This window comes from Chiloscyllium punctatum, chromosome 5, assembly GCF_047496795.1.
Source record: "Chiloscyllium punctatum isolate Juve2018m chromosome 5, sChiPun1.3, whole genome shotgun sequence".
Lineage (NCBI taxonomy): Eukaryota > Metazoa > Chordata > Chondrichthyes > Orectolobiformes > Hemiscylliidae > Chiloscyllium > Chiloscyllium punctatum.
The window spans coordinates 41,145,174-41,289,352 of record NC_092743.1 but is presented as its reverse complement, the minus strand read 5'-3'; the positions used below and the strand labels follow the sequence as shown (position 1 = coordinate 41,289,352).

The window sequence follows — 144,179 nt, the reverse complement described above, 5'->3', positions numbered from 1 at the left end:
AGTCATGACAGTCACGTAAACAAATTACTCCACAACATTACATTGCAGTTGGCAAGCACAGGGACTTCCATACGTGGTCTGACCACCTGCATCAGAACTCAGTCCAAGAAGCATCCTGCACTATTCCAACCCTCCAGTCGGCTCCACACCGGCTCTCAGCTGCTCCAGATTTCAACTCCAGAAGTTGCCAGCTCCTCCATTCCCCTCTGGGTAAGGCAAAGTCATTAGTTTAAAATAAAGCAGGAAGGAGGAAAAAGAAAAAAAGTAAAAAGAAAAAATGGACAGAGCAAAGGAGATCTGGCTGAAGCATCTTACTCTGCTGCCAATTTGAATGAAAGTGTAAGTTTGCAGATGACCCCAAAATAGGTGATGTAGTGGACAATAGTGAAGAAGGTTATCTCATAATACAATGGGACTTTGATCAGATGGGGTAATGGACTGAGGAGTGGCAGATGAAGTTTAATTTTGATAAATGTGACGTGCTGCATTTTGGTGAGGCAAACCAAGGCAGGGCTTATAAAGTTAATGGTAGGGTCCTGAGAAGTGATGTTGAATAAAGAAACCTAGGAATGCAGGTGCATAGTTCCTTGAAAGTAGAGTCGCAGGCAGAAAGATGGTGAATAAGTTGTTTGGCATGCTTGTCTTCACTGGCTAGAGCATTGAGTATAACAGTTGGGATGTCATGTTGTATATGCTCAGGACATTGGTGAGGCCAATTTTAGAATACCGTTTACAATTCTCGTCACCCTACTGTAGGAAGGATGTTGTTCAATTTGAGAGGGTGTAGAACAGATTTACAAGGATGTTGCCAGGACTGGAGGATTTGAGTTACAGAGAGAGGCATAATAGGCTGGAGCCTTTTTCCCTTAAGTATTGGAGGCTGAGAGGTGACCTTATAGAGATCATGAGCAGCATGGATTAAAATCATAAGGGGCATGGATTTAGGTTAACAGCTAAGGTCTTTTTCTAAGAGGGCATGGATTTAAGGTGAGAGGGGAAAGATTTAAAAATTACCTGTATACCTTAGTATTGCAAGTACAATCTGAATACTTAATGTCTGGAGGGTTTTTGCATCTACCACGCATTTGGGCAGTGAGTTCCAGATTCCCACCACCCTCTGGTGAAAAGATTTTTCCTCACACCTCCACTCTAACTTCTGCCCCTTACCTTAAATCTATGTTCAGCGGTCATTAATTCTCTACATCAACAGGAAAGATTAATTCCTGTCTACCTGATCCCTGCCCCTTATAATTTTATAAATCTCAATCAGTTTCCTCTCAATCTCCTCTGTTCTAAGGAAAACAACCCCACTCTCCAACTTCTCTTCATAGCTGTAACTCTCCAGGCAACATCCTGCTAAATCACATTTGCACCCTCACTAGTGCATTTTAACAAAATAGTGCATTACCTATTACACAGTGCAAGACGATTGTGATCACTAAATCATTTGCAACAAGAAAGGTTTGAAAATCACTGAGGTAAATTACCCATTATCTTATTATAGTCCACTGGTACTCTTATTTTTTATGTTCCTTTGCCTTTTTAAAAAAGTTTGATTAAGTATGTTTCTTTGTGGACTTCAACTGTACTCATTGTGTAACAATTTTATTTGGGTAAGTTAGGAAGAAAAACAAGATCAGCTATGTTCATTAGATTGTGATGCAACATCAGAGTAGGGGTTCTGGGGAAGGTGAAAGTTATTTTAAAGTAGATGTCGCTCACCACATTTTATGCCATTTCTTCCTGCCTCCTTACTTGAAGACCACTTTGTATATGATTTCCAGAAGGGGCAAAACTTTGTTTGTCTGGCCAATCATCAGCAGTGTCACTCTTTTAAGACCCTGGAAAAAAGTCCACAGCTCCAACAATTCACCCTGTACCAATTCTCTGGTGGTTGATGTTTTCCTGACTTTCTCCTTTCCTCTCACTGCTTAATTTATTGCTGCTTCTGGAATGTTACTTTTGTTTACTATATTAGAAGTAATGCAAACTGACTATTCAATTCATCTTCCATTTCTTTATTTTACATTGATAATTCTTCAGTCTGACTTTCTCTAGAACCAAAGCAATTAGTCAACTTCTCTCAAATATTTGTAGAAACTTTTTTTTTATATTCCTGACTACTTTTCTCTTGTACTCTAATTTTTCTCTTTTTATTAATTGTTGGTCATTCTTTGTGTGTGCATATATCTTGTTCAATCTTCTGACCTGTCACCTGTCTTTGCACAATTGTATTCTTTTTCTCTATGTTTGATACTACTTTTCATACGAATGGCCTGCTCCTACCTCCTGTTTATATTTTCGCATGGATAAGATTTAGTTAAGCACACCACTTTGAGACAGTTTTGATCTCCGTAGTTAAGGCGGAATCCATCAGCATTGGAAGCTGTTCTGAGAATGTCCAGTTGACCGAATCTTGACATGAAAGAGCTGTCTTGTAAGAAAAGTTAAGTAGTTTTGGTTCATCGCAAATCATATGGACATTTCTTAGAACTGTAATGACATAGAGATAGCAAGCCAAATAAAAATCAGTATCATTATCACTGGATTCATAATGCAGTTGTCTTAAAACATTCAATGACCTTCATAATTGCTCAATTGATCCTAACCAGGCTTTGTAAGTAACCAGTGTCGACACCAAATTTATAACATAAAAATTCACAACTTATTATTAATAATGTAACCTTAGCAGAGCACAGATGAACAACATAAAGTCCAATCTTCTTTTCTCGTAAACCACCCACTCAAACACAATCAGACAGACAGTTAAGGGATAATCTTTTTAAAAAATCATAATTTGCAAGTTCAATAACTGTTTCAAACATGAATACCAGATCTTTATGAAATCCTTGAATATTGAGTTTCATTACAGTCATATGGAAATTTCAGAGTCACCATCAATTCAAAGGCTTCCACTGGAGTCTTTTAATTGTTTCTTCCAGACTGGGATTATTTTATCAGTACTTTCAACAAGTCTATAACTGGAGAATAACTAGAGACAGCCAAACCAAAAACAGCTTCCCAGTTTGGCAGCTCCTAAAGCAGAATTCACTCATGTCCAAAATTCAGTCAGAATCAGTTCTCTCTTTGTTTTTGCTTCCTTTATCAACATTTTATGTGGCTAGCTGGCCAGTAATTGTCCTTCTTTGATTGGCCAATTCAACATCCAACAGTTGCTAGTCCCTGACCATAACAGCACCTTGGCCCGTTTCTCTAAAGTGTTCTTAGAACAGTAATTAACCTATGTTTTGTTTTCCAGGCCACCTTCCAACAGCAAACATCAGTCTTTCATTCTGTCTTTTTTTAAAAAAAGCTGCTATTCAAAGTTCACTTTTCTACCTGAATTCTCAGTTCCAAACCAAAACAAAATGAGAGAAAAGGAAAGGAAAATAATGATGGTATTAATAGAAGGATGTGGCCCATAAGCTAGAGGTGAAACTGATGCCAGTTCCCTCTGATGACCTAGATTTCATTGAATCCCTTAACCAATGAGCAGTTTTGTATGCCAAGTAGCAACTGGCTATGTACCATGATTCACTTGATGGATGTAGTGAATCATAGGTAAAGTTAATTTTGAATTTGTTATTTTACTGGGATTCTTATTAAAATGTTATCATTTAAATAGCACTGTTTGAGAAAACAAAACCTATTAGAGGTATTTTGTTCCAAAGCCAATTTACCAGCTTCACTTTCTTATTAAGTGTTTTATTCATCATATTGCTCATGCTTACTGTATATTACATCATTAAGACTTTGTGAGGTCTTTGCCACTTAAATAATGTTTGAAAAGCTGGACATGGTGGTCTATACAATGGTGGTACCTAGGCAAGGAAAAATGATGAAGCAAGGATATGTGCCCCATATCTATTTTATATTAAATAGATATAATATGTGACCATATCTTATATCTATTGTGGTCACACCTTTATCTATATTATACATATGTATGTTCTGCTAAAACAGAAGTTACATTATTAAGAAAAGGCACATCTGGAACTCTCATTACAGTGGTGACTGATCATTTGGCACTTTATTAGTTACCAGTGAAACAATTTTCTAATGCAATGAAATGTTCAAATTCATATGTATCTCAACTTTTGTTCTAAATATCAGGGTTGCCAAAATAACTTAATAATGTCTTCTTGATTTGGCAACTTGCATGTTCAATGGATAACATAATTCTGCAATTTTTATGTGTCACAAAACTTGTCCCTTTTTTTTCTAAAAGCTGTTTCTTGGCTCCAGGATATTCTGTCCTTGATTTTTTTCAGAGGAGTAATAAACCAGGCCAGGTTCCAATCAGTCTGGTTTGGTACAGAGTTGAAAAAGATTTCGAGAGGCCTTTTGTTTATATGTAGACAGATGAGACTTCAGGCTAAAGTGGTAATGTTTTAGAAGTGACCTGTATAATGAAAGGAGAATGGTCAGCTCTCTAGCTGAGCAGTTTAATTCAGTCCTGAACTGGTTGGGAGTTCAACAGTGAGCTGTGTGGAAACTGTCTGTCTCTCTTTCTGCCCTTCAACTTCAACCTGTAAGCATGTGGGCGGCACAGTAGTTAGCACTGCTGCTTCACAGCGCCAGAGACCTGGGTTCAGTTCCTGCCTCAGGTGACTGACTGTGTGAAGTTTGCACATTCTCCCCGTGTTTGTGTGGGTTTCCTCCGGGTGCCCCGGTTTCCTCCCACAGTCCAAAGATGTGCAGGTTAGGTGAATTGCCATGCTAAATTGCCCGTGGTGTTAGGTGAAAGGGTAAATGTAGGGGAATGGGTCTGGGTGGGTTGCACTTCGGTGGGTTGCTATGGACTTGTTGGGCCAAAGGGCCTGTTTCCACACTATAAGTAATCTAATCTAAACGTGTTCCATCTATTCGGGCTTTTATAGGGAGTTTGCTTATTAGGACTGTTGTGCATATTTGGAACAGCATACTTAATTCTAGTCTGGTAGGGTTTCTTTATTCTGTTCTTTTTGTTTCGTTGTGTAATTCTGTGAATAATTTTTTGTCTGTTTTAATATGTAGTAGTCAACGTGGCTAACTTCGGGTAATTTTCAATGTACACTTAACGAAACAAATTGCAAAGTTTTGGTCTGGGCTGCCTGCTTAAGAATGTTTTGAGTCGTCTGGCCTAATCAATAACAGACTGGGGGCTCTTTGCGGGATTTTGAACTGCAACTGGTAGGTGCTAGTGTCTTTATTTGGTGTGTTGGCTTGGTTGGGTAGACAAAGCTTGGGATAGGAATGGCTCTTTCAGTCACCAGAAGTTTTCTGGTTGTGGATGCAGTGACTTTGAAAATTTTGCAAAAAGTGAATAAGACCAAGTTGCAGGAATTAGCAGAGAAACTGGAATTGTAACTGCTTGCTTCTGTGGCAAAAAGAGAGAGCGGCAGAACAGAGAGAAAAATAGAGAGCAGCAGAAGTGAGGGAAAAACAGAGAGCAGAGAAAGAAAAAGAGAGAGCTTTTGAACTTCAAAAACTGATACTTACTAAGGAAAACCAGCTTAAAATGCTGGAGATAAAAGCTGAAGGTAACCTTAGTGAGGAAGTAGTGTGAACTATGGTGGAGGAGCAGAGAGTTAAAACAGCAAGGTTAGCAGCTGATGATTATGAGCTGGTCCATAAAACTTGGTTTGGCTTCCAGAATTAATTTCAGTCCATGAAGGTTAGAAATTGGGGCAAAAAGAAATCCTCATGTGGAAAGGAAAAGGTAGATCTCAGTGAAGATCATAAGGATAACTTACCACAGGGTAAAAAGAAAACCCTTGAGGGAGATAAAGAAGTTAAAAAGCTCCTATATTCTCATTGTAATAGAGTGGGCCACATGAAATCACAGTGTTAGTGGGCTAGGAGAAAGCTAAATGTAGGAAAACCAGACAAGCCTGGAAGTGTTGTTGGACTAGTAACACAAAGCACAAGGGCAGTTCGACACCTGCCTCAGAGTGTACAAGATGACCACAGGTTGATTAAGGAGGAAGAGCCAGATCTGAGTAATAGGTAAGGATGTTACAATGTTAAGGGAAACAGGATCCTCTAAATCTATAATGCTGAAGGATGAGGAGATATGCACTCCTGAGGGACTATTGCCAGAAAAGGTACTTGCTCAATTATGTAAAGTGAGGCTAGAAAATCCAGAGAAGAGTGGAAAGGTTGTGGCAGGAGTACTGGACAAACTCTCAGCTCCAGGAATGCAATTTGTCCTTGCAAACGATATAGCTGATTCACTAGTAGGTGTGCTAGCTACTCTAGTTGAAAAGCCAGTGGAGATGCAGGCAACTAAAGAAATGAAGGATCTTTTATCAGGAATTTTCCCTGATTGTGTGGTCACAAGACCAAAGAGGCACAAGTTGAAGCAGGAGAGATCAAACTGCACAGATAAGGAAGCTGACATAGTGTTATCTGAAACTTTTTTTGATCAGATAAGTGGAACAGTGAAGGAGCAAATGGGTAAACATGCAAGTATCTTTCGCTCTGCTAAGCTGATTGAGTTACGGCTGAAAGATGAGGAATTAAAACAGTTATATCAAAAGACATTTACAGAGAAGGAAAATGAATGTTTTCCTCTGTGTTATTACTTAACAAATGATATCTTAATGAGGAAATGGAGACCATCACACATTCAAGCAATGGAAATGGGCAGAGATTCATCAAATTGTTTTGCCATTAAGGTATAGAAAGCAGGTGTGGCAAGTGGCACATGACCTACCACTTAGAGGTCATTTAGGGGTGAAGAAACACAGGCTAAAGTACAAAGACATTTTTACTGGCCTGGGCTACACAAGGATGTAGTTGAATGTTGCCAAATGTGTCATAGATGTCAGCTAATTGGAAAACCATAGGCAGTAATAAAACCTGCACCTTTAATACCTAATCCAGCATTTGATGAACCTTTCACAAGAGTCTTGATTGATTGTGTAGGTCCCCTACCTCTAACAAAAAGTGGGAATAAGTATTTATTAACAATAATGGATATGTCGACTTGTTTTCCAGAGCCAGTCCCATTACGCAACATCACAGCAAAAAGGGTTGTAGAAGAATTACTTAAACTTTTTACTAGATACAGATTGCCAGTAGAGATCTAGTCAGATCAAGGATCAAACTTCACATCTAAACTACTCATGGTGGCTATGGATAACTTGGGAATAAAGCAATTCAAATCTATTGTGTACCATCCAGAATCACAGGGAGCACTAGAAAGATGGCATCAAACATTAAAGACCATGTTGAGGGTTTATGGTCAGGATTATCCAGATGATTAGGATTAGGGAGTTCTGTTTGTACTTTTTGCAATCAGAGATGCATTGAATAAGTTGACAAAATTGAGTCCATTTGAATTAATTTTTGGGCATGAAGTAAGAGGACCGTTAAAATTGATTAAGGAGAAATTAATAAATCAGAATTCGAAGACCACCCTTTTGCACTATGTGTCAAATTTTAGAGAATGATTAAATAGAGTTGGAGCGTGGGCTCGACAGCATTTAAAAGCATCACAGCATATAATGAAACAGGAAGTGGATAAGAAATCACAAATTCAAAATTTTGCAATTGGGGCTAAGGCATTAGTGTTACTTCTCGTAACAGGTGAGCTTTTAAAAGTCAGGTTTGGTGGACCTTACCAAATCAAGAGAAAATTGAGTGAAGTGAACTACTTGATAAGGACTCCAGAAAGGGAGAAATCTCACAGAGTGTGTCTTGTGAATATGCCTGGGAAGGAAAGCAAGAGGGGAATATTTTAATGATTACAGCACAGAAGGAAGAACCGAGTTCAGAGGATTCTGAATTGGACATTCCTCAAAACAAATTGAAAAATGAAGAAGTTGTCAAAAATTAGGATAAATTATTAAGTTACCTTCCACAAGAAAATTGAAATGACCTGAAAGAGTTATTGCTGTCACATGGGGAGCTATGTGGAAATAAACTGGGAAGTACTAACCTAATTGTGCATTATGTAGATATAGGAGATACTGTTCCGATTAAGCAACATCCTTATTGACATAACCCTCTAAAGTTGGCAAAGGTCCAGAAGGAGATAGAGTACATGCTCCAAGTTGGGATAATTGAAGTGAGTTACAGTGACTGGAGCTAACCCATAGTCATGGTGCTAAAGCCAGATGGTACCCAACGGTTATGTGTGGACTATCGCAAAATCAATGCTATTACAAAGACAGATGCATATCCAATTCTATGACTGGAGGACTGTGTCGAAAAAGTGGGACAAGCAACTTACATTTCTAAGTTGCACTTGCTCAGAGGCTACTGGCAAGTACTTCTGTTAGAGAGAGCAAAGGCAATTTCAGCTTTCATAATGCCAAATGGACTATATCAGTTAAAATCATGCCATTTGTTATGAAAAACACTCCAGCCACATTTCAGAGGCTAATAAGGTCATTGCTGCCTTACCCAACTGTGCGGTGTATATTGATGACCTGGTGATTTTTAGTCACTCATGGAAGAAACATTTACAGCATTTATCGGACTTGTTTAATTGACTTTGGAAGGCAGGCTTGGTGGTAAACCTAACTAAAAGTGAATTTGCCAAAGCTCAGGTCACCTTCCTGGGCCATGTTGTTGGACATGGACAAATGGCCCCATGGGATGCGCAAACGAGAGTAATTGGGGAATTTCCCACACCTTTGACAAAAAAAGCAGTACTACGGTTCCTGGGGTTGAGTGGATTTTACCAAAAGTTTGTGCCGAACTTTAGCAGTGTGACTGCTGTACTCACCGAACTGTTAAAAAAGGGCAAGAAGTTTCAGTTCACAGTGAACTGTCAAAAGGCATTTGACAGCCTAAAAACTATGTTAACCACTGCCCCAGTAATAGCCACACTGGATTGCACGAAGCCTTTCAAGGGGGCTATTGATACCAGTGATGTGGGTGTCAGTGCAGTGCTCCTGCAGGAGGATGACGAGGGAATAGAAAGACCCATCGGGTATTTTTCCAGGAAGTTGAACATTCATCAACAGAAATATTTAATGGGGAAGAAAGAGACTTTAAGCTTAGTGTTGGCATTACAACATTTCAGTGTTTATATTACAGCAATGCATCGATCATAACCCATTAACATTTGTGGAAAAATTTAAGGACAAAAATGCCAGACAGTTTAGATGGAGCTTATTGTTGCAGTCATTCAATTTGACAATTGTACATGTGGCAGGTCGCGAAAACGTGATTGTCAATGTGTTATCGAGACTCGAATGAGTTACGGAGGTGTTCAGTGGTAGGTGTACCACAGCCTGAATTTGCATGTGGTTGCGCATTTTTACACGTTTATAGTTGGTAGAGTGTATATGCGTGTTTAGAATACCAACCAGGACTTTGAAGGGTTAAAAATGAAGCCACCTTTTGGTATTGATGGTTCATTTTTTTTAAAGGGGGAAGTGTCACAAAGTTGGTCCTTTTTTTTTCTAAAAGCTTTTGCTTGGTTCAAGGATACTCCATCCTTGACTTTCTTTCAGAGGGGCAATAAACCAGGCCGGGCTCCGATCAGTCTGGTTTGGTACAGAGATGAAAAGGATTTTGAGAGGCCTTTTGTTTACGTGTATATGTTCTTTCCATTAGGCAGGGAGACTAGGACCCATGGGCACAGCCTTAGAATTAGAGGAGGTCAATTTAGGATAGAAATGAGGAGACATTTCTTCAGCCAGAGAGTTCATTGCCACGAAGCACAGTGGAGGTGGGGACGTTAAATGTCTTCAAGACAGGGATTGATAAATTCTTGACCTTGCAAGGAATTAAGGGTGATGGAGAGAGTACGGGTAAGTGGAATTGAAATGCCCATCAGCTATGATTAAATGGTGGAGTGGACTCAATGGGCCGAATGGCCTTACTTCCACTCCTATGTCTTTTGGGTCTTATGTTTCACTGTTCACTTACTGAAACAAGTTGCAAAGTTATGGTCTGGGCTGCCTGCTTAAGAATGTTTTGAGTGTTTTGTCCTAGTCCGCAACATATGTTAACATTAGAATATTAATGCTTAGTTCAAAGATACAAGTTGACTAGTATGTATTTGCTTTTGAAATCACAAATCTATTTGTGTTCTGTTAAGCCTCTAAGTTGTCTTTTTTTACCTAATTTGTTGTGATGTAGCCTTCAAATTGCAGAATCTTTTGTTGTACTTTCATATCAATTTGTATTTACTTAAATTTGTCAGTTTTAATTATTTTGCTGATTTGCTAAGTATCTCAGAAACCATTACATTTCATCCCTTGCTTCAAGCACTCCAGTTTTTACATACCTTGATTTCATCTGTTAATGTAAACATTTTACTTATAAGTATCATCATTTGAACATTTAATTCAAAAACTGGACTTTGACTTTTGACTAATACAACTTTGCCATTATTTGGCCCATTTGTTAACTAATTTGCTGTGTTTTTCTATATTCCAAGAGCTTTGACTTCTACTTTCAGGACAGATGTACAACAGCCACAGCTTCTACTGATTCAGACAAAATCTTAGAAAGAATGTCAAATTTATTAATAATGATCGACAATATTTTACACACAATGAAGATCTTATACACACTGGCACAGATTTTCTGATGACCAGAGAATCCTTATTTTAGTATAAATGTAATTGTGCATGGTGAGCTGTGGAATCCCCATTGTGGTAGACTGTGAAGGAATTGTCCAGGTAGATTCCACTGGCCAGAAGTCTCCATTTAAAACAGCGAATTCAATGATTCCGATGAAATTAAGTAAAGTAGTTAGTCAGCAAAAGTTGGACTATTAAATACGTAGTCTAATTCCTGAGTAGCTATTTGAAAGAGACCTACTTACCAAACACTACATCTTCCCCAGAACCTATTCTCCTTAGCCCCCACTTTACATCAGATTCTGACAATCATTCTCTGCTTCCTATCCTCGACTCCCATGTCTTCACACCCCCATTAGACTTTCTCCCACCTACTCTGATTTATCCTAACCATTGCATAACTTACTTGATGCCCTTGCCATCTTTCATGGCATCTTACCCATCTGTCAATCTACTTAACTGCCACCCTCTCCCTACCTTTCTAGCATCCTACTCCTCCCCATCCAATGGACTACCTATTTGACTCTGTAGGTACCTTATCCCCTATTCATCTGGCAGACACCTATTTATCTAGTGGCACATTATTCCTCCTGTTCATCTGGCCATCCCAGCACCCTAACCTCACACTTCCTTTATACCCTGCCTATTTGAGAACAGCTTCAAATTTCAGAATAAGGCAGCAGACCAATGTGGGGAAGGGCCATATTTAGCCTTCTCCTAACAGTTCTGCATGACAAAAGAATTGTCAGAATGGATGAATAGTTCCATATTGTGAAGGAGTCCTGATTCGAATCTCTTCTCAGAAATACAGAACTCCTTTCTTTAGTTAAAAAGAAGAGCTTGATTGGAATCTGCATGATTGCCAATCCTCGGAACATTTAGCCCACTATTTCCAATTAAATCACTCTTGATCATTTACCATTTCAGCATAATTAATATGTAGTCACTTATGCAAGCATGTGTTAGTTCTAGTTGGAGATGATTCTGAAAGGTAGGATTTACATGCACTTGGAGAGACAAAGAATGATTAGGGGTAGTCAGCATGGTTTTGTAAGGGCAATCATTGTCACAAACTTGACTGAGTTTTTTTGAGGATGTGACCACAAAGATTGAGGGCAGAGTGGTAGATGTTGTTGACTTGCACTTTAGTAAAGCCTTTGACAAGGTTCCACACAGTAGACTAATTAGTGAAGTTAGATCAGGGTGAGCTTGTCAATTGGATACAACATTAGCTTTGCTGCAGGAGAAAGAGAGTGATGTTGTAAAGTGTTTATCAGTCTGCAGACCTGTGATCAGTGCTGCTCCACAGGGATTGGTACTGTATCTACTTTTGATTGTCATTTATATAAAACGATTTGGGTGAGAATATAGGAGGCATGGTTAGTAAGTTCACGATGACACCAAAATTGTGGACAGTGAAGAAGGTTATCTAAGATTACAAGATCAATTGGGTCAATGGACAGAGGAATGGCCAATGGAGTTTAATTTGGATAAATGTGAGGTTTTGCATTTTGGTAAAACAAACAAGAGCAAGACTTATACAATTAATGGTAGGGTCCTGAGCAGTGTTGTAGCACAGAGAGATTTAGGGGAACAGGTACATAATTCTTTGAAATTTGCTTCAAGGCAGATAGAGTGGTTAAAAAGACTTGCTTTCTTTCACTGCTCAAACCTTTAATTATAGGAGTTGGGACATCGTGTTGAGGTTTATCAGGATGTTAGTGATGCTTCTTCTGGAGTAGTGTGTCCAGTTCTGTCGCTCTTCTAGAGGAAGGATATTATTAAATTAGAGAAGGTACAGAAAAATTTACCAGAATGTTGCTGAGAATGGAAGGTTTAAGTTGTAAAACTGGGCTGGACTTGTTTTTTACTGGAGAATAGGAGGCTGAGGGCTGGCATCACAGAGGTTTACAAAATCATGAGGGGCATAGATAACTTGAATAGCAAAAGCTTTATCCCTAGGCTGTGGTGATTCAGAACTAGAAGGCATGTTTTCAAGTTGAGAGGAGAAGAATTTAAAAATGACATGAGGGGCAACGTTTTTTATACAGAGAATGGTTCATGTGTGGAATGAACGTCCAGAGGAAGTGGTGGATGTGAATACAGTTGTAATGTTTAAAAGATATGTGGATTCATAGAGTCATAGAGATGTACAGCATGGAAACAGACACTTCGGTCCAACCCGTCCACGCCAACCAGATATCCCAACCCAATCTAGTCCCACCTGCCAGCGCCCGGCCCATACCCCTCCAAACCCTTCCTATTCATATACCCATCCAAATGCCTCTTAAATGTTGCAATTGTACCAGCCTCCACCACATCCTCTGCCAGCTCATTCCATACACGTACCACCCTCTGTGTGAAAAAGTTGCCCCTTAGGTCTCTTCTATATCTTTCCCCTCTCACCCTAAACCTATGCTCTCTAGTTCTGGACTCACCGACCCCAGGGAAAAGACTTTGCCTATTTATCCTATCTATGCCCCTCATAATTTTGTAAACCTATGTAAGGTCACCCCTCAGCCTCCGACACTCCAGGGAAAACAGCCCCAGCCTGTTCAGCCTCTCCCTATAGCTCAGATCCTCTAACCCTGGCAACATCCTTGTAAATCTTTTCTGAACCCTTTCAAGTTTCACACCATCTTTCCAATAGGAAGTAGACCAGAATTGCACGCAATATTCCAACAGTGGCCTAACCAATGTCCTGTACAACTGCAACATGACCTACCAACCCCTGTACTCAATACTCTGACCAATAAATATATGAAAAGGAAAGTTTTGGAGGGATATGGGTGCTGACAGATGGTACTAGTTTGGTTTAGGAACATGGTTGACATGGACTAGTTGGACTAAAGAGCCTGTTTCCATGCTGTATGACTCCATGACTCTATAATCTAATTGTGTCATTGAGTCATGGAGTTGTACAGCATGGAAACTGACATTTTGGTTCAACTCTTCCATGCCGATCAGATATCCTAAATTAACCTCGTCCCAATGTGTCCCACTTTACCATAGTGGAAACACCTGAGGCCTTTCACCTCCTTTCCACTCTCTTGGGCTTTTTTATCTTGTGGTAAATTTTTACCAGGCTCCCTACTGTTGGTTTTGCAGTGTAGGATCTCCCCTTCTCCCAACTTATATTCCTCTCAGGATGAAATTCTTGCCAGAAGCTTGCCTTATGCACCAACATATATTCATCTGCTAATTCTGCTGCCCTTCTCATTTCCTGAACTTTCTGTTTCTCCATGTGAATTCTTACCATCTCTGGTAGTGAGTTTTTAAACTCCTCCAGCAGAATAATCTCTCTTAAAGCCTCAAAGGTCCTATGTAGTTTCAAAGCATGTACCCATCAATCAAAATGCCTATGTTTAATTCTTTAAACTCAACGTAAGTCTGACCTGGTTCCTTCTTTGTGTTTCTGAACTTCTGTCTATATGTGTCTGGTACCAATTCATAAGCACTTAAAATAGTCTGTTTCACCTCTTCATAATCTCTTGACACCTCATCTGACAGTGCGGAAGTACATCACTAGCTCTGCTTACCAGTTTATTCTGAACTAGCATTACCCATAGATCCTTGGACCACTCCATCTCCCTAGTCAATTTTTCAAATGAAATAAAGAAGGCTTCAGCATCTTTTGCATCAAAATGTGGCAGACACGACTTCTTAAGTTCAAATTCTCTCTCTTTTTGCTCAGCTAAGAACTTCCTCTTTTCTTCTCTCTCTCCCTCCCTTTCTTCTCTCTCTGCTCAATCAAAAATCTTCTCTCTCTCTCTTTCCTCTCTCTCCCTTTGTTTATCTTCTAATTCCATTTTCCTCAATTGCAATTAAAGTTTTTCTACTGCTACTGCACTTGAGAGTGTGTTGCTGGAAAAGTACAGCAGGTCAGGCAGCATCTGAGGACCAGGCAAATCGATGTTTCGGGCAGGAGCCCTTCATCAGCTCCAGCCCAAAACATCGATTTTCCTGCTCCTCGGATGCTTCCTAACCTGCTGTACTTTTCCAGCAACACACTCTTAACTCTGATCTCCAGCATTTGCAGACCTCACTGTCTCCTCTACTGCATTGTCCGGTTCTCTGACACACCTAATTGTTTGAATAACTCCCTTACAATTTCAGCTTTACTTTTGTCCTTGCTTAAACCCAAATCTAGCTTATTTGCTAATTATAAAAGTATGGCCTTTTTCTTCCCTTCTAAACTTTCTTGGCAAATTTGAGAAACATCTTCAAATCTGAGCATCTCTTTAGCAATTTTAAGAGCCATTTGTCTCACTTTTAATTTAATCAACCACAAGTTAATTGAGATTAAACAAATTGTCTCATGTTTTATTTAAAGATCTAGGACACTAACCTACAAGTATTTAAATCTGCTGGGATTTTTCATACCACCAAATCAAGTCAAATCCATCTAAACCACTTCAAATCACAGACCAGGGACCCCAAAGTATTACAATATGGGGTAAACCCTCCTGCTTAACTTAAAACCAGCAACTCAGAAAGGATTTAACCCTTACGGTAATCTGTAAAATTTCAGGTGGCCAAAAGCTATTTAAAGTAAAAATTAACAACTTTAATTCTTAAAATAAAGTTAACTAATGACTATTTACAATTCTTTCCTCTCACCTATCTTTTACCTTCCCATCTGTAATACTAGTCCAATAAAATTCCCAATTAAGATTTACAGGAAAATTCAAATTTTAAAACCAGCCATTGGTCAAATCTTCTCTTTATCTTCGTTGGTAGATTGGCTCTCCAGGTCAGTGTTAAGATTTTTCTCTGTGCAAACTCCTTCTCTCAACAGGTACTTCTCAGAGAGTTCTGACTAGCAGTCTACAGCAGTTGGCCTGGTGGCAATTCTCCTCCCAACTTTTCAATTTTCCCCAGTTTTATACCCCAAAGCATCATAAGATTGTCAATATACTCAATTAAAACTTGATTGGAATTTGGTAATTTCCATGGTATAATTTAAACTGATTAGTCTAATTCAAATCAGTTTTGTCATTTCCAGGCAACCAGCTACCCCAATAGCTGGAGCACATGTTACATAGTGTTTTATTGAGAATACTTGGTGCTGTCACTGCTAGCTTTTAACTTTTTTAACAGTACATAACACCCACATTTTCATACCACTGGCCTGGACTGCACAAGGGTGTAGTTGCATTTTGCTAGACATGTCATACATATCAGGTAATTGGAAAACCACAGGCAGTAATAAAACATGCACCTTTTATACGCATTCCTGCATTTGAGGAACCTTTTACAAGAGTCTTAATTGATTGTGTAGGACACCTACCTAAAACAAAAAGTGGGAATCAGAATTTGTTAACAATAATGCATGTGTCTACTAGATTTCTAGAGGTCATTCTATTACACTAAAAGGATTTTAGAAGAGTTACTGAAAATTTTCATGATATACAGACTAACCACAGAGATACAATAAGATCAAGGGTCAAATTTTACATCAAAATTCTTCAAGGACGTTATAAAGAGCATGGGAGAAAAATAATTCAAATCCACTGTGTACTATCCACAATTGTAGAGAACACTGGAAAGATAGCATCAGACATTATAGACCATGTTAAGGACCTAAATTCAAGACTATCCAGATAATTTTTACTTCTTGCCGTTAGAGATGCACCAAATGAATCAACTGAATTCAGTCCAATTAAATTAGCTTCTGGGCATGAAGTCAGAGGACCACTAAAATTAATTAAGAAGAAATTGGTGACTCAGAATTCAGAGACCACATATTTGGACTGTGTGTCAAATTTTAGGGAATGGTTAAATAGAGCTGGCTAGAGAGCATTTAAAAATATCACAGCATACAATGAAATAGGAAGTAGACAAGAAATCAAAAACTCACAATTTTGCTAACAGAGGTAAAGTGTTAGTGATTCTTCCCATGACAGGTGAACCTTTAAAAGCAAGGTTTAGTCGACTTTATCAAGTTGGAAGGAAATTGAGTGAGGTGAACTTTTTGATAAGGACTCCAGACAGAAAGAAATCTTGTAGAGTGTGTCATGTAAATATGCTCAAAGGGTATTTTGATAGGGAAGGAAAGCAGAAGGAGAATGTGGCACAGTGTGTTGAACCAAGTTCAGAGGATTCTGAATTGGACATTCCTCAAATTAAAATGGACAATGAGGAAGTTGTCAAAATTAGGATAAATTATTGAGTTACCTTTCAAAGGAAAATCAAAATGACCTAAAAGAGTTATTGCTATCACACAGGGAGACACATGGAAATAAGCTAAGACATACTTATCTAATTATGCAGGATGCAGATGTAGGAAATGCTGTTCCAATTAAGCAACATCCTTAGAGACTTAACCCTCTAACGGTGGCACAGATTCAAAAAGAGATTGAACGCATGCTCCAAGACAACATAATTGAAGTGAGTTGCAGTGACTAGAGCTCACTCATAGTCATGGTGCCAAAACCAGATATTACTCATTATGGACCAGGCCAGACCCTCTCAAAACATATCAAAAAAGTAGCCCGACCCTAACTTTGCTAATTGCTTTAAGCAGGAGTACAGTGGATATTCCAGGAGAGATGCAGCTGGCCCACTTTTTAAACACAGCAGAATTTATTTGCAAAATGACGGAATAAAACACAAACAAAAGAGAACAGAATATAGAATAACTTAACCTATCCAAAAACACAACAGATTATCCCACTAATGATGCTGTTCCAAATTCCTGCAACAATCCCCATAAACACCCCTTGGCAAAAAAAAAGGTAAAATCAAACACAGTCTTACAGCAGAGAGAGATGACGGAGAGATTCAACATGGAACATCTAATTCCATGTAGCTGTTACTTTGACCAGCAGTCTTTATAAAAAAACTGATTGCTTGCTAAAAACAAAGTAGACCAGAGAAAAACTGAGCTAGGAGAACTGACTACACCCCTTTTATTGTACAAGTGTTTTTTTTAACTTGAAAGCCTTTCAACTGAGGCAGTATCTGTTGCTGTAATCAAATTGGCCCTAAAACCCATCCACACTAGATACCCAGAACCTCTGGATTTAGGATCACACCAAAAAAAATCAAGTATCATCACATACCTAACATTTATGTGTGGACTATTGCAAAGTCAATGCAGTTACAAAGTCTGATGCATGTCTGATTAAGGTTTGGAAGACTGTATTAAAAAGGTGGGACAGGCAACTTATATTTCTAAGTTGGACTTACTCAGAGGATACTAGCAGATACCTCTATCTGAAACAGTGAAGACAATTTCAGCTTTTGTAACACTGAATGGACTGTATCAATTTAAAGATATGCCATTTGATATGAAAAATGTGCCAGCCACATTTCAAAGACTAACCAATAAAATCATTTCTGGATTACCCAGTTGTGTGGTATACATCGACAACTTAATGATTTTTAGTCACACATGGAAGGAACATTTGCAACATTAATCAGAATTATTCAACCAACTTTGGAAGGCAGGCTTGGTGATAAACCTAGCTAAGAGTGATTTCACCGAAGCTCAAGTCAAGTTCCTGGGCCATATTATTGGTCATGGACAGATGGCCATATTGAATGTGAAAAGAAAGGTTTTTGAGGAGTTTCCCATACCATCGATGAAAAGAGCAGTACTACGATTCCTTGGATTTAGTGGGTTTTATCGGAAATTCATACCGGATTTTAGCAGTGTGGCTGCTCCACTCACTGAATTACTGAAGAAAAGCAGCATGTTTCAGTGGATGGCAGACAGCCAAAAAGCATTTGACAGCCTGAAAGCTGTATTAACCACTGCCCCAGTATTAGCCACATCTAATTATGCAAAGCCATTCAAGGTGGCTATTGAGGCGAATGATGTGGATGTGGTGCTGTACTCTTACAAGAGGATGATGAGAAGATAGAAATACCTACCAAATATTTCTCCTGGAAATTGAACACTTATCAACAGAAATATTTGATAATTGAGAAGGAGACTTTGAGCTTGGTGTTGGCATTACAACATTTCAACATTTATGTTGCCTGTAATGTGTCTGAGACAATCATATATACTGATCATGATTCACTCAAGTTTCTGGAGAAATTTAAGGACAAAAATTCCAGATGGAGATTATTATTGCAGTCATTCAATTTGAGAATTGTGCATGTGGCAAGACAAGCAAACATAATTGCTGACATACTGTCGAGTCTTGAATAAAAGAATGGATACGTTCAGTGGAAGGAGTAAACACACTGAAATAGAATGTAGTAGTGCATGTTTGCATAGATATAGTCAAGTAGTGTATATGTATTGTAGTGTACTAACAAAGTAAGACTAAGGGGTTTTAAAATGAAACCATCTTTGGAAATGTAGTTTTTTTTAAAAGAGCATGTAACGATGCTGCCCCTTTAACAAGGTTATTTTGTCCTTGGGCTTTTTAAGAGAGGTCATAAAGACAAGAGTGCCAAAATGTCTGGGAAAGAGCACAGTTTATTAATTGCAGAGGAGTGGCCCATTCTCTCAGTTCATATTTTCTTCTAGTTTCTTTCAGTTTTAACAGTGAGAAGCTGCTTCCAGTGGAGAAAGGTTGTTAGAAACGAAAATCGCTTCTTAATAATCGCTCTAGACAAATTCAGGAAAACAAAGTTTTATTAGCAAGTCTGCAGAGTCGGGCACCCTTCTGAGTAAAAGGCGCGCTGAGGCTTACAAAGTTTCTCATTATATACAGTACAAATCCCTCCCCTCCTTGGCTCTAACAAGCCATGAGGTTCACATTCTTAAAAACATCATTATTCTTCGATTTACACCCTTATCACAAAGTCTGCAACAAATGTCTCCAGACCCTCCCCTCCCTGGCTCTAACGAGCCATGAGGTTCACATTCTTAAAAACATCATTATTCTTTGATTTGCACCCTTATCACAAAGTCTTCAGAGTCTCCAAAGTTGTTTCTCTCACCCTGCAGTATTATCAGTCAAGGCCTCATTCTTCCCTGCCTGTGTTAATGGTTTCATCAATCAAGGGCCTGTTTGTTTTTACTCTGCTCACAAATTGTCAGCATTCTGCACAATTTAAACTATTCTACTTTTGAGTATACAAAATGTTTTAGAAAAGAAACAAAAGTTTTGTCTTTTATTATAGATCAGTCTGTGGTCCAGGCACATCTTAAAGTTTAAACCGAAATTACCTCTCACAATTCCACCCTTTTCTTTCTTTAAGATGTGCCTGCCCAAGATAGCCCCCCCTCCTCAAGGGCCCGGGAAATCCTTGGTCTTTCGCAGCAACATCACTTTAAGTTCAGGCGTCCCATGTTGTGGAACCACCACTGCCTGGAGTCGGGAAATATTTTTCTGAATTAAAAACTGAATACAGGGAGTTAGGCAGGGTAATACGAGAAGAAGAATCATGCCCCCCCCAACCACCAGCAACGCCGTGCGCCACCAGCTACCACCTAGGAGACCATCCCACCATCCGATGCCACTAAGAGGACGCCAAGATTGTACTGGCACATGGGCCAATTTCCGAATTTCATCGGAAATTTTCAAAACCGCTTTACCATTGTCGTCAATTTCTAGACAGCAGTTAGTCAGGTTAAACTTTCCGCACACGCCCCCCTCCGAGGCCAACAGATAATCCAAGGCAAGACGGTTTTGATATATAGCAGCCCTCATCTGATCCTGCTGCTTAGCCAGCAGCTCCAGGGCCAGGGCAGTCCAGTTAGTAATAACCTCTACGACTGCTTGGAGCCTGATAATTCGATTTAACATATAGATAGGAGTATGGTATCCCCATGATCCGTCCTGTGCCCATGTAGCTGGCCCGTAGTATTCAATAATCCGGGCCGGTGGCCACTCATCCCCCCAATCACCGACTTGGATATCCCTTGGCGACCTACGGAGGGAGTCAAAGAGTTTAACTCCCAAATCATCGCCTTCCTCCCGGGGTAATAGGAAGAACGCCGGTCGTATTAGACCCAGGAAGCATACCCCAGCCCATCCCATGGGCAGTGTGGAGTATGCCTGATTACCGCATATCCAAAATAGGCCATCTGGAGCAGGCCCTCCCTGCCTCACAACGTCATCCCACAGCTCCTTTACCACAGGGACGCCCTCATAAGGACCAGGACCACTACAATTCCAATATTCGGGCTCCTGGCCCCGTGCCAGAGTCTGGACAGGAGTATCCCAGCATCGACTCCCCTGACAACCACCACCCCAGGCTCTCATCATGTCATCGGAAGAATCAGCACCTAGTTCGTCAGAGGAGGAATCAGTACGTAATGGAACGCAATTTTGATGACCTCGGTTTGCAATGTACCAAGTAATATCCTCAGGCCACCATACTCGTGTGGTCGCATCCAATATACTCTGACAGGGACTAATTCCTACCTCCACGGTCCCCTTTCCTTCAACACATAACTGGCCCTCAGGGCTATTTGTCAGTCTCCACCCCTGGCTTTTCCTTTCGTTGACATGTGTCCAAGTGGTTTGAAGCAATTCCCCTATGTCTAAGCTTTGACCAGTCCACGGCCATTGTTCCGACATATGCGGCCCCCCACAAACCCAGCAATTGCTAACATTTAAAACAGTGGCTATTCTAGAGGTGAGATCAATAAACAGGTTTTGTGTAACATCAGGGAGTTCAATTTTTCCTTCTACCTCTTCGTATACGGATGGCACTTTAGGGAGCACGACCGTTCCCTAACGGTCTTGCTCCTTCCCCAACCCCCGATCAGTGATCTGTATCTTGGTCTCCTTGACTCTGTCAACCTGCTCCCTGAGCAACACGGAGGATAGGTCCCACCTCCCAGTTTTGCTAATAGACACCCAGCGGTCATTTATAGGGCATCCACGGATTTTGCCACCGTATCCTTTATTATATACCTGATAATAGGGTCTCCCATCCTCCCAACATTCATGGCGTGCACTCACATCGTAACACCTATCGTCCACATAGGAATGGGACACAAATGATCCCGAGTAGATCCTACTCCCAAGCCTCACTATAGTTCGACATTTGTCACATCTCCCCTCACCCTCCCCCACATACAGGAGTAAATTGATCAATATCCCCACCAATACAGTCCAAGTAGAGTTCATTATCGCTGTCTTTTCAGTTTTACCACCAACGGCTTGTCCCCTTGCTCGCATGTCCAAGTGCTCTCTCCTTCAGATGGAACAGGCCCCTTTATCCTCGATGCGTGGACCCACCCTTTCTCTTTCGTCCGAACAGCTGCTTCAGTTGTTAACAGAACCAGGAACGGTCCTTCCCACCGCGGCTGGAGCTTTTCGGCCTTCCAGGTCTTAACAAGTACCCAGTCTCCGGGCTCCACCTTATGCAAGAGGAAGTCGAGCGGCGGAGTCTGAGCCAGGAGACCTTTCCTCCGGAGTTCTCTTGGGCAAATTTGACCTCAGTGGGATCCCTCCTGCGCCACGTGGTGTACCACAGATTGAGGTCACCTTTGATATTGACGCAAATGGCATCTTGAATGTCTCTGCTGTGGACAAGAGCACTGGCAAAGAGAGCAAAATCACCATCACCAATAACAAGGGCAGGTTGAGTAAGGAGGAGATCGAGAGGATAGTGCAGGAAGCGGAGAGGTACAAAGGTCAGGATGATATGCAGCGTGAGAAAATTACAGCCAAGAATTCCCTGGAGTCGTACGCATTTAACATGAAGAGTTCAGTGGAGGAAGAGAAAACGAAAGGCAAGATCAGTGAGGAAGATAAGAACAAAGTCATCGAAAAGTGTAACCAGGCCATCTCCTGGCTGGAGGCAAACCAAACAGCAGAGAAGGAGGACTTTGAGCAGCAGTTGAAAGATTTGAAAAAAAAATATGCAAGCCCATCATTGCCAAACTTTACCAGGGAGGTATGCCCGAAGGGCCATTCTCAGAACAAGTCAGAAAGGACCCTTCTGGTGGACCAACAATTGAAGAGGTTGATTGAAACTTTAACTCTCTTCAAAGTAATATCATTTTCAGTTGGTCTCTCTTCTCCACCATTCCATCCCCCCACCTCCCTGAAATTGCAACAGTCCTTTAGAATTTCTCGGGGCTTCTGTAAACCCAGTTGATTTGGACATTTGCACAGTTAGGTAAATGATGGCCTACATTTCTGAAGTTTGGGTGTTTGAATGGTAGCAATTAAACGTGTCAATGGTGAATTTTTCTGCAAACTGTTTCCTGTATGTTTTATACATTGAGTAGTTTACACCCTTTTAGCTGCTAATGGAGTTCTTTCTCAGTTTTCTGCACACTACAAGAATGCACCGTATGATTCAGAAATTCAGTCAGTTGTCACTAATCCTGAGAAGTTATTGTTTAGACAGGTTATACTTACAGTTAAGCAAGCCAGCTATCCTTTCTGTCATGTAGTTGGAACAGTGTTCCCTTATAATAAATAGTATACAACAGAGATTCTATTTTCATACAGACCACAAGAAGGTGGTGTTATAACAATTGGCAGCCTTTGCAGACTTAATTTGTATGCAATTATTGGGGAAAGTAATCACAATTAAATATCTTTGGTGGAAAATGCATAACATCCGAGCAGTGGCTATCAATAATACAATTTCTCTCCGTGCACAACCAATTTTCAGATGATGTCCTTTGTGTTCTCCAAAAGCTTGTTTAACCATTTGAATCATTAAGTGGATAGGACCAATTTTCATGCATTGTGTGTCTGTTGCTGTCATAAATGTTTTTTTGTTTGCAGCAAAATTTAAGTTTTTTTTTTGATACCTTCCAGACATTGATTCTCTCACAATCTTTTCCATTTTTATGACTTTTCTTTCAACTCTGTCTGTTTTTTTTTTCCCTTGGTTAATCATTCTTTGATATTCCCTTCCTGGAATCATTTTTCCTCACTGAGGAAACTGGGAGTCATGAACTATTTTCATAAAAGTGTGCAGTTGTTCATTAGTTGTCTTTTCTATTAAACTTCTTTCTGAGTCCACTCCAGTTAACTCTGCACAATGCCTACCTTCTTCGAGTTTATAGCACAGTTGTTTTCAACCCAAGTTTCTTACTCTTAACATGAATGCTAACTTCTATCATATTATGGTCACTGTAACCTTTAGAGTTTATTTTTACTTTGTGATCATGTATTAAACCTTCCTCAGTATATATTATCAGACGCAAAATAGCTTGATTCCCATTTGGATGTAGAACATATGATTCTAGAAAAGTGTCCTTCTGACTTCCTTAGGCAACTTGATTTTCCCAATCTACATGAAAATTAAAATCACCAGTGATAAATATACTGCCTGTTTTTTTACACACCTTATTTTCTCCCTGAACTATTCTGTCCCAAAGAAAGCTACTGTTGATGGGTCTGTGGACAACTCCCAGCAGCATCTTTACCCATTATTTTTATAAGCTCCCACTTATATGGATTTTACAACATATGTTTCCAAGATCATTTCCTGCTACTTATACTTATTCTATCTACAAATAACAAAACATACCCCAGCCCATCCCTTAATCGCCTTAGATCCCTTATTTCCCATTTCCGAGGACTTCGTATTTTTCCCGTGATAATCTATCACAATGTAGCCAATTCCCGGACCTTCAGTCCCGTGATCGCCCAGGTTCCTTTGCAGGCACCCCCGGTCTTTGGATTCCTGTGTCCTACGTCTCTGTGACACAGATCACAGGCACCCCGTAGGTACACGTTCCTCCGCAAACACGGTCTCTGCAAAATCCCTCACAGGCCAGCCCCGGTCTCTAGATACCTGAGTCCTACGTCTCTGTAGAAAAATCCACAGGCACCCCGTAGGTCCCCAGGCGTCCGGAAACATGGTCCCCGCAAGTTTTTCTTACCTGGGTTCGGTGCACCGAAATTACTCGATCGTTAACCGTCCCCACTGCCTCGGTTACACCCCTCCTTTGTTTTCCTGAGCCTCCCGGATATCACTCGCTCAAGCCGCGCGGGGCGACAAGCAAGGAATCAGGGACTGCTGAAATCAGCAGGGTGCACCTTCTCCGATGTCCTTCCTCAGCTCCCCCCGCGGCCGGAGTGTTGATCCCGGACGAGCCCCCAAGTTGTTAGAAACGAAAATCGCTTCTTAATAATCGCTCTAGACAAATTCAGGAAAACAAAGTTTTATTAGCAAGTCTGCAGAGTCGGGCACCCTTCTGAGTAAAAGGCGCGCTGAGGCTTACAAAGTTTCTCATTATATACAGTACAAATCCCTCCCCTCCTTGGCTCTAACAAGCCATGAGGTTCACATTCTTAAAAACATCATTATTCTTCGATTTACACCCTTATCACAAAGTCTGCAACAAATGTCTCCAGACCCTCCCCTCCCTGGCTCTAACGAGCCATGAGGTTCACATTCTTAAAAACATCATTATTCTTTGATTTGCACCCTTATCACAAAGTCTTCAGAGTCTCCAAAGTTGTTTCTCTCACCCTGCAGTATTATCAGTCAAGGCCTCATTCTTCCCTGCCTGTGTTAATGGTTTCATCAATCAAGGGCCTGTTTGTTTTTACTCTGCTCACAAATTGTCAGCATTCTGCACAATTTAAACTATTCTACTTTTGAGTATACAAAATGTTTTAGAAAAGAAACAAAAGTTTTGTCTTTTATTATAGATCAGTCTGTGGTCCAGGCACATCTTAAAGTTTAAACCGAAATTACCTCTCACAAAGGTTCCAAGCTTCAGCAGATAGTTCCTGACTGGCTTTCTCTCTGAAATCTCTCCTGCTTGTAAGAACTTGTGTTTGAATTTACCTTTTACGAAGGGGTGTATTTATGGAATGTTACGGGAATTGGAACAGGCCTCAGTTACGTTACAGCATCAAGTCAGTTAAATTTTCTTTTGCTTGTGTTTCAACTGTAGTGTTTAAATAATTTCTGTTTTGCTTACAATCAACCAGCTGCATCACACCTGGAATATCCACTCCACATCTGCCTTTAAAATAAAAAAAAGTTAGTGTCAAGACTACCTTCTTGAAATATTTTGAGGGGATCTGGCCTGGTCCTTAACATCTGAACTCCTATCAATTCTCTTGACCCAGTTCTCCATAACTGTACCTACAGCAACATTTTTTTTAATTCTTATATCAGATCAGAGCATTTGATGTCCCAAGCAACTTTGTACCTCAGCAGGAGGTAATGTTTAAAATAAAAATATATGTATTGCCATACTCTGCAGCTGGCACCATCAATTGTCCAAACAATTGTCAAAAGATAATTAGAGCAAATGTGTGTCAATCCTCTACCTCTCACAAATGGTCTAATTGTTTGAGTTAATTTCACAGGTTTTACAGTCCACCTACTGTGGATTGTTTTGTAGGAGGCCCTCAGACCCAATTTGCAAGTTACTTTGTGATTAGCAAGGAAATCTTACTGCCAGTGTGTTCACTGCCTGAACACATTAATCTCTTTGCTCTAATTACCATTCCCAAACAGCAGTCTCCAAGCATTAGCAGGAAAGATAAAGGCACTAACAATCTAATAATAAGCTAAAAACAGCCTGAACTTGCATTGGAACACCAAGCTGATCAAATGCTAGCAATCATCCTGAACTTGAGGGGAGCAGTTGAGAATTTTGAGACACTGACAGAAGACTTTTATTGCTTTCAAGCAAATGTTGACTGTTTCAATGCATCCAGGCTCAAAGGAACTCCCTGCTGGTCAACCTATTTGTTTTAACCCGGTTGCAAGACTTTTGGTTCTCATGCTAAACATATCTTGCTGAAGTATTATAAATTTTATTTCAAAAATATACTTTATTCATAAAAAAATTATCTTTGTATATATAATGTGGAAGAGCTATTGTTGGACTGGAGTGGACAAAGTTAAAGAACAGTTTGTGACTATGTATATATGCAAAGTTAAAAATCTCACAACACTAGGTTATAGTCCAACAGCAGCAGTGATCCAAACACTGGTGTTTCCAAATAAATCTGTTGGACTACAACTGACATCATGTGATTTTTAACTTCGTATACATACATAGTCACAAACTGTTCTGTTCATTTTCCATCAAAAAGCACAGATGATCTTTATCTGTAAAAAAAACCCCACATCTTTAAACAGGTTACTTTTATTCCAAACACCTTTTGGTCTTCTCAATGCATGCTGCTAAGATTGGATTAATTTTTATATACTTACTTGCACCAAACAGCGTTCTATATTTAATTTAATCTGGTGGTATACCTGGGTGGAACGGCTTTGACATATTTCAACCATAAATTACACTTATTTTAAAAATGCTTTGGAAAAAAGTATGTGCACTAATGCACATGGACATCTGACACCAGCTTGGTGTCTGAACAATTGCTCCAAGCCATTTTTGCTCCAACCTAAAAATGATTTGGACGATGGAGGTGTCAATCCAACATCACCTCACATGCAAAGTGAACACTATTATTTGAGTTAATTCCTCTCTCTGTTTACATCTTACTCCATCTTGCAATGCAGGAAACCCTGTTCCAAGCTTCTCTGCGATCAGCAGGGAACTCCTGCTTCAGGCTGGCCAGTGCCTGAGCACATGAAATGTTATGCTCCATCCACTCCTGACTGAACAATGGCAGGCAAGCACCAGCAGGATAGAAAGGCACAATCATGGCAAAGAAGCTGAGAACAGCCCAAGTTGCTAAAGAGAGGTGACAATGCTGCACTGTCAGAGCATCCATCATTAGGATGAGACATTAAATCAGAACCCTGTATGTCTTCTTGCAGTTTGTTTTTGCAACTTCACTGTTGTGTTCCCTGGGTAAAGGTGACAGATGTAAACCTCATGCAAACTTCCTAACCATAAAGAGAGAGAAAAGAAATGAACACAACCACACGTGCTACCAATAAATTTAAAAAGATTTATTTCAGTACTCAACATCTTTGTTTTCCAATTTTCAAAGGTCAAAACAAAAATTCCACAAGAGAGAGAAAAATATAGCCAGGGTGGCTAAGTACAAAACTCAGCAGCAAACGTATATCACACCATCAGACTGCAATAAATGAACAATCAAAGCAAGGTTGCTGGGGTCACGATTCATGTTGAGGACAGGAAATTTTTTCACTGTTTTCTGTCTTTTTTGTCAAACAAATAACAAATATTTCTTGTAATTATTTCTCTTTTCATATATATATTTATATAAAATACATCAAAGCATGCTAAGCGTTTCATAAGGCAGGGGAAAAACTGTAATTTTTTTAAAAAATGGACACTTTTGCAATTGTTTTACATCATGTTATTCTGTAGTGAGTTTACCTCTGCACTAGCACTTTCCTTGTTGTCATGTTTTGGTGTCCAGTTGTTTTGCACGTTGAGTGAATCTCCATCTTTCGGGCAAGTTTTTAATGATTCTTGAGTTTTATTTTGTCCGTTCACATCATCCTGGAGATAGAAATTTTGTAAAACAAAAATCACACACAGATATATTTACATAGGTAAACATATAGACACATAAGCACACATGCATACTCAGATAGACACACAGGCAAACACACAGGCACAGACATATACAAAAAAAAGGCATGTACACGCACGCGCGCACAAGCACACACACACACATTCAGACACAGATAAATAGACAGATATACACAAACACATAGATGCCCACACAAAGATATCAATACACAAACACACAGATATACACACAGATACAAAAACACATAAAAATACATATAGTGATATAAGTCCAGACACAAATACATGCATAAACATGCACACACACAAATACAGTTGACCAGACATAGACACACATTGAGACAGACGCACAACCACACAGACACAGACAAACACATAAACAAACACAAACATACAGATGTCGCAATAAACATAGACACACAGATGTATGGACATAAATACATCCAAACACATGCACACATACATATACAGGGAAGAAGAACAGAAGAAAAGAATTAAATGTGTTGTTTCTGGAAATGTTGCACAAATGTAGTTTTCCCTCACATCATGTTTGACAGTGAAAAATATCTGCTGCCTATCACAGCACATATGGGAAATTTATAATCCAGGATGGAAAGTGAACAGTTTTCTTTAATGAGAATCCCATAAATTTACATGCAGGTCAATGTAACATTACAACCAATTGTAATGGGTTAATTAATAAAATGGAACGTAGATCTCGCAAGTAACACACATATAGATTTATGGGGTGAATTTGTATTTACAGAATTATATTTGCAGATTCATTCTATTTTTCTCAAAAAATGCAGAACCTGCAAGCAGTAAATACAGGCATCAATCCATATATTTGTAAATTGCACTTTGCAAATAGAACCAGTCTGACTCAAGATTGGGATACAGACAGACTCTAAACTCAGACCTTTAAGGCATTGTCTGAGCTGAGATGTCACCTTTTGTAATAAAACCTTAAATTTTCTTGAGGATGTGACGTAAAAGAAGTTCTGGGATTTACATATCAAAGAACCAAAACAAGCAAATCCATTCTAAAAGATGAAAGACATAACAATCTAGGTTTGTTCACTGTATCATTGTATCCTTGCAATCTTTTGCTATAAATTCTGTGTCTTATGGTTCTGCTTCACAACCACCTGATGAAGAAGCAGTACTTGAAAAGCTAGCGCTTCCAAATAAACCTAGTGGATTATAGCCTGGTGATGTGTGATTTTTAACTTTGTCCACATCAGTCTAACACCAGCACCTCCAAATTAGAGTAGAGATGAGTGTTGGAGGGAGTGGAAACAGAAACAAGAACTTCTCCTCTGCTGAAAAACCACAACACTGCAGGAAGCATTGCCTATGGTGTTGGAGTTAGTTTATTCTTTTTATTATTTGTTTTCTTGTTTTACCCCCACACTACCACCTAACTGCGGTAGTGCTTATATTTTCCCCAGCACCCATGTTGTGTGTCTGCAGGTGTGCGACACAGTGAAAGACAGCAGGTGTACAAATCTTTATTCAATTTCCACCACCAGGAAGAAAGGAAACACCCAAGTGGCCAGTGACAAGCAGTGCCCTTCACATCAAAGGGCAATGCTGCATGATCAAAAAAGTAAAGGGGAGGGCAGGGATTTGTACTTATACTTATAAATGGCTGTATAATGTCCTGCATTGCATTCCAACATGCAAACAAATCAACTTGTGAGCAGAATCTGGAATGGAACCTATTTGCAACCCAGGGACTGACTTAATATATTCATGAGTTGAATGAGGAAAATGAATGTTTTAAAACCAAGTTTATGAATCACAAAAAAAAGGCAGGAAGCCAAGTAGTGAGGATGACGTAAAGTATCTATAGAGGGATATAGACCTGTGTTCCCTCGAACTCTGTTGCTGACTGCACAGGCCTCTGAAACCGAGTGATTTGGAACTGGAAGTCAATGCCATGAATGATGGGCAAACACCGATCACCATGGATAGAAGCTTGGAGTTGTGCGGCTTAGAGGGAATATTGATATTGACTGAAACAAAAACAGAAACTGCTTGAAAAGCTGAGCAGGTCTGGCAACATCTGTGAAGAGAAATCAGAGTTAATGTTTCGGTTTGAGTGATTCTGCCTCAGAACTGATGGTAGCTATGAAAATGTTGGTTCATATGCAGAAGATAGGGTGGAGGGAGGGGAAAGACAAAGGAGTGGAGATCAATCTGGCTAGGAGAATGAATTATTAATGGAGACTGATAGTGGCAAACAATGAGTTGTGTGAAATAGCAGACTAGGTGATAACAAGGCCTGGTTACCTCATAAAAGACCCTGAGCTTTCAGTTGCCTGCCATTCCAACACACCACCCTATTCCCTGAACAACATCTCTGTCTCAGGCTTGCCGCAGTGCTCCAGCAAAGCTCAGTGCAGTCTGGAAGAACAGCACTTCATCTTCCACTCAGAGACCCTGCAGTCTTCTGGAGTTCAATAACTTCAGGGTTTGAGCTGTCCCACGTCTCATACACCAGGCCTTGTTATCACATAGTCTACTGTTATACATAACACATTGTTAGCCACTAACAGTCTTCATTAGCAGTTATTCACCCCCCAGCCAGATCGTTATCCAATATTTTGCCTGTCTAACTGTCCTTTTCTCTCTTTGGGGTCGACCCCACTTATACGTTTACTCCTTACCCCTCCCCCCACTCTACCTGTGCATATAAACCAATATTTGCTTAGCTACTATCAGTTCTGGGGACAAGTCATTCAACCTGTAATTTTAGATTAGATTACTTATGGTGTGGAAACAGGCCCTTCGGCCCAACAAGTCCACACCGACCCACCGAAGCGCAACCCACCCATACCCCTACATTTACCCCTTACCTAACACTACAGGCAATTTAGGATGGCCAATTTACCTGATCTGCACATCTTTGGACTGTGGGAGGAAACCCACACAGACACGGGGAGAACGTGCAAACTCCACACAGTCAGTCGCCTGAGGCGGGAATTGAACCCAGGTCTCTGGCGCTGTGAGGCAGCAGTGCTATCCACTGTGCCACCATGCCACCCACGATCAAAAATTTAACTCTGATTTGTCTCCACAGATGTTGCCAGACCTGCTGAGCTTTTCCAGAAATTTCTGTCTTTATTTCTAAGTTATAGCATGCACAGTTCTTTCAGTTTTTAGTGGTATAGACTGGATATTAAGTGTGTAAAATCTTAGCAGATGGAATATAATGTGGGAAAACATACGTATTGCGTTTGGCAGGAAGAATAGAGGAGCTGAGTATTATTTAAGTGAGGATGAATGCAGAAAGCTGCAGCAAGAGGGATTTGGGACATATATATATGTCCTTGTGCGAAAATCACAAAAAGCGAGTATTCAATTTTAACAGGTAATGGGAATGTAAATGAATATTGACCTTTATTTCAAAGGAAGCAATATATAAAAGTAAGAAATTCTTGCTAAAACTATACAATGCCACAACTGGAATACTGTAATTGGTTTTCGTTGCTCTGTACAAGGAAATATATACTAGCATTGGGGGCAGTCAAGAGAAAGGTCGCTTGGCTGATACTGGATTCAGAGGAAATGTCTTTTGAGGAGAGATTGAGTAGACTGATCTTGTACTCATTGGAATTTAAAAGAATGAGAGGAGATCTTGCTGAAGTATTTAACATCTTCAGGAGGCATAAGAAGATCAATGAGGAGAGTTTGTTTCCACCTATAGAATTCTTTAGGACCAGACAGCATAATCTAAAAGGGCTCACACATTTAAAACAGCAATGAGGAGGAATTTCTTCTCTCAGAGGGTAGTGAATCTGTAGCATTCTTTACCACAGAGGGCTGGAGCACAAATTTCACCTTCATATCTAGCCCTGATGTTTGGTTCCACAGTGTAACAAGAATCTATCTACCTTTTGCTTAAAAAAACCCTGCATCTCCCCCCCGTGATCCTAGTTCTGAGCAATCCCATAAGCAGAAACGTCATTTCCATGTTGACCTTGTCAAAGTAGTTCACAATCTTATACTACTTAATCAAGTCACACCTCATTCTTCTAAACTCCAATGGAAACAATGCTGGTCTAACAAACATTCCTCCTCAGAAGACAACCGTCTCATTCCGGGTATAAATCTACTGAACCTCCTTTGAAACACCTCTAATTCACTAAATCCTTACTTAAAAAAGGAAATCAAAACTAAACACAATATTAAAGATGTGGTCTTACTAGTGCCCTGCATAACAGAACCACAACATCCTTGCTTTTATGTTCAATTCCTCATGTATTAAAGGATAGCATCCATTCTTCTCTTAATTATTAGTATACTTGAAAACTAACTTTTGGTAATATGCATCAGAACACTTTGATTCTCTGCAGTCATTCTCCAATTAAGTAATACTCTGCTTTTTCATCCTTCCTGTCCAAGTGAATAACTTCGTGTTTTTCATATTATATACTCTTTGTCAGATTTTGCCTACTCACTCAACCTACCTATATCCATCTGCAATCTTCACAACGTACTTTCCTCTCTTTTTATAGCAGCTGCAAGTTTACCTACCATGCCCTTGATCCCTTCAGATATGATATAGATTGCAAAGGCTGAGGGCCCCTGCCCCCTGCATGACTCTACTCATCATATCCTGCCAATCAGAAAAAACTCATTTATTCTTATTCTGTTATCTGCCAGCCAGCCAATCTTCTGTCCATGCTAATATGTTACTCCTGCAATAACATTTCACGTGTCACTTTGATAAATGCCTTCTGGGAATCCAAGTATAGTACATCAACATGCTTTATATCCCAGGTGTACATTACAGTCCAAAGATGTGCAGGTCAGGTGAATTGGCAATTCTAAATTGCCCGTAGTGTTAGGTAAGGGATAAATGTAGGGGTATGGGTGGGTTGCGCTTCGGCGGGGCGGTGTGGACTTGTTGGGCCGAAGGGCCTGTTTCCACACTGTAAGTAATCTAATCTAATCTAATCTACTCCATCAAAGAAATTCACTAAATTGTTTAAACATGACTTCCCTGTCTGAAAACCACACTGATTCATCCTGATTATCTTGATATTGTCTAAGTGCCCAATTTTAACCTCTATAAAGGTCCATTCCAACAACTGTTTTCATGCAGTGGATTGTGCACGTACGGCATGAGCTGCCAGAGGAAGTGGTGGAGGTCGATAAACTTTCAACATTTAACAGAAATCTGGTTGGGTATATGAATAGGAAGGGTTTAGAGGGATATGGGCCAAATGCTGGCAATGAGACTAGGTTATTTTAGTATGTCTGGTCAGTGCAGATGAGTTAGACCAAAGGGTCTGTTACCATGCTGTATGACTCTATAACTATCTCATGACAGATGTCAAGCTCACTGGCTTATAGTTTCCTATTTTCTGCATCCCTTCTAAAACAAGAATTATATTTGCTACTTTCAAATCTAATGGGCCCCTACTAGATGCAGTTTGCAGAATGAACACTAATGCAATTACTTCCACACTAGCCATCTCTGACAAGCTCACCTGGAGACTTGTCAACCTGCAGATCCATTAGTTTGCTCAGTACCACTCACTCGTAATTGCAACTTCACCAAGATACTCTCTCCCTTCAACTTCAAATGCTGTCACATATAGAAAATATCCTTTTAAGAATGAAGTTCTAAACTTTAAAAGCTGCAGGATAATTGAACAATAAAAGCCAGCAAGAATTAACATGAGAATTCCATCCCCTTCTTAGATTCCCAATCTAACATTCAGGAATGAGATTTTGACATGAAGTTAAAGTGGGACAATCACATGATGATGCAATGTCTCAGTGGTGCCACAACTCAGTTGGGTTGCTTTAGCTGGAAGCAATACAATCAAGCTCTGATTAGTGCATCTCTCACTTTTTTTTTAAGGTTAGGTTTAGATTAGGTTAGTTACAGTGTGGAAACAGGCCCTTCGGCCAACAAGTCCACACCGACCCGCCGAAGCGCAACCCACCCATTACCCTACATTTACCCCTTTACCTAACACTACGGGCAATTTAGCATGGCCAATTCACCTGACGCACACATCTTTGGAGTGTGGGAGGAAACCGGAGCACCCGGAGGAAACCCACGCAGACACGGGGAGAATGTGCAAACTCCACACAGTCAGTCGCCTGAGTTGGGAATTGAACCCAGGTCTCTGGTGCTGTGAGGCAGCAGTGCTAACCACTATGCCACCGTGCCGCCCATTATTCTGTAGAGTGGGAAATGGAAGGACATAAATCAAAGCTCATTGGGATATAGATAAATTGGAATTCCATGCAGTGAAACTGAATTGCAAGAGGTTGTCAAATCTAATTTTATTCAATGGATGGCTTTGGGATGGAGGCTGTACCATTTGAAATGTAGACAATGGGAGTAAATGGGACCGGGTTTGTTCTGTTAGGAATCTAGTTAATGCAAGTAAGTGAGATAAGGTTTGTAAATCCAAAAAATGTGAGTTATTAAGGCATGACTTGCTCCTTTGGAGTTGTGTATCCATAGATTTAATGTGAGGGCTGAGCTCTGTTGGATTTATAAACAATGGGAATGAAATAGTTCACATTTGTTCCTTAGGGTTTATTTATTTCACACATTCATAGTATGTGGATCTCACTAGCTAGGCCAGCATTTATTGCCCATCCCTCATTGCCCAGAGGACAGTTAGAAGTCAACCACATTGGCATATGTCTGGAGTCATATGTAGACCAGACCAGGTAAGATGGCAAGAACATTAGTGAACCAGATCAACAATCAACAGTGGTTACATGGTCACCATTAGATAGGAGGTTTCTACATTCCAGATTTTAATTTAATTCAGGTTTCATCATAGACCTGTTCCAGTGACAATATGATTACACCACTGCCTTCCCCAGAATAATTAGATTGGGTGAAAAGAGTCTTTTTTCCATGGAAAGGGTTTTAGTACATTGTGATTCTAAACAATATGAAAGCATGGGAAAGGAGCTGTTGCACTGTGATTTTGTACACATTGGAAGAACCAAGTTGGGATTTGGGTTGGGATTAGCATCAGCCAATCTGTTCCTTGAACTTCAATTTCTTAAGCAAGCATAAATTACGATCAATTTCCTACAAAAGTGAAAGGCAATGCCCCATTTCACCTTTTTCATATTTATTCTATTTATTCATTTTTAATTTACTGCAAGTTTAGAACTATTTAGCAGTCAATGCGTATTCTGTTGCAATAGAGAAGGATGAACATATTCAGTCATTTAACCAGTTTGAGCCAAGTTTGTACATTCTGTATCTCAATATGAATTGACTTTACTCTAGTAAAATGCGTTTCAGATGACTAGGATTTTTTTCCTTTCTCCTTTTAATGCTCTCATTCTTCCTGGGCTATCCTGTGTTTTAATTTTCCATTCTGCTTTTGAGTGTCGACGAGCCATTAATTCATCAAGAGAGTCAAACTTGATTTCGTTCTCAACCACCAACAACGAATGTGCTTTTGAGTGTGAAGTATGCATGTGTTCAGAGATCATAAGCAAGTAACTTGGCAAAATATGTTTCCTGCTCTGGGCAAAGAAAGAACTTCAGTATGACTCTATTACCGAAGTTGAGAATCATAATATAAATAATGAATATAAATTAATATAAACTTAATATAAATTAGACCTTGTATCTAAGACCTTCTTGGCTTCATTATTCATTATCAAACCAGATGGTACGTTAATAAATTGTCCTCAAGATGAGGGTAACATTGGCAAGACCATATTTATTATTCATTACTCATGACCCTGTTACTTTAAAAAATCAACACAACTTGTAGAATTGGAATATCATGTAGGTAAGTGATGTAGGTTTCCTTCTGTAAAGAGTAGGTTCGACTATTAGGATTTTACAATAATATGGAACTTTTTAAAGTTTTTTTGGTGTCAGCCCAAAAATTATAAAATGCATTCAATTCAACAATTTGAACTCCAGACTAGGGCTGCTAGATATTTAGCGTCACTGCTAGACTGAATTGATGGTTAACAGATTATACTAGGCTGCTATGCACTTCAGAACAGTCTACAGCAGCACTTCAAAGCATTTCAAAGAAGTACTATCAACACTGCCTTCATAAGATCAAGTGGCAATAAAGGCAGTTCAACAGCAGCATCCTCTACTAGGGCAACTTGGACAGCATCAAGGTGCTATAAAAGCCAGCTCTGCTGAGTGGGACGTGTTGCTCACATGTGTGATACAATATTCCTGAAGTAATTTCTCAACTTGAACTTGATCACTACAGGAGACTCCCAGGAAAACAACGGAAAGACCTTTGGCATACCCTCAGAGCATCCCCAAAGAGATCAAATATCCCTGCAGACTCATGGGAGTTCCTGGCTTGTGACCAGCTGAAATGGAGAGGCGAAGTCCAGTCAGGAACTTGCAGTCAAGGCATTGTGGATAGCACGCACAACTACCAAACACTTATTTGCCCAATAAGTACTGCCTGCTTCACATATGGCAGAGACTGCAGGTTGTGCATTCGCTTATCAGCTATCTGAAAATCCAGTGAACTGGAGCAAATACAAATCATCCCAAGGGACTGCCTGAGAACAGTTAGGTACCATAATCCTGTATAACCAAGGCATTAATAGGTTACTTAATAAATTAAACATCAATGATTAACTATGAATCACGGTGGATGTTTCTCAGCACTCCCTTCCTAACATTATTGTGGGTCTACCTGCAGCAAATAGACTGCAGCAGTTCAGGAAGGTAGCTCACCACCACCTTCTCAAGGGCAATTAAGATGGGCAATAAATGCTACCCAGTGCTGCCCCCAAGTCCCATGAACAATTTATTTTTAAAATACTGGTCAATCTACAGTTTTCTGTTCTACTTTAGTGTTATTGGTTCAAAATCTGATGGTACATGAACCAACGTGTATCCACTTTGTACTGCACAGATACACTTTCTATATCCCTGGCACAGTGGTTTTCTAAAACGATTTAACCTGCAGCCAGCTGAGGTTAGAAATGGGACAGAGTAGTATATAATGGGACATTTTTAGACATTCCCTGGAGACCATGTGCAGAGGTCTTTGGCAGTATCCTTAAGTTATTTATGCCAAGAGATTTATGCCAAGGGCCTGAAAGAGTCTTGAAATGCAATTAAATGTTCAAAATGGAACAATTTATAAAGAATGGTCTTTGCCTTTCTTCAAGAACTGCTCCAGTGCACAACCAATCTTACAGCATTCTGTGTAATCCTTCCACACAAAAAATGGAGGAAGCAGATTGAATAGTAATTTGCAAAGGAGATTTGAATGTATCTTTGAAAAGGAGCCCCTTCTGGACTATGGGTAAGGTATAGGTAGTGGGAATTATTGGAAGATTCCATCAAGAACTGGCACAGTCCTAATCTGCTAAATGACCTAGTTCAGTTAGATTTTCATATAAATCCAACATAGTGCCTTCACTGATGCCCTTTAGGGAAGGAAACCAGCTAATGTTATCCAGTCCAACATTAAGTTACATAAGTCACACATAAAAATAATTGTTTCTGAACTGGTTGAGCAATTCCTGGCCTGTATGCATGATTCTCAAGAAGAAAAATAAAACTCCACAAGTCAGCAGGTTCTGCATTTTCACCACTCTGCCACTGAAGTAAGATCAGATGAGAACAATAACCTCTGAAAACATCCTTGAATATACTGGCTTGGACCTATTTCCACTACGTATAATTGCTTATCATCGAATTCAATTACTGTTCAGCACAGAAAACTTCCCCTGACTTTAATCGGATGTTTTGTTTTTCTGAAGTACTGTGGGATTCTGATGTAAGATCAGACCTGCTCGAATGGCTGGTAGACTTTGCTTCTCACTGTGGGATCAGAGGCATTTAGAAAATATACATGAAAAATGTTTACCTGATATATAATGTTATCATAGTAAACCAATGCATAATCATGGGGAAAAACACTAGATGAAATGGTGCATAATTTTCTTACATTTGCTTGGGAGCCCTCAGCAATGGTGGAGAGAGAGAAATTATCATTGTGCTGTTCCAGCTGAGGCCTGTATTTGCTGAAAAAAAAGGGAGAATGTTTCTTTTAATATATTACATTCATACAAATTACCATGAAGGACAGATTTCACCAGTGAATTATGTTGATTTTTCTGACTCCTCAATGTACAATTAACAGTTCACATAGTGTGGCCACTGCGAGAAATTTCTTCTGCCTTTCATTAAAGTCATTGTTCAAAAAATGAGTTTTTAATTTTGTCTGCATCAAAGAGAGATGAGCAGACTTTAATGCAGGTGACAGGGGTTACACCTACCAAATGGTAGATTGAATAATGGTAAAGTCATTGAACTAGTAGCCCAAAAACTCCTCTCAGGGTAATGTTCAGGGACCATGGGTTTGAATCTCACCATGACAAATATGAATTTTGAGTTTAATAAAACACAACCAGCTCATGTGACGGCAACTATTGTTGATTGTTGGAAAAATCCATCCAGTTCAAATATGCCTTCTCTGATCTACATATAATTCCGAAGTCACAGCAATGTGGTTGACTCTAACTGCCTGCTTAAACTCATACCATTTTAACAATAGGTTTTCAATTTTTTTTCCTTAAATAGGGAGGCAATGACATAGTGGAGTTATCACTTGACTGGTACTCCAGAGACTCAGGTTCAAATCCCACCATGGAAATTTTTTTAAAAACTCTGAAATTAAAAGTCTAATGATGATCATAAAAGCTGTATCCCCGCATGATCATTGGAGAATAAACGGGTCAGTGAAGTTATAAGGGAAGTGAAAATTGAGACAATATAAAATAAATATCAACTTGCTATCATCTATTTTGTATCAACATACAAAGTCAAGAGCTAGACCAGTTCTTTGAGAGATATAAACAAATGAGAAAATGGATCAAGTTATTTCAATACTTGAAATACATGGAGGCAGTGGGGTCCTCCTCAAATTTCTCTGGTACTGATTCAATATGTGGGGGAGGTGCCCTGATCACTAAAGGATTTTTTGAAAGCATTTTACTGTGTTACTGGGGAAGTGTTTTTATCCCTGAATCTGTGCATCTGCAAATGAATTGTTATCTCAGCTGATCACAATATTCTATTCATGGGAGCAAATAAGTTGGGCAAAACTTTATGAAGCATTGTCTCTGCATGACACTCAATATCACATTTAATATAAACACCTGGTAGTTAAAAGTTGGGAATTCAAAGTCCCCAGTTAAGTTCTAAGAGCAGCCTTACGTAACATTTTTTAAAACAAAAATGAAGGTGTTCTTCCAGGCTTCATCTAATATTTCTTCCTCAATCTAAACCAGTGTAGATCATTCTTATTTCGGTTTGTGGCATGTTGCTTGTACAATATGACACCCATATATGTCGCCTGTCACTGCACTCAAAATAATTTGTTATATGGAGAAGACTTTGAGATGCATACAGTAAAGTGCTCCCTCGGTGCATCTTTGAATACAGAATCAACATTGGTCGATTTCCCCTACTTCCACAGCATTAAGGAGTTGCATTAAGTTAATAAAAACAGTGAATGGGTTACATGGAAACAGATGGATTGATTAGAAACAGCCAGCAGATATTTCTAAGGGGGAGATCATGTCTAACTTGTTAGAATTCCTTTGAAGATGTACCAGAGAAGATAGATGAGTGTAATGCTGTTGATGTGGCTATATGGATCTTTAGAAGACATTTGATACAGTACCACACAACAGACTTGATAGAAAAATTATAGCTCCTGAAATAAAAGGGTCAGGAGCAATATGGATACAACATTGCCTGAGTAACAGGAAATGGAGAAGTGGTCATTGGAGGGGAACTTGCAGGTAGTGGTGTCCCCATTTACCTGCTACCCTTGTCCTTCTTGATGGAAGTAGTTGTATGTTTGGATGGAAGTAGTTGTATGTTTGGAAGGTGCTGTCTAAGGATCATTGGAGAAAGTCTGCAGTGCTTCCTGTAGATAGTAGCAGAAGGGTGTCCTGAGCATTGGCAGTGAAGGCAGTGGATGATTGTGGATGTGGTGCCCATCAAGCAGGCTGCTTTTTTCTGGATGGTGTTTAGCTTGTTGGGTGTTGTAGGAACTGCACCCATCCAGGCAAGTGGGGAGTATTCCATCACACTGCTGACTTGTGCCTTGTATTTGGTGGATAGGCTTTGGAGAATGACTAGGTAAGTTACTTGCCACAGTAATCCTGGTCTCTGACCTGCTCTTGTAGCCACTGTATTTATGTGGCAATTCCAGTTTCTTATTAATGGTAACCCCAATGATGTTGATTGTGGAGGAATTCAGTGATGGTAACACCATTGAAATGTCAGGTGGTGATGGTTAGATTCTCTCTTATTGGAGATGGTCATTGTCTGGCATTTGGATGGGATGAATGTTACTTGTCACTTTTCAGCACCAGCCTGGATATTGTCCAGATCTTGTTGCATTTGAACATAAGCTGCTCTGTATCTAAGGCATCACTGGACAACCAGGAGGCCAATATGTAAGATACTTTTCCCTGAAGCAACGGCAACAATTACTCAGCCAGTAAAACTACAAGTACAGTGAGGCAGAAGTCATATGTAGACAGAAACTGATTTCATGTGAAGAAGAGTGGATTTACTATGTTTGCATACCCAATTGCTTTCACAATCAAATTTCCTATTAACACCATCCCAATTCATTGAGTTAAACCATACAAGTTAACATGGTGAAATGTGAACATAGATCCTCTAAGTCATAGCCTTTGTACTTCTCATGTGAGGGATAGCAAGATCATCAGATATGTTAGGGACCTGAAATCCATTGAGATCATCAGACCATCAAGATCACTCAAGGCCGTCCTCCCACCCAGACCCAAAGTCTTCTCACAACCCTCCTAAGTCATTATAAAGGAAAACCTGTAGCCAATTCAAAAATTCTGTGAAACTTCTCTGACTCTATTCCAACAGAAAGCCAAAGTGTCACCTTACTTATTGATAAGACAAAGTGTGGAGAGCTACATGCAATCATAATCTTTCTATTTCAAAATGACAGTGCAGAATAGGGAAACCTATTCAGAATTCACTATACAGTACCATTAGGTGGCTGTAAACTAAAATTACTTTGCCAGTTCTGATTGAGTCATTTAGTTACTTCTTCTTTCCTTGCACACCCTTATCCTCTATTATTGTAGCATTCAACTATTTCTTAACTCAGTCCAAGATTTCTGTCCCCACTTTTCTCTCTGGGAGTCAACTGCAAGTGTTATTCACTGTCCATGTGGTGAAGGATTTCTCAGCAATATTTTGCCTTTAATAGTTTGAACCTATGTCCATTAGGCCTACAGACACTGATATGTATGTAATTGAAAGTTATGATGTGCATTTATCTTGTTCTCTCCGCTTACACGTATCACAAAGAAACATAGAAGACAGCAGCAGGAGTAGGTCATTCAACCCTTCAAGCATGCTCCGCCAGTCAATATGATCATGGTTGATCATCAAGTTTAATACATAACCCTGCCTTCCTCTCATATCCCTCGATCCCTTTAGCTACTGGATCTACTTTCTTCCTGATTTAACTCCACAGAGGCTGGTTTCCTGTAACTAAGACCCCCTTATTTACATGTGAAAAGTCCTTGACACTGATCCAGCTTCTGTGGAGTTAACTTTCAGAGTGAGCAGCATCTCTGACACTCCTGTTTATATCTATCAGCCAAAGCTCCCTAACTGGACCAGATTAACAGCCTCAATCAGGTAACTCATATTCAATGATATCCACGTGACTGACCTCGCTACAATCATTACATCCCTCCACGTCTGAGCCCAGGGACTTAAGCTGATTTTTATTGTAGCTCCTCCTGGGCATTTCAGCACCAGGTCAGGTTCATCTAGCTCTGCCTCTGATGCAGGCAGTGTGTAACACATGGTAGCTCGTCTCTTATGCCCAGAGCATCTCGGAAGAAATTTCTTTTCTTCTTCAGTCAGCAAACGCATCAAGTAAGCAACATCTGTTGTGTCAGAATTTGAGGTATCTTCAACACTTGATGGAGAGGGAGAACCCATGGGTTCTGGAACAATTGGAATGGCAGGCAAGGAGCCAGGAACATTTTGCTCCCACACCATTTGCAAGTTTACAGCTTTATATGGTCCATGTGCATGTTTAGGACCATTGCATCTACTCAAATGTCATATATCACTGGACCTGACCTTGCTTCAACCATGCCTCTTAGCCATGCAGGACCAATCCTGTAGTTCCTACACCAATTTCATTCCCTCAAGTAAACTGTCTCTCTTGCTTACCAGAGTCTTGTATCTGAAGTTCCTGGCATCATTTCACCCTCCCTGAACTAGGGAAAGTCAGATTTAATCAGTTGCAGAGTATTCTCTCCACTACCAAGTCTGCTGGACCTATGCCTGTAGTTGCATAAGGGGTGATCGTATAATCTAAGTAGGAACCAGGACAGTTCAGTAACTAGAGAAACTTTAGACTGTTTCTTTAAGCCTGTCTTCAAAGTTTGGACTGCTCCTTCTGCCAGACCATTGGATGATGGATGGTATGGAGCTGTCCTTATATGACAAATACCACTTTACTCTAGGAAATACTCGAATTCTCTGCTGGTAAACAGTGGGCCTGTTATCTGTGACCAACACTTGTGACAGTCCACATATTGCAAAAGATGTGCATAGTTTTTCTAACATCGTTCCCGTGTTTGACGAATGAACTCTATGTATGTGTAGCTATTTTGAGTGGGCATCTACAATGACTAAAAGCATTGAGACCATGAAAGGCCCTGCATAGTCAACATGTATCCAGCCAATCCCATGAATTGTGGGAGCTGCTGGTAGCAATTGTTGTCCTTGTTGGCACTCTGGGCACTGCCTCACCAATGCAGCTCTGTTTGTATCCAATCTTGGCCACCAGTCTAACATGTTGCCAACATCTTCATTTTGAAAACTCCTGGATGACCCTAATGGAGTTCAGCCAGTATCTGGCGGTGACCTTTGCTCGGGACAATCTTGCTTCTCATAATCATATGCTGTCCTGTTCTGTGTTCTGGTCTCTCTGCAGCCAAAAAGGTTTCATTTCATGTGACAGCTCTATGGTTTCCCCATCACCACCAACTGTCTCAGTTTTGCCATGACAGGATCTTGCTGCATCCAAAGTCTGATATTGTCAATTGTGATAGGAAGTGTGTCCTGAAACTTTAAAACCATTACAGACTCCCCCAGTGGGGGTACCACCAATGGCATATCTGATAGCGCAAGGCAGCTGACTGCTTTTGCATTTGCATACTTGGATTCCTGATAGTGTTCCAACTTGTAATTATACACACATAATATTAAAGCCCACTGCTGAATTCAGCCTGAAGGTATGGGTGGCATTGCCCTGTCTCTTTACATCAACCTAGCAGGGATTTGTGTTCTGTTAATATAATAAACTTACATCATTTAAGGTATTGCTGGCACTTCCTGATTTCTAATATGACTGCCCAACCTTTATTCTCTATCTGGGCGTATTTACACTCTGCATTAGCAAAAGTCCTAAATTCATACACTATTGGGCATTCCTCTCCACTGGGCTATCAACGAGCTAATATTTATTCCGATGCCATATATGGCATTGTATGTCAACACCAATTTTTGCACTGGATCATAGTGTGTCAACACCTTACAGGATAATAACTGTTTCTTCACCTCCGTGAAGGTTATGGCTTGGCTATGTGACCATTTCCAAGACTGACCCGTTTTTTAAGAGTTAGATTGGATTAGATTCCCTACAGTGTGGAAACAGGCCCTTTGGCCCAACAAGTCCACACCAACCCTTCGAAGAGGAACCACCCAGTCCCACTTCCCTCTGACTAATGCACCTAACACTAGGGGGAGTTTAGCATGGCCAATTCACCTAACCTGCATATCTTTGGACTGTGGGAGGAAACTGGAGCACCCGGAGGAAACCCACACAGACAAGGGGAGAATGTGCAAACTCCACACAGACAGTCACCCGAGGCTGGAATTGAAGCTGGGACCCTGGTGCTGTGAGGCAGCAGTGCTAACTACTGAGCCACCGTGCAACCCCTTGATACAAAGATGGCAGGATTCACCAATCCAAGGAAAGACGTAAGCTCAAGTACAGACCTGGGAGCCAGAGCACCTTTGATCGCTCTCACTCTACCTTCCAACAGGTGTAACCCGGTCTCGTTGACTCAGTAGCTTAAGTAGGATGCTTGGGTTGCCTGGAACACATTTTTCCCTTCAGATGTGTATCCCCGCCTGGGAGAAATGTCTAACAAATGTCTCCAAGTTCTCTATTGGTTTTCCCTGTTACTAGCACATCCTCTAGATAATGGCGATCAGGGTAGAGCTTGTAAACTGTTCTCCGTCATCCACTGAAACATTTCACAGGCTGACAATGCCCCAGATGACTGTCTTGTTTCTTGGTGCAGATCCTTATGAGTATTAATTGTAGCAAATTTCTGGGTATCATGATCTGACCGTAATTGCAATTATGCATGGCTCATGTCCAGCTTCGTGAAGGACAGTCCTCCCACCAGCTTTGCATTTAAATCCTCTGTGTGAGGGATTGAGTATTTATCCAGCTGCAAAAAGTGATTTACCATTTGTTAAACCAACCCATCAACCTCCACAATTTGGCCAACCATTACTGCCCATTCTGTAAACTGGACTGACTTGATGATTCCTTTGCTTAAAGAAGGCAAATAGCAATGGGTGGGCCTTGCAGAATGGTGGAATTTCTTCCTGGTCAACACGCATGGTGGCCTTGGCTCCTTTGATAGCCCATAGACCTTCCTGAAAAACTTCTGGATATTTAGTTAGAACCCTTTTCAGGCATGCATTTTCTAATCAAAAAAAGTTTTAATATCTGGTGCCTCAGGGAAAGTTAGGCTTCTAATAACCACAAGAGCTGCAGGTCCACACGGTAGAATTATCCATTGCTTTCCATCTGCCCCAATGTCATTTGTCTAGAAAACATAACTCATTTGGTTCACATACCGGGCCCAGTTTGAGATGGCAGGGTTAAGCAAGTCAAGCTTTCCAAATGATGGCATGATGCCAGAAATGTTTAACCCAACTCAAAGATGACTGTTGTGAATGAGTTTCTTCAGGAGCTTGCTTTCTCTTGTTGCCACTGAAATAACTCCAGAGAGGCCAGTATCCATCACCAAGTCACCCTCTATTTAAACATGGAAGGTCCTTGATACTAATCCAGTTCTCTCACAGAAACTCACAGAGTGAGCCAACTCTCTGATACTCTTGTTTATATTTGTCAGCCAGGACTCCCTGATTGGACCAAATCAGCAGCCCCAATCAGGGAACTCATATTCTATGAGGTCCATCTGGCTGACATTATTACAATCACTACACTTGCATTTAATATTTTTCTGCCTCTTTCAATCTCTTCTGTCATTCTTCCTAATTTTCAACCATGCAGAAAATTAAGATGGGGTGCTACTCTTCATCAAACTGGCCTTCCTTTCGCCTGACTTTACTGTTCATATATGAAATGCAGGTCAGTTCATAAAATTTACAAGGGGCTGGTTATTCCTTCCTTAATTCAGAAGACAATACCCAGCTGAGATCAAAATAAAGATGCATTAAGGAAGGCCGTATAGCCTGTTCAGAAGGAATTACAGTGGTCAGCCAGCCTCTGACTGTACATGATGCATTCTTTGATTCCTTTAATCCCAAATATGTCAAGGTGCAACCTAGAGATTCTGGTTAGGTTTCAATTACCAATCATGCAGCAGCCCTGAGAACAACTTTCTAAATCTTTCGACCCATAAAATACCAGCAGGACAAACTAGCTAATAATGGATAAACACAAATAGAATCTAGACATCCGAGTTTCAAAGGTGATATTACCTGCAGTCATGACCGAATTGCCAAGGTTCAAAGTTGAAGAAGAATTAGGGTTGGACTTCCAAACTCAGAGTTGGATTGCCAAGATTTGGAACAGATTACCATGCCTCAGGATTCAATCCACTCAAATAATGAAAGACTTTTTCCCATACACGGCAGTATCCTGGAAATATCCAGCTTAAGGTGTTAGATGACAAGTGCAACTAATACAAATGCCAGACATTAACCATCTCCATCAAGATGGAGTCCAACTATCTCCCCAATACATCAATGGCATTATTATTTTTGAATCAACCACTATCAACAGTCTGGGATCACCAGTGAGCAGAAACCTTACCGGACCATTATATTGTTGGTAGAGGAGCAGATCAGAGGTTGCTTATTCTGAAATGAATGGCTCAACATCATGAACAGAAGACACAAGAATAAAGAAATACAAATGGAATATTCTCCAGATGTCTGGATGACTGCAGGTTTGCAACTATACTCAGATAGCTTAACATTATCCAGTCTGATGGTTCAGAACTCACGCACCAAGTTAAAGGTTCACTCCTTCCATCACATCCTATTTTGCTTACCATCAATAAGATGAAGTGCAGCAATTTGCCAACACATTTTCAACAGCACTTCTTAAAACTGCTAATTATACTACCTAGAAGCATTAAAGCAGCAACTGTGTAGAAACAGTTCCACCTGCAGGTTCACCAAATCACACACTATCCTGACCTGGGACAATATCATTGTTCCTTCACCATCACTGGGTCAAAATCTTAGAACGTTCACCCTAACAGCACTGTGGCAGTCCCTACATGGCAAAGACTGCAGCATTTCAAGAAGTAATTGCTCACCACCTTCTCAAGGGCAATTAGGGATGAGCATTAAATGTTATCCCAGCCAGAAACACCCACACGCTGTAAAACAAAACAAAATTAAAAGAATATTCAGGGCTGAATTGCTGAGGACCTGGATTTCAAAGATTTAGAGTCCCATAAGTTAAATGGGTCCTCATATTGTCTTTACCCCACAATTTGAACACCTTTGTTTGAACAATTCCCAAGATTTTGGTTTCATCACTATAATCAAAGACCACCCCAAGCACTGACCAAGCTTTGGCTGGCTTTATGATGCCATGTAGTTAGGTAAGTACCATTCCTCAATGCGGCTACTCCACCAGCCAAAAGCCCCTCTGGCTGTCAACTATACTAAGTTTGCACCTTTGTTTTGTAAATTGAGTATAAATGCAGCTTTTGTAGAATTACTAAAAACAGATTAATTGAGAATTGAATCTGAGCCTACCTTAATTTATTGTGGTTCTGTTCGCCGCGCTGGGAATTTGTGTTGCAGATGTTTCGTCCCCTGTCTAGGTGACATCTTCAGTGCTTGGGAGCCTCCTGTGAAGGGCTTCTGTGCTGTTTCCTCCGGCATTTATAGTGGTTTGAATCTGCCACTTCCGGTTGTCAGTTCCAGCTGTCCTCTGCAGTGGTCGGCAACTAGCCACGAAACGACACGACCAGCTATCCTTAGTAGCCACACACGCAGATGACAAGCAACATGAATTCGACTGGGACAACACTACTATTATAGGACAAGCCAAACAGAGAACAGCCAGGGAATTCCTAGAGGCATGGCACTCATCCACGGATTCAATCAATAAGCACATCAACCTGGAACCATAATACCAATCACTGCAACGGACAGCTGGAACTGACAACCAGAGGCGGCAGATTCAAACCACTACAAATGCCAGAGGAAAGATCACAGAAGCGCTTCACAGGAGGCTCCCAAGCACTGAGGATGTCACTTAGACAGGAGATGAAATGTCTGCAACACAAATTCCCAGCGCGGCGAACAGAACCACAACAACGAACACCTGAGCTACAAATCTTCTCACAAACTTTGAACCTTAATTTATCTATTGAGTGCTCATTGATGCTATCAAGGATGGGACTTAGGGGTACAGTAAAATCTTTAAAAATGGTGGATAGTTATCTTTAGAATCAACTACATCATGTGAGACTGGATTCATGCATAGGGTTAAAAATTCCCTTCCTTTTTAATGACCCTCATTTGGGGTTTGAACATAATTTTCAGGTTTAAAGTTCATTTTGTCTGAACCCTCCCCAAGAATGACCAGCTTTACAGAGTTTAGTTTCATAATGTATTCTGGAGGGATCTGAAGTATCAAACCCTGGATTACTGGCTGAGTATCCTTATACCATTTGATACTAATTACTGTAATAGATAGAAATATGTCTGTTTTATTCAGCTGGAAATCAACTTTCAGTAGATTGTAAATTAGGACTGAATCTTCATGCAGATCCAGAAGCTCTCCATCTAAGCAAAAATGCCATGAGAGCCCAAAATCTGGAAGTGCCATCTCCTACCCAGGGGAAACAGGCAGTTCGATTTTTGGCATCAGCTATCCATATAAGTCAACAGCTGCATCTACTCATATGTAATTTTGGTGAGGTAGAGTATCTGAACTCAAAGTGTGTAAATAAATCTGTTAGAATCAGGTATGAAACTTGTGGATTCATTTAGATAGCTCGGGTACCCTTTTGGAGAGGTAAAGTACACCTTTTGGATGTGGTCCTAGATACTTTGGGAGAGGAAAGCTACCACTTGAAATAGATTAAGTGTGCCTTGGGATCATTGAAGGTAGGCATGAATGTATGTGAAAACTACATAAGCCTATTGGAATTGTCGAGGCTGTCAAAGAACTGTCAAGCTGTCAGAAAATTGTCAAAAGGCCAGAGTATTACGAAGACACAAATAATTTTTGAGATGCCATAGGTGTTATCAACTTTCAACTGTTAAAATTCATTGTAACTATCAATTGTCGTAAGTCCTGACATCAAATTATGGCTGCCTTTCAGAAAATCACAAATGTAAGAGGAATGACTTTCAGTGAATTGTATGTCATGGAAATTAATGTTAAATCTGGAGTTATATTACTTCAGTCATTTCTTGCTCTGAAAAAATAATACACAGTTTGAAAAGATGTCCTGTATGTGCACAGTATTGTTTATTCCTAGCTTATATAACTTGCAATATAAAATACGTCATGAAATGTGAAATAAACACTGAACAGTTTTGTACACCAGGACCTTCTCAACTGAAAACAAATCTAAGCCCTTATTAAATTGAAATGGTACATATTCTTAACTGCCTACATTCTGTTATGAAGATGTAGCATTGTTTCTTATTGAGAACACTTGGTGCTGTCACTGCTAACTTTTAACTCTCGCAAAGGTACAGTTCACCCACATCTTCATAACACTTCATAAATAAGACAACGAATAAAACAAATTTTAAAATATTGAAGAAATACAATAGAATTTAAGGATTGTAAACAAATATTACAATTACAATTAACTGAGAGCTATCATTAAAGGATTTGCACTGCATGGTGGATTTTATAATATAAAGTTGTCACCGTGAGGGTCTCTGCTAAGTCAACAGATTGACTGATAGCTCCAAATTGTTATAGACTAGAAATGTTTGTTGTCATAAGAGGTTAAGTATGAGTAATTTTTTTTTAAAAACAAGATAAGGATGGAAGTGTGTTTCATAAGTAATTAATTGAAGGAATCACAATGCACTGAGATTTTGTTTAAATGAATGAGTGTCTTTTTTAAAAAAGGGGACATCATAAATGGACACAGTTTTATTAGAGACAATTTTATTTTATGTCAGCATGACCTCTAGTTGATATTAGGGACCTGGCATGAAGTGGCTTAGGAAAAAGGGTGGTCAGTGAGAACCATGATTTAGCATATGTTGGCACTATTTTGGCATGGGGTGTAAAGGATAATGGGGAAGAGAGGAGGGCTGGGTTGGGCTATGGGGTATGAAGGGCCTTTGAGGGAAAAGTAGGGCTATACAGTTGTATATAGAGTATGAGGGGCTATGGAGCATTTATCAGGTTATATGGGAGCACTGAGGATATGAGGTGTTGAGGCAATGGGTAGAGGGACTGAGAGTGGTATGGAAGGTACGATAAACCAAACAGATGGGTAAAGCAGTGCACAGTGGTGCATTGGGAATGAGCGGCCTTAGATAGAGAAATAGAGGGTGGAAAGAGACAGATGAGGGGTGCATGAATAAAGAGCGGGAGATTGACATAGAGAGTATGAGCAGGCATTGGTGTGGATAAGGGGACCTACATTGATCTAGAGTGTTTTTGGGGTTAGGCATGGTTAGGGGATGTAGAGTGTGTGAAGGGGTGGGGATGCTGAGGGCTGTTTCTCAATTGAATCAACCTTCTAAGAACTTTAACACAGTATCTTCCACACAACCCACCTGTGCACTCAGCTGTCTCCACACGCGAGCTTGGAAAGCCCACCAGCCTGGAAGGAAAATCTGACATCTCTGGGCACGTCTTCCTGTGCACGCCTGCAGAGCTGGGAAATATCCCAACTTCTGCACTGGAGCAAAAATGTGGGCCTTAATATCAATACTACCATGTCCTGCCTCAGTCTGTGCTGAGTCAGATGATTAACGTAGAACAAGGGATTGGATTTCTCCTTCCTCAGAGTCAGCTTGAATCTGGGGTCAACTCCAGAAGATCTCCAGCAATCTGCCACTGTGGTAGGAAAATTCAAAACTAAAGGGCACAGTCTTAAGGTGAAGGGGAAAGATTTAAAAGGGACCTCGAGGGGAACTTTTTCACATAGAGGTTAGTATGTATATGGAATGAGCTGTCAGAGGTAAGGCAAAGCCAGGGAACTATAGATCAGTGAGCCTGACAGCAGTGGTGGGCAAGTTGTCGAAGGGAATCCTGAGGGACAGGATTTCCATGTACTTAAAAAGGCAAGGACGGATTAGGGAGAGTCAACGTGGCTTTGTGCATGGGGAATCATGTCTCACAAACTTGATTGAGTTTTTCGAAATAGAGGATTGATGAGGGCAGAGCAGTGGACATGATTTATATGGACGTTCAACAAGATTCCTCAAGGTAGACTGGTTAGCAAGCTTAGATCACAAGGAAAACGAGGAGAACTAGCCATTTAGATACAGAACTGGCTCAAAGGTAGGAGACAGAAGGTGGTGATAGACTGGAGGCCTGTGGCATGTGGTGTGCCACAAGGATCGGTGATGGGTCTACTGCTTTTAGTCATTTATATAAATGATTTGGATACGAACATAGGAGATATGGTTAGTAAGTTTGCAGATTACACCAAAATTAGAGTGTAGTGGACAGTGAAGAATGTAATCTCAGAGTGTAACAGAATCTTGATCAGATGGGTCAATGGGCTCGAGGAGTGGCAGATGGAGTTTAATTTAGATAAATGTAAGGTTTTGCATTTTGGAAAAGCAAATCAGGACAGGACTTATACATAATGGTAAGGTCCTGGGGAATATTGCTGAACAAAGAGACCTAGGAGTGCAGGTTTATAGTTCCTTGAAAGTGGAGTCACAGGTAGAGACAATAGTGAAGAATGTGTTTGGTATGCTTGCCTTTATTGGTCAGTGCATTGAGTGTAGGAGTTAGGAGGTCATGTTGCAGCTATGCAGGATATTATTTAGGCCACTTTTGAAATACTGCATACAATTCTGGGCTCCCTGCTGTAGGAAGGACATTGCGAAACTTGATAAGGTTCAAAAACGATTTGCAAGGATGTTGCCAGGGTTGGAAGGTTTGAGCTATAAGGAGAGGCTGAATAGACTGGAGTTATTTTCCCTGGAGCATCTGAGGCTGAGGGGTGACCTTATACAGGTTTTATAAAATCAGGAGGGGCATGGATAGGATAAATAGCCAAGATCTTTTCACAGGGTTAGGAGAATCCAAAACTATAGGACATAGGTTTAGGGTGAGAAGGGAAAGCTTTAAAAAGGACCTAAGGAGCAATGTTTTCATGCAGAGGGTGGTCTGTGTATGGAATGAGCTGCCAGAGGAAGTGGTGGAGGCTGGTACAATTACAACACTTAAAAGGCATCAGGATGGGCATATGAATAGGAAGGGTTTAGAGGGATATGGGTCAAGTGCTGGCAAATGGGACTCGACTAATTTAGGATATCTATTGGACATGGATGAGTTGGACCAAAAGGTCTGTTTCCATGCCACATTTTAGGAAATGGTGGATGCAAGTACAGTTACATTTAAAAGAAATTTGGACAGGTACATGAATAGGAAAGGTTTCAAGAAATATGGGCCAAACACAGACATATAGGATTAGTTTGGTTTGGAAAACCTGGTCAGCATGGACAATTGGATCAAAGGGTCTGTTTCCATGCTGAATGACTCTATGACCACCAACAGCTGTAGTTAGCTTCAGTACCACTGGGTTCATACGCTTTGCAAAGTAACCGTTTAAGCTTGTGTCCTTGGTCACTCTTCTGTGGCATTTGCTGGAAGATGGGAACTAGTTAAGGGGTTAGCATCAGACTTGACTGTCATGCCCTGTGACAAATAGCCCAATAGGATTTAGGTACGTGTGAGATCCATGGTGGCTGGATGGTGAGAAATGCAAATGGTAGCCCCAGGAACAATGAAACTATATTCTGGAAGGAGGCATCTTCAGAGCAGTCCACCCCAGCAGTCTAATAATTTTACATTGTGAGTATCTAATCAAAATCGAACAAGGAATTCCAAGGTTCAGGTACCTAGTTAGTGCTGCAATGTCTGCTTGCCTCTTTGACACAGGAACAGCAGTTGACCATTTAGCCCGTCAAGCTTTTGCTATTTCTCGATCCTATCTCATATCTTGTCTTGAAAAGAGTGTGTAAATGAAGGTTACAGTATTTAAGGACAGGATGGGAATGGTTTCTCATACTCTCAGAAGAAAATGCAATAAAACTAGAATAGAAAACATAATGTGTACAAAAATCTTTCATTGAATCCTTGGCTAATTTTGAACAGCTATTCACCATTCATCTCCATGGAAACCACAGACCAAGGCTGGTTCACGCCTACTTAATCCTTTCTCAAGCAATTCCCAGCATTATATTTTTGCATCCAACTGACATAACCTTGATTGGCAAGAGATTGTGAAACATTTGCTTTGAAAGTTGTTTCTCTTCATCATGCAGGGAAAACAAGAAAGGTCAATAATGACAGGATTCCTTAATTAGATTTCACATAAACCGCTCTTTCATAATTGATCACACAGAGAGCCCTGTCTGTCTCTGTGCTAATGAGCATCCTGCACAGACTTGATAAACATCCCACTGAGAGACCTATTTCCAATCAGTAAGATAGCTTGGGTCCTGTTGTGCTAAGTTCACTTTTTCATGTCATTGTTGCATAGAGGAAATTCAATGACAGGTATCTCTGAAAGATGAAGCTCTCCATGATACTGAATGCCTAAAGGATGCTCCTGTATTTTTATTTTAATTGTTCTTGGAATACTAAACCAGTTTGGGTATTCAGATATAACAAATGCAACAGAACCTTTGCTGTTGCGGAAATCACCAGAATCAATCTGAGGACGTGCAAATCTACCTCAATGGAAGTGACTTAACCTAGAGCAATGAAGGAATAGACCAGGTGCATACTGATTGAAGGAGAGAAGCAATATGAATTCAGGGAGAGAGAGGTATGGTATAAGCAGAGGGTGAGGGAGTAATATGAACACAGATAGAGTGCCAATGTAGTGAGAGGAAGTAAGTTAATATTCGTAGGGAGTCGAATGGAATGAGTTACTGTTAACAATATCTCTGAGTGCGTGCTCATATTGAAGGATATCTCTGAGGTTCTGCACCAAAAGAAAGTGTTATGATTCATAGCATGTCTCTGGGAGTATTTTCCTATTAATTGGGTGTCAATGGGTATGTGTTATTGTTGACGGGGTGTTTCTGGGAGAGTGTTTTTATCAATAGCATTTCTCTGAGAGTGTGTTACTATTGACAGGGTGTCTCTGAGAGGAGACAGTGAGGACAGCAGATGCTGGAGCTCAGCGTCAAGAGTGTAGTGCTGGAAAAGCACAGCAGATCAGGTAGCATCTGAGGAACAGGAGGATCGATGTTTCGGGCATAAGCCCTTCACCAGGAGGATTCCTGATGAAGGGCTTAAGCCCAAAACGTTTGTTCTCCTGCTCCTCGGATGCTGCCTGACCTGCTGTGCTTTTCCAGCACTGCACTCTCGACAGGGTGTCTCTGAGAGTGTGTTATTGATGAGGTGTCTCTGGGAGTGTGTTGTTGTTGTCGGTATATCTCTGAGAATGTGTTACTATTGCCAGAGTGTCTCTGGAAGTTTGCAGTTGTTGATGGTGTATCTCTGGGAGTAAGTTATCATTAACAATTTAACTCTGGGATTGCATAATTATTGACAGGTGTTTCTGGGAGTGTGTAAAAGTAAAGTTAACAAAGTGATCACTGGTGTCATAGAAAGCAAGTCTGGTTGACTCTTAACTGCCTTCGAGCAAGCCAGTCAGATCAAGGGTCAATCGTAGATAGGCAATAAAAGCTGACCCAGCTGGAGATATCAACAGGAAGCAACAGGCCAATTAATATAACATTTGTTATATGGAAGATATTAGAAGTTACACAAAGGCATTATAGCAGAGAACTTAGAAAAGTTCAATGTAATCAGGCAGAGTAAACATGATGTTGTGAAAGGGAAATCAGGTTTAACCAATTTAATGGAGTTCTTTGAGGAAGTAACATGTTTGGAACGATGGGAACCACTGGATTTACTATACTTAGACTTCCAGAAAGCATTTGATAAGCTGCCACATCAAAGGTTATTCATGGAAAGTAAAACCTTATGGTGGGGGGGGGGGGGGGGGGGAGGTGGTGGGAGGGGGTAACATATTGGCATGGATAGAATACTGGCTAGTTAACAAGAAATTGACTAGGTATAAAAGGGTCTTTTTCTGGTTGGCAAGATGCAATGAATTGTGTGCCACAGGGGTCAGTGCAGGGCTTCAACTTAGTTACAATTTTTATGAGTTATTTACATGAACAGACCAAAGGTATGGTTGCTAAATTTGTTGATGTTACAACGATAGATAGGAATTTAAGTTGTGAAGAGAACATAAGAGAGCTATAAGGAGAGTCACCCTCTTTCAGTTAGTTGAGAGTCTTTGGAATTCCCTTCCTCAAAAGGCAGTAGATGCAGAATTTTTTGATATTTTTAAGGCAGTTGAGTGGCCTACACTTGTTCCTTGTTCATAAGTTTGTAGGCAACAAAGCAATATAGTCAGGTGAAGTGAGTGGAAGTTCTGGCAAATAGAGCATAATATAAGGAATTGTGAGATTGTCTATTTTGGCAGGATGAATAAAAAATGTAATATCTAATAGTGAGAGAAGTAGAGGTCTGAGAAGAAGACGGATCTTGATGTTCTCACACATAAGTTGTGAGAGATTAGTATGCAGGTGGAGTCATTGAGTCATCGATGTCTACAGCTTGGAAAGAGGCATTTCATGCCATTGTGTTCACACCCGTCATTAAGCACCCATCTACCTTAGTCCTATTTTCCAGCATTTAGCTCCTATGGCATTCAAGTGATCACCTAAATAGTTCTTCAATGTCATGACGGTTCCTGCCTCTACAAGCCCTTCAGGCAGTGAGTTCCAAATACTCAGCATCCTCTAGGTGAAATATTTCTTCCTAAAATCCCCTCTGAAATTCTTGCCCTTCACCTTAAATTTATGGCCCCTGGGTATTGATGCTTCCACTGAGGGGAAACGTTTCTTCCTATCTACCCAGACTATACCTTGCATAATTTTCTACACCTTAATCAAGTCCGTCCTCAGCCTTGTCTGCTGTAAGCAAAAAAAAGCTCTCAACCTATCTAATATCTATTCATAGTTAAAATACTCCAGCCCAGCCAAAATTCTGGTGAATTTCCTCTGCAACCTCACTCCTACATCACATCCTTTCAATAGTGTAGCAACCAAAACTGCACACAGTTGAGGCCTGACCAATATCTTACATTGCTCCATCACAACCACCCCGCTTTTGCATTCAATGCCTTGACTTATAAAAGCCATAGGTAAAAACAATGACCGCAGATGCTGGAAACCAGAGTCTAGATTAGAATGGTGCTGGAAATGCACAGCAGTTCAGGCAGCATCCGAGGAGCAGGAAAATCGACATTTCGGGCAAAAGCCCTTCATCAGGAATACAGGCAGAGAGCCTGAAGGGTGGAGAGATAAAAGCAATATACCATTTTAACTATCTTATCTACTGTCCTGCTTCCTTCAAGGATCTGTGACCATGCACTCCAAAAGTCTCTCTGATCTTATGCACTTTCTCAGTTTCTATCATTAATCAAGTACTCTCTTGCCTTGTTAGCTCTCAGAAGGCATCACCTCACACTTTACAGGTTTGAATTATATTTTCCATTGAACTGTCCATCTAACCAACCAGCCTATATCTTCCAATAGTCTAAGGCTTTCTTCCTCGCTATTCACACTACCAATTTTCATATCATCGATGAACTTACAGATCAAACCATCTCCACATTCATGTCTATAACAAACATCAAGGGACCCACCATGAAACCCTACAGTACCTCACCAGACATATGCTTCCAATCCCAAAAGCAACCTTCAGATATCACTTTTTGGATCCTGCCATTCAGCCAGTGTTGGTTCCAATTTACCAAATTGCCCTGATTCCCATGAACTCTTACCTTCTTGACCAGTCCCCAGTTGAGAACTTGTCACACTTTTACTGAAGTCTATGTGGAACACATCCACCTCAATACTTCTATCTATTACCTAATCACTTGCTTGAAAAACTTAATCAGTCTGTCAGATATGATCTCCCAATGCTGAAGCCATATTGACTATCCTTGATTAGTCTTTACCTCTACAAATGAAGATTAATTCTGTCTCTTAAAATTTTTCCGAACAGTTTCTGCCACCAATGTTAGACTCAGTGGCCTATAGTTTAGCCATATATCATTCTTTTTTATCATGAATATTGATGTAAAGTACTCATTTAAAACCTCACCTATATCTTCCAGTTCTACCCACAGCTTGCCACTTAGATCCTTAATAGGTTTCATTCTATTCTGGTTATCCACTTGTCCTAATTTTCTCATAAAATATCTTTGGATGTACCTTTATTTTATCTACCAGTGTTTTATCATGCCCCCCTTTGACATTCTAATTTCATTTTTGAGTAACCCTCTTGGGTTTCTGGAATACTGAGCCCTTAATATCTACCATAAGCTTCCTTTTCTTATTCAATCCTGTAAATCCTTCATGCAGAATTATCTGGAATGTTAGGTCCCAATTTTTGCTTTTACAGGCACAAGTTGGCCCCATGCTTTCACGATTTCCTTTATGAAAGGCTCTTGCTGTTTCAATATAGATTTTCCTACAAATAGCTGCTTCTAGTCCATTTTGGCCCAATCCTGTCTTCTAATGTTAAAATCAGCCTTCCCCCAATTCAAGTTTTTTTTATTTTTTGGCAAGCTTTATTTGTTTACAAGACTACCTTACGCCTTAGAACAAGTAATTAGGAATGTTAATAGAATGTTATAACTCATTGCACAGGATACTAAACACAAAAGTAGGAAGGTTAGAACATAGAACATTACAACACAGTACAGGCCCTTCAGCCCTCGATGTTGCACCGACCTGTCATACCAATCTGAAGCCCATCTAACCTACACTATTCCATGTACATACATATGTTTGTCCAGTGACGACTTAAATGTACTTAAAGTTGGCGAATCTACTACCATTGCAGGCAAAGCATTCCATACCCTTACTACTCTCTGAGTAAAGAAACTACCTCTGACATCTGTCCTATATCTATTGCCCCCTCAATTTAAAGCTATGCCCCCTCGTGCTCGCCATCACCATTCTTGGAAAAAGGCTCTCCCTGTCCATCCTATCTAACCCTCTGATTATCTTATATGTCTCTATTAAGTCACCTCTCAACCTTCTTCTCTCTAACAAAAACAGCCTCAAGTCCCTTTGCCTTTCCTCGTAAGACATTCCCTCCATACCAGGCAACATCCTAGTAAATCTCCTTTGCACCCTTTCCAAAGCTTCCGCATCCTTCTTATAATGTGGTGACCAGAACTGTATACAATACTCAAAGTGCGGCCGCACTAGAGTTTTCGATAGCTGTATCATAACCTCATGGTTCCGTAACTCGATCCCTCTATTAATAAAAGCTAAAGCACTGTATGCCTTCTCAACAACACTGTCAATCTGGGTGGCGACTTTCAAGGATCTGTGTACCTGGACACTGAGATCTCTCTGCTCATCTACACTACCAAGAATCTTACCATTAGCCCAGTACTTTGCATTCCGGTTACTCCGACCAAAGTGAATCACCTCACACTTGTCCGCATTAAACTCCATTTGCCACCTCTCAGTCCAGCTCTGCAGTTTATCTACGTCCCTTTGTAACCTACTACATCCTTTGTCACTATCCACAACTCCACCGACCTTAGTGTCGTCTGCAAATTTACTAACCCACCCTTCTACACCCTCATCCAGTTCGTTCATAAAAATGACGAACAGCAGTGGACCCAACACCGACCCTTGCGGTACACCACTAGTAACTGGACTCCAGGATGAACGTTGCTTAAAAATGTGTTGCTGAAAAAGCACAGCAGGTCAAGCAGCATCAAAGGAACAGGAGAATCAACATTTCGGGCATAAGCCCTTCTTCAGGAATGAGGAGGGTGTGCTAAGCAGGCTGAGATAAAAGGTGGGGAGAAGAGACTTAGGGGAGGGGCGCTGGGAATACGATCGGTGGAAGGAGGTTAAGGTGAGGGTGATAGGCTGGTGGGGGGGGGAGGTCGGGAAGAAGATTGCAGGTCAAGAAGGCGGTGCTGAGTCTGAGGGTTGGGACTGAGAAAAGGTGGGGGGAGGGGAAATGAGAAAGCTGGAGAAATCTGCATTCATCCTTTGTGGTTGGAGGGTTCCTAGGTGGAAGATAAGGCACTCTTCCTCCAGGCATCATGTTGCCATGGTATGGCCATGGAGGAGGCCAAGGATCTGCATGTCCTTGGCAAAGTGGGAAGGGGAGTTAAAGTGTTCAGCCATGGGGCGGTTGGGTTGGTTGGTGCGGGTGTCCCAGAGGTGTTCTCTGAAGTGTTCCACAAGTAGGCAGCCTGTCTTCCCAATGCATAGGAGGCCACATCGGGTGCAGCGGATGCAGTAAATGATGTATGTGGAGGTGCAGGTGAATTTCTGATGGATATGGAAGGATCCCCTGGGGCCTTGGAGGGAAGTGAGGGGGGAGGTGTGGGTGCAAGTTTTGTATTTCTTGCGGTTGCAGGGGAAGGTGCCAGGAGTGGAGGTTGGGTTGGTGGGGGGTGTGGATCTGACAAGGGAGTCGCGGAGGGAGTGGTCTTTCCGGAACGCTGATAGTGGTGGGGAGGAAATATATCCTTGGTGGTGGGGTCTGTTTGGAGGTGGCGGAAATGACGAAGGATGATACGATGTATCTGGAGGGTGGTGGGGTGGTAGGTGAGGACCAATGGAGTTCTGTCCTGGTGGCAATTGGAGGGGTGGGGTTCAAGGGCAGAGGAGTGGGAAGTAGAAGAGATGCAGTGGAGGGCATCGTCAACCACGTCTGAGGGGAAATTGCGGTCTTTGAAGAAGGAATGGGTTGTTCGGCATTGGAATTGGTCCTCCAGGATGAACATTTCCCATCAACCACCACCCTCTGATCCAAACTGCGATATCTCACACAATCCCATTCCTCCACATTTTGTACAATAGCCTACTGTGGGGAACCTTATCGAACGCCTTGCTGAAATGCATATTCACCACATCAACCAGTTTACTCTCATCTACTTGTTTGGTCACCTTCTCAAAGAACTCAATAAGGTTTGTGAGGCACGACCTACTCTTCACAAAACCGTGCTGACTATCCCTAATCAAATTATTCTTTTCTAGATGATTATAAATCCTATCTCTTATAACCTTTTCCAACACTTTACCAACATCTCAAGTGAGGCTCACTGGTCTACAATTATCAGGATTGTCTCTACTCCCCTTCTTGAACAGGGAACCACATTTGCTATCCTCGAATTTTGGGCTTCAGTTAAACAGAAAAGTGCCGAGACTACATTTGGAGTACTATACAATATTGTGCCATGGACAAATTTGGTCGCCAATTTAAGGAAGATGTAAATACATTGGTAGCAGCTCTGAAAAGGTAATACCTGCATTGAACAGGGTATTTTATTCGCAAATGTTGAACTACCTAGGCTTGGATGTTTAGAAGAGTGAAGGTTGACTTGACATAAGATCCTGAGGGGTCTTGTTAGGATACATGGGAGAATCTAGAACTACCAATCAATGTTTAAAAATAAACAGCCACCCTTTTAATACAAGAATAAGAACATAGTTAGATTTGTAAAAGGCATTAAAGGTTACAAGGCAAAGGCATGAACATAGAGTAACTATACCAGCTGTGACCTTAAAAATGCAGAGCAGACCTGCTCCTGCTCCAAATTTGTATGTTCATGTGAATGGTTCATACGTTACTAGATTAGATTCCCTACAGTATGGAAACAGGCCCTTCAGCCCAACAAGTCCACACCAACCCTCCGAAAAGTAACTCATCCAGACCCATTCCCCTACATTTACCCCTGACTAATGTATCTCACACTTTGGGCAACTTAGCATGACCAATTCATCTGACCTGCACATCATTTGGATTGTGGGAAGAAACATACAGACACAGGGAGAATGTGCAAACTCCAGACAGTCACCCAAGGCAGGGATCAAACCCAGGTCCCTGGTGGTATGAGTCAGCAGCGCTAACCACTGAGCCACCGTGCCACCCATCTATTTACAGGATGTCTCCAGCAGTGTGACATTATTGACAGAGTGGCTCTGGGACAGTATTATTATTGACAGGTGAGTCTCCAGGTGTGTGTTATTATTGACAGCAGGACGCCAGGAGTGTATTATTACTGACAAGGTTTGTCTGGGCATGTGCTATTATTGACAGGGAGTCACTAGGAGTGTGTGATTATTGACAGGGAGTCTCCAGGAAGGTTATTATTGACAGTGTATCTCTAGGATAATGTTATTATTAACAGTGAGTCTCCAAGAATGTGTTATTACTGACAAGCTATATCTGGAAATATGTTATTATTGAACAGGTATTACGGGGAGTGTTATTTCAAAACGGTCAGTGGAAGTGTATTAATAGAGTCAAAGAGTCATGCAGTATGTAGATAGACCCTTTGGTAGAACTAATCCGTGCCAACCATAATCCAAAATTAAACCAGTCCCACCTGCCTGCGCTTGGCCTATAACCTTTCAAACATTTCTTATTCATGTATTTATCCAAATGTTTTTTAAATGTTGTAACTGTACCTGCATCCAGAACTTCCTCTGAAAGTTCATTCCACACACAAACCACTCTCCGTGTGTCAGCATTGTTTCTCTGGTGTTATTATTGACTTTGGGAATTAATTTTCATTGAAGCAGTCGATGTGATCTATATGGACTTCAGTAAGGCATTCAACAAGGTAACCAGTTCTCATGGAATACAGGGAGAACTAGACATTTGGATACAGAACTGGCTCAAAGGTAGAACAGAAGGTGGTGGTGGAGGGCTGTTTTTCAGACTGGAGTGCCACAAGGATCAGTGCTGTGTCCACTACCTTTCATCATTGATATAAATTATTTGGATGTGAGTACAAGAGGTATAGCTAGTAAGCTTGCAGAGGACACCAAAATTGGAGGTGTAGTGGACAGCGAAGAAGGTTACCTCAGATTACAACAGGATCTTGATCAAATGGGCCAATGGGCTTAGAATGGCAGATGGAGTTCAATTCAGATAAATGAGAGGTGCTGCATTTTGGGAAAGCAAATCTTAGCAGAACTTATAAACTTAATGGTAAGGTCCTAGGGAGTGTTGCTGAACAAAGAAACCTTGGAGTGCAGGTTCATAGCTCCTTGAAAATGGAGTCGTAAGTAGATAGGATAGTGAAGAAGGCATTTGGTATGCTTTATTGGTCAGAGTATTGAGTACAGGAGTTGGGAGGTCATGTTGTGGCTGTACTAGACATTGATTAGGCCACTATTGGCATATTGCTTGCAATTCTGGTCTCCTTCCTATTGGAAAGATGTTGTGAAACTTGAAAGGGCTCAGAAAAGATTTACAAGGATGTTGCTATGGTTGGGCAATTTGATTATAGGGAGAGGTTGGATATGCTAGGGCTGTTTTCCTGGAGCATCGGAGGCTGAGGGGTGACCATATAGAGGTTTATAAAATCATGAGAGGCATGGATAGGATAAATAGACAAAGTCTTTTCCCTGGGGTGGGGGAGTCCAGAACTAGAGGGTGCAGATTTAGGGTGAGAAGGGAAAGATATAAAAGAGACCTAAGGGGCACCTTTTTCACACAGAGGGTGGTACGTGTATGGAATGAGCTGTCAAAGGAAGTGATGGATGCTAGTACAATTGCAACAGTTAAAAGGCATCTGGGTGGCTATATGAATAGGAAGGGTTTGGAGGGATATGGGCCGGGTGCTGGCAGGTGGGACTAGATTGGGTTAGGATATCTGGTCGGCATGGACAAGTTGGAGCGAAGGATTTGTTTCCGTGATGTACATCTCTATGACTCAATGACTCTATGTGGACATCGTTAGTTAGGACAGCATTTATTATCCATCCCTAATTTGCCCAGATGACTGTTAAAAGTCAACCATATTATTCTGGACTGAAGTCATATATAGAGAAACCTCGATTATCCAGCATTTGATAAACCGAATTTCGGATTATCCAAGCAAAATCGCAAGGTCCCGATGCTTGGCTAACTATGTTCTCCAGCATTTAATTAACTGAACGAACTACTCCTCACCCTAGCCCTTTGGATAATCGAGGTTCCTCCATACAGGCCTTACCAGAAAAGGTTGGCAGATTTCCTTTCTCAAAGAGATTTAAAGAACCAGATGGATTTTTATTAATCAAAATATTGCGACAATTAGCCTACCTTGTGATCAAATTCAATCACCTAACCAAGATGGGATTCAAACCCATATGCCCAGAACCATCACCTGGGATTCTAAGTTACCAGTCCGGTGATAATACCACTTCTCCATTGAATCCCTTCAAGTGTGTGCAACTTGTCCCTCTCACTAACCGGATCACTGTCTTATGCTCCCTATCCCTCAGATTGAGAGACAAATACCAGAGGAAAGTAAGTCAGGAAGAATAAGATAAATGAAAAGTAATTAAGAAAACATACTAAAGCAACCATGTAAGACACAGAGATAGAGAGGAAAAGAAATATTTCAGAAAGAGATAAAAATAAAGACATGAAAGACAAAAAGTGAAATAAAGGTTTGAAAAGTAAAAGAGTGACAAGTAGATCAGATCTGATACTGGTGTTGTTTTAATGACAATTATTAAAACACTTTTTCATGTCCTCACCATTACCTTTGTTCCAGAGGGATGGTTTCACTATACTCACCTCCTCTTCCGAAGCTTTTTGTTTTCAGTTTTTAAGGAGTACACCTTCTTTGCAAAGAAGACAGTGAGCATAAAGAGGAGCAGGATCACCACTGCCGAGGAACCAACAGCTATACACATCACCTGGAACTCTGTGATGATAAATTCACATCGAATCCCTTTGTGCCAGATGTAGTCTTGAGCATTACATCTATGGGAAGAACAAATTGCTGTGTAAATATGAAAATTAACATTTGGGCTCCAGCCTCTTCCAGACTTGACAACGCTTAGGTGACTAATGACAAAATTATAAAATATATCTGAAATTATTATTGATTATAACCCTCTCAATAATTCATAATGGTAATTGCTGTGTGTGGGCGCTCCTCAAGCCCAAGGTGGTAGAGTCCAAAGGTTCAATGGTCCATTGAGAAGAATCATACCTATGTGATCTAACTAAAAGGCTCTTGATGTGGAGGTGCCACTGTTGAACTTGGATGGACAAAGTTAAAAATCACATTACATCAGGTTATAGTCCAACAGGTTTATTTGGAAGTATAAGCTTTCAGAGCTAGCTACCTGATGAAGGAACAGTGCTCCAAAAGCATGTATTTCCAAATAAACCTGTTGGACCAACCCCTGGTGTTGTGTGATATTTATAAGATTCTTGTTCAAGTAAACGACAGGAAATTTATTGTATTACTGCAACTGTTTACTGATCACGTGAGAAAGACTACTAACAGGCTCTGGAGCACATTAGCACTTAGATCACTCGAACCAAGTCCTTGTGACATCAACACAGTGGATGGTGCCTTATTGCATTTGTATTAACCCATTCAGACCCATATACAGCTGCCCTGATATTTGCAACCAGGTTGGGTGTGCAGAGTTAGGGGAAGATCCAGACTTTGCAATCCTAATCTTTATAAATAGCCAATTACATCGCATAATTTTGACCCAGAAATGTGTGAGTTGGATTGGCAATCCTGGAAGGTCCTAAGAGGTTATACAGTTCTTGATTCAGATTGGGTGGAAAGCTAATGTAGAGCTTCCAATACTGCGTATAAAGTTTAAAAGTAATTATTTAAACAGAAAATATTCCTCCTGCTCTCAAGACCTTAATCCTTCATTTTTTATGATCCATCCTTGCCAGCCTTGCCCTCACCCCTCATAGCCCCTCCTATCTCTTGAACATTCCTATGGCCATTTCTCATGTCCCTCGTACCCCATACGGTCCAATCATCCTTTCTTTATTGCAAAAGTATACTTTATTCACAAGAAGTCTTTATATACATACACAGATACTGAAGCATTTCTGTACAGCCTTTGCATATGAATAACAACAAAAATTGGAAATTTGGCATTCTCTGGAATTGTAATCAAAAGCCAATTTCCTACTTACACAGGGCTATATTTACAAACATCGAAGGCACTGAAAGGGTCTAATAATTAAATGGACCCCTATTAACTTCAGCAGAAAGACTTTAAGCAGGGGTTTTTCCCCATGGTGCTTTGGTGAAAGCTGCCAACAAGCTTTAGTGCGTCCCTTAGCACATAGTCCTGGAGCTTGCAATGTGCCAGTCTGCAACATTCGGTTGACGTCAACTCTTTTCACAGGAAAACCAATAAGTTTTGGGCAGGCCAAAGAGCACCTTTCACCATATTGATGGTCCTTCAGGTGCAGTCTCGGTGTGTGTCCCAGAGAACAGACCATAGAGCACAGAATCTGGCATCGTGGAGCTGCTCGGAACGAACCTCAACAAAAGCCATTGCATCTTTCTTCAGAATTCCTTTGCAAAGCACATTCCAGAATGAGGTTTGTCGCTAGCAGCTCCCCTTTCTTCCTCACAACTGCTTCGAGGACAACATGCAGTGGCACACCGAGACTGGGCGTACATGAAGAATCTCACAGTAAGTGCCCTTCTCACACCAAGTAAGTGCTTGTTGGAAAGTTCTAGTGATGAGGAAATCTATGAAATGACTTTGACAGTCTGCTCAGGGAACAACCCAAAAGGATCAACCCCTCCTTTTCCTGCAGGATCTCAAGAACACTATATGCTGACCACTTTCTGATGGACTTGTGGTCAAAGGTATTTTCCTTTACAAACTTTTCCTAGTGGGACTGATGAGACAGAATAGTCCAACCTTGGAATGTCCCTTGGCAACAAGGCCAAGCCTATCCTTCATTAGACTAGGGACAGATAGAACTACAGTATGTAGTGGCACTTAAGTTTGCATACAATGGGTCTACACACATCTTGATGCAGCCGCACACAAAGGTGGCCATCAGGGTGAAGTAACATTGGATATGTTCTTCCCCACCTTATCCAGAGTTTTATACATGGTGTCCCTTGGACCCAGTCCTTCTTTGACTTCCACTTTGAAGTGGAAGATGGCTCATGTGACTTCAGTGGTGCAAGCTCAGGGGATAGACCAGAATAGATCACTGCTCATTCTTTGCTGCCTTGTTTGTGTGTTGTATACAAGCTTTTGCCAAATCCATCTGGAAGGATGCAAGCCCTTAGGGGTGACTGTTCCAGGCAGTGGAGGCCTGCAGGTCAAAGCTTCCTTGTATATGGATGACATCACCATTTTCGGCTTGAATCTGCTGTCAGTGCACAAACTCATGATCATCAGTGACCAGTTTGAACTGGCTTCAGAAGCCAAGGCAAGAATGAGGCCATGCTCGTTTTGGGCCAACCGATCCTTTATGCCCTTCACCATCAGGACAGATGACCTGAAAGTGCTGGGCATATGGTTCAGAAGGGCTCAGGTCATGTGCCAAAACATGGGAGGTGTGTATCGCCAAGATGAGACAGAAATTATACAGATGGGAGCACTGCTTCATCTCCATTGCAGGTAAAAAAACCATCATTCATATAGTTTTTTATATCCTCTATGCCAACTCAACACAAACTCACCAAATGATGGTGGCTCAGTAGTCAGCACTGCTACTGCACAGCACCAGGGATTTGATTCCAACCTTGAGTGACTGTCTGCGTGGAGTTTGCACATTTTCCCTGTGTTTGCATACGTTTCCTCCAGGTGTTCTGGTTTCCTCCCACAATCCAAAGATGTGCATGTTAAGTCCTTTAGCCATGGGAAATGCAGGGTGAGAGGGATGGGTGGGATGCCTTTGGAGGATCAGCATGAACTCTATGGGCTGAATGGCCTGCTTGCACACTGTGGGTGTTCTATGAACACGCCTATTATTCAGCATGGGCATTTACCAGGAGGCATCACAACAGAAAATAAACTTCCCAGTTGATTGGTAGGTCACTCTTGCAAAAAAACACAATCTCATAATAAACAAGCCTCGAAGACAGTGACATTTCAAAATAATTGTTCTGAAAACAGACATTTCACTTAAGTGTTCAATGAAATATGTGAACAAACATTTCACTTATGGTTAACACTTCCCTCACTGAAATACTTAAAAACATTACATCAGTGAACATTTCCATTCATTAACAGATGGAGCTAACCATCAACAGGCACCCCATTGTGAAAAAAGTTTATCGAATCAATCATGCAGACCAATTCCTATAATGGTTTTATATTACCAGACACTTCCAAATGAGCGAGCATTTTAACTGCCTATTTTAAAACAGTTTCTTGATACATTTGCAGGTTTATGCATTTTTTTATACACTAGCGTTCCTTTTCACAGTCCCAAAGGACGCCTTATCTCTCCCAAAGCTATCTCACCTGCACCAAATGCATCCTGCCAAATCCAAAAGATTGAGAGATATATAAAACATTTCTTCAACATTTACCCCTCACACCTCTTCTCTTCCCTTTGCACCATGGTAGTGTACAAAATCCCATGCAAGGACTGCACAAAACACTACATCAGACAAACAGGAAGACAGTTAACGATCCGTATACACGAACACCACCTAGCCACGAAACGACACGACCAGCTATCCTTAGTAGCCACACACAGATGACAAGCAACATGAATTCGACTGGGACAACACTACCATTATAGGGCAAGCCAAACAGAGAACAGCCAGGGAATTCCTAGAGGCATGGCACTCATCCACAGACTCTATCAACAAACACATCGACCTGGACCCAATATACCGGCCACTACAGCGGACAGCTCGAACTGACAACCGGAAGCGGCAGAGACAGGCCACTATAAATGCCGGAGGAAACAGCACAGAAGCGCTTCACAGGAGGCTCCCAAGCACTGAGGATGTCACCCAGACAGGGGACGAAACGTTTGCAAGACAAATTCCCAGCTCGGCGAACAGAACCACAACAACGAGCACCCGAGCTACAAATCTTCTCCCAAACTTGGGATCTGGTTATGTAGGAAGAACAACAAGTTAGGAAAAGGTGGAAAGGTGGCTCACTATTTATGCACTATTTACGCCCAATCTTCCCTGATGTTAACTATCATAAAGGACACTTTTATCCCTGCCTGACTCCCAACTAGAAAGAATACCAGATATCCCCTTCACAAGAAAGATCCATGCCCCTAATGCCCATATCTGTAGGAGTGCCTCAGCTCATCAAAGGAGTATCCTGACCATCCAAAAGAATAGCACTGAGAAGTGGCCTGTTCAAATCTGGTCTAATCTCCGTACTCTGGGTTCCACACTCCAGGGATCACAAAATCCATTTTCAGAAAAAGCAGCTGGTCACGTACATGGCCAGATTTCTCCAGAAATTGGACATGCATGAAATATAAACTAGCCCCAAAATCTTCCCACTGTGAAAATGAAAGAGTCCAGGTGCAGGGATGAGAATTGTGGATGAGATTCCTCCCAGCATTCTTGCGAGAATGGGACGCTCTCTGAGCAGGCACAAATTGGGGCCAACATCTCCCCGCAAGTCTTTTTATCCATCGTACAATTACTGCTTTTTAAATATATATTTACATTTACCACTACTCCATTTTCCCCAAAGTCTTTACCAGTCTTCCAAGACTAAAGAGAACATATTTGGGGATAAGAATGAAACCTCCACATCATCTGGATACGTAAAGTAAGTTTGTTGGCTTGAAGGTAGTTTAATTGGACTGTCTTTCCGACAACGTGAAGTCTATGGTTCTCTCTTGAACTGGAGGGCCTTTAATCTCTTGTATTTTCTTTGTGGAGGAGTCAACAACGTATGATTATTGTTTATTGCTGTTGTGTGATCCCTGTTACATCAGCCAATTTCTTTCTTTGCAACATCCTAGGTTTTTGCATGTCATTTGTCTTTTCATAGTGGTGTCTTCCATGGAATTGCATTGACTACATACATCTTCAATTTGTGTTAATAGAATTTGGTTCTCTTTCCACTTCTTGAATAAGATAATTATTCAACTTCTTGAGTATTTTGGCCTTCCGTCTCCCCTCTCAGTGACTGGATGATTGGCGTAATCAGCTTGTTCACTTCCTTATTTGCAAAACCTAGAGATTCATTCTTACTTGTTATGTTACCCTGCCCTATTGTTGGGGATTCTTCCTTGGAAACTGGAGTGGTCAGGCATTTTACTTCAACTTGTCCCTTCACCTCAGCTCCGAGTGACAGGCTTGAAGTTGGAATAGATAGTTGTTCACTGTGCTGTGTGTCAAGGTGGTTAAATTCAGTTGCAGATGCTTCCATTGTCTGTCATAATACACCCTCTGAAGTAATGTAGATGATTCAGTTTCTGCCACTTTGCTTATAAAGAATTACAGAATTGCTACAGTGTGGAAGCAGGCCATTTGGCCCATCAAGTCTGCACTGACCGTCCCCTATCCTGTAACCCTACATTTCCCATGGCTTATCTACCTAGCCTGCACATCCCTGGACATCAGGGACAATTTAGCATGGGTAGACCACTTAACCTGGCCAGCTTTGGTCTGTGGGAGGAAACCAGAGCATCCACACCAACATTGGGAGAATGTGCAAACCCCATACAGACAGTAGCTGAGGGTGAAATCAAACACAGATCCCTGGCACTGTGATGCAGCAGTGCAATCCACTCATATGCCTTCTCAAACTTTGTTGCCACTTGGAATCTGAACTTTTTTGGTTCCAGGGAAAACAGCCCTCGCCTTTTCAACCTCTCCCTATAGCTCAAATCCTCCAATCCTCGCAACATCTTTGTAAATTTTTTCTGAACCTTTTCAAGTTTCACAACATTTTTCCAATAGGAAGGAGACCAGGATTGCACGCAATATTCCAACAGTGGCCTAACCAATGTCCTGTACAGCCGCAACACGACCTCCCAACTCCTGTACTCAATACTCCGACCAATAAAGGAAAGCATACCAAACGCCTTCTTCACTATCCTATCTACCTGTGACTCCACTTTCAAGGAGCTATGAACAGTTGGAAACATTTCAACAAAACCACTATAGTCACAGCTTTCTATCTCATTTACTATAGGAAACTATTTTTAACTCAACGAAACTAACTGCAGGGGGTTCTGCGTTTTGTTATGATGCTGTCATGAGCTTACAGAGTCCAGCAAAATCTTACATCAGTACTTTCTTGTCCTTTTATATTTTATGTTCTTCCACTTTTGAAGATAATTGAGAACCATTGCACATCTTTCTACTCAAATGTGAAAATCCTTGGCTGATAAGTTACGAATTAAGTTTTCAGTATTTAGTGTTGGAACTTTATTTGTGACAGGAGTTTAATGTTAAACGCAATGTCCGCTGAGCACATAATTGAATTTCTATTGTCTGTAAACAATGTTTTGTGATCCGAAGCTCACTAGCTGATAATTTTATGACATTAGCTCCTGTAGCCCATCTTCAAATTTGTAGATACACATTTTCATAACTAGTGTGCCAAATTGTTTGATCTGGTAATTTCCCCTGGGAAAATTTGAATTTATCTTCTCCTGAAGACTGTTCTTCCTCATTTATCTCTTTGCCTGGTTTTTTTTATTCCTTGCTTTTCTGTGGCTATGTCCTGCATCAGCTTATTTTCTGGAAGAGATCTACTTTCTTACTATAAAATATTTGATATTTTTATAACTTTTTACCTCTTTGAATGTTCTTTTCTCTCCAGCTTTAGCAGGAAGTATAGTGCCTGCAGGCTGTTTTACCCAATGCATTTTCTTGTCGGATTTGTCTTTTGTATTATATTGGAATAGATTTCAAATATCTCCTGTGCCAAGTTCAATCTTCTCCTTCATGAATTCATCTATTTTCATACCTGTGCTTCTGCCACTAACTGAAATGCTTTCACCAGATGAGGCATTCTTTACACTATAATACATCTAACAATGATTCCTCACTAATATCTACAACAATCCAGTCTCACTTGAACTTGACTATCATCATATCACTAGTCATAGAGTGAAAGAGTCATAGAGATGTATGGAAACAGACCCTTCTGTCCAACTCGTCCATGCCGACCAGATCTCCCAACCCAATCTAGTCCCACCTGCCACCACCTGGGCCTACATCCTTCCAAACCCTTCCTATTCATATACCCATCCAGATATCTTTTAAATTGTACTAGGCTCCACCACTTCCTGTGGCAGCTCATTCCATATATGCACCTTCCTAGGCATGAAAAAGTTGCCCGTTTGGTGTCTTTTGTATCTTTCCCCTCTCACCCTAAACCTCTGCCCTCTAGTTCTGGACTTGCCCATCCCAGGGGAAAGACTTTGTCTATTTATCCTATTCACGCCCCTCATAATTTTATAAACCTCTATAAAGTCATCCCTCAGCTCCAGGGAAAACAGCCCTCGCCTATTCAACCTCTCCAAATAGCTCAAGTCCTCCAATCCTCGCAACATCCTTGTAAATCTTTTCTGAATCTTTTCAAGTTTCACAACATTTTTCCAATAGGAAGGAGACCAGGATTGCATGCAATATTCCAACAGTGACCTAACCAATGTCCTGTATAGCCACAACATGACCTCCCAACTCCTGTACTCAGTACTCTGACCAATAAAGGAAAGCATACCAACTGCCTTCTTCACTATCCTATCTACCCGTGACTCCACTTTCAAGGAGCTATGAACCTGCACTCCAAGGTCTCTTTGTTCAGCAACACTCTCTAGGACCTTACCATTAAGTGTATATGTCCTGCTAAGATTTGTTTTCCCAAAATGCAGCACCTCGCATTTATCTAAATTAAACTGCCACTTCTCAGCCCATTGGCCCATCTGATCAAGATCCCGATGTAATCTGAGGTAACCTTCTTCACTCCACTACACCTCCAATTTTAGTGTGATTTGCAAGCCTATTAGCTATACCTCTTGTGTTCACATCCAAATCATTTATATAAGTGATGAAAAGTAGTGGACCCAGTACCGATCCTTGTGGCACTCCACTGGCCACAGGCCTCCAGTCTGAAAAACAACCCTCCACCACTACTCTCATTGAGCCAATTCTGTATCCAAATAGCTAGTTCTCCCTGTATTCCTTGAGGTCTAACCTTGCTCACCAGTCTCCCATGAGGAATTTTGTCAAATGTTGTTGAATGCCTTACTGAAGTTCATATACCGCTCTGCCCTCATCATTCCTCTTTGTTACTTCTTAAAAACACTTAATCAAGTTTGTGAGACATGATTTCCCATGTACAAAGCCATGTTGATTATCCCTAATCAGTCCTTGCCTTTCCAAATATATGTACATCCTGTCCCTCAGGATTCCCTCCAAAAACTTGCCCACCACCGACGTGAGGCTCACTGGTCTATAGTTCCCTGGCTTGTCCTTACCATCCTTCTTAAACATTAGCACCACGTTAGCCAACCTCCAGTCGTCCGGCACCTCACCTGTGACTGTTGATGATACAAATATCTCAGCAAGAGACCCTGCAATCACATCCCTAGCTTACCACAGAGTTCTAGGGTACACCCAATCAGGTCCTGGGGATTTATCCACTTTTATGCATTTCAAGACATCCAGCACTCCCTCCTCTGTAACATGTACATTTTTCAAGATGTCACCATCTATTTCCCTACATTCCATATCTTCCATGTCCATTTCCACAGCAAATACTGATGCAAAATACTCGTTTAGTATCTGCCCCATCTCCTGCGGATTCTTGCTGCCTTGCTGATCATTGAGGGGCCCTATTCTCTCCCAAGTTACCCTTTTGTCCTTAATGTAGTTGTAAAAACCCTTTGGATTCTCCTTCACTATATTTGCCAAAGCTATCTCAGGTCCCCTTTTTGCCCTCCTGATTTCCCTCTTAAGTATATTCCTACTTCCTTTATACTCTTCTAAGGATTCATTCGATCTATCCTGTCTATACTTGACATATGCTTCCTTCTTTTTCTTAACCAAACCCTCAATTTCTTTAGTCATCCAGCATTCCCTATACCTACCAGCCTGCCCTTTCACCCTGACAGGAATATACTGTCTCTGGAATCTCGTTATCTCATTTCTGAAGGTTCCCATTTTCCAACCGTCCCTTTGCCTCAGCTTTTGAAAGTTTTTGCCTAATACCGTCAAAATTAGCCTTTCTCCAATTTAGAACTTCAACTTTTAGGTCTGGTCTATCCTTTTCCATCACTATTTTAAAACTAACAGAATGATGGTCGCTGGCCCCAAAGTGCTCCCCCACTGACACCTCAGTCACCTGCCCAGCCTTATTTCTCAAGAGTAGGTCAAGCTTTGCACCTTCTCTAATAAATACACCCACATACTGAATCAGAAAAGTTTCTTGTACACACTTAACGAATTCCTCTCCATCTAAACCCTTAACACTAAGGCAGTCCCAGTCGATGTTTGGAAAGTTAAAATCCCCGACCATGACCATCCTATTATTCTTACAAATAACTGAGATCTACAAATTATCTACAGATTCATCTAGACACTTTGCTCGTTTATCGAATCTTACCCTATCAAGAGTCATATCTCTTCCAGGATTAAAATAATTGCCAAAGATTTCCAATACACCTCAAATTTTTCTGGTTTTTCAGATACCTCTTGGCAAACAATAATATAATCTACTATACATTTTTTAATTGTGTAGAGAAGTGCATATACTTGCTCAGCTTTTGTATTAATGTTCAGTTTAGAAGTTCTTAGAACGTCAAAATTGTTTTCTTCAGTGGTGGGAACATATGTATTTATGGATTATGAAAATTGAATTGTGAACACATTTGGATCCAAATGGCTAGTTCTCCCTGTATTCCTTGAGGTCTAACCTTGCTCACCAGTCTCCCATGACCAGTCTCACACTGGGACAGGCTTTTTCAAAGCACACCTTGAAGCTGTGGATGTTGCTGAAGACGTTTGTAAGGACAGACAGAATAGTTTTTCTTATTAAGTGTGAGAATTTGGAGTTGAAAGCAACACTCTCTACAGCTATCTCAGTGGGGTAGTTTCAAACAAATTAATAATGTTTCAATAATCAGGACTTTTAAATGTTTCTCAATTGAATTTGAAGATTTGCTATTGTACTGCATCTGTCAGCAATCAGATCTCATCAGCACGTGTTCAAACGAATTGTGAGAAATCAACTTGTTTGTCATTGAATTTAGTCCTTGCCTTACAGTGCGGTTTTTCTCCGTTCTGCCTAATTATTTTCCTCTAAATATAATAGGTCTGCAGAGCTGTACATGTCAAGACTCATAAGTGGGGCTGTAACTTTCCAACTCAGAAGTAAGAGTGCAATAAGGAAATAGACTGGATGGTGGGCTAAACTGATGGAAAACTCTCACCCATCTGAAACAACTACCATCAAAGAATCAAATGAATAGTGTGGAGCTCGAACCACTTGTGTACCAGAAGATGTAGAAGTGGCAGCTCTCCTTCTCTGAACAAACTATCAATGAAAAAATTCGTAGAGGACTGTGTTTCCAAGTATGTGATGTGCTGTCTTACGGACAAGATGGTTAAAATTTCAGCAAGCTAGAACACAAGCAACGTTGCCTGGTCACATCTCAAACTGCAGTTATTACTCTCAATAAGGTTAACACAAAGCAAACCCAGTTCTGACGAAAAGTTATCAACCTGAAACATTAACTCTGTGTCATTTCCAGGAAATATATCACATCCATAAACTCAAGGTACTGATTTAGGTCAATTTGGCTTTTAAAAGTGGACAATGTGTCGCTACAAAAGTTGCTGAAGGTCAGGTGACTACTGTTTATGATTTCTGCATGGAAAGAATTTAACTTATGAGTCAACCTGCTTCTGAAAATTTCGCAAATTAGAAATGAATGATAGTAAATCAAATGCAAATTTATTAATTTGCTAATTTTGAAACACTTATGAAGACAATACAAGTGTTGATCAGGTGGGTCATTGATCAAAGCTGACTTGAGATAACAGAGCTCATTGTTCCAAGAACTAGGCAGAATCACGTCAGTCTCGAAACTAACAAGAGGGCTATTTCTCCATCTAGAACAACAGAACCATGCCTGAACAACCAGTGAGAAAGAGATTTGTCTTCTCCTATAAAGAGTTGTCTCCACTGAAACTTGGCCACAATTTTATCTGAAAACACAAGTACGCTCATCCAAGAATCAGGGGATAAAACCTTCCAAAAAAGGCATCTTAAAGGAGTGAAATGCAAGCATTGACTTACTTCTAATACTTTTGTCAATAACCTAAATGTATGCTTGATCTCTGGAATCCATCTTTGTTTATATTGGAGTGTGTTTCTGTGCATGTGAGGAAATAAGTACATTTCATTGTATTTATATCTCGGGGTATTGTGTGAGTAAACATGATCTTTTCTTTCAAATTAAATATACTCAAAAGCCTACTTCATACTTATTATTAAAAATTACAATACACAAAAGGTTTAAAAAATTTCCTTCAAAAGACATGCCTTTTCACCCACCCAAGAGAGGTAAGAGGGAAGTTATTTGTTTTTGTTTTCCTCATAGGGTCAGTATTATGGCCTCTTAGCTGCCTATTTTCTCTTGATGAGACAGAGAATTGTCTACAATGCCCCACTGTCCCAGTTGGAAGCAAAGGAACCAGGGAAAACCATTCAGCCCTTTTAATCTGTTCTAACACTTAATTAGATCATTACTGATTTAAATTTTAATGTCAACTCTTACCCAACTAAACCCAGCAATGTTGATTAAAAAATCTAAGTTTTTTGTCATGCTACTAAACAAATGACCTCTAGTCAACTTGCAGTAATGGAAGATATTAGCTGCAATATTTTTCATTTTCATACTAATATCATCATTTCATAAAGGCCTCTGTAAATTTAAGACAAATTCTCTTTTAAGGTAGATGTAAGTAATTTGCATTTCTGTACTCTTCTTCTAATTCTGATTCTTGTTGGAATTTAGTTTGACAGGCTCCAACAGTCCAGGTGATTGTTCTTAAGATGTGGCCTCAGACTATCTATTGCAACATGATGATTATATTGATTGAACTCTTGTCAAGAGTTCCACTAATATACATATATGAACAAATCACAAACAGAATCCTGGCAGATGTGTCCTTCAGCTAATCCAGGTCAATTATAGCATCACAAGTGCTGTTTACTTAGTACAAGATGGGCATCAAACCTAAGACCTCTACATTAGGAAGACAAACACAGACTCAGCTACTTTGCAGTATATACATCCATTCAGTCTGCAAGCATGGCCATAGGTTCCCTGGTGCTTGCTGTTCCAATTCTCTACCAGGGTCAAGTATTATGCATATATAAGTAAAGGGTCATTTACTGACTTCTGTGGAGTTATTTCACTGTCCATCAGCTTTTCCCATCTGGACACAACATCTTTACTTTACTCATTGCTACAAAATGTTTTGTCCTCTTTTCTCAGCTGCCCACCATATTGTAGACCTTTACTTTTATTCTTCTCTTCCTCCACCCCTTCACAACTGTAATGAGGGATATGTAAAATAATGTATGACCATTTTTGGAATCTGGATTGTTTTAAAAAAGTCAAATAAATGTAGGTTAATGCTGAGGGTTATTTTTAAAAGAAGGTCAAAAGGTCATTCTGGAACAGTGACCTAATTTATCAGTTCCACAAAGACATATGGCTGCCATCAAGAGCTAAGAGACTCTGTGGAGTGTCAATCAAACAAGATGTATCAATTTTGGGGTTTGTGGCAGCTTGTACAAACACATTAAGCAATTAGTTTTGTTACAGTTCAGTTCAGAAAACACCATATTATGCTTGAACAAGGGGATTCCTTTCTCAGATGTGCTCAAGAGGTAACGTACGAACGCCACCTTCACAAGGACTGCAGCAGTTCAAAGAGAAGACTCAAATCAAGGCACCAAGGATGGAAAACAGATGTCAACCTTGTCAATTGCTTCCATGTTGATGCAAATGTTACTACTTCTGTTCCTTAATACCTCTTCCTTTTCCTTCTCAGAAGAGCTTCTAATTTTAATCAACATCCTCAACAATAAATGTTGCCTGAAGGCATCCTTGGGTTGCTGAGATATCAGCTTCCCTGAAGCTTTTTGGATCTCCAGGGAACCTGACTCAGCATCACTATCCTTTTTTTTTAGGCAAATGTGAGGACTGCAGATGCTGGAAACCAGAGTTTAGATCAGAGTGGTGCTGGAAAAGCACAGCAGATCAAGTAGCATCCGAGGAGCAGGAAAATCAACGTTTCGGGCAAAAGCCCTTCATCAGGAATAGAGGCAGGGAGCCTCCAGGGTGTAGAGATAAATGGGGGGGTGGGGCTGGGGAGAAGATAGCAAAGAGTACAATAGGAGCATGGGGGTGGGGATGGAGGTGATAGGTCAGAGGAGAGGGTGGAGCAGAGAGGTGGGAAGGGAGATTGGCAGATATCACTATCCCTTCTCCATTACTCAACCTCATGTGAAGACTTTGTTTGGAGTAGTAGGTTAAAAACTAAAGTAAGCACATTAACTGGCACAAAGAGTGGATTTTTAAAATGTTGCGATAGAAAAGGAATTTTTGTTTGTTCATTCCAAGCTTCCCTTTCTGGTCTTGGGTGGATAGAATCATAATATCTTACAGTGCAGAATGGCACCATTTGGGCTGACATTGCTTTTGCAGCTGTTTAAGAGTGTTGACCAATTTAGGCTCCTCCTCCAGCTTTCTGCACATGATCCAACATCAAGCAAATGGGCTGGGTCTACGGATAGCTCTTCAAACTGGCTGTGGATGCCAACCATTTGGGTGCGGTTTTACTGCAAGATTCTGAGATGGGGATTGAATGTCCAGTCAGTCATTTTCAAAAGACATGACAGCAAGAATATCTAAGTGTCGAAAAAGAGGCATTGAGCCTTGTGCTAACTCTACGTCATCTTGAAATAAACATCAGCACAAGCAAGGAAGAAACTGTCATTTATATAAATCACAATCCTATGATTTTCTTAGACCATATGATTATTTCAAAGGAATTTAATTCTCCAACTGTATAATATGAAAATGGTTCATGCATTTAGAAGAGAAAATGCTATAGCAGATGCTTGAGTGAGGGCACATGTCCAAGACATTGTGTGAAATGGTACCTATGAACTGAAGTGAAGTGTTATGGCTGTGTAATTTGTTGCATATTTGATGTCAATACGTAATTACTTTTATGACAGAAGTGGTGCTAAGCTAACTTTTGATATATAATGAAAATGCCTCTTAAGGATACTTTTTATTCTTCTTTGATGGGAGATGTGAAGTAGGGAATGCAATTTGTACATATTTTAATATCATTTAGTTTTACATTTGGAGTTTTGAATTTTGATTTAGTGACACATGGGTTTTCTGTCTGTGTGAAGATAATGCCAAGTTGGGGCAAATTATTAATGTATATCTGTAATCAGTGTGACTTCTTTTAAAAGGGTTGGTAGAGGATTTACCTCCAGGACATAATGGATTTTTGCTTGCTTCAGGAGAGTTTATAACTAACCAAGGTAAACAATTATGCATCAATGTTTCAGTTAGAAACTTCAGCAGTTTTTATTAAACTTTGGAGAAATATCCATAGCTTGAAAGAAAGGTCATTTTAGCTAGCTTGCGACAGTTCTGCAGAAGTCTTGGATGCTGATGAATGTGTAAAACAGTGCTTCTGAAAAAGAGAGAAGATTAAAAAAAAAGAGTAAAGAGTTTTGTAAAGGACCTAAACTGGAAGTGTTTGGATAAAACCCTGAAGCAGATATTTAAAACTGAGTATATTTAAACCCAACTCCAGGAAGTGGTTATTGAATTTTCCAGACTGAGATTTGAAGTCACAGTTAAATTAAGCCTATTGAGGAGTCAGAGATAGGTTATATTTCCTCTTGTGTGTGTACAGTACAGGGTGCTTTTGTACTACACAGAGGTGCTTATATCTGCAAGGATCAGTAAAATAATGTTTTTGAGATTAATGGGATTATATTTTATTGTATGCTGCAAAATCTTTAAATTTGTGTCAATTGTAAATTGATAGGCTTATTCTATTGATCTTCATTTCTTTTGTTTAGCAAACGTTTGTCTTAATGTTAAAAGCAAATCTGCAACAATGAGTGCTTGAATTTCAGTGACAGACCACCTCGCTAAAATTATAACAAAACAAATATGATCTATCAAATCAGATTTCAGTCTGGGATTTGACTTGTCCAGTAATAATAGCAGCTGGGATTGTAACATTAGCTCAGATTATAATAACACCCTATCTTGGAAACATATCACTATTCTTTCATTGTTGATATTAAATCCTGAACGTCCCATCCTATGGCATTGTTCGATAATCTTCATCAGCCGTCCATCATCACTTCTGAACAAGAATTCGCTAATAAGATTAAATGCCCTACAGTATGGAAACAGGCCCTCTGGCCCAACAAGTCCACACCTCCCCTCCGAAGGGTAACCCACTCCCCTACCATATATTTACCCCAAGTTGGCAATTTACCATGGCCAATTCACCTGACCTGCACATCTTTGGATTGTGGGGAGTAAACTGGAGCACTCAGAGGAAACCCACGCAGACACAAGGAGAACGTGCAAACTCTACACAGACAGTCGCCTGAGGCAGGAATCAAACCCAGGACCCTAACACTGTGAGGCAGTGCTAACCACGGAGCCACAATACTGTCCAGTAAATGTTAATAAATGTTCATCTAGTCAGTAAGCTCACATCCTATTATCAAATGTTTAAAAAATTATTGTGTTATTATGAAGAAAAGTAGTAGAGTTATGTCTGATGTCTTGGCAAGTATCTTCTCTCAACTACCATCACTAAATCAGATTATTTTGTTACCACTGTGCTTAAATTAGCTTCCACGTTTACCACATAATCATTGGTTAGTACATAGAATGACTTAATTTTACTTAAAAAAAATTTGCTTGGAAACTCCTGAATTTTAAAAACGTGCAAGATAAATATGTTTTTTTATTTGCTCACAGGATGTGGGTGTCACTAGCTGGGCCAGTATTTATTATCCATCGCTAATTGCTCTGGAGAAAGTGGTATAGTTGCCTTCTTGACTTGTCAGAGTTCATGAAGTGTAAATATAACCACAGTGCTGTCAGGGAGAGAGTTTCAGGATTTTTGACTGAAAAGACCCTTTATTTATGTCATAATATCAATGAGATCTTTGAGTTGAGGATGTTTATTCCTGATCAATATGTAGAATGAAGTTGAAAGTGATTTTATCCATTCAAATAAGTAATTCAATAAAACCTGCATTTAGTGCTTTCCAAGTCTATGTAGTTTTTGAATTATGTACAATCTCGGAAAGGGGGGGGGGGTGCGGGGGGGTTACCATTAAATTTAATTTTCCTTTTCATCTATCTGGATGGCTTTCTACCAATAGATATTTGATCTTGAAGATTTGTATCATGATCCATAAACTTTCTAAGTATTTATATTTATTGTTGTCTGACCTAATGATTTCCTGCTGTTGCTGGTTTGTTCTTTCACTCTATTTTTATTCATTGTGATCCATTCAATGTGAATAGCTTTGGAATGTACGAAGAATTTAACAAGATGCTAAGCAAATATATATTTTAATTTTATTTAAACTGTATCTGCTCCACTTTCCCAAATTTCTCCAATGTGCTACCAAATATTGCTGGGGTTATGTTCACGTGGTTTAATTATTTTATTGGTGTGTTATGAAGTTGAAAGATTTGGACAGATTTGAATAGATTTCGGGTACGAAAGATCTCGGCAGATTTAAACACTTGCCTATTAGTGTCCGAGATCATTAAATAAAACACAGGTGAGACAATTTGTTTAATTTTGGTTATTGATGGTTAAATTAAAAGTGAGAGAAATAGCTCTTAAGATTGCTAAAGAGATTCTGGGGTTTGAAGATGATTCCTAAAAGAAAGTTTAGAAGGACAGAAAAAGAGCATACTTTTAGGATTAGCAAAGAGGTTAGATTTGGGTTCATCCAAGGACAAAAGTAAAGCTGAAATTGTAAGGGAATTACTCAAAGACTTTGGTGTGTCAAAGAAACAGACAAGTGCAGTGGAGTTAGAAAAATTTAAATTACAATTGTGGAAAATAGAGTTAGAAGATAAACAAACGAAGAGAGGGAGGGAGAAGAAAAAGAGAGATGAAAAAGAGAGAAGGTTCTTAGCTGAACAAAGAAAGAAAGAAGAAAGAAAACAAGAGAGACAGAAAGAGGGAGAGAAAAAAGGGAGAAAAGAAAAAGGAGAGAGAATTTGAACTTCAGAGGTTGTGACTTAGAAAAGTCAAGTTAACAAGATGGCGATGAAGAAAGAAGATAGTGATATATACGAATATGTTAAAATACTGCCATATTTTGATGAGAAAGTTGTCAAAGCTTTCTTTTATTCATTTGAAAAATTGGCTAGGCAGATGGAGTGGTCAGAGGACTTGTGGTTAATGCTAATTCAGATTAAACTGGTAGGCAGAGCTAGTGAGGTATTTGTAGCACTGTCAGATGAGGCGGTCAAGAGATTATGAAGAGGTCAAACAGGCTATTTTGAGTGCATATGACTTGGTACCAGAAGTGTATAGACAGTGAAGGAACCAGATCAGACTTATGTTGAGTTTGAAAGAATTAAACATAGTAATTTTAATAGATGGGTGCGGGCCTTAAAAATTGATAAGACCTATGAGTCTCTAAGACAGACTATTCTGCTGGAGGTGTTTAAAACTCACTTCCAGAGATGATAAGAATTCATGTAGATGAACAGAAAATTCAAGAAGGGAGAAGAGCAGCAGAGATGGCAGATGAATATACATTGGTGCATAAGGCAAAGTTTAGTTTCCAGCAAGAATTTCATCCTGTGATAGAAAGAAATTGAGAGAAGGGAAGATGCTACACTGCAAAACAAAGAGTAGAGAACACTGATAATTGTTTACCACAGATTAACATAGAAACCCAAGAGGGTGGAAAGGAGGTGAAAGGCCTCTGGTGTTTTCACTGGAATGGAGTAGGACACCAAAAATTACACTGCCGATGATTTAAGAAAGGCACTGGGAAAACGTATTTGAACTGCCAGAAGGTGGAGCATGTAAAGTCACAGTGTTGGTTGTTAAAGAAAGGCACTGTGGGAAAAGATATGGTAAATGAAATTAAGCCAGTGGCATTAGTGAAAATAGTAAAGGAAACCCCAAGAAAAGTCGAGGAGCTGTAGGAGAGTTCACAACCTAGGCAGGGGCTGGCTATGGAATTAGTGCCTGATCTCTATAAAGAATTCGCCTTTGTGGGTAAAGTTTACTCAGAAAAAAACAGGGGGAGAAGGGAAAGAAGTCATAATTTCCAGAGATAGAGGATCCAATCAGCCTCTAATCATAAGAGATGAACTCTTTCTGACCTGCTACCTGAGAGAGTGGTAATTTGTAGGTGGATAGAAATTTCACATTCCCCTATCTAAGATCAGGTTGTGGGGGATTGCCAACTCAAGACTAAGGAAATTACAGTGGGAGTGATTGACAGAGTGTCAGTTCCAGGAATACAGTTTGTTCTTGGGAATGATTTAGTAAGATCCAAGGTGGGAGTGACACCCTTTATTATGGAGAAGCCCAAGGAAGACTAGGGAACTGATGAGTTATAGAAGAAAAATACCCTGGAATTTTCTCAAACTGTGTAGTAACAAGATCCCATGAGTCACAGCCAGAAGCAGAAACTAAAGAGAAAGATGAAAGACTTAAGGTTCAGTTAGCAGACACCCTGTCTGACGTGATGGTACATGAAAAACCTGAACAGGTAGAGGGTCAGGAAGAAGTGTTTAGTCCGGAAAGGCTAATGAAATTACAACAAAAAGATGAGACAATATAAGATATATATGTTGATGCATACTCAGAGAAGGAGGCAGAGAATGTTCTTGAGGGTTATGATCTTAAAAATAGAATCCTAAGTTGAAAATGGAGACCACAGCAGGTTAGTACAGAGATGAAATGAGCAGAAGTGAACCAGATAGTGTTGCCGGTAGAAACAGAGAGGAAGTGTTACAGGTAGCACATAAATTACCAGTAGGAGGTCACTTAGGGGTACGGAAGGCTCAGGCTAAGGTACAAAAGCATTTCTATTGGCCTGGCATGCATAAGGATATGGTTAACTTTTGCCAAACATGTCATACTTGCCAAATGGTGGGTAAGTCACAGGCAGTAATAAAACCTGTACCTTTGTTGCCAATTCCCACATTCGAAGAATCTTTCACATGGTTTATGATTGATTGTGTAGGCCCCCTCCTGAGAACTAAAAGTGGGAACCAGTACTTGTTAACCATAATGGATATGTCTCCCAGAGGCAATTCCATTATGGAGTATTAACACAAAAATAGTCGTAGAGGAGTTAATAGCCTTCTTCAGGTGGTATGGGCTGCCCAGATATTGAGTCAGACCAAGGGTCTAATTTTACTGTTAGGCTGTTTAAGGAAGTCATGGATAGCTTAGGCATACAACACTTTAAATCAAGTGTGTACCATCCTGAATCCCAGGGAGCTTTAAAAAGGTGGCATCAGACCTTGAAGACCATGTTAAGAGTGTACTATCAGGGTTACTCGAATGATTGGAATAAAGGTATACCCATTTGTATTGTTTGCCATTAGAGATGCCCCAAATGAATCTACTCAGAATACACCCTTTAAGTTAATATTTGGACATGAAGTGAGAGGGCCTTTGAAATTAATTAAAGAAAAATTGACAGGACCAAAGTCGGAGATCTCACATCTGGATTATATATCAGAGGTGAGGGAGAAATTTTGTCAGGGAGGTGAGTTAGCTAAACAGCACCTGAAGAGGGCAGAGCATAGAATGAAATAGGCAGTAGATTAAAAACTCTGAAATCTGGACATTTTCCCGTGGGGATGGCATATTAGTATTGTTACTCGTGGTAAGAGACCCCTAACAAATTGAGAGAAAGTTGAGTCAGGTAAACTATCTGGTAATGATACCAGATAGAAAAACAACTGTACCAGGCATGTCATGTGAATATGTTGAATCCGTATTGTACCAGAGAGAAAGAACTGGAGAAACAGGTGTTAGTTACTGCCCCACAGAGTGAGGAATCAATGTGTGCAGTTTGATGTGCCTCAAACTATGTTAAACAACGAGGATGTCCTTTTGTCAGGGAGGTGAGTTAGCTAAACAGCACCTGAAGAGGGCAGAGCATAGAATGAAATAGGCAGTAGATTAAAAACTCTGAAATCTGGACATTTTCCCGTGGGGATGGCATATTAGTATTGTTACTCGTGGTAAGAGACCCCTAACAAATTGAGAGAAAGTTGAGTCAGGTAAACTATCTGGTAATGATACCAGATAGAAAAACAACTGTACCAGGCATGTCATGTGAATATGTTGAATCCGTATTGTACCAGAGAGAAAGAACTGGAGAAACAGGTGTTAGTTACTGCCCCACAGAGTGAGGAATCAATGTGTGCAGTTTGATGTGCCTCAAACTATGTTAAACAACGAGGATGTCCTTGAGGTGTAGGATAGGTTAGTGAGCTATCTACCTGAGGAGCAAAGAATGCAGCTGAAAGGTTTGTTGCAGTGGTATGAGGACATATGCAGGAATAAGTTGGGGAGGACTAATGCTATTGTGCATGAGGTAGAAGTAGGGAATGCTGTTCCCATAAAACAACACCCCTACAAACTTAATCTTTTCAAAGCCACACAGGTCCAGAAGGAAGTGGATGGGATGCTGGATTTACTGCATGGTTATTGGCAAGTACCTTTATCAGAGTCAGCGAAAGAAATTTCTGCAGTTGTAACCCCAAATTGGTTTTATCAATTCAAAGTGATGCCCTTTGAAATGAAGAATGCACCAGCCACATTCCAAAGACTCTTGAACACAGTTGTGGCTGGGTTAACAAACCGTGCAGTCTATCTGGATGATCACCTGATGAAGGAACAGTGCTCCGAAAGCTAGTGCTTCCAAGTAAACCTGTTGGACTATATTATGGTGCTGTGTGATTTTTAACTTTGTATCTAGATGATGTAATGATATTTAGTGAGTCACAGAAAGATCAAATGATACAGTTGGCAAAGCTCTTTGTTTGATTAAGGGAAGCAAAACTGGTAATAAACTTAAAGAAAACAGAATTCGCAAAAGCGGAGGTGAAATTCTTGGGGCATAACATTGGTCATGGACGGTTGACCCCAAGGAACGCAAAGATGAAGGCCATCGAGGAATTTCAATGATCAACTTCGAAGAGAGATGTGCTTCAATTTTTGGGACTAAGCAGATTCTACCAGAAGTTTGTTCCAAACTTCAGCAGCGTAGTGGCTCCACTAACAGATTTGCTGAAGAAGAACACAAATTTCAGTGAACAAAACAATACCAAGAGGCATTTGACAATTTAAAAGCAGTATTAACCACCGCACCAGTTTTAGCTACACCAAACTTTTTGAAACCATTCAAAATTGCAATTGATGCTAGTGATTTAGAAGTTGGAGCTGTATTGCGAAAGGAAGATCATGACGGAATTGAATGGCCAGTTGGTTACTTTTCAAAGAAACTCAACACTCACCAGAGAAAATACTCTACCAAAGAAAAGGAATTATTAAGTTTGGAACTGGCCTTACAACATTTTAATGTTTATGTGATGAGCAACATGTCAGAGACTGTTGTGTATTTGGATCACAAACTTCTTATATTCTTGGAATGATTTAAAAACAAGAATATGAGACTATTTCATTGGAATCTTATGCTACAATCTTTTAATTTACAAATCGTACATGTTGCAGGTCGCAATATATGCATCCCATTGTAATGGGGTTACGAATTGGAGAAAAAAAAAGCCATCTTTTCAACATGATGGTTCACATTTTCTTAAGGGGGGGGTGTTATGAGGTTGAAAGCACGTATTGTACCTTTAAGGGAGAGTAAATACAGGCACCTGAAAATATGTAAGAGTTGGCAGCTATGTTCGCTACAGTTTGACTTTAACCAATCAGTTTAAATATGCCCAATGATATTAAAACCCAATCAAATTTGAATTTTACTGTTTTGACAACATTGAACCAATGAGACGATCTGATGTTTAGGGTATAAATAAGCTGGCATTTTGAGAGTTAGCTAGAGAGTGAGTAACCAACTACCATAGTCAGAGTTACTGCTAGCCAAACACTCTCCATTAAAGGTACCTTTTTCATTTAAATATCTTTGTAGCAAAAGACCAAAGGCAACACAGGGAGATCTACAGCCAGAGGAAGACACATGCAGCTGATGACAGCTGCCGTCTGGTTTTGAAAATTAAATTGATGTAATTTTAATAGGGACGTTTATGGGACCAGTATTTTGTTGGAGGCAGATAACAAGCAGTTCGGAGAAAGGAGGCTTAGAGTTGTAAATAGTTGTTGCTCAATATTCACTGTTAAAGTTAAAGAATAAAATTGATATTTTCTTTAAAGAGTGGAATTTAGGGAGTTCTCTGTCACTCATACTTTAATAGATTACAAGGTGAGGTGAGCTTTTCTGTGTGTTTGGTTTAATTAGCAGAAGGGTTGACTGCTGTGTTGTAACAGTTTGGGATGGCTGTTCTTGCCAAACCTTAAATTGCAACCTGTCAGATCAGGGAGGAAAAGGAATGCCTTAGCCACCTCACTCCATTTTAACCGCCCAAGCAACACTGCTTAGTTTCTGCCAGTTTGTATGAGTCAAAGTCAATTTTCTTTAAACCTTTGTACCCAAGGCAGGACCCTCCAAACCCACTGCCATGACCTTTTAGAAGGAGAAAGTCAGCAGGTACATTGGAACACCATCACCACAACTTCTCCTCCAAGTTACTCACTATCCCAATTTGGAATATATATCACTGTTTATTCAGTGTCAGTGGGTCAAAAGCCTGACATTCTCTCTCTAACAGCATTGTGGATTAATGTAGGACACCAACTATAGAAGTTCAAGAAGACACCTCAGCACCAGCTTCTCAATGGCAACTAGGAATGGACAATAAATGTTGTGTGTGATGCTCACATTTCAAGGATGAATAAAAAAAAAATCAAGACACTAAAAACCAAATGTACTTGTTTTAATTTGTGGTCCATATGCAAATCAGCAATCAAAGCAATGAGTTTTGCATAAGTAGTCATAAAATGCAATATAAACATAATTTGAAAGTGGGGGATTTGTTGACTATGGTCAGCAGTGCATGTGTCAATTGTAAAATTAAATTCAATTAAATTTCATAATTTAATTTGAAACTTTTTAAACTGTTAATTAACTGTATTAAGCATCTTACATAGTTAACTATCTGAAATTGGTGTTAATTACTATAAGCAGAAAGCTGTGTTAGCACTTGTAACTTGACTTCGACTCAAAAAGATTTATGAAAATATATTGCATTTGCTGACATGGAAGCAATTGTATCAGTAGAAAGGTGGGGGAGGTAGCTGCCTTCATGTGGTGATTGACACTTTAAACAGGTTATTAAATGATTAGCTGTCTTTGACGGGATTACTAAATACAAGTTTTTTTTAAACAACAGATGAAGGGATTTATATTCTTCGAACTGTTTTGCTATTAGGGCAGGGTTTTTTTCCCTTACAAATGTATATGAGGGAAAGCACTGTTTTTTGCCCTCTCCACATGCCCGAGGCCTGCCCATTGTGGCTAAAGGATGAGAGTCCATGGTGGGGGGGAGGAATGGCAGTATGAGGTAGCATGGAGGTGGTATGACAGGTTATGAAGTGGCATGTAATATCTGTGGGAAATGGATCGAATGGGTGAGATGGTGTGAAGATGAGACCTAGTACGCTTACAGCTTTTAAAACAACTTTGAACTTGAAAATGTCTTCTACCCAGATGGGCTTGGCAATAGCCCATCCCCAAGTCACTCATAATTTGCTTCTGAGGTCTAATTCTATTCTGTCCTACCTCCTTGGAGCAAAGGTTGTAACAGAACCCTTTAAACTGAGGCAGGTTGAACAAGTTAGAGTCTATAAATAAGATTAGAGTAGTCGAATACCTAGAAACTGATCAGCTGATCAGAGATACCCAGCATAGATTCGTTAATTGAGTTTTTTGTAGAGGTGATTGAAGTAATGGACAGGTGATTGTCTATAAATGCTATTTACATAGAGTCATGGCAGGGTGTAGTGGTGTTGGATTTTGTGAAGGCTGCAAGAGAGGGAAACATGGCATTTGAGATGATTTAGTTAGGTTGGGGTGAATATTTCATTTCCCAGCAATAGATTGAGAAGCAAAATGAAGTTAGTAACATGTTTGCAGCATGTTGAGCCTCATACCATCCCAAGGCAGCTTCCCACCTGTAGTATACTGGCATGCCATATATAGTCATTGGTGTAAAACGTATTTTAATCATGTCCCACCTTCAAGATAAAGCCAGCAATGTACAAGCATCTCATGTTAACAATTTCATATTCCTTTACTGGTGGTATGCACCAGTTGGTGCTATGAGGTTATGCCTGAGATCAGCTGTTTTCCTTGTTGAACTCTATAGCACGAGGGAGGGGACCAAGAGAATGGCAGCTTGGTTGGAGGCTTAGGGTCAGCAAGATAAGTCAGCAAGAAGAGAGCATTGTGGAGAAAAAGAGATGGAGGACTGGAAGATGGCAGGACATGACATTCTGGTTGTGGTGGGGTTGCAGTGGACAGTCAGTCAAGGTAAGAAAATGAATGGCCTAAAGACAGTTGCACCATTGTCCACACATGGGTTGATTTCATGGTGTTGGATCACAGACTTTGAAAAGGGAGTATGGAAAGTTCTATAAAATTATTACAAAAAGTCTTTCAATAGATTTGGAAAGAGAAAGTAATCAGTAATAATGTGGATCCATTAAACTTGACTTTGAGTTTACTTCCACTATTTCATTATCCTCACTGAGAGTGATCTCAGACAATGTCCTTTATAATCAAGCTGGTGGCAGAGTAGGAGGGCTGAGCCTGGGCCTCGTCTGCTCCCATCTGCTTTCGGTTTTTTTTCCCCCTCTTTTCTTTTCTCTTTCTTTATTTTCTATTTTGTTTCTTTGTTCCTTTTTTTTTAAAGTCCGGAGAGTGGCGGGTAAAGGAGGAGGCCACTGGCAGCAGTGCCAGGACATGCCAGATATGGCTCCACTCCAACCTGGGGTCTCCTGGTGAGTGAGGAGTAGGTGTCAGGCTTACTCACTTGGCCTGGACTCCCAGTCTTGGCCGAGGCTCCAGGTCCACAGCTAGGCCCATGTACCCAAAGGACCATTGGTGAAAGGGATAGAAAGAGATGGCAGCAGCGCCTAGAAGACCATCAGATGGGGAAGGGGAGGTATGGAACTGGCACATCCCCAGGCCCTGGCTCCAGCTCGAATGCAGCAGCTGCAGAGTGGCAGCAGTGAAGGCCTATAACCGAGACCCCTGAGCCCATTACAGAGAGTGCAGAGCCCATTACAGAGAGCCCAGAGTCCATTACAGAGAGCCCAGAGCCCATTACAGAGAGCCCAGAGCCCATTACAGAGAGTGCAGAGCCCATTACAGAGAGCCCAGAGCCCATTACAGAGAGCCCAGAGCCCATTACAGAGAGCCCAGAGCCCATTACAGAGAGTCCAGAGCCCATTACAGAGAGCCCAGAGTCCATTACAGAGAGCCCAGAGTCCATTACAGAGAGCCCAGAGCCCATTACAGAGAGCCCAGAGCCCATTACAGAGAGCCCTGAGTCCATTATTGAGACTCCAGTCAATGTCAAGCAGTGACTAGAGGAGTATTGGAGGAGAAACAAGGAGAAGAAAGAAAGGTGAACTCTATTGGAGTAAAATCTTGCATATTATATTTCAAGATGGCACCAGAGTGTGGTGACACTTTGCATGCAACTCATGAAAAAAAAATTTCACTCTATTTTCATATGTATGTCATGATAAATCTAACTTTAATCTTATCTCAATCTAAATGTGTCGAAAGAAGTCCAAACAAGTCTGCAAATACAGTCATGTCCCAGAATGGAAAGTACAACACTGGAAACTTAACATCAGCATTCAATAAACAGCCAATTTAAAAACACATTGTTTCTAACCTGAAATATTTACAAGTGAAACCTAACAAGCCACTTAGTTTAAAAACAATTACGGATGCACAACAAATGCAAGCCTTGAGACCCTCATATCCCATTGGAAGAGTAATTGCAAAAGTATTGGACAGGCAAGTTTTGGCCATTTCAAACTTTCAGTTTGACCAGGAGACTCATTTTTAGCCTGTCCATACCAACGTTCTCCATCATATCATCACATACGTCATTCGTACAAACTGTTGGCACTTTAAATTTTAAATGGAATCACTATGAGTCAGCAAGTGGAGTCAGCTGGAGGCCCAGTGTGCGGACCGGCTGTGGGCCTGGAGCAGAGGGGTCTAGAGGTCCGGTGCGTGGAGCAGCTGTGGGTCCTGAATCTCACAGAGCAAGCCTGAAGTGTTGGTGAGGAAGGTCCCCAGCATCTGTGGCATCGAGAGCAGGAAGCCTGAGGTTTCCCAGAGAGCAGGCCAAAGCAGAGGAGACTTAGCCATTGCAGAGAGTGCCCTTAAGAAAGACTGTTGAACTTTTACCTTTATTTCTTTATGTTTCCACTTAATACTAGGAAGGACTGTAATGTTAATTTTTAATTCTTTTTTTGTTACTTACACTCAGACCAATGGTAATGCTTTACTCTGATATTTGTTTCTCATTGTTGGTACTTGTACCTAAGTTTTGTGCCTTGGCACCTTCATACCGAAGATGACACTGTGTGTGTTTTCACTGTACTTCTATACTTGAGTACCTGTGACAATAAAGCATAAATCATGTTGAACAAGTTCAAAGGTCTTCTTCATATTATACCTGCATCCTTTTCTCAGAAATTATATGTGTTCCTTAGTCCTTGTGCCGTCAGCTAATGAGAATAGTTTTATGGATTTTCAGAACATGTTTGATAAATCTTCTCACAAGATACTATTATTTGAAACTGAGTTTCATGAAATTGAAGGTAAATTATTGACTTTGTTTGGTAATTGAACAAGTGGCAGGAGTGTGAGAATCAGAATAATTAACAGGGACTTCGATTGGCAGGATGAGACAAATGATGTCACAGGAACATGGGAAAAAGGAGAAGGAGTAGGCCCTCAAGCTCATTTTACCATTCAATTAGATCATGGCTGATCTGTGGCTTAACTCCTTCGGCCCATATCCCTCAGTACCTTTGCATTTTAAAAAGTTAGCTATCTCGGATTTAAAATCAACAACTGATCAAGGATCCACTGCTATTTGTGGAAGAGAGTTCCGAACATCTACCACCCTTCATGTGCAGAAATGCTTCCTAGGATATCTCCTGAATGGTCTGGCCCTAATTCTCAGAGTATGCCCCTAACGCTAGAATCCCCAACCATGGAAATAGTTTATCTTTGTCTACCCTGTTTTTTCCTGTTAATATCTTGAATACTTTGATCAGCTCACCACTTAACTGTCCAAATTCTAGAGAAAACAGGCCTAATTTATATAATTTCTCCTTATCACAACTCTTGAAGTCAGATATCATTCTTGTAAATCTACATTGTACTGTCTCCAAGGCCAATATATCCTAAGGTGTGGTGCCAGATCTGCTCACAGTACTCTGTTTTACCAGGGTTTTATATAACTGCAGCAAAGCTTCTGCATCTTTGTACCCCAGTCCTCCAGATGTAAAGTCCAACATTTCATTAGCTTTCTTGATTATTTACAGCACGTGTTCATGGAATTTTAAATACTTATGCATCTGAACTCCAAGTCTCTTTAGGCATCCACTGCATTTAACTTCATACCGTCTGAGAAGGTACCCTGATCTATCCTTCACAGGTCCAAATAGATAACCTCACACTTGCTTACATTGAACTCCACCTGTCACAGTTTTGACATTCACCTATTTTATCAATATGTCTTTGTAATTTTATGCTATCATCTACACTGTCTACAATGCTGCATAACTTTGTGTCATCAGCAAATGTGCGTATACGACTTGCAATGCATTATCCAAATCGTTAATAAATCATGTTAACAACAAAGGCCCAAACACAGAGCCTTCTGGGACACCACTGGACACATTCTGGTGATTTGAGTACCTACCCATTCTCCTTACATTTTGTGAGTTACAAATACCTACAACCATCTGGGCAATAAACAATTTCCTCAAATCTTCTCTCAACCTGCAGCACTTTACTATGTCCCTGTTTTTTGACCTGTCTACAAAGAAAAAAGGTTCTCCCTATCTACATTTTAGATATCTCAAACTTATCCCCCCCTCAGTGTTCTCTGCTTTAAGAGAAAACAATTCCACTCTATTTAGTCATTCTTCATAGCTGAATTGTTTCAGGCTAGGCAACTTCCTAGTGAATCGCTTCTGCTCCCTCTCTAGTGCAATCACATCCTTCCTATAGTGTGGTAACAAGAAATTCACACAACAGCAAAAAGCTAAAATCACTATCATTAGAGAGAGACAGTTTGACCTGTGGGTCGCCATGCCTCAGGTGAGGTTAGAGCTGAAAAGGTGAGGCCTTCATGGGAATCTCGGCTGGTATGGAAATTGAACCCACACTGCTGGTATCATTCTGCACCACAAACCAGCCTCCTACCAACAGAGCTAACCAGCCTCCAGTCCAGCTATCACTTAACTTAACAGCACCATTAAAACCTCCTTGCTCTTGTATTCAATGCCTTGACTAGGAAAAGCAAATAAGTGAGGGAATTAATTTAAATATTAAAGTGCTAACTTAGCACATAAAAGATTGTGGGATTGAAGACCACATCCACCACTTTGCAAGGAGAATCGGGAGTATAAATGTGTGGCTCAAGAGTTGATGCAGGAGGAAGGGTTTTAGATTCCAGATCACTGGGACTTTCCCTGGGGAAGAGGGACAATCCGCACCTGAACCAGAATAGAACTAACGTGCTTATGGGTGGATTCGCTGGTACTATTGGGAGGAATTTGGAATGGGGAGGAGACACAGAGTGTTAATACAATAGGAGCACAGCATACTTTAGTAAAGGAACCAAGGCAAAGGGAATTCATCCAGATTGAGATTCAAGAGATTAAGGTGAGAATAGATGGCTGTTAATACTAGGAGTATTATTGGTATGACAGATGAGTTAGGCCATGGATTGACATGTGGAATTGCAATACGGTTGCCAGGACAGAGATGTGGTTGAGGGATGAGCAGGACTGGCAGCTCGAATCTTCAGGCATGGCAGGAGAAAGTGTAAAAGAGGAGGAAGTATTATTAATGAAGGAGTCAGTTACTACCCTAAGGAGGGCTGATATCTTGGAAGGCTCTTCAAATGAGGCTTTATGGCTAGAGTTTGGAAATAAAAATGGGAGCAGTCACATTGCTGCGAGTGTATTATAGGCTCTCAAACAATCTGTGGGCAATAAAGGAACACAATGTAGACAAGTTACTGAGGTGTCCAAAAACAATAATAAAGAGTAATTATATTAGAGGATTTCAACTTCCCCAACATGAATTGGGATAGTCGTAGTGTAAATGGTTTAGATGAGACAGATTTCTTGAATTGCATTCAAGAGAGCTTTTTATATCAACATGTAGAAAGGCCCAATAATGGGCAGTGCAGTCATGAATCTAATTCTGGGTAACAAAGTCAGACTAGTGTTCAAAGTCGTATTGGGGTTGCATTTTAGTCACAATGACCACAACATTGTATGTTTTAAGGGTTTGTTATCGTAAAGGAGAAAATTATCTGCAATAAAGGATTTTAAATTGATGTTAGGCAGATTTTATTAAAATAAGGCAGGATCTGGCCAAAGTAGACTGGAAATAGCTACTTGTAGGCAAATCTGCAGCACAATGGTGGTCAGCATTCAAAAAGGAATTGATGACACCTCTTAGGGTGGCATGTACAAGTAAAAAGCCCAGAGAACGCTGGATGCTGAGGACTGAATAGAAAGGAAAATAATGGCTTTTAACAGATACAAAGGGAGTGAATCAATGGAGGCCCTAATGAAGTAAAACAGAACTTAAGAAAGCAAGTAGGAGAGCAAAAAGGGGGCATGAGAAACACTGGTGAGTAAGATTAAGGAGAATTTCAAGGTTTTCTATAACATATCAAGTTAACTTAACAGGTCTTTACATATAATCATAGGAAGGAGGAATGGTGAACTCTACCTCAGCTAGCAGAAGGTTGAGCAAGTTTTGGCTCTGTAAAAAAATGAGATTGTGATCAGTAACAGGACCATTACATAAATACTTCAAGATAGGAATGGTGAAAAAAATCCATTCAAACCAGGAGAAAAATAATGATCAGAGGATCAGTGAGTTTTTCACTTTAAGGACAGTACTATTTTAAGAATCGTCAGTCAGACAGCAGTTGTAAGCATTTGAGGAGAGAAGCGGAGTTGTGGAAAGAAAGGCAGGGTAAAAGCAGTTCTCTAGCCTCAGAGCTGGTTAGAGGCAAAGGAAGGACAGTGTCAGCTAGTGAGATAGTAAAACAACTACTCACACTTGTCAGTTACAGAGTCCTTAGAGAAGAAGGATCTGTAAGGGCAGTTCCGATTCGAGGTTTGGCTGGGAAGCAACCATTTCAGAGCTCCAGGATTAAAGTTAAAGGTCTCTGCAGACAAGAAAAAAACACTTTAAATTAACAGGGCAAAGGGCCAGGCTGGGAAGGTAACAAGGAACACTTACCATTCACAGCAGGTGTCACTGTCATACCGAGCAAACATGCATGGCTCAGTAGCTAAGTCAAGGTTTTTTAAATTAATATTGACTGAACCCACAACGTTGGAATATTGTATAGCATATTTAATTTGACAGGAGGATAATATAACAGATTTAGAACCCAATGTTTGAGTGAAGACGTCAGAAGGACTTTAGGACTGTGATAACATCAGGAGATACATAATTTAAACAAGATTTGGCAGGAAGATTGATTCAGACCACAGCCACAGAAGTTTAATAGAAAACTCAGAGACAGGGACGTGCATTGTCTCTTAGGTTGTGAAAGGCAGTAATGCATCCAGTTGCCCATGAAGACGTGGGAAAACTCAGTCCAGATTGCAGAAGGCAGGAAACTTCCATCTTGTCCACTGAAAGTGGGAAATCACAACTTGGATTACAAAAAGGGCAGCAAAAACACCAGCAAGCAGTACTGGTATATGTGCTGCTATTAAATTTTAAATAATGTAAGAAAAAAATAACTACATCATTGTCATAATACAAATTTAAAATTTTTTTGTAAGAAAATAATTCAGCATTGCTATAATAGAGTTTGCAAGTTTGTAAGCAAGGAAAAGCACACTGCATTGCTATAATACTGAGTTTAAAGGCTTGAAGAAGCTTTAAAACAAGCAAATTAAAACAGGATTGAGATACCACAAAATTAATATCTTAAAAACAGCTGATTACAAATGGCATTGAGAATGTGCATATTAAAAAGAACTTTCAAGTATTAAAAAAAAGTAACACTACAAAACAATAGCAGGAGAAACAATGCTGTATTGAAGACGTAATGCCGGAGATGGGTCAAACAAGAATATGAGATTGGACATCTTAGAATAAAACACAAGTGTTTTGAAATTAAATATTAATTCTCAACTGCACAAGAAAATATGTGATGATATTTGTTTGGACATACAAAGAAGGCCATTATAAATCACCAAAATATAACAAAAGACTTATTTGAAGAAGTTCCAACAGCATTTCATAATTATTTCAATCTGAGAACAGATTGGAAAAGCAACATGTAACGGAAGGTTTCAGCATCCAGGAGAATTCAGACAATTTAATTAATTACCTCTCTATATTAGTAGAATGTTGCAGCAGTGGGGCTTGAAAATCAGAATTTAAAAGGGACTGAATTCCTGAAATTGGTAATGAAATCATTGTCAAATTTATTACAATCTAAAGATCCAAAGATTTGACTTTGGAGAAAGTGATATAAATTGTACTGGAAGCAGAAACCAGGAAGATGTTTGAGAGAAAATGGCAACCTTAACACAGGAGAGCAACAGAATCCATCCACTTTATAAAATGTGACACATGTGATAAGCGAACTCAAAGTAGATCAAACAACTTCTACTCAGTCAGCGTTAGTGCTGCAGAATGAAAAGTCTTCACAGCCAAAAGCAGTGCCCAACTATGATAAAAGAATTCGACATATATAGAACAACAGGTCATTTTGAAGAGATATGCAGAAGGTGGAAACAGCTTCAGAGCAGCAAAAAGCCAGATGTTTACTCATAGAAATTTGTCAATGTGACAGAACCTTCGCTATTAAACAAAATCCCAGAAGAATCCCAAATGAAAATTGGTGACTCAACTGACTCAAGGTCCACAGAATTAATTTATGTCATTGGACATCACACTGATTTTTAGCTTGATATGGGGAGAGTATAACTGTCCTATCAGGTCAAATACCATAGATGAAGAAACAGAAGTTACAGAGATGAAAATACATGCTCCAGGTAGAATACTTCTTAAAAGTAAAGATATGCTATAAGTAATATTGTAACACAAAGCATGAGAGTTGAACATGTACATAATTACAATCAACAATTTTTACTTTTGAGCCTATATGTATATCTTGACTTCAATATTTTACAGGTAGCAGAGGAGTTCAACAAATTCCAAGAGATTAACTTGTCCAGGCACTGATATAATTCAAATATTCAAGGGACAACCAGTAGAAGATTTCTTTGGGCTTCCTAGACTCAAGGTGAAACCCAGAAAGAGAGAATTTTCTTGACATTACTTGTGTTGGCAAAAGAGATTGTTTCAAACTGTCAAAAGGAAGCAAGTCTACAACTTCACAGGATTGATGGAGATGTTTCTATTCCAATCATCACTGGAGAAGATTCATAAAGATGACATCAACGAAGCTTTCTAGATGGAATTACTGAGGTCAAGGATGAGCAATACAACCAATCTGAGCTCATTGAGGAATCTTTAACTGAAGTTGTTCAGGCAGCTAATTAACCCACTGAACCAACTGGTAAACAGATTTGACTTTGATGCCGGATGATGAATTGACATGTTCAAGAGCAACATTTCAATTTTTCATCTTCCAAAAAAGATCTATCAGAACTAGTGACACAGATAGCACTTAGAAACATTGGTATATGGTAAATGTAAATGATATAGAAGATGGTATCAGCAATAACATTAGCAAATTTGCTGATGACACAAAGCTAGGTGGTAGGGTGAAATGTGATGAGGATGTTAGGGGATTACAGGGTGACCTGGACAAGTTAGGTGAGTGGGCAGATGCATGGCAGATGCAGTTTAATGTGGATAAATGTCTGGTTATCCACTTTGGTGGCAAGAACAGGAAGGCAGATTACTACCTCAATGGTATCAAATTAGGTAAAGGGGCTGTTCAGAGAGATCTGGGTGTTCTTGTCCACCAGTCAATGAAGGCAAGCATGCAGGTACAGCAGGTCGTGAAGAAGGCTAATAGCATGCTGGCCTTCATAACAAGAGGGATTGAGTATAGAAGCAAAGAGGTGCTTCTGCAGCTGTACAGGGCCCTGGTGAGACCACACCTGGAGTACTGTGTACAGTTCTGGTCTCCAAATTTGAGGAAAGACATTCTGGCTATTGAGGGAGTGCAGCGTAGGTTCACGAGGTCAATTCCTGGAATGGCAGGATTGCCTTACACGGAAAGACTGAAGCGATTGGGCTTGTATACCCTTGAGTTTAGAAGACTGAGAGGGGATCTGATTGAAACGTATAGGATTATGAAAGGACTGGACACTCTGGCAGGAGGGAACATATTTCCGTTGATGGGGAGTGCCGAACCAGAGGACACAACTTAAAAATACGGGGTAGACCATTTAGGACAGAGATGAGGAGAAACTACTTCACCCAGACAGTGGTGGCTGTGTGGAATGCTCTGCCCCAGAGGGCAGTGGAGGCCAAGTCTCTGGATTCATTTAAGAAAGAATTGGATAGAGCTCTTAAAGATAGTGGAGTCAAGGGGTATGGAGATAAGGCTGGAACAGGATACTGATTAGGAATGATCAGCCATGATCATATTGAATGGCGGTGCAGGCTCGAAGGGCAGAATGGCCTACTCCTGCATCTATTGTCTATTGTCTATTGTCTATTGTCTGTTGTCTGTTGTCTATTGTCTATATGGAGGGATCTTGAGTTGCAAGTCAATAGCTCCCTGAAAATTGCAACATAATGGATAAGGTGGTAAAGAAGGAATACAAAATGGCTACCTTTATCATTTGGGGCATTGAGTATCAAAGTTGGCAAGTCATATGGCAGTTGCATAAGAATTTGGTTAAGCCACATTTTAAGTATTGCGTGCAGTTCTGGTCACCACACTACAGGAAGGGTACGGAGGCTTTGGAGAAGGTGAAATAAAGGTTGAAACAACTGCACAGAGGGCAGTATCCTGTCACCAAGTCACTCTTTATCTATATGTGCATGGTACACTGTCTGTGGACAGCCAGCTCAGAGTCAGTCACTGAAGTGAGGAGACTCTGAATCCTCTGTTTATATAGGAGAAAGTGAGGACTGCTGATGCTGGAGATCAGAGTTGAGAGTGTGGGGCGCTGAAAAAGCACAGCAGGTCAGGCAGCATCCGAGGAGTAGGGGAATCCACATTTCGGGTAAAAGCCCTTCATCAGGAATGAGGCTGGGAGCGTTGGGGGTGGAGAGATAAATGGGAGAGGGGGGGGGTTGGGGAGAAGATAGCTGAGAGTGTAGTAGGGGGATGGAGGTGGGGGGTAATGGTGATAGGTCAGAGGGGAGGGCGGAGCGGATAGGTGGGAAGGAAGATTGACAGGGGGAAATAGAAACACCTGCCTGCAACATCGATTCTCCTGCTCCTCAGGTGCTGCATGACCTGATGTGCTTTTCCAGCACCACACACTGTCATCCTCTGTTTATATGTCAGCCAGTGCTCTCTGACTGACCCAGGGTAAGAACCCCCAAGTCAATAAGATCCACCTGGTTCAAAATCACTACATCTCTCCCCCTTATATCTGGGGATGGAGGCCTGGTCTTTCTCAGGTAGCTTCCCCTGTGACATTTTCATCACAGGTCCAGTTCTTCTGACTTGGACTCTGACACAGATTGGCATGTACTGGACCATAGCCCGTCTCTTGAGTCTGAAGCATCTCAGGAGAGTTTCTCTCTCTTCTTCCGGTGGTAATGTATCGAGGCTGCATCCATCTCAGACTCTGAGATTTCCTCAACTCTACACAGAGTGAGGGGGAAACCCAGTTTCTAACAGTCCTTCTGGCTGTTCTGAGAGGCCAGGTATATTTTGCTTCAGCTGTTTGTGTGGTAGCAGTCTTCAGGTGGATCCACATGTTTGTTAGGGACTGCACCACAGAATCTGACCTCACATTGACCTCGCCATGTACACATGCAGGGACATTTCTGTCGTTCCAGCACCAAATGTTGTCCCCTGAAGTAAACTGTCTCTGCTTAGAATAAACTGCTTAGAGAAATCATGTGGCCAGCATTGGCATTCCTGATGGCATTTCACCCTCTACCCTTAGGACCAGGAATATCAGGGTTAACCTGGTGCAGAGTCTTCTCCCTATCAGCAGCTCTGCTGGAGCTATTTCTGTAGTTGCATGAGGGATGGTCCTGTAATCAAACAGGAACTGGGACAGTTTGGTATTGACTGAAGCTGCAGGCTGTTTTGTTAAGCTTGCCTTCAACGTTTGGATTACTCTTTCTGCCAGACCATTGGATGGTGGATAGTATGGAGCTGTCCGAACATGCTGAATGCCATTCGATTTTGGGAATTGCTTGTATTCCTTGCTGGTAAATGACGTCCCATTGTCCATGACAAATACTGCGAGAATCCATGTATTGCAAATGATGCTCGCAGCTTTTCAATCATTATCCCTGAGTTTGCCAAATGAATTCTATGCACGTCCAGCTACTTTGATAGAAGTATATAAAATTATGAGAGGCATGGATAGGATGGATAGTTGGAGGTCCTTTCTTTCCAGGGTGGAAATGTCAAATACTAAGGTACATATTTAATGTGAGAGAGGGAAAGTTTAAAGGAGATGAGTAGGCTAAGTCTTTTACTCAAAGCATGGTAGACTACTTGAATGCACTGCTAGAGATGATAGAAGCAAATATAATAGCAACATTTAAAAGAAATTTAAACAGACACATAAACAGAGAATAGCGGGATATGAACCATGTCCACGGTAATGAAATTATGAAGTCAAAGACTTGCAGGGAGATAGGTCAATGGTAAATGTAAAAGTCATTATACACATGAATATTTATATACTATCTATGGGCAAAAATCATTGCAGAGGTGTTCCTAAGCCTATGGTTCTGAAAGGGTTAATATGGGAGACTCCGGGAGGCTCCATCCTTCCTGATAATACTACAGCTCTGAATGGCGAGTCTGGGAGTCCAGCTCAAGATCTGAATGGGGTCAGATGTGTCACCTTTGCTCCTGAGAATCTTAGTAATTATGTCTAATGAGTCAATGTCACTCATCCCTATTGCTATCATGCAATAAACTATATCTTCTTGTTAACATTCACGTGTGGTTCCTCCTCTACCACTGTTAACCAGACAGGCTTTTAGTCTCAATATAGAAAGGAGAATTTGTGGCAGCACTTTACACCAAATATTAATAGGCAATATTGTAAACAGACAAGAATAATAACATCAAGGATTAAATTATGGCAGATTGCACAGGTTAGCATTGTAGTTCCAGACATTTAGCAGATTAAATGGTGATTTGATTAAGTGTTTTTTTACAAAATGATACATACAGGGAAGATAAAGAAATTATTCTCTTGGTTGTGGAGTTTTGGTCTGGGGCTTTACCAAACATTTTGAGACATTTGGAAAGGCAGGACTGAATAGGATAATCAGCATGGCTTTGTGCTTGGGAAATCATGTCTCACAAACTTGATTAAGTGTTTTAAAGAGGTAAAAAAGAAGATAGACAAAGGCAGAATGGTAGACATTTGTCCACATGGACTTTAGAAAGACCTTCGATAAGGTTCTGCATGGAAGACTGGTTAGCAAGGTTAGATCACATGAGATGCAGGGAGAGCTAGTCAATTGTATACAAAATTGGCTTGACAGTAGAAGACTGAGGGTTATTTTTTTAGACTAGAGGCCTGTGATCAGCAGCGTGCCATAAGAATAGGTGCAGGGTTCACTGTTGTTTACCCATTTATATAAACGATTTGGATGAGAATATAGGAGGCATGGTTAGTAGGTTTGCGGATGACACCAAAATTGTTGGCATAATTTACAATGAAGAAGGTTATCCAACAGTACAATGGGACCTTCATCAAATAGGCCAATAGGCTGAGGAATGAAGTTTAATTCAGATAAATGTGAGGTGTTGTATTTTGGTAAGACAATCTATGGCAGAACATATATAGTTAATAATTGGGTCCTAGGAAGTGCTGTTGAACAGAGAGACTGAGGGCTGCAGGTACACGGTGCCTTGAAAGTGACATCACAGGTAGACAGGGTGGGTGGCATTTGGCACACTTGCGTTCATTGGTCACAGCATTGAGTACAGGAGTTGGGACATCATGTTACAGCTATATAAGACATTGGTAAGGCCACATTTGGAGTACTGTGTATAATTCTGCTTCTGAATTAGTGGTGCTGGAAAAGCACAGCAGTTCAGGCAGCATCCGATGAGCAGTAAAATCAACGTTTCGGGCAAAAGCCCTTCATCAGGAATACAGGCAGAGAGCCTGAACGGTGGAGAGATAAATGAGAGGAGGGTGGGGGTGGGGAGAAAGTAGCATAGAGTACAATAGGTGAGTGGGGGAGGGGATGAAGGTGATAGGTCAAGGAGGAGAGGGTGGAGTGGATAGGTGGAAAAGAAGATAGGCAGGTAGGACAAGTCATGGGGACAGTGCTGAGCTGGAAGTTTGGAAAGGGGGTGATGTGGGGGAAGGGGAAATGAGGAAACTGTTGAAGTCCACATTGTTGCCCTGGGGTTGAAGTGTTCCTCCAGGCATCTGGTGGTGAGGGAGCAGTGGTGAAAGAGGTCCAGGACCTCCATGTCCTCGGCAGAGTGGGAGGGGGAGTTGAAATGTTGGGCCACGGGGCGGTGTGATTGATTGGTGCGGGTGTCCCAGAGATGTTCCCTAAAGCGCTCTGCTAGGAGGCGTCCAGTCTCCCTAATGTAGAGGAGACCACATCGGGAGCAATGGATACAATAAATGATATTAGTGGATGTGCAGGTAAAACTTTGATGGATGTGGAAGGCTCCTTTAGGGCCTTGGATGGAGGTGAGGGAGGAGGTGTGGGTGCAGGTTTTGTAATTCCTGCGGTGGCAGGGGAAGGTGCCAGGATGGGAGGGTGGGTTGTAGGGGAGACGTGGACCTGACCAAGTAGTAGTAGTTTTTACCTACAATTCTGTTTGCCCTGCTATAGGAAGAATGTTATGAAACTGGAAAGTGTACAAAAATGATTTACAAGGATGTTACTGAGACGGGAAATGTTGAGTTATCAGGAGAGACTGGATAGGCTGAGACTTTTTTTCCCTGGAGAGTAGGAGGGTGAGGGGTGACCATACAGAGATTTATAAAATCGTGAGTGGCATAGATGAGTTGAATAGCCAAGGTCTTTTCCCAATTGGTTGGTGAATTCAAAACTAGGGGGCATAGGTTTAAGGTGAGAGGGGAAAGATTTAAAAGGGACCTGAGGGGTGACATTTTCACGCAGAGGGTGGTGCGTATATAAAACAAGCTACTAGAAGAAGTGGTAGAGTAGGTACAATTACAACATTTAAAAGATATTTGGACAAGTACATGGATAGGAAAGATTTAAAGGTATATGGGCCAAACACAGGTAAATGGGATTAACTTAATTTAGGAAACTTGGTCGGCATAGACGTGTTGAGCCAAAGGGCCCTGTTTCCATGCTGTATGACTATGACAGAACTTTCAGGAGTGAAATTAGGAAGTATATCTATTTGTATGGTGGAACTTTGAAATTTTGTTCAAGATGCTGATCAGTTGTTAACTATAGCTCTGAGATTGATAGATTTTTGTGAAGCAACTTTCTGGGGCAAAGTGGCTGGATCACCGATCAATCAGGAGTTCTTTGAATGGTCAAACTAGTTCAAGGAGCTTTAGGACAACAAAAAAAAGCAAGGTGAGACAGCAATAGAGAAACAGAGAGAGATTGCTGGGCATAGTGGATTTAAATCGTTCACAATGTTGTGGATGTATCACCTCCACATACAGTGGGGTATGTACACAACACTCAATAAAGTGGAACACCATCAAGATCCAAGTTTGTGGATCAATCTATGTTCAGCCACTCATTCCACCTCATATGCTGCAACAAGCAGGATGACAGAGAATGGAGGCATCTTGTACAGAAAAAAGCATGAATCATTGAATAGATTCCTCAGAGTATGAAAAAGCATCACAAATTTGTTCAGAGAAATTTGTTGTGTGTGGTGAATGGTTCAGATCATTTGGTATTGAAGTTAAAAATGAGAACATGAGGGGCAGAAGGAGAACTGTTGTTACCCAAAATGTAACCAAGCTGTGGCATAATTAATTGCAGAGCACTGAAGTAGTCAGTGAAATTGATCAGAGTCACAAATCAGTTTAGAGTTCTAGTGGGAAGGAGGTGATGGTGAACATGTAGGTAGGTGGGGTTCATCTCAAGAAAAGGAATCAAAATGTAATTTAACATACCAATATTTTAGCAAATCTGGCAACAGATCAAAACCTTGGAATCACACTATTACAGTTTCACATTCACTTGAATATGGAGAAACTGGTTTTATTTTTGTTAATTTATTAATTTCCATTCAAATGGTTTTCAAGCTGCAGGTTTTTGATTATATGATTGATGGGGGTGATGAGACTGATGAGGACACTAAAGGAACAACATAACCAAATTTGATAAAATCGACAATCTCACAAAAATTCATCAGGTCTACCAAGCCTGCTGCATCCGATAATCCAGATTGCTCCAATCCTCTCACCACACAGAGCGGAAGTAAATGGAAGGAAAATTACTAAGGTTAATTCAGGAAAGCTCCCGCAAAGTTTCTCACCAGCTCCCTAATTAAGCAAATTCCAGGAAGCCACAATAACCAACCACTACTCACACTGTGGAGCATATCACCAACAGTGAGGAGTGCTCTATCCTCCAGGGGAGCTTTGAAGTTCCTTTTCAAGGAGTGGAGGAACTCCAGCCAAGACACCTTGCAGCTTGCCTCAAACGGCAATGATTCTCTCCTGCCCCCTAACCTTCTTTGACTTCTTCTATGACTTCCTGGCATGCCTTACAATCCCACCACCTCTATTTGTTTTAAACAATAGACCCAGCGGAACCATATTGAATCCTTTAGTATTTTATAAGCATGTCCTCCATTTACATCACTTCTATCTGAAACAACTAATTTAGTGGGACTATATCCAAGCCCCACATTATTTTGAAAGCTTAATTCACATCCACAATAACCCTGAATTTCTCCAAAGTAACAGCTGTAACTGCTGACACTATCCCAACAACTGAGCCCCAAGATGCAACATCAACCTGGCCACCCATCTTCTATATCTTCATTGATACATAGAACATAGAACAGGCCCTTTGGCCCATGATGTTGTGCAGAGATTTAATCCTAATGTAAAATATAGTAACCTAACCTACCCACCCCTCAACTCACTGTTATCCATGTGCATGTCCAGCAGTTGCTTAAATGTCCCCAATGACTTCACTTCTACCACCACAGGTGGCAATGCATTCCATGCATTCACAACTCTCTGCGTAAAGAAACTACCTCTGATGTCTCCTTTATACCTTCCTCCTAATATCTTCAAACTATGACTTCTCGTACCAGTCAATCCTGCACTGGGGAAAAGTCTCTGACTATTGACTCTATCTATTCTTCTCATTATTTTATACACCTCGATCAGGTCTCCTCTCTTCCTCCTTCTCTCCAGAGAGAAAAGTCCAAGTTTATTCAACCTTTCTTCATACAGCAAGCCCTCCAGTCCAGGCAGCATCCTGGTAAACCTTCTTTGCACCCTCTTCAAAGCATGTGTATATTTCCTATACTAAGGGGACCAGAACTGGACACAATATTCCAAGTGTGGTCTCACCATGGACTTGTAGAGCTGCAGCAAAACCTCGTGGCTCTTAAACTCGATCCCCCTGTTAATGAAAGCCAAAACACCACATGCTACCTTGACAACCCTATCCACTTGGGTGGCGACTTTGAGGGATCTATGCACTTGCATACCCAGATCCCTCTGTTCCTCCACACTACCAAGAATCCTGTCTTTAATCCTATATTGAGCATTCGAGTTTGACCTTCCAAAATGTATCACTTCGCATTTATCCAGGTTGAACTCCATCTGACATTTCTCAGCCAAGCTCTGCAACCTGTCTATGTTGTGCTGCAGCCTACAGTAGCCCTCTATACTTTCGACGACACCTCCAACCTTTGTGTCATCTGCAAATTTACTAACCCATCCCTCAACCTCCTCATCCAAGTCATTTATAAAAACTACAAAGAGCAGAGGCCCAAGAACAGAGCCCTTTGGGACCCCACTCAACACTGTCCTCCAGGCAGAATACTTTCCATCTACAACCACTCTCTGCCTTCTGTCAGCCAGCCAATTCTGAATCCAGATAGCCAAATCTCCCTGTATCCCATACTTCTTGACTTTATGAATGAGCCTTCCATGGGAAACCCTATCAAATGCCTTACTGTAATCCACATCCACTGCATCCACTGCTTGACCGTCGTCGATCTGTCTTGACACATTCCCCATATTTCACCAAGTGCAAAAGGTCATAATTGGTCACAATTAAATAACTTTTCACTTACATGCTCCTGGTGCAGATTTTCATTCAGTAAGAGCAGACAAAATTTAACTAGCCTAAAATGTTTTGGAAGATGGCATTATCCCAGGAGGAGAGATTGAGTAGATTAAGTTGATATTCCCTGAAGTTAAGAAGAATGAAAGGTAATCTAATTGAAGCACAATATTCTTAAAGGGTTTGGCAGGCTAGGTGCTGAGAAAATTTCTTCGCCAGGGCACCTAGAACACCAAGTCACAGTTTCAGAATGAGTGGTCAGCAACTTCGGACTGAGAGGAGAAGTCTTTTACTCAATAATTTGGAAATCTTTGGAATTTTCCATCTTAGAAAGCTTTGGCATACACAGTTACTGAATATATCCAAGTTTGAGGTTGTGAGATCTTAGGAACTAATGGAATTAAGAAACGTAGGGATAATGTGAGAAGGTGGAGTTGAGATAAGAGATCAGCCATGTTTTTATTGAACATGAAGAAAGTTCAAAGGGATAACTGGCCTACTCCTGCCCTTACAGTTTCTGTTCATCTGTTTAGCTGTGTGTCTTTGAGTTTCAGCAAAGTGAGTGCCAAAGACAGTGAGAACATTTGCCCCAGCACTTTAAGTTCAAATGTCCCTCAGCATCACATAGCCTAAACATAATCATTACTATTTTGTATTCAGTGTTTTACACAGATCAACATAAAACTTTTGCTTTCCCACAAGTCTCATTTTTTTTGTACACTTTTAGTCAATTTACACTCATCGATTTACACTCCCTAGGTTCAATTTCACCCTTGGGTGACTGTCTGTGTGGCGTTTGCACATTCTCCCCATGTCTGCGTGAGTTTCCTCTGGATGCTCCGGTTTCCTCCCACAGTCCAAAGATGTACAGGTTCAGTGGATTGGCCATGCTAAATTTCCCATAGTATCCAGAAAATGTGCAGACTAGGTGGATTAGCCATGGGAAATGCAAGGTTACAGGGATAGGGTGGGTCTGGGTAAGATGCTATTTGGACAGTTCATGTAGACCTGATGGGCAGAATGGCCTGCTTCCACACTGTAAGGATTTTATGATACAGTATATTTATATCATCATCCCGGGAGTTTTCTCACCTCAAAGCATCAATTACACTGCACTTCTTTAGATTAAGTCACGCATAAATCTATTCCTTAAACTACCTAATTCAGCCTTTAACTGATTTGAATGGTTTTAACTGCTAACCCATATCTGCATGCATCTTGGTATATCCTATGTAGATATGAGTGATTCTGCTGAAGTCCCTTCCAGGTAGAGAACTATTAGAAATTATGGCCATCTAAAAATAGTCAAATGGAACCTCAATTTAACTAAATCTCCTGTTGTTTCACAACACGTCACTCCTTCTATGATTTTAGATAGCTACACATCCAGAACTACAACATTCTGATGATATTATCTAGTACGGTGACGAAACATCTGAAAACAAACCTTCCAGCTCAGCGAGCAGCTTACATCCAGAGCTACAAGATCCCATTATAATAACTGCCTACAATTCAATTAGATCTGAATGTTTCTCGTCTAATAACTGCCCATACCACATTTTACGTAACCAGTTTTTCGAATCAACCTGTTCAGAGATATTATTACACATCTTTGAAGCAGGTGAGCTTGAACCCAGACCTCCCAGTCCAAAGTAGGGACGTTACCAGTGTGTTACATTATTGAACACGTTTTTTGAAATTTAGGGCTTACATCATGAACCGATCTATACACATCCGACAATCTCTGAAGATAACTACATTTGGTTACTTAAATCAGTCCTACATTCCTGGTAATAATGCTAGGCAGTGTTAATCATTGGTTATATGCACATCCTGTATGATTTCATTCAACAACCCCTTTCCAACCAATGTCAGGCTCACAACTTGCCTGTACACTCTTTTGATGTTAATAAACAGATGCTTTTTTATTAACCCTGTTCTATAAATAGTTAAAAGCTTTTCAGGATGTGGAAAATTGACTTTGCCGATGGGCAGCACAGTGACACAATGGTTAACACTGCTGACTCACAGCACCAGGGACCTGGGTTTGATTCCAGCCTCAGGCCACTGTCTGTGTGGCGTTTGCACGTTCTCCCTGAATCTGTGCAGGCTTCAGCTGGGTGTTCTGGTTTCCTCCCACAATCCAAAGATGCGCAGACTAGGTAAATTGCCCACTGCTAGGTGTGTTAGTCAGGGGATACAATATAGGAGAATGGGTCTGGGTGGGATAATGTTCAGAGGGTTGGTGTGGACTTGTTGGGCCAAATGGCCTGTTTCCACACTGTAGGGAATCAAATCTAATCTAATCATTTACATTAAGATGTCCATACCAACAGGCTTATTTGGAAGCACTAGCTTTCAGAGCGCTGCTCTTTCATCAGGTGGTTGAGCAGCGCTCCAAAAGCTAGTACTTCCAATTAAACCTGTTGGACTGTAACCTGGTGTTGTGTGATTTTTAACTTGGTACACCCCAGTCCAACATCGGCACATCCTAATCATGCTCATACCAGGCTGACAACACGCCATTCCCACGTCAGGCAGAACACGGATTAAAACAAAATAAAGAACATGGTTGCAGGAGATCTGAAACACAAACAGAAAGTGCTGGAGAAACTCAGCAAGTCCAGCAGCATCTGCAGAGAGAAAAGCAGAGTTAATGTTTCAAGTCCAGTGACACTTAGTCAGTACTGAAAGCAGCTGGGAAACGATGGTATTTATGCTGATGGTGATGGTGGAGGAAGAAGGGTGGGGAGTGTCCAGAGACAGAGAGAGGCAAAGAAAAACAAAGTCAAAGCAGACAAAGGAGTTGCTGATGATAAACTGGGAGAGAGATTAATGTTGAATGCATGTGAATAGTTAAAAATAGGTTGGCTGTGCTGGGAACTACCTATACAGACCAGGTTGTATGGGGGTGTGAGGGGGATAATGGACATGGAGGAGGGTGATCACATTCTGAAGTTGTTAAACTCGTTGTTGAGTCCTGAAGGCTGTAAGGTACAAACATGGAAGATGAAGTGCTGTTCCTCCAGTTTATGTTGAGCCTCACTGGTGCACTGTAGCAGACCCAAGGCAGAAATGTTGGCCTGAGAACATGTTGAAGTTGCAGGCAGCTGGTGGTTCAGCGTCACTTTTATGGACAGACCATAGGTTTTTGCCAAAGGTGACTGACCCAGTGTGCGCTTTGTCTCCCCAGTGTAGAGGAGACTACATTGTGAGCAGCAAATACAGGAAATTAGATCAAGTGCAGTGCAGATAAATCACTGCTTCACCTTGAAGATGTGTCTGGGGCCTTGAACAGTGAGAAGGGAGGAAGAAAATGGGCAAGTGTTGTATCATGGGAAGGTGCTGTTGTGGCATGGAGTGGTGTTGGGAGTAGACGAGGATTGGAGTAGGGTGTCTGGAGGGAATGGTTCCTGCCAAATGCTAACAAGGGAGATGAGGGGAATATGAATCTGGTGGAGGCATCCTGTTGGAGATGGTGGAAATGGCAGCTTATGATCTTTGGAAATACAGAAACTAGTGGGGTGGAAAGTGAGAACAAGGTTGTTGGAGGAGGAAATCAAAGAGGCGAGGGTAGAAGTGTGGAAAATGGGTCATATACAGCTAAAGGCATGGTCAACCACGATAGCACAGAATGCTCAGTTATAGAATAGGGTGGACATGTCTGAGACCCCCTGTTTAAGGGGGCATCATCAGCACAGATGTAATGAAGATGGAGAAACTGGGAGAATAGAATGGAGTCCGTATAGGAAGCTGGGTGTCAGGGTGTATCATCAAGGTAACTGTGAGAGTTGGTGGGTTTGTAGTGTCGTAGAGTCATACAAATCGGAAATAGACCCTTCAACCCAACTTGTCCATGCCGACCAGATTTCCAAAACTGAGCCAGTCCCATTTGCCTCTGTTTGGCCCATATCCCTCTAAATCTTCCCTATCCATGTACCTGTCCAAATGTCTTATACCTGGTGTAATTTTACTTGCCTGTACTGCTTCCTCTGACAGCTTCTTACGCACCATCTTCTGTGTGAAAAAGTTGCCCCTCAGGTCTGTTTTAAATCTTTCCCATCTCTCCTTAAATGTATGCTCTCTAACCTACCCTGGGGAAAAGACATTGGCTATTCGCCCTATCCATGCCTCTTATGATTTTATAAACCTCTATAAAGTCACCCCTCAACCTCCTATACTCCTGCGAGAATAAAGTCCCAGCCTGTGCAGCTTCACCTGGTAACTCAAACTTTCCAGTCTTGATAACATCTTTGTAAACCTTTTTTTGCACATTTTCCAGTTTAATAACATCCTTTTTCTCAGAGAGTGACCAGAATTGTATGCAGTACTCCAAATGTGTCCTTACCATTGTCTTGTAACTTGATGTCCCAACTCCTGAACAAAATGCTCTGACCAATGTAACAAGTGTTCCACACACCTGTCTAGCTGTGAGGGAACTTTCAGGGATTGATGCACCTGCACCCCCTAAGTGTTTCTGTCTGTCAAAACTACCTGGGGCCCTACTATTAACTGTGTAAGTCATGCCCTGGTTTGTCTTATGAAAATGAAACACCTTGCATTTATCTGTCTTAAACTCCAAATATATTGATATATGTTGGAGGCCAGCCAACCCCTCAGAAATAGAAACAGTGATGTCTAGGAAGAGAAAGGAGGAGTCAGAGGTGAACCAGGTCAAGGTGATTGAAGGATGGAAATTTGAAACAGATTGATAAATGTTTCGCAATTCCAGATGAGAGAGAGAAGCAGCACTAATCATAGTTAAAAATCACACAACACCAGGTTATAGTCCAACAGGTTTAATTGGAAGCACACTAGCTTTCGGAGTGTGCTTCCAATTAAACCTGTTGGACTATAATCTGGTGTTGTGTGATTTTTAACTTTGTACACCCTAGTCCAACACCGGCATCTTCAAATCATGAGCACTAATCATGTCATGGATGTACTCGAGAAAGAGTTGTGGAAGGGCCCCGAGCAGGAATGGAACAAGGAATGTTCCATGTACCCCACAATGCAACTGAAGAGCTAACTCTACTTTTCTCTCCACAGAAGCTGCCAGACTCTGCTGAGTTTCTGCAGTGCTTTCTGTTTGTGTTTCAAAACACAAATCCAGATACAGCAATTCCATCAATATTTTCTTTCTTCTCTCCTGTTGAGGCACTCCCACCTAACACACATCTTCAGATAGAACAAATCTAGTCTTTAAAATGGTTCATGCAATACCTAGTTGTATGTATGAAACAGTAGATTTCTATCCTCTATTAAGGTGCTCTAAGGGTTAGCAAGATATCAACATTATTGCAAGACATTTATTTTTATTAGAGGTGGATGAGGAGACTTAGATGTCTCATGAAATAATCTTTGTGGGTACCTGCAAATTGGCTGCAATGAGACTGAGGAGCCATACTGTGGATTTTCTTACATTCATAGGTAACCAGTGATGGACAAACCATTCCAATCTGATCCAGAGCTACCATACATGTGAAGAATTGTGGGAGCAAACTGCAAGTCATTTCAGGGAAAGTTTAGAAAAGTCTGAGTAATCAAATAGCGCAGCAGGTCAGGCAGCATCCAAGGAACAAGAGAATCGACGTTTCGGGCATCAGCCCTTCTTCAGGAAGAAGGGCTGATGCCAGAAACGTCGATTCTCCTGTTCCTTGGATGCTGCCTGACCTGCTGCGCTTTTCCAGCAACACATTTTCAGCTCTGACCTCCAGCATCTCCAGTCCTCACTTTCTCCCCTGAGTAATCGAATAGGTTAATACTTATTGTCTTATGTTTTGTGTAACATAGTATGCCAAACAAGCTCTCCTTTCAGTTACACCTAATAAATGCATTCTGGGTAACCCACTCAAGTAATACACCATCACAGTGATTGGGATCCAAGAAGTAATGAACCAGAGGTTCAGGAACTGAGCTTATCTGGATAGAGGGGTGAGGAATGTGAAACAGTCCCTCATTGCCTCTCCATCGTAACAACTGATATAGGGAGTAAGCTTGTGTGCAAAGCCAGCATCAATTTTTGCTGACAACTGGAAACAAGGGGTCAATTTGAACTGTACTTAATTGGTGAAAACAGGCACCAGGAAAGGAAAACAGGACATGGTGTAGAACGCTCAGCTGACCCATTACCATCTGTTTTCCAACCAGTAATATTCAGAACTGAGCCTTGAATGACTGCAGTTGGGTCAGCTGATGACGGTTTCAAGGCCCCATTCCATGGTTTGAGTGCAGAGATTTGGCCAACCTTTCAGAACATATTGTTTTGTTAGAAGTGTCACCCTTCTGCTCAAGCTGAACCCAGCCTTCTGGGGTGAATGTGAATACTGCAGTGAAAAGGAAGTAGGACTGGTATTAGTAAAGTAGGCCTTCTTCATCTGAAACTTATGATGTGAGACTCACAAAGATTGCATTTATTGATGTTGGACGAGCTCACACATTCAAATCTAACCCACAAATAAAATTGCTTACCTGCAAATAGCTCCAACATTATCCATGACATAACACTGTCCACCATTGTAGCAGTAGCTTGGGACCATGTCACAAATGGACTTGCAAGACTTATTCTGCTTCACATATCCCAGTTTGCATTCACTCCCATTTTCTCCAAGAACAGGAGGTGACAGGCTAGCATCGTGTCTGCTGTCTAAGTCAGAGGAGCCCGTGAAGGCATTTTCCTTCAGGAAAGATTCTGATTGGAAGTCCTGGTTGGGCACAGTCTGTATGTTTGTTGCTTCTTCCTTCGTCAACATGGTCTGTACCTTAGGAGAGACTGTGGTCAGCCTGAGCTCATTCTCATCCTCCAGCTCAATAGACACTTCTTCCCAATAATATAAGGTGGTCATTTTGATATCTGAGATACTGACATCAGGACCAATTGTCAAGGCAGGTAGGTCAGGCAAATAATCTTCTGTGGACTCGATGTTGGATGATGTCATGGGAATATCTGGAGCTTCAATGATGGGAAATTTGTCAAAAGAGCCAATAGTTGTATTATTGTTAGAGTCATAATTGTAGTCTGTAGGCACCTGAGAGGGCTCATTTGTTGTCAAGGGCTCAAGGGCAGGGGTGGTACCCAGGGGGTCTGCCCGGGTGTAATTTGTGCTCTCTTCTGCTCCTTGGGTTGTGACATTTGTGGCCACTTCAGATATGCTCAGCTTCGTGTCCTGCTTCTCTTTGAATGCAGTGGTACTTCCTGTCGATCCAAAAGTCTCTCCACTTCCCTCTACCCCTTTTATTGGATGTAAGCCAGGGATTGCAACTTGCTGAGTGGATGTGCTTGTCAGGCTGGGTGGCTCCTCCTCCAGCTCCTGCTCAGCTCCTTGGCAGCCTAGGCAACCCACTAACTCCTGATCCAAATCAGTTGTCAGAGGTGGCGAGGTTACCCTTAAGCCGCCCTGAACCTCTGACATAAAGTGGCTGCCATTTGCTCCCTGCTCCCAACTCACCTGTCCACTTCCAGTTCCATCATCCAGTCCCTCCCTCTGGGTCTGCTCTACCACGGAGCTCTTCACAAAAGCATCTGCTAGACTTTGGGAGAGGTCACCAGATGTTGACCAAGCAGACTGGCTGGGGACAATGGGAACATTAGGGGAATCCTTGTGGGGAGATATAGGAGAAGCTGTCTGAGCCTCTGAGAATTGGGAATAGGTGAGAGATGAGGAATTCTCGATGGTTAGCACAGCAGAAGCAGTATCCTCAGTGGGGAAGGCAGATGCTGTATCATCTTTTCCTGAAATAGAGCAGAGCAGATTGGGAATGAGGTAGGATGCATAACATGATGTCATTGAGTAAATGTGTATAAAATTTACACAATGTATCCATAAATAATGAATAGGTAATACAATACACCAGAACACAAGAGTATGCACAACAGAAATATTTATGTGCATAAAGTTTAAGTATGAGGGGAATTTTGTTTAATAGTTTCTGATGACTACCTTATTGATGCAATTATATGAGTTGATTATAGAGAACACAACATTTGTCCATAAGAAACATGCTGCACAACAAAATCAATGTACCGTGAATGCTGAAAATCTGAAATGTAAGTGGAAATTATTGAAGTCATTCAACAGGCTAGTCATCATCTATATAGAATTGAACTGAACTAATGTTTAGAATGATCATTCTATGTTAGTACCTGTATACATCTTACTAAAATGCACATATACTTGTAAGTGTCTGATCATATTTAAGAGATTGTAAGCATTAATACACACAAGTTATACTTTATATTGACAAACAATGTTTTCATGGATAATATGTGAATTAATCCTATATATTATTGTAAATTCATTCATGAGATGGCATTTGTTGCCTGCCTTTAGTTGCCCTTGAGGTGTTGGTGGGTGAGCTGCCTTCTTGAACCACTGCAGTCCTTTTGCTGTTTGTAACCCTTATTACCGTTACGGAGAGAATTCCAGAATTTTAGCCCAGTGACAGGGAAGGAATGGCAATATATCTTCAACTCAGGTGAGTGGCTTGGAGGAGAACTTGCAGGCAGTACCCATGTATCTACTGTCCTTATTCTTCTAGATAAAAGTGGTCATGGGTTTGGAAGGTGCTTTGTGAATTTCTGCCATACATCTAATAAATAACGCAAACTGCTACAACTGAGTATCGGTGATGGAGGGAGGTTTGCAGATGTGGTGCCAGTCAAGTCGGTTATTTTGCCCTGGATGGCATCAAACTTCTTGAGTTTTGTTGGAGCTGCACTCATCCAGGTAAGTGGGGAGTTTCCATCACATTCCGAGTTGCACCTTGCAAATGGTAAATTGGATTTGGGAGGCAGGAAGTGAGTATGGGTACAATGGGCACTTTTATATCTATCATTTGTACTACATATATATCGATATATATTGGACAAATTGTATTAATAGCTGCATAGATGTGAATATAAGCCCTAATACAATACCAAACTACCGTCTGCATCTGTACACTACATTTGTATAAAACTCAAAATATACACCACATCTGAATATCATCACACTGAACATTACAAATTTACTTAACCAACTCAGACTGAACACTGGAGTTGTATATAGCTACATTGTGTTGTTATGAAGATGCTTCATTAATAATTCATTTTTTTAGGATTCCTGTTTGAAGTATTTTGGGCAATGATTCATTTAGAAAAGACTGAAGAGATACTTGGATTTTTTTAAAGTGGCTTTAAAAACACAGGAACATTTTTAAGACACTAGTACCGACCACTTTTTCTGTGTTTCTGTTATGAAGTAAAATGGTAAAAGGACTATTTTATCACCGAGGGACAGAGAGAAGAATTACTGCACTTTTAAAAACAAGTAATTGATAATAATGCAAGCTTTGTTTGCACTGGTGGTTTGCAAGCAGTGGAGTAGGTGAGATAAAACAGCACAATACCGGGGTGCCTACATTGAGAATTAGCCTGTAACAGATTGTGGATGTAACCAGTTGTGGATGACAGCAGGTCTCCGATTTTGCTGGGCAAGTGAACAGCTTGGTTGATTATAATAGAGGGATGAACCTCCTAATTGCTGGAAGAGCAAGTTTTGAGACTCTACCTCTCTGCAGTAAAATGATTTGAAGCCTGAAAATAGCTTGTTATTTTCTCCCACAGCAAATTGTTGTCCCTAAACAGCAACTAAGAGACTATGTAATTAGTGTACGAAACATCTTGAGAGGTAGTGAAACAGTGTGGAGAAAGGAGATTGAGAAACAAAATGTCTTGAGATTGAAAAGGAACATTTCATCAAACCCTGTGGACTTGTGCTATTGAAATAGAAAACATTGAAACACAAGATAAAATAAGGGATACAATTCTACAGGAGGGACAGGAACATCATCCCATCATGGAAGATTTTAATTTTCCCAACATTGACTGGGATACACTTATTGTCAGAGGTCTGGATGGGGCAGATTTTGTAAGGAGCATCCAGGGAAGTTTTCTAGAGCAATATATCAATAGTCCAACTAGGGAAGGGGCCATATGAGACCTGGTGTTGGGGAATGAGCCAGGCCAGGTGATCAAAGTTGCAAAAGGGGATGTTTTTGGGAATAGTGACCACAACTCTGTAAGTTTTAGAATACTCATAGACAAAGATGAGAGTGGGGTCAAGATTAGAGTGATGCTAGAAAAGCACAGCAGGTCAGGCCGCATCCAAGGAGGAGAAAAATCGACATTTCGGGCAAAAGCCCTTCATCAGGGACATTCCTGATTCCATTGGCCCTTCCTGATGGAGGGCTTTTGCCCGAAATGTCGATTTTCCTCCTCCTTGGATGCTGCCTGACCTGCTGTGCTTTTCCAGCACCATTCTAATCTGGACTCTAATCTCCAGCATCCACAGTACCCACTTCTGCCAAAGATGACAGTGGTCCAAAGGGAAGAGTACTTAACTGGGCCAAGACCAATTATGTCAAAATTCGGCAGAAGCTGGGAAATGTGTATTGGGGGCAGCTATTTGAAGGGAAGTCCACATTTGATATGTGGGAGGCTCTCAAAGATAGGTTGAAGATTGTGCAGGATAGGTAAGTCCTTTTGAAAACAAGGGATAGGAAAGGCAAGATTTGTGAACTGTGGATGACAGGAAAAATTGTGTGACTAGCCAAAGGAAAAGGGAAGCATACATAAGGTCCAGGCAGCTAAGAACAGAACAAGCTTTGGAGGAATATCAGGAGACCTTAAACGAGGAATCAAGTGGGCTAAAAGGGATCATGAAATAACTTCAGCAAGCAGAATCAAGGAGAATCCCAAGACCTTTTATTCATATATAAGAAGCAATAGGGTAACTAGTAAAAGGATTGGTCCACTAAAGGATAAGGAAGGAAGGCTGTTTGTTGAACCTGTGAAATTGGGTGAGATTCTGAATGATTACTTTGCATCAGTGTTCACTGAGGAAGGGAACATTGTGAATGTTGAGATTAGAGATAGAAATTTGATTAGTCTGGATTGCGTTGACGTAAGTAGGGAAGATGTGTTGGGTAGGTGAGAGGTTATTAAGGTGGACAAATCCCCAGGACCGGATGGGATCGATCCCAGGTTACTGAGGGAGGTGAGAGAGGAAATAGCTGGGGTCCTGACAAATATCTTTGTAGCATCCTTAAACATAGGTGAAGTGCCGGAGGACTGAAAAGTTGCTAATATTATCTCCCTGTTCAAGTAGGGATATTCCAGGTAACTACAGACCAGAAGCCTGACATCAGTGGTGGGAAGGTACTGAGAGAAAGGATCTATTAATATTTGGAAAAGAATGGGCTTATCAGTGATAGGCAACATGGTTTTGTGCGGGGGAGATCATGCCTTACCAACTTAATAGAGTTCTTTGAGGAAGTAACCAAGTTGATAAATAAAGGAAGGGCTGTAGATGTCGTATACATGGACTTTAGTGAGGCATTTGATAAAGTTCCCCATGGTAAACTAATGGAGAAAGTGAAGTCACATGGTGTGCAGAGTGTTCTAGCTAGGTGAATAAAGAACTGGTTGAGCAACAGGAGACAGAGCAGTAGTTGAAGGGAGTTTCTCAAAATGGAGAAAGGTGACCAGTGGTGTTCCACAGGGATCAGTGTTGGGGCCACTGTTGTTTGTAATATACATAAATGATCTGGAAGAGGGCACTGTTGGTATGATCAGTAAGTTTGCAGATGATACAAAGATTTGTGGAGTAGCAGAAAGCATAGGGGACTGTCAAAGAATGCAGAAGAATATAGATAGACTGGAGAGTTGATCGGAGAAGTGGCAGATGGAGTTCAATTCAGAAAACGTGAAGTGATCCACTTTGGAAGATCTAATTCTAGAGTGAACAATACTGTAAATGGAAGATCCTTGGGAAAAGTTGATGAGCAGAGAGATCTGGGAGTGCAGGTCCATTGTACCCTGAAGGTGGCCGCACACGTGGATAGAGTGGTCAAGAAAGCATATAATATGCTTGCCTTCATCGGACGGGATATTGAGTATAAGAGCAGGCAGGTCATGTTAAAATTATACAAGACATTGGTTCAGCCGCATTTAGAATACTGTGTACAGTTCTGGTCGCCACATTACCAAAAGGATGTGACGCTTTGGAGAGGGTGCAGAGAAGGTTTACGAGGATGTTGCCTGGTATGGAAGGTGCTAGCTATGAAGAGAGGTTGAGAAGGTTAGGATTGTTTTCATTAGAAAGAAGGAGATTGAGGGATGACCTGATTGATGTCTACAAAATCATGAAGGGTATAGTCAGGGTGGATAGAGATCAGCTGTTTCCCTGGGGTGAGGGATTCAATCACAAGGTGTCACACGTTCAAGGTGAGAGGAGAAAAGTTTAAAAGGGGGATATATGTGGCAAGCGCTTTACACAGAGAGTGGTAGGTGCCTGGAATGCATTGCCAGCAGAGGTAGTAGAGGCAGGCACGGTGGATTCATTTAAGGTGCATCTGGACAGATGCATGAGTAGATGGGGAGCAGAGGGATACAGATCCTTAGGAATTAGGAGATAGGTTTAGATAGTGGATTTGGATCGGCACTGGCTTAGAGGGCCGAATGGCCTGTTCCTGGACTGTAAATATTCTTTGTTCTTTATCATCTTCCAGTAAAATGGTGGTGGAGTAGATCTTCTGAGCCCAGGGCTCGCTCGCTCCACCAACATTTCCTTTTGTTTCATTTCTTGTTGTTGTTGTTTTCCTCTTTTCTCCTTTTTCTTCTTTTTCGCTTCTCTTTTATTATATTTATGGCTTTAGCAGTGGCAAGTGAGCCTAGTGTGGACTCAAGCAGGCCCAGCTTGGACTTGAATAGGCCCAGCAGCACGGACTCATGGTGGCAGCAGCAGAGGTGACTTTGGGTTCCCAGCAGCTTCGGCATCGATGGGACGGTCCGAACACAGAACTCATGGCTGCTGGGGCAGAGGTGACTTTGGGTTCCCACCAGCATCTGCATCCAGCGCAGATTAATGGAGGCTGTGGTGGAGGCAAGTTTGGGCCCAGTACGAGACCCAGCAGCGGCTGCATCAGTGAGGTGAGTCAGAAGTAGACTCATTGCCGTGGCAGAGTCGAGTTTGGGCTGTTGGGTCATCAGTGATGTCTGCAATAGTGAGGCCCATTGAGGACTCATAGTGGCGAGGATGTTGGTGGAGGTGAGGTGACATTATTGAGTGATGACTTTAGTTCCAGTGGCAGCGGCACGATGAAGGGGACTCGGGCCTGGCCGCCAGGCCCACGGAACATGGCAGAGCACTTAACAAGAATGAGTGTAAAGTTGAACATTTTTTCTTTATTTATTCATTTCTCTGCCTTTATATTCTATGGTTTATTATTTTTCTGTGTTTTAAGATGGCACCAGTGAGTTGCAACACCATTCAAAACTTTTCACTGCATTTTGTAACAAAATACATGTGACAATAACTAAATCAAATCAAATAAAATCAGGAGCAAAAGGACCTGGGTGTATATGTGCACAGATCACTGAAGCTGGCAGGACAGGTTAAGAGAGCAATTAATAAAACATACAGTATTCTCAGCTTTATTAATAGGTGCAAAGGTTACAGGAACAAGGAGTAATGTTGAATACATGTGACATAGCATAGCCAGATTTGGGAGTTCTCATGCATGAATAACAAAAAGCTGGCGTATATGTTCAGCTGGTAATAGGGAAGGCAAATGGAATGTTAGCCTTTATTTCAAAGGGAATAGAGTATAAAAGTAGGGAAATTTTGCAAAACTTATGCAAGTACTAGTTCATTCAAAGAATACTGTGAATAGGTTTGATCTACTCACTGAAAGAAAGATATTCTGCTATTGGAGGCAGTGCAGCAAAGGTTCACTTGGCTGATTCTGGGTATGGAGGGACTTTATGATAAGTGGCTGAGTAAGTTGTGCATGTACTCATTAGAGTTTACAATTATGAGGAAACCTCAAACATGTAAGATTCTTAGGGGACTTGACAGGGTAAATGCAGAGAAGTCATTTCCACTTGTGTTAGATCTAGGACCAGAGGACTTAAGCTCAGTGTAAAGTGTCACGCAGTTAAGGAAGAGATTAGTATGAATGTCTTCTTTCAGAGGATAGTCAGTCTGTGCAGTGCTTTAGCATAGAGAGCTGTTGAGGCTGGGTCATTAAGTATATTTCACGCGAGATAAGGATTTTTAATCAATAATATATTCAAGGATTAAGGGAAAAGGCAGGAAAGTGCAGTTGTGGATTATCAGATCAGCTAATGATCTCATTGACTGGCAGAGCAGACGCATAGGTTCACTTTTTTAATCATTCATGAGATGTGGGCATTGCTGGCTGGGCCAGCATTTATTGTCTGTCTCTAATTGCTATTGAGAAGGTAGTTGTAAGCTGCTGTAGTACATGTGCTAAAAGTGGACGCACAATGCCATGAGGGAGGCATTTCATGAATTTGACCCAGTGACAGTGAAGGGAAGACAATGTATTTCCAAATTAGGATTGTGAGTGGCTTGGAGAGGAGCTTGCAGGTGGTGTTGTTTCCATGTATCTACTGTCCTTGCCCTTCTAAACGACAATAGTCATGTGTTTCAAAGTGCCATCGAAGGATCTTTGGCAAATCATTGCATTGCATCTGGTAGGTAACTCATACTGCTACTCTTAGCATAGTGATGGAATGATTGAATGATTGTGGATGTAGTGCCAAACAAGCAGACTGCCTTGTCCTTTTGGTAAGGGGCGGGCCACTGTTGGGGCAGCATGGTGGCTCAGTGGTTAACACTGCTACCTCACTGCACCAGGGTCCCAGGATCAATTCCAGCCTTGGGTGACTGTGTGGAGTTTGCATATTCTCCCCGTGTCTGCATGGGTTTCCTCCCACACTCCAAAAATGTGTAGGTCAGGTGAATTGGCCATGCTAAATTGCCCCTAGTATTAGGTGCATTGTTTGGAGTGAAATGGGTCTGGGTGGGTTATTCTTCAGAAGGTCAGTGTGGACTTGTTGGGCCGAAGGGCCTGTTTCCACACTGTAGGGAACCTAAACTAATCCAGTTTCTTGAATGTTGCTGAATCTGCACTCATGGAAGATACTCCATCACACTTCTGGTTTGTGCCTTGTAGGTGGTGAACAGACCTTGGGGAGTCAGGAGGGGAGTTATTTGTTGCAAGACTCTGAACTGCTCTTGTAGCCATTATATTTATATGGTGAATCTAGTTCAGTTTCTGGTCAATGGCAACCCTCAGGATGTTGATAGTGGTGGGATTCAATGATGTTAACACCATTGAATGCCAAGGAGCAGTGGTAAGATTGCCTGGCATTTGTGTGACAAAAATGTTACTTGTCACTTGTCAGCTGAGCCTGAATATTTTCCAGGACTTGTTGCATTTAGACATGGTCTGCTTCCATATTTGTGGAGTCGTGAATGGTGCTGAACATTGGACAATCACCATCCACTGGAATTATGATGGAAGGAAAGTCATTGATGAAGCAGCTAAAAATGGTTGGGCCTAGGACATTACCCTGAGGAACTCCTGCAGTGATGTCCTGGAACTAAGATGATTGACCTCCAATAATCACAACAATCTTCCTATGTGCCAGCAGATGGGTTTCCCCTGGTTCTCGTTGACTCCAGTTTTGCTTGGGCTTCTTGATGTCACACTCTATTTAATGTGGCCTTAAAGTCAAGAGCAGTCATACTCACCTCGTATCTGCTATTCAGCTGTTTTGTCAATGTTTGAACAAAGCCTGTAATGAAGTCATAAGCTGAATGGCTCTTGAGGAACCCAAACTGGGCATCTCTGAGCGGGTTATTTCTGAGAAGGTGACACTTTCCATCACTTTATTGATGATCTGAAGTAGACTGATAGGGTAACTGGCTGGGTTGGATTAGTCCTGTTTTTTGTGTAAAGAATATAACTGGGCAATTTCCCACATTGTCAGGTACATGCCAGTGTTGTAAATATATTGGAACAGCTTGACAAAGTGTGAGGCAAGTTCTGGAGCACTATTGCCAGAATATTGTCAAGGCCCACAGCCTTTGCAATGTTCAATATCTCCAGCTGCTTAATGATATTATGTGGAGTGAATTGAATTGACTGAAAACTGGTATCAGAGATGTTGGTCCTCTGGAAGAGGCTGAAATGGATCAGCCATGATTCAGGGAGGGGGGGGTGGGACCCAGGGAGATAGTGAGGAAAGAGATCGATCTGAGATGGGTACAGCTGAGAATAGAAGTGAGTCAAACAGTCAGGGCAGGCAGGGACAAGGTTGGACTAATAAATTAAACTGCATTTATTTCAATGCAAGGGGCCTAACAGGGAAGGCAGACGAACTCAGGGCATGGTTAGGAACATGGTTTGGGATATCATAGCAATTACGGAAACATGGCTCAGGGATGGGCAGGAATGGAAGCTTCATGTTCCAGGATAAAAATGCTACAGGAAGGATAGAAAAGGAGGCAAGAGAGGAGGGGGAGTGGCCTTTTTGATAAGGGATAGCATTACAGCTGTGCTGAGGGAGAATATTCCTGAAAATACATCCAGGGAAGTTATTTGGGTGGATCTGAGAAATAAGAAAAGGGTGATCACATTATTGGGATTGTATTATAGATCCCCCAATAGTCAGAGGGAAATTGAGAAACAAACTTGTAAGGAGATCTCAGATATCTGTAAGAATAATAGGGTAGTCATGGTAGGGGATGTTAACTTTCCAAACATCGACTGGGACTGCCATAGTGTTAAAGGTTTACATAGAGAGGAGTTTAATTGTGTACAAGATAATTTTCTGATTCAGTATGTGGATGTACCTACTAGAGAAGGTGCAAAACGTGACCTACTCTTGGGAAATAAGGCAGGGCAGGTGACTGAAGTGTCAGTGGGGGAGCACTTTGGGGCCAGCGACCATAATTCTATTCATGATAAAATAGTGATGGAAAAGGATAGACCAGATCTAAAAGTTGAAGGTCTAAATTGGAGAAAGGCCAATTTTGACGGTATTAGGCAAGAACTTTCAAAAACTGATCGGAGGCAGATGTTCGCAGGTAAAGGGACGGCTGGAAAATGGGAAGCCTTCAGAAATGAGGTAACAAGAATCCAGAGAAAGTATATTCCTGTTAGGGTGAAAGGGAAGGCTGGTAACTATAGGGAATGCTGGATGACTAAAGAAATTGAGGGTTTGGTTAAGAAAAAGAAGGAAGCATATGTCAGGTACAGACAGGATAGATCGAGTGACTCCTTAGAAGAGTGTAAAGGAAGTAGGAGTATACATAAGAGGGAAATCAGGAGGGCAAAACGGGGACATGAGGTAGCTTTGGCAAATAGAATTAAAGAGAATCCGAAGGGGTTTTATATATTAAGGACAAAAGGGTAACTAGGGAGAGAATAGGACCCTTCAAAGATCAGCAAGGCAGCCTTTGTGTGGAGCCACAGAAAATGGGGGAGATACTAAATGAATATTTTGCATCAGTATTTACTGTGGAAAAGGATATGGAAGATATAGACTGTAGGGAAATAGATGGTGACATCTTGCAAAATGTCCAGATTACAGAGGAGGAAGTACTGGATGTCTTGAAATGGTTAAAGGTGGATAAATCCCCAGGACCTGATCAGGTGTACCCGAGAACTCTATGGGTAGCTAGAGAAGTGATTGCTGGGCCTCTTGTGAGATATTTGTATCATCGATAGTCATGGGTGAGGTGCCGGTAGACTGGAGGTTGGCTAACGTGATGCCACTGTTTAAGAAGGATGGTAAGGACAACCCAGGGAACTATAGACCAGTGAGCCTGACCTCGGTGGTGGGCGAGTTGTTGGAGGGAATCCTGAGGGACAGGATGTACATGTATTTGGAAAGGCCTAGGAATGATTAGGGATTGTCAACATGACTTTGTGTGTGGGAAATCATGTCTCACAAACTTGATTGAGTTTTTTGATGAAGTAACAAAGAGGATTGATGAGGGCAGAGCAGTAGATGTGGTCTATATGAACTTCAGTAAGGCGTTCGACAGGGTTCCCCATGGGAGACTGATTAGCAAGGTTAGATCTCATGGAATACAGGGAGAACTAGCCATTTGGATATAGAACTGGCTCAAGGGTAGAAGACAGAGGGTGGTGGTGGAGGGTTGTTTTTCAGACTGGAGGCCTGTGACCAGTGGAGTGTCACAAGGATCGGTGCTGGGCCCTCTACTTTTTGTCATTTACATAAATGATTTTGATGCGAGCATAAGAGGTACAGTTAGTAAGTTTGCAGATGACGCCAAAATTAGAGGTGTAGTGGACAGGGAAGAGGGTTACCTCAGATTACAACAGGATCTTGACCAGATGGGCAAATGGGCTGAGAAGTGGCAGATGGAGTTTAATTCAGATAAATGCGAGGTGCTGCATTTTGGGAAAGCAAATCTTAGCAGGACTTACACACTTAATAGGGAGTGTTGCTGAACAAAGAGACCTTGGAGTGCAGGTTCATAGCTCCTTGAAAGTGGAGTCGCAGGTAGATAGATTCGTGAAGAAGGCATTTGGTATGCTTTCCTTTATTGGTCAGAGTATTGAGTACAGGAGTTGGGAGGTCATGTTGCGGCTGTACAGGACATTGGTTAGGCCACTGTTGGAATATTGCATGCAATTCTGGTCTCCTTCCTATCGGAAAGACGTTGTGAAACTTGAAAGGGTTCAGAAAAGATTTACAAGGATGTTGCCAGGGTTGGAGGATCTGAGCTACAGGGAGAGGCTGAAAAGGCTGGGGCTGTTTTCCCTGGAGTGTTGGAGGCTGAGGGGCGACCTTATAGAGGTTTACAAAATTATGAGGGGCATGGATAGGATAAATAGGCAAAGTCTTTTCCCTGGGGTTGTGGAGTCCAGAACTACAGGGTATAGGTTTAGGGTGAGAGGGGAAAGATATAAAAGAGACCTAAGGGGCAACCTTTTCACACAGATGGTGGTACGTGTATGGAATGAGCTGCCAGACGATGTGGTGGAGGCTGGTACAATTGCAACATTAAAGAGGCATTTGGATGTGTATATGAATAGGAAGGGTTTGGAGGGGAATGGGCTGGGCGCTGGCAAGTGGGCCTAGATTGGGTTGGGATATCTGGTCGGCATGGACGGGTTGGACGGAAGGGTCTGTTTCCATGCTTTACATCTCTATGACTCTATAAAAAGGGGCATAAGATAGCTTTGGCTGACAAGATTAGGGTGAATCCAAAGATTTTTTAAGTATATTAAAGGAAAAAGAATAACCAGAGAGCGAATAGGATCCCTCAAGGACAAAAGTGGACATGTGTGTGTGTGGAACTGCAGGAGATGGGTGAGGTCCTCAATGAATACTTCTGCTCTGTGTTTACCATGGAGAAAGACATGAAGACTTGGGAACTTGGGGGAGTTCATGGTAATATCTTGGGAACAGTCCATATCATGGTAGAGGGGGTTCTGGACAATTACAATGTATGAAGGTGGATATACCTTCTGCTCCTGACCAGATATATCCAAGAACCCTGCAAGAGGCTAGAAAAGAAATTGCAGGGGCACTGGCTGATATATTTGCATCATCATTAGCCATGGGTGAGGTCCTGGAGGGCTGATGGATAGCAAATATTGTGCTCTTATTCAAGAAGGGCTGAAAGAAAAACTTAGGAACTATAGACCAGTAAGCCTAACATCTGTGGTAGATAAGTTATATAGCAAATTTCTGAGGGATAAGATATACTTGCATTTGGAAAGACAGGGTTTGATTAGAATTAGTCAGCATGGCTTTGTGCATGGGACATTATGCCTCAAATTTGTGAGAGTTCTTTGATGAAATGACCAGGAAAGTTGATGAGGTAGGGTGCTATATGTAGTCTATATGGATTTTAGTAAGGCCTTTGATAAGATTCCACATGGTAGGCTGCTCTGGAAGGTTAGATCACTTAGAATCCAGGGAGAGCTGGCAAATTGGATACATAATTGGCTTAATGGTAGGAAGCCGAAGGTAATAGTGGAAGGATGCTTGTCAGACTGGAGGCCTAGTGGAGTGTCTCAGGGGTAAGTGCTGGGCTCATTGCTGTTTGTTATCTATATCAATGATTTGGATGAGAGTGAACAAGGCATGATTAGTACCTTTGCTAAAACCGGCAGAATCATGGACAGTGAGGAAGGTTATCAGAAATTGCAGCAGGACCTTGATCAGCTGGGGAAGTGGGCTGAGAAATGGCAAATGGAGTTTGAAGCAAAAGTATGAAGTGCTGTATTTTAGAAAGTCAAATCAAGGCAGGAGTTTGATGGTGAATGGCAGGGCTTTGAGAAATGTAATAGAACAGAGTGACCTTGGAGTTCTCTGAAAGTGGAGCCACAGGTAGACAGCTCTGTAAAGAAGGCTTTTCGCACATTGGCTTTCATCAGTCAGGACATTGAGTATAGAAGTTGGGAAGTTATGTTGCAGTTGTACAGGACATTGGTGAGGTCACATTTGGAATTTGGTGTTCAGTTTTGGTCACCTTGCTATAGGAAGGATGTTATTAAACTGGAAATAGTGCAGAAGAAATTTACAAAGCTCTTGCCAAAACTCAAGGGACTGAGTTTTTGGAGAAGTTGGACAAACTAGGACTTCTTTCTTTAGAATGTTTAAGACTGAGGGAGTCTTATAGAAGTGCATAAGATCAAGAGAGGCATGAATAGGAAAAATGCACTCAGTCTTTTTCCCAGGGTTGGGGAATTGAGGACTAGAGGGCATCAGTTTAAGGTAAAAGGAAAAAGAATAAATGGGAACCTGAGGGGCAACGTTTTTACACAGAGGGTGGTATGCATATGGAATAAGCTGTTGAGGTGGGTACATTAACAACATTTAAAAGGCATTTGGACAAATACATGAATAGGAAAGGTTGAGAAGGATATGGACCAGCTGGAGGGAAATAGGGTTAGCATGGATGGACATTTTGATTGACATAGACCGGTTTGAGCCAAAGGGCCTGTCTCCATGCTGTAGGACTCAATGACTGTAAGTTGACAAGTAAAGAACAGGACATTTATGCTACACTGTCAAAGGAGATTGTGACACTGGGAAAACAAAAGTCTGTTTATGATTTAGTGCCTGAGGCATATCAGCAAATGTTTAAAAATGTAAAGAAACAACTTGGACAAATGTATATTGAATTTGAAACAATTAAGCAATGTCACTTTAACATTTGATATAAGCATTAGAAGCTGAAATCACATGTGAAATCTTTAAAGAGATTATTTTCTTAGAAGAATTTAAAAATTTCCCACCATGATACAAATCCATGTTGAGGATCAATGGGTTGCAACTGCTAGACAGGCAGCAGTAATGGCTGATGATTCAGAGCTGATCCATAAAGCTAAACATTTTTTCCGTCACCTTCATAGATTTGAAAGGCATCGAAAGAAGAATTGTGAAAATAAGGAAGTAGCTAAGATAAAGAACCGATAGCTGAGAATGCACCAAGACTCCTTAGATCAGAAAGGGAAGTACTGATGGTGAAGGTGACAATCGAAAGCTGATGTGTTTTCATGGAATACATGTTTTCAGAATGCTGGAAGATGCAAGGGAAGCCCACGGGGCTTAATGAAGTTTATAAGAATGAGTCCAAAAAAGAAATTCAAAAGGAAAATGCCTTGAATCAAATTGTAGTTTTAATTACACCAACAGACTGGAGGTAAATACTACTGTTCTATTCTCTGTTCTGTTTTCATTGCTGTGAGTGCAGAAGGTGTACATGGGCTAGATGAGATATATAAAGAATTTTTGTCTGAAATGAAGATTTCTTCAAATGATACTGCCAAGCTCATAATTTTCCAGAGGAATAAGGAGATTTTAAACTCTCCTGCTGGAGAAGGATTTAGATTGCCTCCAGAGAGTTCAATACATGCCAAAGTGTTGATAAATGAGAGGTGGAGAGTTTAATTCAGTTCTCTTGTACAAAGTCCAGTTGGAGTGTGACTTGTTATCTAGATTAGTGGTGGTTAAGGTAGTTAAGAACTTATCTGTGGATAGAGTTGATTTATTCTTGGAGAATGATTTAGCAGAAGTGAAGTTTGTGGTTTCGTCTATGATCATGGAAGGTCAAATTGAGGTTAAACAGACAGAACAGTTTTAAGAACCAAGTTTCAGATGTTTTCTATTGTGTGCAGTGACCAGAGCAATGGCTAAACAAAGACTATCACCCAAAGGTCAAAGTACTATCATATATAGATCATCAGATAGCTGAAATTCTACTTAAGGATGAAGGAAATTCAAAAGAATTCATTGGCTGCTGAATGAAAATTTGCATATATCCTGGTGACAACTATTCAGTATAACTCATCTATGTGCACAGAATGGTGACAGTTATCTTGAACATTTCATACCTTACCTCTCTTAACTGTAAGAATTAACGATTATTGGCGAAAACATTTTACAAAATAGATCTCTGGAGACAAGCTTTTTGTTTGTTTTTTTAATTTAACAAGCATGTGTGTGTTGGGTTGTTTAGAAAAATAGATATTTATATTTTCAACGTTCAAGCTGTATGTTAATCAGCCTAACATATCTGCTGAATAAGGTTTGTATTATAATAAATGAATTTTTTTTGCTTATTAAATAAATCGAGTTAATGGGTCTTTCTATTTTCAACCTAATATAAATAAATTATATAATTGACCATAACGGTAATTGAGTAAAATGTTTACATTTATGTTATGACTGATAGAATATTAGAACTAAAGAGAGTCAGAACACTCCTCCAGCTCCATCATAACACGATATACTACATCTGCTTCCACCCCACATTTAACATCTGTATATAGCCACACTCAATACACATAATGTCAGTTTACAAATACAATATCAATGACATTTATATATAACTCCACAGTGAAGAGTGGGGAGTAACAATGAATGTTAATTTACGTCCCTGATGCCAGAGTCAGGGATGTCACAAAATGGCTAGCAGGGCATTCTGAAGGTGGAGGTGGACAGCCAGCAGACATGGTACATGTCAGTACCAATGACATGGGCAAAAAAATGAGGTCCTGCAGCAGAAATGTAGAAAATTAGATAGTAGCTAAAGAGGAAAACTTCTAAGGTTGTAATCTCTGAATTATTTCCAGTGTCATGTGCTACTGAGTATAGGAATAGGAAGATAGGTCAGATGAACATGTGGATAAAGGGATAGTATAGGAGGGAGGGCTTTAGATTGTTGGATCTTTGGGACAGCTTCTGAGATAGGTGGGACCTGTACAAGCTGGAGGTGTTGTACCTGAACCAGAATGGATTCAATGTCCTTGTTGGTCAGTTTGTTCACTGTTGGGGAGGTTTTAAACTGATTTGGCAATGGTAGAGCAGAGTGGTTGACGCTGTCTACATGGACGTTTGTAAAACCATCGACAGGGTTTCACATGGTAGACTAATTAGTAAAGTTATATCACATGGGATTCAGGGAGAGCTTGCCAGCTGGATAAAACATTGGTTTGACGGTAGGAGACAGAGGGTAGTGGTGGAGGGTTTCTTTTGGACTGGAGGCCTGTAACCAGCGGTGTTCTGCAGGGAAAAGGAAATACTGGAAATCACAGCGGGTCGGGCAGCAAACGCGGAGAGAGAGAGCAAGAGAGAGCTAATATTTCAATTCTAGATGACTTTTCAGGGGTGTCCAGCAGGGAATGGCAGTAGTCCAGCTTTGTCAATTATATAAATGAGTTGGTTGAGAAGTTTGGACACATGGTTAGTAGGTTTTCAGATAGCATCACAATAAGTGATATAGTTGACAGTGAAAAAGATTACAAAAGGATCTTGATCAATTGATGTTGTTGAACTTGAAGGGTTCAGAAAAGATTTACAAGGATGCTGCCAGGGTTGGAGGGTTTGAGTTATAGGAAGAGGCTGAATAGGCTGGCGCTGTTTTCCCTGGAATGTCAAAGGCTGAGGGGGTGATCTGGTAGAGATTTATAAAATCATGAGGGGCATGGATAGGTTTAACAGACAAGGTCTTTTCCCTGGTGGGGAATCCAGAACTAAAAGGCATAGGTTTCAGGTGAGAGGGGAAAGATTTAAAAGGGAACTGAGGAGTAACTTTTTCATGCAAGGGGTAGTGCATGTATGGAATGATGGGCCAAGTGCTGGCAAGTTGGACTAGATTAATTTAGGATATCTGGTTGGCATGGATGAGTTGGACCGAAGGGTCTGTTTCGGTGCTGCACATCTCTATGACTCAATGACTCTAATTGGACCAATGGGCTAAGGAGTGGCAGATGGGTTTAATTTGGATAAATGCAAGCTATTGCAGTTTGGTAAGACAAACAAGGGCAGGATTTATACAGTTAATGGTAAGGTCCTGAGTAGTGTGCAATACCTCACACTTATCCAAACTAAACTCCCCTAATACACTGTGCTTGCCATATGCTTCCTTTTTCTTTATCAAACTCTTGATATCCTTTGGTTATGACCTCAAAAAAATTCAATAAAGTTTGTGAGACACGGTTTCCCTAATACAAAACCATACTGACTATCCCTAACCATTCCTTACCTCTCTAAATGCATGTAACTCCTACCTGTCAGAATCACCTCCAACAATTTACCCACCACAATGTTAGATTCACAGGTCTCCAGTTCCCAGGCTTCTCCTTCCAGCCTTTATCCCACCACAATGTTAGATTCACAGGTCTCCAGTTCCCAGGCTTCTCCTTCCAGCCTTTATCCCACCACAATGTTAGATTCACAGGTCTCCAGTTCCCAGGCTTCTCCTTACAGCCTTCCTTAAATAAAGGCACAACTTGAAAGGGTTCAGAAAAGATTTACAAGGATGTTGCCAGGGTTGGAGGATTTGAGCTATAGGGAAAGTTTGGATAGGCTGGGGCTGTTTTCCCAGGAGCATCAGAGGCTGAGGGGTGACCTTATAGAGCTTTATAAAATCATGAGGCATATGGATCGGATAAAGAGAGAAAGTCTTTTCCCTGGGGTGCGGGAGACCAGAACTAGAGGGCAGAGGTTTAGGGTGAGAAGGAAAAGATATAAAAGAGACCTAAGCTGCAACTTTTTCACGCAGAGGGTGGTACGTGTATGGAATGAGCTGCCAGAGGAAGTGTAGCTAGCACAACTGCAACATTTAAAAGGCACCTGGATAGGTATATGAATAGGAAGTGTTTGGAGGAATATGGGCTGGGTGCTGGCAGGTGGGACTAAATTGGGTTGGGATATGTGGTCGACGTGGATGAGTTGGACCGGAGGGTCAGTTTCCATGCTGTACATCTCTATGACTATATAACTCTATCAGTCATCCTCCAGTTTCTGATACCCCATCCGTGGCTGTAGATAACACAAATATCTCTGCTAGGGGCCCTGCAGTTTTTTCGCTAGCTTCCCATATCATCCTGGGATATCATTGATCAGGTCCCAGATAATTATCCACCTTTATGTTTCTTTAAGACCTCCAGCACTTCCTCTCCTTTCAAGGCAATAATATTTATTTCCCTGAGTTCCCTTGCCTCCATTTCTTTCTCCTCAGTTAAAACGGATGGGAAATATTCATTTTGTATCTCTCCCATCTCCTGTCGTTCCACACATACACAACCTCATTGATCTTTATAGAGCCCTATTCTCTCCTTAAGAATGAGGAACATCAGTTGCATGGTTGGAGAAGCTGGAATTGAAAAGAAGATAAAGTGGCATTTTCGGTATTCAAAATATCTCTATGGATCTAAATCAGTATTGCAGCTTTTCCACTCAGTAAACAACATATGTATATAAGTCCCAAACAATGCACTAGATCTGCATATAAACACCAACCCATACACTACATTTGAATAACAACCTCACAACGTCGAGTAAACAAAAATCTGAAAGAACTGCAGATGCTAGAAATCAGGAAGAAAAACAGAACCTGAAACTTCAGCACTGAAGAAGGACTACTGGATGCAAAATGTTAACCCAGCTTTCTCTCCACAGATGCTATCAAACCTGAATGGGAGAAATTCCTGGTTAGTTGTAATGGAAAGAACATGAGAGCTTCTCCCATCATTATCTGTAGCACTAGACTGTAAGAAGCAGGTAAAAGTGCATAGTGCCATAACACTCAGCCTCCCTTAGTGAACCACAACACACCATCACTGTAGAATATCTGTACAACTCTACACTGTAGAGCACATTTGACTGTTCCACTCACATATACATGTCTGCTGGATATAACCACACACTGTACATAACCCCACTTCATCTGTACACGCTGTACCCATGCTGTATACTATATCAGCATAAAATACACACACTGTAGAATTCATCTCATTGCCACACCCTATGCTACATCTGTATATAAATTCCCCTTTGTACATCATATCAGTATATTTCCCCAAATTGAACACTACATTTGTATCTCATCCCAGACTATACAATACATCCATATATAACCCCACATTGTATATTTGATGTGCATATAATCCCCACACTGTACAGTGTATTTGGATTCCTACTCCACAGTACATCTGAATATCAATTCCATAATTTATGTTATGTCTGCACATAATCCTACACTGTACAATTTATCAATAAATCAAGTCAAGTCACCACAGTCTTACCAGACTATAGGGCAGTTTTCTCATTAGAGAGAGAGAGAGAGAATTAATGGTGATTTAACCATGAGGGTGACCATACTCCAGCAAAGGGAAAGGTTGAGAAGAAGAGTCCTTTATGGTAACCTCAGCTGGTGATAGGAATTGAATCCAGGCTGTTGGAATCACACTGCTTCGCAAACCAACCATCCAGCGAACAGAGACCCCCCCCCCCCCCCCCCCCCCTCCCCCCCCACCAATCTCTAAATTACCCCAATGCTGAACAATACATCTGTACATTAAAAGACTAAATGATATACAATGAATGGTATGATTCTGAGAAGTGGAGAGGATAGATGGATGTTGGAGTGCATGGCCACAGATTCCTAAATTTGGCTGGACAATTGGAGAAGGTGACCAGAAAGGCACATAGGATGTATGTTTTCATTGGTTGAAGCACAAAACATTAAAGAGGAGGGGTGATGATGAACTAATTAAAACATGAATTAGACCAGAGCTCAAGTAACTGTCCGAAGTTTTAGTTGCTGCATTATTGGAAAGATGTGATTGCAATGGAGATGATTTATGAGCATGTTGCCTGAACTCCAAAATTTTATTGATGAAAAAAGATTGGATAGGTTAAGTTTAGACACTGAGGAAAGACCTACTTGAAGAGTAATAAATTGAGAGGTCTGGATAGAGTAGATATCAATGCCCAGTTTAGGGATAGATAACAAGACAGAATAGATTTAGAGTAAAACATCAGAGACATAAAAGGAACTCCGAAAAAATCTTTTCAATCAGAGGACGGAAGGATCTGGCATTTACTGCCTGAAAATGTGTTGGAGGCATAAACACTCATATCACTTTAAAACTTCTTGGATATGCACTTAGAATGCTGAAACTCCAAAGGTTACAAACATAGAGCTGAGAAACATGGTTAGGCAGGATCAGCCACCTGTCACTATGAAACAAATGCCCTCTATTCTGCTGTCAGTTTCTATGACTATTTTATTTTACCTAAGCTTATCATCACCTAACTGTACACTGCATCGATAGATAAATTCACACTTCTGACGTGCTCACAGGCACATTACCCAAAGATGGGTATACATCCCATCTTTGAACCCTGTTGTTTATATAACCAACACACAAATAGTCAGGGAGAAATAGGACAGCAGACATGTAAGTAATTTCAAAGAAGTGTAAAACTAAAGGAGTAATAATAATAGGAGATTACAACTTCTAAAATATTAATTCAGACAGATAAAGTGTGAAAGGATTACAGAGGGTGGAATTTTTAAAATGTATCCAGGAGAATTTTTTTGAGTCATAGAATCATAGAATCACAGAATCCCTACTGTGTGGAAATAGGCCATTCGGTCCAACAAGTCTATACCGACCCTCCGAAGAGTAACCCACCCAGACCCATTCCCCTCCCCAATTATTCTACATTTACCCCTGACTAATGCACCTACCCCACACATCCCTAAACACTATGGGCAATTTAGTATGGCCAATTCACTTAACTTGCACATCTTTGGGGTTACTTTGTATAATGTCCTAAAAGAAAAAGGGCAGTGCTGGACCTAGTTTTAGGGAATGAAGTCAGACATCTGGTTGAAAGCTTAGTGGAAGAATATTTCAATGATAGTAATCATAACTCAGCAAGATTCAAGGTAGTCATGGAAAAAAGACAAAGAGAAAACAGAAATAAAGGTTCTGAATTGGGTCAAGGCAGATTTTAATAGGATAGGACAAGATTCAAAGAGAAATGGCTGCCCTTACTTTGTGGGAAAACCGACGTCAGAACAGTATAAGACATTCAAAAAGGGAAAATTGAAAGGAAGGACCAATATTTTCTGTTAACGATGAAGAGTGGAACTAAATATTCAGAGAACCCTGGATGTTGAGGAATAGACAGGGTTGGATTAGAAAAAAGGGGACACTTACGACAGATACCGTGAGTTCAGTACACTAGAATCGCTAGAGATGTTTAGAAAGAGTAAGGGGATAAATAAAAATAAATTAGCAAATCGAAGTCAGGGCATGAGAAAACATTGGCAAGGATAACAAAGAAAAAAATTCAAATGCATTTTATAAGAATATATGGGGCAAAAGGATAACCAGGGTAAAATTGGACCCATTTAGAGGCATCAATGGAAAACCGTCCCTGGAACCAAAAGACACAGATGAGATTTTAAATGAGTACTTTACATCTGTATTCAGAATGAAGAAGAACAATTTAAGTATATGAATCAAGGATGGAACTGTGACATACTTGGACAAAACACAAGAGAGAAAGAGGTTTTAGTGATTTATCGGCCTTAAAATTGGATAAATCCTTAAACCCAAGTGAGATAAATCCCACGCTGCTGTAGGAGATTGTAGGACCCTGACAACAATTTTCAAATCTTCTTTGGAGCATTGTGAGAAGATTGTAGGACAGCTAACAAGATGCCATTATTCCAATAGGGATAAACCAGGGATCTATAGGCCAGTGAGACTAACATCAGTGGGAAGGAAACTATTGAAAACAGTTCTGAGAGACAGATTTGATCTCCATGTAGAGAAGATGGGATTAATCAATGATAGTGAGAATGGCTTTGGCACATTGAAATCATATTCAATGGTTTTAATTAAGTCTTTCAAGGAGATGATGAGATGTATGGATGAGGATAGTGCAATGGATGCAGTATACATGGACTTCAGGAAGGCAGTTGACAAGGTCTCACATGGGAGATCAGTCAAGAAGGTAGGAGCTCATGGGATCCTGGGCAATTTGACAAAATGGATCCAAAATTAGTTGACTGTTAGGAGGCAAAGGGTAATGGTCAATGGTTGTTTTTGTGACTAAAGAAGCCTGTGTCCAATGGCATAACACAGGGTTCAATGCTGGGTCCCCTGCTGTTTGTAGTGCCCCTGTGTGGGAGTATTTCAGCTTTGAGGAAAGACTAGATAGGCTGGCGTTATTTTCCTTTGAACACAGAGGTGAAAACATTGTGGGGGAAACCTGATTGAGTTGTACAAAATTATGGAAGTCGTAGTTAGGATAAATAGGAAGCTTTCTCTTCAGTACAGGGATCAATAACCAGAAGGCATAGATTTAAGGTTAAGGGTAGGAAATTTGAAGTATGGTGTATGGTGGGTATCTAGAACTTACTGCTGAAAAGGTGATAGCGAGGGGAACTACCACAACATGCAACAAGTATTTAGATGATCCAATGAAGCACCAGGGCATACAAGTTGTGGGCCATGTGCTGAAAAATCAAACTGAAGTAGATAGGTGCTTAATAACTAGTGTGGACAGTGCAATGAGCAGAATGGCCTCTTTCTGTGATATAAACTCTTTACACTGGGATTCTATAACACCTAAACTATACACTGTATCTGTGATACAACTCCTCAAACGACATAACATCTCTATGCAACCCTAAACTTTACACTACATTTGTACAAATCACACCGTGGATGAAATCTGTATATAGCCATCTCCATCCAAAATCTCACAAAGGAGACCAAAGATGCACACCTCCTCACACTGCCCCACCCAGTGACTCTACATTGGTATTTAATGACTGTTTGATGTTGAAACATTGCAGATAAATTAGATTCTTAACTTTGGTCTATTTGATGCATATGTAGAGTATTTGGCAAATGTATGTGTCTGCGTGCATTGTGCAATGACTGTAATGGTTGTATGATCATAATTGGCAGAGACACGTTGAATTCTACTGTTGCTGAAGCTGTACCATTATCATCCAACGTTGTGCAGAAGATGTACTACCTTGTGTCAAGACACATGTTACATGAAGTCTGTATCAGCCAAGGACTGCAGACCCCCTCTGCCCTGTATTCAACTCCTTTTTTCTCTGTCTCTCTTAATGATGAGATGGTTTTGAATCAGTAAATACCAAGGTGATTTTGGCTACAATATAGAAAGAAATTACTGGCTCACACAGAGCAGACATCTTAACTGGCAAATTCTAACACAGCAACAAGAAAGAACAAAAAAAAGACAAAGCTGCTGGTTATCTTTTCCATCAGAAGTGGTTTAGAACACAGGGAATGTCACGGTGTGCAAAAATAAGGTGTGATGGTAATAGTCACAAACATGCAATATTATCGCTACTTCTTCATAGGAATCAATAATAATTTATTACTCAATCTGTGTAAGAACCTGATCAACAAATGCCAGTTTTTGTATTATATGTATAAAAAATGCATTCATGATCTCTAACCAATCTGTATTCTGTATTTATTAAACTGACCACCAATCTAGATCACCCCACCTTTATACAATCTAAATATACAGCATATATGACTGAACAATTGGTACTTTATATATACAATACAGAAGACAAATTGACATTATTCTAGCTGAACCATTTAAAACAGATACTCCAGCATACAACCCATTCAATCTTCATCACTGAATCTAAACACAGTATACATTACCAAATATTATTGTTTTTTTTCCAATTTGCATTTGGTACATATCATCAATCTACATTGCCATTCCACATTTAATCTATATTTCCCAAGATGTATAAAATCTTTATACCTAATCCGCATGCAAATATCTGTACCCAATCTATGGCATTCCTCACCTACATGCAAATTATATTATTCCAATCTCTATATATTCAAACTAGATAAACATATATAACCTCATTGGTATGTAGAAATTTCCCAATCCAGCCTATACACAGTCTATCTATATAAGTCAGCCTTTATACAACTCATATTACCCAATCTGTATATAACCCATATTATTCGACCATACAAATCGGTATATAAACCATATTGCCAAAGCTATATAGAATTTACATTGCCGAATGTACAACCTATAATCGCCCAATTTACGTAGATGACACGATCGATATTGTCAAATGTACATAACAGTACTTTCAAAATTGCCCAGTCTGAATATAACCGAGACTACCCATTCAATATAGTATAGCTCTCATAATATAGAGCTCACAGGGAAGGCTGGGAGGGACTGGTACCACATCTGATTATTTCAGATACATCAGTTGTTCGAGATGAAGCTTCTTTCCGTGTCTTTGATGCAAGTGTTGCATGTGGAACCGCCACCCCCCCCCCCCCCCCTCTCCTTTAAATCATTCCTCCACATTATATTGCAATCCCATTGAAGCCCCATCCCTGTATCCTATTTATAGCAAGTTGGACTGTGGAGGCATTTAAAGACCATTGGGATCAACAGCTTTACCATATATTACACTGTAGGCAGGAAGGTTTGATCAGAAGGAGAGACAAAAGCTGGTGATGACCGCCAACGCTCGCCACATCCAGGAGTCACTGCCACAAGTTGATCAGTTACTCACCGGTAATAGCCGCTTCCATGAAGTGGACGGAGAGAGCCCCGGCAAACAGAAGCAGCGGCCAGCCTTGCCGGCTGCAGCGGGGTTTACCCTTAATCCTCCTGTCCATGTTGGAATATCTCGATTCTCTCGGCTCCCAAACTTCCAACTTCTCTCTATTATGATTATTTTTTAAAAAATTAAATTCTGCACTTCTTCATCTTTTGTTTTAATTCGGTTGGATTGTTTGGGGGGGTGGGGTAGGGGAGGGGAAGGGTGAGGTCCACACACACTGTTGGAGAAGATGAGAATCCAATTAATCTGTGGGTTGAGTTCTCTCTCTCTCTCTCTCTCGGTGTCTGTGCTGCAGACGTAGCTATGACGCGCCCTGGCTGTTTCTTGCCTTAACCCCCACATCAAACATTCACTCACACACTCCCCTCCAGTCTAAGCCCCACTTCACTCAGCGTTGTTGCAGTGGACAGACTGGGAGATGGCGCCTATAAAACAGCATTACAGTAATCGGTTTACACTCTGCAATCTGGATTATTTAGACGTTGAATTGATTCAAACAGACAGACCGCGGTGTGCACCACTCAGCTCCCTCATCGTTAGTGATTCATGTTGGGCAGCGGGGAAAAGGCTTGTCGCTGTGAATGGATGAGTGAACCTCCAACAGCTCTCTCTCTCTCACACACACACACACTCATTCAACTCTTATCCTCTCTCACATTCACATTCCATTTGCACTCTCGTCCAGACACGTTCTCACATACATTCGGCCCCACGCATACTCACACATTCACACACTCACAGTCACATTCACACACACCCTCACATACACACGGTTTGAAACCCATACATGTTCTACATTTTCACACGCACACACACATACATTGTCAAATGTTGGAACCCCTTTGTAGATTTACATGGGGGTCGAGCTCGGACGATGCTGACTGAATGTGACAACCATTCCCTTGCCTTTGAAACGCATCATCTCGAATTGCTTAGCAACGCGCCCTTTCTAGATGGCAATGGGAATGCGAGAAGAATCTGCAATGTCTCTATCCCCTTCCCCTCCTACCCATGGTCTGTAGAGTGAGGGAAGTGGGTGGAACTTGATGAATTTATTAACGCGTCTCAGGCAGCAGGACATAGGGGTCTGACCGGACTGGGATGAAGACATTGTCTCCCTGCTTAGGACATGATGAAAAGGAGACTAAAGAGCAGCGCAGGAAGTGGGCCAAAAAAAAACAGAGAAGGAAGAGATATAAAAGAGAGAAAGGGGATAGGGAAGGCTACAGAAACATTTATTTATTTCTATGGCTGGGCTGCAGAGTTCGAACTGTAGGTCATAGAGATATACAACACGGAAACAAACCCTTCGGTCCAACCCGTCCATGCCAACCAGATATCCGAAATTAATCTAGTCCCATTTGCCAGCACTTGGCCCATATCCTTCTAAACCTTCTTATTCATATACTCATCCAAACGTCTTTTAAATGCTGTGTTGTAATTCCACTACTCCCTCTGGCAGCTCATTTCATACACGTACCACCCTCTGTACGAAAACGTTGCCCCTTAGTACTCTTTTATATCTTTCCCCTTTTACCTTAGTACTGGACTCCCTCAACCAAGGGAAAACAAACCTTGTCTAGCTTATTCATGCCCCTCATAATTTTATAAACCTCTATGAGGTCACCCCTCAGCCTACAACGCTCCAGGGAGAACAGCCCCAGCCTATTCAGCCTCTCCCTATAGCTCAAACCATCCAACCCTGGCAACATCCTTGTAAATCTTTTCTAAATGTTTTCATGTTTCACAACATCTTTCCTATAGGAGGGAGACCAGAACTGCTGGCAACATTCCAGCAGTGGTCTAACCAATGTCCTGTACAGCCATAACATGACCTCCCAGCTCCTGTACTCAATACTCTGACCAATAAAGGAAAGCATACCAAACGCCTTCTTCATTATCCTATCTACCTGCGACTCCACTTTCAAGAAACTAAAACCCTGAAATCCAAGGTCTTTTTGTCCAGCAACTCTCCCCAGGACCTTACCATTAAGTGAGTAAATCCTGCCTTGACTTGCCTTTCCAAAATGCAGCACCTCATATTCATCTAAATTAAACTCCATCTGCCACTCCTCAGCCAATCGGCCCATCTGATCAACATCCAGTCGTACTCTGAGGTAACCTTCTTTGTTGTCCACTACACCTCTAGGTTTGGTGTCATCTGCAAACTTACTAACTTTACCTTCCATCATCATATCCAAATCATTTAGATAAATGATTAAACGTAGTGGACCCAGCACCACACCAATGGTCACAGGCTTCTAGCCTGAAAAACAACCCTCCACCACCACACTCTGTCTTCTACATTCAAGCCATTTCTGTATCCAAGTAGCTGGTTCTTCCTGTATTCCATGTGATCTAACCTTGTGATCAATCCATTAACAGATGATAAATAGAGATCATATCTTGGAAAAAATCAATTAAAGTCAGTAAAAATTAATCTATTCACACTGAGGAACAAGGAGTAAAAAGAGGAAGGGCAGTTCAGGTTTTAGTCCCATTAAACTGTGAGACCCCATCAGTGTAATGTTAGTGTAAAACACAAGTGACATCTCCTGCCAATGTGTTACCAAACATCTATCAAACCAACCAAAAAAGAACTGCAACAAAAACAGGAACATCTGGAGACACTCAGTGGGTCTGTCCGCATCTGTGGAGAGAAAGCAGAGTTAATGTTTCAGGTCCAGTGACCCTTGTTATCCACCTACTGACTCACACCAGATACCCCAGGTCAAATCAGAGGACAGAATCTTACAGTACATCACTCAGTCTATCATGTCTGTGCCTGCTCTGTAAAAGAGCTGCCCAGCTTTACCTCTGGCAATTGACTGCCTCAATGCAACATGTTGAAGGCTCCTTGGATCACCAGCTCATCCAACATCAACAAGTACATCCCAAACAAGAATTACTGCAGAAGAAATGCTCAGAATTTCACACAGAGTCACACAGAGTCACACACCGTGGAATCAGACCCTTCAGTCCAACATCTCATACATGTTCCCAAACTAAACTAATCCCACTTGCTTGCATTGGCCTATATTGCATCAAACCTTTCCTTTTCATGTATTTATCCAAATGTCTTTTGAATATAACTGTACCTGCATCCACTTCTTCCTCTGGCAGTTTGTCCCACACACTAACTACCCTGTGTAAAAACAAAATTGCTCCTTATGTCCTTTTTAAATCTTTCTCCTCTCACCTTAAAAACTATGCCCACTCACTTGGAAGTTGTGCACTTTAGGGAAAAGACCTTTGTTATTCACCATATCTAAGCTCCTCATGATTTTATAAAACTCTATAAGATCACCCTTCAACTTCCCCTGCTCCAGCAAAAAAAATTCCAAGCCTATTTTTATAACTCAAACCCTCCCTTCATGGTAACATCCTGGTAAATCTTTACTGAACCCTTTCCAGTTTAATAATATCCTTCCTAAAACAGGGCAACCAGAACTGCACACAGCAGCAATGTCCTGTACAACCTCAATATGATGTCCCAACTCCTAATCTCAAAGATGAGTCCATGACACATACAGATCTGGAGAGTAATGGTTATTTTCAGGTTTGCATGGTTGAGTTAAATGTCTGGCCTGAACAAAACGGCAGAAAGAACAAAAAAGAAGCACCTACCTTAATGGTGAGAGATTGCAGAGCTCTGAGATGCAGGGGGCTCTGGGTGACCTAGTGTATAAATCACAGAAGGCTTGTATGCAGGTACAGCATGTAATTGGGAAATCTAAGAGAACGTTATCATTTATCGCAAGGGTAACTGAATACAAAAGTAGGAGTTAATGCTTCAGCTATTTGCACCGGTGAGATGCATATGGAACTCGCATTATTTAAGAAAGGATGTAAATGCATTAAAAGCCATTCAGATAATATTCAGCCCATTCAGCCCAGACTAATATCTGGAAAGGGAAGGTTGTCTTATGAGAAAGGGTTGCATAGGCTAGACTTACGGCTGCTGGTAAAAAGGCCGACAGATGACGATAACATGATTGAAAGATGTAAGATTCTGAAGAGTTTTGACAGGGTAAATGTGAAGGGAATTATTTCGTCAACAACTGGGGATCATTTTTTTTAAAATCAGGTGTCCCTTTTAAATCAGACATTAGGCAATGCATGTTCGTTTTTTTCTCTCAGAGAGTGGTGAGGCTTCGAAATTCACTTCTTGAAAAGGTGACGGAAGTAAAGTCTTTGACTAGTGTAAGGCAGAGATGGGATTCTTGACAAACAACAAGATGAAAGGTAACCAAGGTGGCTAGGAATTTGGATTTGAGGTTAAAATCAAATCAATCTCATTGACAGGTGGAGCAGACTTGAAGGGCCAAATGGCCTACTCCTGCAGCTTGGTCTTATGTTACAATGTTACTTTCTGCTGTGCTGAAAGAATTTATGAAACAGAAGGCAGGACATCCATATATACCGTGCCCTTCTCAACATCGGGACATTCCAAAATGTGTAGCTGTCCACTCGTTGGTGTAAAAAAAAGTGGCTGCTAATTTCCACTAAAGACAATGAGACAATTTGTCATTGTGGCATTGGCTGATGGCAAAATCGTTGGCCAGGGTCTGAGAAATACCCATCCCCTCCCCATTTTCTATTTTTCACCAAGTGCTTTGGGAGTCTAAGGGAGCAAATATAGATATCTGACACGCAAAACCAGCACTTCTGGCATTTTTCCAATCCTGACAATGAGGTGTTTAGAGTAGGTTTGAATCTACACCCACCAGATTCTGAGATTACAGCATTAATCACTGTGACACAGCTCCTCACTGTCCTGCACACTTGGAGACACCAGCAGCCAAGGCTGCTGTTAGATATATTGGGTACTGCTGCCAAAGCTTTGAAACAAATACACGATTATTCATTACAGTTAAATCTCCTCTTAGTGCGACATGTACAGGTGGGATTGTTGCTCCAGCGGGTTCTGATTCAGACAGCAGTTTAACGGCTGCCTGAAGTGATGAAAATCTACCAACTCAAGGAAAAGTGCAGAGTCTAGATTAGAGTGGTGCTGGAAAAGCACAGCAGGTCAGGCAGCATTCCTGATGAAGGGCTTTTGCCCGAAACGTTGATTTTCCTGCTCCATGGATTCTGCCTGACCTGCTGTGCTTTTCCAACACCACTCTAATCTAGACTCTGATCTCCAGCATCTGCAGTCCTCACATTTGCCTCAAGGAAGAGTGCAGCCTCTTCATAACTGACTAAAAATCTCCAGCACATTGTAATTTCTAATAACCAATGTTTTGCATAAAAGAAGTGTATGTTTTGCTGGAGAACGTAGCTGTGTGCCACAAACAATGGGACTCTGTCAACATGATGGGAAGAAAAAGATCAGCCGCTCAGGGAAGCCTGATCTAATTTGATAATATCTGTGGTTACATTTCAATGACCAAAAATATCCCACCCGTAGCCCCGAGCCCCGAGCCCATGGTTCACAGTCCTAAGCCACTCCTGGGAGAGTCAAAGGTTAAGCGAAGGGAGAAAATAAACCAACAATGAGGGGGAAAAATACAAAACCAGGAAGTGCTGGGAATACTCAGTGGCTTTGGCCTCTTCAGTGGAGAGAGTTAACCTTTTTTTTAGGTCAAACATGCCTCTTCTATTCTGAGGAAGAGTCACAGAATCTCCAAATTGTTTCAGCACTGGAGGAGGCCACTCAGCCCATCATGTCTGCATTATCTTTTGGAATAAGTAATCCACCCACTGCCGGTCTCCTTTTCAGGTGAAAGTCCAATTTCACACTGTCCATATGATAGAAACCAGTTTAGGAAATTACATTGTGAAATCAGTTAGTAATCCACTTACCTTCCGTAAAATGCAATATTAGCTGAGAACCAGTCCTGCGATTAAACAGAGCAATGGGATCTTGATCAGTTGGGCCAATGAGCTGAGGAGTATCAGATGGAGTTTAATTTAGATAACTATGAGGTGCTGCATTTTGGAAAAGCAAATCAGAGCAGGACTTATACACTTAATGGTAAGGTCCTAGGGAGTGTTGCAGAATAAAGAGACCTTGGAGTGCAGGTTCATAGCTCCTTGAAAGTACAGTCACAGGTAGATAGGATAGTGAAGAAGGCATTTGATATGCTTTCCTTTATTGGTCATAGCATTGAGTATTGAAGTTGGGAGGTCATGTTGCGGCTGTACAGGTCATTGGTTGGGCCACTTTTCGAATATTGCCAGCAATTCCAGTCTCCTTCCTATCGGAAAGATGTTGTGAAATTTGAAAGGGTTCATAAAAAATTTATGAGGATGTTGCCAGGGTTGGAGGATCTGAGCTACAGGGAGAGGCTGAATAGGCTGGGGCTATTTTCCCTGGAGCATTGGAGGCTGAGGGGTGACCTTATAGAGGTTTATAAAATCATGAGGAGCATAGATATGATAAACAGACAAGGTCTTCAGTGGTGGGGAGTCCAGAACTAGAGGGCAAAGAAAAAATAAGGTACAAAGGTAAACTGGCCAAAAATATAAAGGAGGATAGTAAAGGCTTTTTTAGGTATGTGAAAAGAAAAAAAATGGTTAAGACTAAAATTGGGCCCTTGAAGATGAAACGGGTGAATTTATTACGGGGAACAAAGAAATGGCAGAAGAGTTGAATTGCTACTTTAGATCTGTCTTCACTGGGGAAAACACAAGCAATCTCCCAGATGTAATAGTGGCTGAAGGACCTGAACTGAAGGGAATTTATATTAGGCAGGAAATGGTGTTGGAGAGATTGTTAGGTCTGAAGACTGATAGGTCCCCGGGACCTGATGGTCTGCATCCCAGGGTACCGAAGGAGGTGGCTCTAAAAATCGGGGATGCATTGGTGATCATTTTCCAATGTTCTATAGATTCAGGATCAGTTCCTGCGGATTGGAGGGCGGCTAATGTTGTCCCACTTTTTAAGAAAGGAGGGAGGGAGAAAACAGAGAATTATAGACCAGTTAGTCTGACCTCAATGGTGGGAAAATGCTGGACTCAATTATAAAGGATGAAATTACAACACATCTGGATAGCAGTAACAGGATAGGTCAGAGTCAGCATGGATTTATGAAGGGGAAATCATGCTTGACTAATCTTCTGGAATTTTTTGAGGATGTAACTATGAAGATGGACAAGGGATATCCAGTCGATATAGTATACCTGGACTTTCAGAAAGCCTTTGATAAAGTCCCACATAGGAGGTTAGTGAGCAAAATTAGGGCACATGGTATTGGGGGCAAAATACTGACATGGATTGAAAATTGTTTGGCTGACAGGAAACAAAAGAGTAGTGATAAACAGCTCCCTTTCGGGATAGCAAATTATGAACAGTGGTGTGCCGCAGGGATCAGTGCTGGGTCCGCAGCTTTTTACAATGTACATTAATGATA

At 40.9% G+C, this 144,179-nt stretch overlaps 1 protein-coding gene across 2 annotated transcripts; it reads right to left on the bottom strand.

Annotated features, from left to right (window-relative positions):
• Positions 1–27,281: 27,281 nt before the first annotated feature.
• LOC140477020 (uncharacterized) lies at positions 27,282–137,446 on the bottom strand. 2 transcript variants are annotated; one of them, XM_072570124.1, is made up of 5 exons: positions 136,771–137,333; positions 111,491–112,751; positions 63,036–63,224; positions 37,797–37,872; positions 27,282–27,816 (listed from the first exon to the last, which is right to left on the bottom strand). In XM_072570124.1, exons 1-5 carry the CDS (start codon positions 136,874–136,876, stop codon positions 27,661–27,663), a joined length of 1,788 nt encoding a protein of 595 aa, XP_072426225.1. In that variant the 5' UTR covers positions 136,877–137,333; the 3' UTR covers positions 27,282–27,660. The 2 variants fall into 2 exon arrangements, with proteins under 2 accessions (XP_072426225.1, XP_072426226.1); XM_072570125.1 differs by lacking the exon at positions 37,797–37,872 and having other exon boundaries at positions 27,697–27,816; positions 136,771–137,446.
• Positions 137,447–144,179: the final 6,733 nt, after the last annotated feature.

Excerpts from the sequence above, each read along its gene's own strand:
- LOC140477020 (XM_072570124.1), bottom strand. The coding sequence starts at position 136,876 with ATGGACAGGAGGATTAAGGGTAAACCCCGCTGCAGCCGGCAAGGCTGG. Across the intron at positions 37,873-63,035 it reads AAAAAGCTTCGGAAGAGGAG|CAAATACAGGCCTCAGCTGG; the intron begins GTGAGTATAGTG and ends CTTTTTTTTCAG. Across the intron at positions 27,817-37,796 it reads CTGAGGGCTCCCAAGCAAAT|GATGATGTGAACGGACAAAA; the intron begins GTAAGAAAATTA and ends TTCTATCTCCAG.